Here is a 144,179-nt window from a genome sequence, read left to right on the forward strand (position 1 = left end):
CTGGCCAGTGTCATTAGCTGCTGAGTTTCACCAGATCTGACAGCTGACTCATTGATGTATTTGCTTTCTGGACTTAGTTAGAAATGAAGGTTATTCTATTTTTTAAAGTAAAATTTCCTTGTCTATCTACATGTTAGCTTTTGCCTGCACCTTGTCCTGGTCCTACTCTTAATAAAGAGCTATGACTGTGTGTCTAAAATGGGGACTCAGGAAACATTACCCCTCTCCTTCTTCATAAGTAAAATAAAAACCAATTCATCCATCCCAGCTCAGAAACACAGGGGTTCACCAGTTTGCTTTCCTACCAAGTAAGGTTTTCCCTCTCATGGCAGTAATTTCCTGATTTTCCTCCTCCTCTCCCAAAATAACAATGCTTAAAATACAACCGTCACATACACAATTGAGACCCACAAAGAGGGGTACCACAATTCTAGTTTTTTAAGATGATAGTAATGATAATTAACATTTGCCCAACCCCATTTCAAGGAAGGTAGGTATTTAAATATCCAAAAACAATCCTCAGTTAACATATTTTACAAAAAAATCGAGATACCAATATAAAGCCACACTTTCAAGTTCACATAATTATTCAAAGACAAGGCCAGGATTTAATCCCACATTCCATGGATCCCTGCAGGCACTTCCTCATGCTTATCAGAAAAGAATGGCAGAAGTAAAACATGGTACGGTAGTGACATTATGTCAGAAAATTGTTAAAGAAGAATAATTTTTGTTGTTGTGGATTTTTAAATATATATATATTTTTTCATTCAACAGTAAGTCTCTTCTATGTGCCAGACACTGTATGTATGAAACACTTGTGCCCTCACTGAGGCTGTAGGGAGGGCATGTTTTTCACAGACCCAAAGAGAGAACCAGTTCCACAGGAATTGTCCTATGCAGTTGGTTATTAGCTACCTTCCAAGAGAACTTTATTGACCTTGAAAACTCACCCAATGTTGCAGGGCTGGCTGGAGTAAGCTCCCTGTGACTCATGGGAAACAAGTAGAGCTGAGATTGTCATTGGTCAAGGATACTGCAGAGGCTAATGGGGGTGATGGGGCTGAGTCAGTCTGGGTTGTATCTGAGGCAGATTGTTTTTCTATGTCCTCAGCCCCTGCCAGCTGTTTCACAAGGATTTTTGCCCCCATATCACCTTGGTCCATTAGAGTTTTCTCTGTGGACACAGGAAGGTTTAGTCCAGCCCTTTCTATGTTTTCTCTACTGAAACACACAGAGAAAAACTAGCTAATGTGCTATCTGTCCTTGAGTTCCTGTGTATGCATGGGGAGTAGTGGTTAGGAGGAGCTCAGGCCAAGTTACAGGGGGGAGGGACCAGGGCAGGGAGACTGCACTTGTCCTTTCTCTATCTGACTGTCAGACCACACTTGGTATTATTCCTTGTGTTTTATGATTTTGACTTGTATTTGGATTACCAAAGAGATCAAAGAAGAAATTAAGAACATGCTGGAAACGAATGACATTGAAAACACAAAAATCCCAAATCTATGGGGCACTATGAAAGCAATCCTAAGAGAGAAGTTCATAGCATTACAGACTTACCTCAAAAAACAAGAAAAACTGATAATAAATGATCTAACTCTACAACTTAAAGAATGAGAAAGAGAGAAACAAAAAAAATCCCAGACTGAGCAGAAAGAAAGAGATAATAAAGATCAGAGCAGAAGTAAATGAAATAGAGACCTAACCCCCCAAAACAAACAAACAAACAAACAAACAAACAAACAAAACCCACAAGAGATCAATGAAACCAAGAGCTGTTTTTTTGAAAGGGTACACAAGATTGATGAACCTCTAACCAGGCTCATCAAGAGGCAAAGAGAGAGGACCCGATTAAACAAAATCAGAAATGAAAGCGGTGAAATAACAAGAGACTCCTCAGAAACACAAAAGATTTAAAAAAAAATACTATGAACAACTCTACTCCAACAAATAAACAACCTAGAGGAAATATATAAATGTATACAGTCCAAGAAAAATACACCTTCCAAAACTCAAACAAGAAGAATAAAAAAATCTCAACAGGTCAATATCTAAGGAGGAAATTGAAGCAGTCATCAATAGCTTCCAGCAAACAAAAACCCAGGGCCAGACAGTTTCACAGAAGAGTTTTACCAAACATTCAAAGAAGAACTAAAAACCTATCCTTCTCAAGTCTATTACAAAAAATTCAGGAGGAAGGCACATTTCCAAGTTCTTTCTATGAAGCCAGCATTACCCTAATCCCCAAACCAGATAAAGACACTATAAAGAAAGAAAATTATAAGCCAATATCCCTGATGAACATAGATGCTAAAACCCTCAAAAATTCTAGAAAATTGAATGCAACATCACATTAGACAGATCAGACACCATAACCAAGTAGGATTTATTACAGGGATTCAAGTCTAGTACAATATCTGCAAATCAATAAATGTGATACATTACATAAAAATTTAGACAAAAATCACATAATCATATCAATTGATGCAGAAAAGGCATTTGACAAAATCTAACACCTTTTCCTGATAAAAACTCTCAGCAAAGTGGGAAAGAGGGATCATACCTCAATATAATATAAGACTTATATAACAAACCCACAGCCAACATCATACTCAATGGGCAAAAACTAAAACAATTTCCCCTAAGAATAGGAACAAGACTACTAAAGTGCCAGCCATAGTGATCAGACAAGGAGAAGAAATAAAAGGCATCCAAATGGGAATAGAAGAAGTATAGCTGTAATTATTCACAGATGACATGATATTCAACATAGAATACCCTAAAGACTCCATCAAGAAACTACCAGAACTAATAAATGAATTCAGCAGTGTAGCAGGATACAAAATTAACACCCAGAAATCTATGGCTTTTTTATGCCCCAATAATGAACTCCCAGAAAGAGAAATAAAAAAAAAAAAATCCCATTTACCATTGCAACAAAAAATCAAGATACCTAGGAATAAATTTAACCAAGGAGATAAAGGACCTGTACTCAGAAAATTACAGGACACTGAAAAAAAAAAGAGATAGAGGAAGACATAAAAAAATGGAAGAATATACCATGTTCATGGATTCATAGAATCAACATAATTAAAATGTCCATACTACCCAAAACAATCCATAGATTCAATGCAATCCCCATAAAAATATACAATACAGCATACTTCAAAAACCTAGAATAAACTCTCCAAAAATTCATCTGGAATAAAAAATGACCCTGGCCGAAACCGGTTTGGCTCAGTGGATAGAGCATCGGCCTGTGGACTGAAAGGACCCAGGTTCGATTCCAGTCAAGGGCATGTATCTTGGTTGTGGGCATATCCCCAGTGCGGGGTGTGCACGAGACAGCTGATCAATGATTCTCTCTCATCAATGTTTCTAACTCTCTATACATCTCTCTTCCTCTCTGTAAAAAAATCAATAATATATATATATATATTTTAAAATGACCCTGAATAGCCACAGCAATCTTAAGAAAAAAGAACAAAGTTGGAGGGATCAAGCTATACTGCAAAGCCACTGTTCTCAAAACTGCCTGGTATTGACACAAGAGCAGACATATAGGCCAATGGAACAGATTAGAGAACCCATAGTTCAACCCAAGCCATTATACTCAATTAACATTTGACAAAGGAGGCATGAACATACAATGGAGTCAAGACAGTCTCTTCAATAAATGGTGTTGGAAAAATTGGACATATATATATAAAGAAATGAAACTAGACCACCAATTTACACCATACACAAAAATAAACTCAAAATGGATGAAGGACTTAAACGTAAGATGGGAAACCATAAAAATCCTAGAGGAAGCCATAGACAGCAAACTAGCAGACATTTGTTGTAGCAATGTCTTTACCGATACAGCTCCTAGGGCAATAGAAACTAAGGAGAAAATAAACAAATGGGACTACATCAAAATAACCATAAATGCAAATTAAACAACAATGAGGTACTATCTCACACCTGTCAAAAATGGCTATCATCAACAAATCAAGAAATGACAAGTGCTGGAGAGGATGTGGAAAAAAAGGAACCCTCATGCACTGTTGGTGGGAATGCAGACTGGTGCAGCCACTATGGAAAACAGTATGAAATTTCCTCAAAAAATTAAAAATAGAACTGCCATTGGACCCAGTAATCCTATTTCTAGGACTATATCCCAAGAAAACAGAAACACCAATCAGAAAGGATATATGCACCTCTATATTCATAGCAGCACAATTTACAACAGCTAAGATTTGTAAACAACTTAAGTGCTCATCAGCAGATGAGTGGATTAGAAAACAGTGGTACTTCTACACAATGGAATACTACCCTGCTGTAAAAAATAAGCAATTCTTATTTGAAACAGCATGGATGGATCTGGAGAGGATTATGATAAGTGAAATAAGCCAGTCAGAGAAAGATAAATATTACATGGTATCATTCATTTGTGGGATATAATGAACAACATAAACTGAGGAACCAAAATAGAATCAGTCATAGAAGCATCAAACAGATTGCCCAACCTATGAGGGATGGTGTGGGGTGAGAAACCAATGGAAACAGATGGGGAAGGGGAGAGCATGTGCTGGGGGTTGAGGGAGGCCGGGGAGAGGTCAATGGGGGAAAAGGAGACTTATGTAATACTTTAAATAATAAAGAATTTTAAAAAAAGACTTAGCTTCCACAAACTGGCAAGGACCCTGAAGATAGCCAGGGAAATGTCCCTCTAGTCTCGAATTGCATGGACTGGGGTATATACACTGGGGCTCAGTGTGGCTTTATACCTCAATGCTTTGGGAACCCTAGAGTTAGGGACCTCCTTACTTGTCACATCTCTAGCAACCTCTACCTCATCCATACAGAATCTCCATTGATTTTCACAGCAGATGTTATGAGGCTTCCTCTTTCTGGCACTAGTGTTCCAGGATAGGGAGCCTATTGTGGGCCTGGGACCCCTCAATCAATAGGAGAGACCTCCAAAGCAAATTTCTCACCATCACATGTGGTTGTGAGACCAGCCTGTTTCCTGTGCCTGCCCCTCCCACCAGTCTCCACGTGGCTTCTTCTAAATATCCTTAGTTACAAAATTTCTGTTCAGAAAGTCTTCAGGAGGTCCTCAAGGGTGGTTTTTCCATCATTTAGTTGTAATTTTGATGTTGTTGTGGAAGGAGGCAAGCACAGTATTTACCTGGGTGTTACTCTGCCATCTTGACCAGAAGTCCTCTCTTCACCTACATTTCTCTATCAAGTTTATCAGGTTCTTAGAGTGATGTATAGCACAATAAAAGAGTATCTATGGTATTTATATATTCCCTAAACATTAGTTACTTTTAATAGAATCTTTTCTCCTCTGATCTTTCATATAACCACCTTAAATTTTGGTAGAATGTATTTTTAATGTCTTTTTTTTAACCATGTTAATTTTCATATACTTTGTTTTTATTTTTCTCATGACCATTGCATGGTTTTCTGGGTTCACCTTTCTTCTTTGTGATGCATATTCTTTACCTGCGGTTTCAATAAAAGCCTAGGGGAAGTCAACTTTGAGACCTTATGTCAGAAAATGTCTTTACCTCTTTCTTTGATGGGAGCTTGGCTAGGTGTTTAGTTTCTTAGCAATTGTTTTTCCTTCCTTCCTATTTAATGTTTTTTAGCCTCCATATCTTTATGGGAACAACATGGGAATAAAGCCCCAAGGATGGTTGTATAACGGAGACAATGCATTCTGCACTTGTCAATCATGTTGCTTAGCAGATATGACGATGTCAATAATGGTAGTTCTTATATCATTATTATAATATCCAGGAAGTACATTCTCAGAGAATGTCTGCTTAAGACTGAGGGAACAGAAAGTTCACACCAAAAAAATTGAATGGTTGGCATTAGTTGGACTTTAATTTTTAGCCCTTGGGTATCTTCAGCTGCGGTCATCTGCAAAAGGTGCAGAGATCACACAATCTGTTTTTACAAATCAGGGCAGGACAGTACAGGTGACCCCATGCCAGTGATACTTTGAGCTTCTTTTGAGGAGCTCCTGCTATATCTGTCTTGTTGGATTCTGTGCAGAGAAATATGAAAAAAGACTCATCCTCTCATATTTTCCACCTGAGTTTTATTCACCTGTACTTTCAAAGCAGACACTGTATTTCTAAGGTCTGAGTGTTACTCTGGATTCAGTCTTCCTACATTTCTAGTCATCTCAGGCTCCAAGTCCCAGGGCTGAATGTAGTCATATCTAAGCCATTCCTTCCATCCTGGTCTACTTTCCATCTTGGAGAACCATGAGGAAAGGGACTCCGGAGAGAGAGAGGTTGATCTGGAAGTCCTGGTGAGTCTGAACTTCAGGGAATGAAATAGTGCAAAGGGCACTTGAGATGCCTGGGCTTTGGGGGTGGGAAAACGGAGGCTCAGAGGTAAGTGTGGTTGCTGACTCAGGTTAGGGGAAGTGTGCTGCAAAGTTTCGTAAGAGGGGAAACCTTGCGCTGAAGAGTATAATTTTATACGGCGGCAATTTCTGCTCCAGTTTAGCCAACTCTGGAGTTCCCGAGGGATAAAAGGATATGAAATCACAAGATAAGCCGAAACTAGCTGTTTCCTTCAGGACTTAATGAAGGGGAAGAATTTTATCTTAGTATCCTGAGAACCAGACAGGGGCCACAATAAGAAGGGCCCAGAGAATGCGACGGATCAGTGTGGTTGATTTCTGGTCCAGCCAAGCTCTTTTGGGCCCTGGATGGGAACAGGGGCCTCAGGCAGATCTAGTCATTGCAGCTTCCTCAGGTCTAGGTGTGGCAGGTACCAGTCATCATTGCTGAATCTCAAAATCTCCCTCTTTCTTCAGCAGGCGCATGGTGACCTGTAAAGGTGAGGACAGGGACTCAGCATGGACTGTCTGGCTGTCCAAGTATGAGAGAATACTAGGGAAGAAGCTGGCCAAAGTCACATAGACCAGACGTGTCCCCCTGCTTTAAAACATTTTTTAAAAATTGATTTCTAAAAGAAGGGAGAGAGATAAAGTGATAGAAACATCAATAAGAGAGAATCATGGATTGGCAGCCTCGCCCCTTACTGGGGACTGAGTCAGCACCCTGAGCATATACCATGACCTCATGTTCATGGATCTAAGCTCAACCACTGAGCCACACCAGCCAGGCTTCCTCTCCTCTTTAAATTTAATTTTCTCCATCAGTCTTTTTTCCCCTTTCCTTTTCACCCTTTTTTCTCTTTCTGTTTTTCTCTCCCTGTTTTCACTCTCATTTGTTCTACCATTTTCCCTCTAGTAACCATTTATTTTCCTCATCCTTCTCTCCCTCCTTTTCCCCACACTATAGCTTAATTGATGTGTAACTCATATAAAGTAAACTGCATACATTTCATGTGAATGATTTGAGAAATTTTGATGATAGCTTATTAAATTGTCACCATAATCAAGATAAGGAATACCCATCACCCCAAAAGTGTACTCAAGCTCCTCTGTAATTCCTCATGTAGACACATTCTTATTCCAAGGCAACTGGTGACCTGATTTCTGTCCCTATTCATTAGCTAGTATTTTATAAAGATTGTTTCTAATGGGATCATACAGTCTCTTCTTTACCTATCTTCTTTCACTCAACATGACTATTTGAGATTTATACATGTCATTGCAGGTATTATTAATTATTTCCTTTTTATTTGCTGAGGAAGATCACATTGTGGGATGTGTCATGGTTTGTTTATCCTTCATCTGTTGTTGGACATCTTGATTGTTTTCCATTTGGGGGATAGTACATACAAATCTCTAATGGGCATCTGTGTACAAATCTCTTTGTATGTTTTATTTTCCTGGGATAAGTTGTTAGGAGAGGAATGGCTGTGTAAGTGTATGCAACTTACAGAAGCAACACTGCTAAGCTACTTTTTATAAGCATAACATGAGAATTCCAGCTGCTGCACATATTCACCAACACTTGTTATAGTCAGTCTAAGTAATATTTTAGCCATTCTCACATGTAGGGGTCACTTTACTACTATGATAGACTCAAGACTTTCAGATATATTTCTCTAAGAATTACTGTTGTTAAGAAAAGAAATAGGCAAGCCACACACAGACTGGGAAAAATATTTGCAAAACATGTGCCTATCAGAGGACTTGTATTTCTAATATAGTCATATACCACATAACAACAAGGGTATGACCTAGAAAGGTGCCCTTAGGGGTTGTGTGCATAGCATTTTACTTTATAAAACAACACACAGTTAAATCAAGCACAAGCAAAAATAATGCAATCCCAAGATGTAGTAAACATTAGATGTATGAGACTGCTGCTGGTGTAACACACCATACTGTTTTACAGCCAACGTTTTTATAAGTAGAAAAGTTCACTCTAAAATAATAATAATAAGTATGGCATAGTAAATGCCTAACCAGTAACATAATCCTTTATTATCATTATCAAGTATTATGGCCTATACACAACTTATACTTCGATGCAACTGGAAACGCAGTAGGTGTGCTTGCTTCAAACATAAAGTAATGTGCTTTGCCAGAACCTTATTAAGGCTATGCTGTCACTAGCTGGTAGGAATTTCTCAGCTCCATTATAACCATCACATATGTGGCATACCCTTGATCAACATGTCGCTATGCGATGCATGACTGTATATAAAACACTCTTACAACCCAATAGCAAGAAGACAAAGCATCACTCCTCGCTTACCAGGAAACAGCAGAGCAGGCACATGGTAGCTCCCATGAGTCCCACCAAGGAGAAGAGAAGGATGGCCCAATAGGGGAAACCTGGGGAGACAATTGCTGGGCTGAGCCACCTTCTCTCATTCCCCAGGGATCTTGCTTCCTCCCCACTGTGTCTCAATAGTCGGTGACATGGGTTGGCCAACTGTAGTTATCATACAAGCTCCTGTGTGCATGTGTCTCTGGGATGAGGCACAGCATCAAGACATTCCCTCCCCACCCTGGGGCTGCCTGGAGGCTCACCAGAATTCTCAGTCAGGGCATCGGTTCTGTTTGAAGAGTACCCTGGAAGTGAATAAAATGGAGAAGTGTGTTTTACTCTGTTTAATAAAACTCCTCAAACACACGGAAAAATAGAACAATACCATAAACATCCCTCACCTAGTTTTAGCAATGTATAGTTCACCCAATGAAAACAGTATTTCACCCAATGCACAAATTATTAACAGTTGCCACTCTTGCCTCATCCCATATTTTCACTGAATATTAAAGTAGACGTCACTAATCTCACTCAATTTCAGTTTGCATCCCTAAAAAATGAGATGCTATGGCCTACATAACCCATTGTCACACTACAATAGTGTATTAAATCAAATTTCTACTTTTGGGCACAGAATATTGAAAGTGGGCTGGACCATCTTAATGATTTTCAAGGGAGAATAGTTCATCCAAGTTTAAAAGCACACGAGATCTCTCTAAATATGTAAATTACAACTCATAATCTCTTTTGTCAGCCTAGATTCTCATTTACCTCCGTTCCTTTACCACATTGTTTTATACTCATTTCCCAGGATTCAACTATAATATAATTTCTACAGGAAGCCTTCTCTGATTACCACTCTCAAGTATGGGTTGATTTACATAAAATAATTTACTAATGACAACTGCCTATTCTTGTAATTTTCTACTACAATATAAACTCCATGAGTGTAGGAACACATTGTACCCTTTGGGCAGGGTAGGAGGGTTTCTGGTCCCCTACTTTTCCCTAGCAAACTTTTTTTTTTGTTTTTTTTAAAGAGAGTGAAAGGCAGGGTGGAAGGGAGGGAGGTGGAGAGAGAGAGAAATATCAATGTGATAGAGAGACATCAATTGGTTGCCTCCTGCATGTGCCCCAACCAGGCTGGGGATGGGACCTGCCAACTCAGGTACATGCCCTTGATTGGAATTGAATCGGCAACCCTTCTGAGCTCAGGCTGATATTAACCAATGAGCAACGCTAGCTAGGGCTTCCTATCCAACTTTTTAAGAAGTTCTGCCCAATACAGAGCTGCCACAAGGGGGCTTCTTAAATTACAATTAATTTTAATTAAATGTAATTTAAAAATCTGGTCCCTCCTAACATTAAAATCAGTACAATAAAAATCTGTCTCAGCCATGTCTTATACTCAAAACTTCTATGTGATTGATATGCTGGGCAGCAGAGATAGAGAAATTTCCATCTCTGCAAAAGTTCTATTGGATGGTAATGATCTACAGCAGTACTAGGAAAACTACATACAGCCTTCAAACCAAGTCAGGCCCACTGCCTCTTTTTATACAGCCTGTGGGTCAGAAAGCAGGTCCATCCCATCACACTTATCAAGGCTGGTTCACACATAGTTTGCTGCTGACAGCCCTCACTGACCATTTGACTTTCAGTAGACAAAGGACTCTGAAGTCCAGAGTGGGAAAATGACTAGCCTTAGGGCACAGAGCTATCTAGGTGAAGACAAAGGCCTCCTATATTCCACTGGGCAGCCTTTCCTCTCCTTCAATAGTGGGTAAAGCCAGGGACTGTGCTAACTCAAATCAGCCTCAGAAAGTTCAATGCTGACTCATCCCCAGGCCTCCAGATTCCTAGGAAAGTCCACAGGTGTGGCACTTACCGTAGATCCCCACTCCTGCCCCAATGACCTGGAAGTCTTACCATCCACTAGCACACTGTTTCTGTCCAAGGTAAAGTCCTGTAGCTGGGTGCCATTCTGAGTCAGCTGCAGGAATTCCTCATAGATGGTAACTCTGTCCATTTTCTGTGCCAATGGTGAGAAGTCGCACAGGGAGTCCACCCTAGTGTGGTTGTTGTGGGGGACAGACCTGGAAGCACACAAAGGATGCAGGGATATCTGAATCTCTACCCTGAGCCTAGCTTTCCTGTTCTAGTTCTTGCCAATAGAACTCTCTGCAATGAAGTAAACCTTGTGTCTACACTGTCCAATATAATCATTATTAGCCACAAGTTGTTGCTGAGCACTTAAAATGTGGCTGGTGTGTGTGAGTTTCTCATGTAATGTAATATAATTAATTCAAAACAAATAGCCACAAGGAGAACATCTGTGTAATGCTGGAGTAAGGACTTCTGAAAACCCATATAAATAAGGAGAACACAATAAAAATGGTTGACATAAACTTTACAAAAATACAGAAATGAACCAAAGGCTTGCAACTGATAGATCCTCTCTTCCTCCAACTGATGGATGGAAAATGACATAAACTCCACCTGCAGCTTGACATTCCTAAGCACTGAACCACCAACCAGCACCTGCCAAATACCCTAAGCCCCCAATTCCTAAGTCCCTAGGTCCCTAATCATATGCCTTACATGAAACTACAATCAATGTGTGCTGAGTGCCCTAAGCCCCGTCCCCTCTCTTTTCTCCCCTTAAATGGTGCCTGAACCCCGGCCCCCTCTCTCTTTCTTCTCTGGAAAGCAGCTGGCAGTGGTACTCTTCTCTTCAATAAAGCCTGTGTCCTGGTCCTGGTCTCTGGCCCTCTCTGTTTCATCTTTCATACTGGAGCCGAAATCCGGGATCGAACCAGGGACCTTTAATGTTGCCGAACTTGGGTGAGCCAGGAAAATCCTTAGGCCTAGCCCTGAGCTTCTAACACCTTCTCTGGCTCTGCTCATTGGCTTGGTTCTGAGTTGATTGGCCTGTTCAGAACACCTCTCAAACCCTGCAGTACCAGGACATGTGGGAATCTCATCGCTTTCTTACTGGTAGGCCTCAGGGACCTTCCTGACCCCTCCCCCCACCCCATCCTGGTTCCCTTGATCTGGAAGGGCCTCAGAGTTTTCTCGTCTACTCGGCTACGCATTCTACGTTCTACGCTCTATGTTCACGTTCTATGTTCTATGTTCTACAAAAGCCCAGGCGCCTGGCCAGGAAAACTCTGTTCTCCATGGGAAAGATTTCAGGGTGATGATGACCTTGGGAACTTTTCTCGTCTCTTTCTCTACAGGTTTGTTACGGGAAAAGAAGGACACTTCTTATTCCCTCCCCAACTTCTCAGTGGCCCTTTCCCTCCCATCTTGGGAGCCTCTCAATCCAAACCCCCTCGAAAAAAATTGGCACTTTTGGTTCCAATCTGGCTACATCAAACCAAAAAAGCTCATTTAAAACGGCACTTTTGATTCCAATATCCTCCGCCAAACTGCCTTGTAAAATGGCATTCCAATATCCTCCGAAATCTAGATAATTTTTGCCACCGGACAAGGAAGCCTCAGAGATTCCTACGAACAGGCTTCCCTCTCCCCTCCACCCCCACTCTTACCCCACGCTTTACTCCTCACATTCCTCCCATCAGATCCTCCTCTGGAAGTCCTCTCTGCCCTCTCAAACACCTTTCTCTGACTTCTGACTCTTTAGAACCAGTGGATCATTCCTCTCCATGTGTCTCACTCCCGCCACCTCCTTACAACCCTACTGCGAAAACTGCATCCCAAGACCTACTGCCTGAGAATTCTAATCTCCCACCCTCCTCTGCACTTGCATGCTCTCCTCCACCTCCCCTTGCTCCTCCCCCTCCTTTCCCTGCGCCTGTGGGCTCTCCCCGAATCTCCACCCCGTATTCCCAGGCAGCTGGCCAGTTCCCCCTGCGGGAGGTTGTAGGGACAGAGGGCATCCTTTGGGTAGCCATTCCCTTCTCACTTTCTCATCTTTCTTAAATATGAGATATCTTTTCTGATATCTACATCAAAGAATTCAAATACATTACTCAATCTTATGATCTTACCTGGCACGATATTTTTATCATTCTCACTTCCTCCCTAACTCCATCAGACAAAGACCGGGTCTGGGACACAACTCAGCAGATTGCAGACGAAGCCCACACTCGTAACAACTCCAATCCTATTGGCACCCTTGCAGTTCCCCGGAGAGATTCCGACTGGAACTACCAAATTGGACATCAGAATAGAGAGGCACGGAATAATATGCTTGACAATATTATCCAGGCTCTTCACAGGCTGGCTAATAAGGTGGTAAATTATGATAAAATAAAGGAGATTACCCAGCGTCCACAGGAAAACCCTGGAGAATTCCTTGAACGCCTTTCACAGGAGCTTGAAAAATATACCTGTATTGATCCTACTTCCCCAGCGGGTACAGCCTTACTACACTCCCACTTTATATCCCAGTCATCCCTAGACATAGGAAAAAAAACTAAGAGGCTTGAGGAGGGGCCCGAGACTCCCCAGAAAGAACTTCTTTGTGTGGCCTTTAAGGTCTTCCATAATAGAGAACAGGAAAAGGAGGACCTTAAAAAAAGAGACCAGGAAAATTATCTTATGTTGGCAAAGGCCCTAAAGGGCTCCACACCCAAGGCTCCATGCTAAAAGGAAGGCCTACATCAGGCCCACTGGGAGCCTGCTTCAAATGTAAATAGCAGAGATATTGGGCAAGACATTGCCCAAAACCGAGGCCCCCTCTTGGCCCATGTCAAAACTGGCAATTGGAGGGGCATTGGGGAGTTGATTGCCCCAGTCGTTGAAGGGAGGGTGGATCTTCCTCTCTAATAAAAACCCCCACATCAGGATCCACAACAGATCTGCTGGGACTGGCAACAGAGGACTGATGGGGCCCTGGGTCTCTGGCCCCAGTGGTGATCACGCATCAGGAGCCCAGGGTAAATCTTCGTGTAGCAGGTAAGCCGGTCTCTTTCCTTGTTGATATAGGGACCACATACTCCACCTTGCCCGAATTTTCAGGCCCCTTAATGCCATCCATCACTACTATTGTGGGAGTTTCGGAAACAAAGACCACCCCTCCAGTAACTCAACCCCTCCTCTGTACCTTTGAGATAATACAGTTCACACACTGTTTCTTAGTTATTCCCCAATGCCTCACCCCTTTACTGGTGAGAGACATCCTATCTAAATTCCATGCAACGTCTCACTGACTCCCTCTGCCCACACATCCTCAGTCTCTATCTTTCTTGCCTCTGCTGCTGACTCAGACTTGGCCTTGGTCATTCCTCCATTACCTCCAGATAAAGTCAACCCTATAGTCTAGGACACCTACAACCCATCCATTGCCAAACACCACACTCCCGTCCTTATCATGGTCCCGGTCTCTGGTCCTCTCTGTTTCATCTTTCAGCAACAATCTGAGGTGTGTTTAGTTATAAGAAATGGCTGAATCATGACAGTAAGCGCTCTGGCATTATAACCTGCATGTTCCCATTCTGTGCTTACAATGTCCTCAGGAACTGTGAAAAGCATCAGTCTCAGAACCATGTAACTGTGAAAAACAGTAGTCACATAGCCATCATGGGTTTGGAGCTCCCCAAAAGATGCATCCCAGTTTGTTTCCATTTGTGGCATCCCCTTGAAATATCCCCATTTTCAGGGCTTGTTTTTCTCTGACTCAGCTTGCTCAGCAAGGAAGGTCTATCCCCAGGGAACTTCCTAAAAACAATCATTGGTAACTGTTTTTGCATTGTAACTGCATGAGGGAGCAATATTATTTGAGGCAGCCAAGAGCCGAGCCAGAAACTTAAGATAAAAATTGAAAGAATGAGATGTCTCCAGTGGTCTTTGAAAGTCTCCAATGAATTTGAGGGGATGTAGAAGGCCTCAAGAGTACAGGTCTGGGTGCATGCTCAGGAAAGACTTGAAAGATCTTAATCACTAATCCCTACCTGAAAAAAAGTTATCTTAATATATTAAAAACTGACTGATGAAATACACCACAGTTATAGGATAAAGCACAAATATTCATTATCTTAATACACACAAAAAAGAATTTCACAAAATAGGCCTTTTATGATTTAAAAGAAACCCTCAACAACTTGGAGATTTTAAAAAGAAACCTTCTCAATGTGATAAACAGAATCCAAAAACAACAACAACAACAACACACAAAACACCACACACACAAAAAACAAAACAAAAACAAAAACAAAAAATAACCAGAAAACCTCCCAATAAACAAAAAACCCACAAATCCCCACAAAAAATCTACAGCTAATACAGTATTATAGTCAATGGTAAAAGACAGAATGATTTCCTCTAAGACCAATGACAAAACAAGTATGTCTTCTCTCATCTCTTATATTAACTGTACTAGAGGTTCTAACGAGAGCAATTGGGCAAGAAAAGGAAATGAAAGGCATCTAGATTGGAAAAGAAGACATAAAAATGTGATCTGAACTGCGTTTTGCAGATGATGTGCTATTGTATATGAAAAAGTCTGAGAAATAAACACACAGAATCGTATGTGAACAATATTTCAATCGATGTATAACAATTTAACTGCCACATAGGGTTGTGGCTTCTCTACTGGACAACAGGATTAGATGCTGAATTTTAAGTCATCTCACGATAGCCCCATCTTGTATGGGTTGTGGACTCAGGAGCTGATTTCTAAAGAAATGTTTTCTATAAGTCATATCTCATGGACCCCAGAACAGGTACCTCCATTTCTAGCGAGGCTATTTTTTTAAAGTAACAGTTCTACATCACTAGGGCTCTCTTCTGTAACAGCTAGGAACTAAGAGATCATAGCATAGAGATTCTCTTACCTAAAGAAGATAGTATATCCTTTATGTAAAAGAGGAGTTTACAGAGGCATTAGGCCTGATTTGGAACTCACCTGAATGCTACAACTTGGCAACCAGAAAAATAACTCCTGATGCTGCTGTTTTGGAAGAGCTGGTTGAGCTGAAACAGAAGGTAAAGTTTCATCAGAACCCCAGGCTTTCTCAGAGAATGTTCAGCCACTGAACAAACTTCTCCATCTATTTTTTTCTTGGCTCAACAAAGACTAGTGAAGGTATGTGTGTCCAAAAAAGGCTTTGTTCCAGGAAGGACTTAGCTACATGACCCTGGGACAGCTGGTGAACCTTTTGTACCTATTTCTTCATTTGCAAAATGGCAATAAGAACTGGTATTCATGAATTGTTATGAAAGTCACCATTTGACTACCTGGATCTATAGGTCAGTCTCCACATGGAAACAGAGTGGAACCAACTGCATTCTCACCGCATTCTCCATGCTTCTTTTGTTCCGCTGGTGTGTGGTGGTGCCTGGCAGGCCTATGTCCTGAACATAGAGTAGATTGGTGACAGTGAAATTCAGATGGAAGTGCTGAGGGCTGGGACTGCTTGTTGGTTTATCTGTTGACAGATGAACTGATGCCTCCAGTTCTAGAATAAAAAGAGAGTATAAAATTCTAATACCTGGGAAAGGACCTAACAAGAGGTCATTTAAACCAGTCTACTTAGTTCTGGTAATGTGACCTGAACTGTTTTTTTTTAAGATGGGCTCCAGGAGACCCTGCATCCACCTGTCCATCTTGAATCTATTCATTTATTTACCTGTGTAACCCCCTATCCATCAAGAATTCTGAGAGTTCCCTAGGATGTCTGGGAGAGTAGAATGGACCTCTCTGAGGTATAGTTGGCAAGTGTAAGTTCTGGCCAACCCAGCAGGCAACTGTCACATACCTTTGTTGGCCTAGGTTCCTAATGTTTTTTGCTGCTTCCAGTCTCCTTCCCCCTCTCAATCCATTCTCCACAAAGCACACAGAAAACAAGCTTTCAAAAGTAGAACTTAAAGTGTTTTGTGTTCCTCCACAAACCATTCCAGTGCCCAAGAAAGTCCCTGAACACTTCTTTAGCCTCAACTGTCACCTTTCCAATGTCAAAGTGCATGTACCAGCCACAACATACCTCTTATAGCTTCCCCAAATATGCTCTTTTTATCTTCTAAATAGATAAAAGACACATGTATCACAATTATTTATCTCCTGTTGCCCACAGGCTAAGTCATGTTCTCCATCACATCTTAGTGTCTTCATCACTTCCCTAGAAAACATTCTAAGACAGGAATGTGTGTCCCTCCTTGAAATCCCTTTATAGAAATTTTCACAATGCATCATCAGTACCTATTAACTTGCATTAAATAATAGTTGGATGAATGAACAATGAATGACTCACAAATAGAGGGCTTAAAAAGGCAACTCATTTGGGGATGGAAAATATTGTGTAAACATAAGCATTCCTTTGAGGGTAATTGCTACATATTCTCTTTCTGCCTCAAGTTGGATGATCCATGGCCATGAACATGGGTCATCAACATGGGCCTCCAAAAGAGTACCACTTTTCCCTCCCGAGCCTACATCTGTTCCATTGCTACTGAGATGACCCGACCCATCCTTCCTCAAAGCCCATCTCCACAAGCCATGAAACCAGTCCCCCATCTTGTACCTGTCACTTGAATATCTGCCAGATGGTAGGTGGCACCCAGCCAGTGGGATGAAGCATTGAGGGTCTTGTCTAGAAAAACTTGTTTCACCATTCTGGGGTCTATACTGGAGGAGAACAGTTCCTGGATAGTGACTCTCACGGAGCCCAGCCTAGAATCAGAGACCATGGGGACTCAGCCAGCACCCAACACCAGCAGTGTCCCCTGAGTTCCTACTTTATGTAAAGTGTTTAGGAGTTGAGAATAAAAGCAATAACAGTAATAATAATGAACATCTACTAGGCACTTCTAAGAAATGACTTACATATTCCCTTATCATCACTGCAGTGGAAGGTATTATTGCAAATATCCCCACAAAGAAACTGAAGTTAGGAAATACTCAACATTCAATATTCAACTTCAATATTCAAAACAATAAGCCTCATGATCCTCCTTTACAGTGTAGATTTCCTAGTTCCTCCCTCGATCCTTCAGAGACTGAGTGCATTCCCAACTTCGACAATTCTTGGGTTGTTTACTTTGCTGAACCTCAGTTTTCCCATTGGAACAATGGGGACAATAATTGTATCCACCTCATGGGGCTGTGATGAAAATTAAGTAAGATGATCATGCATGAAAGTGCTCAGCAGAGAGGCTGGCCATGGTAAATCTTATTATTGAGCTGATATTGGTTGAAAGTGTCCAGAAGAGGAGAAGGTGGTAGGTACAGACGGTTGGTGGCCCCATGAGGTTAGTCATTTACCCACCCCTGAAAACCTATAGAAGGAGATGGTAGGATTAGCTGACAGGGATGTGGGGATAATGGGCACAATGTTAGGACTTTCAGAATAAGATATGCCACAGGAGCTCAGAGCAAAAGCCAGCAACTCAGCCAATACTTCCAATCTCCTCAACTTACTTCAAGTCAGTAACCAGGCAGGAGTAGAATGCATCTCCTAGCTGGCTGCCTCTGTAGAGTTTGGTGACCTAGAATGAAAAGGAGAAAAAGTGGGTGAGAGAGAAGTCTCTAGGGGCTGGAGGCAGCCACTGGAGGCAGTGAAAGAACACAGGCCTTGGAGCAAGGGAGAACTGAGTTCAAATCCTTGCTCTGCCCCCAATTCACTATGTGACTTTAGGCACAGAATTCCCATTTCTGGGCCTTACTTTGCTCATATGGGAATGGGGAAGGCAGACAAGGTTCTGCCTCCAGAAACGGAGAGAACTCAGAAAATTTGGGTAAAGTGAAGTGTTGAAATAACCAGTTAATAGATGTAAGTTAGAGGAATGAGATGGGTACCCAGGGCAAGGAGATATAAGGTGGATGAGAGAGACTACACCTTGTCCTGGATGTCCCTCAGCAGGGAGGTGTACTCAGAGGACATGGGGTCTGAGTTGCTGAGGTTCCAGTTGATGATGCGGAAATTTAGCTGGTACTCACTCTGAATAGATAAATCCTGTGGAGCATAGCCTAGGGCCATGAAAAGAAAGAAATGTCAAGATGCTCAGCATTTATTTTTCTTTTTACTATTTTTAATATATATTTTTATTGATTTCAGAGAGTAAGAGGGAGAGATAGAAACATCAATGATGAGAGAGAATAACTGATTGGCTGTCTCTTGCATGCCCCCTACTGGGGATCAAGCCTGCAACTGGAAAGGGACTCCAACAATGATCTCCTGGTTCATAGATTGATGGTTCACCACTGAACTACACAGGCCAAGCAAGATGCTCAGCTTTTATCATGGAGGTATGGCAGCACAGAGGTTCATGCCCTGGAAAATGTAGGGGTTCCCAAATGGAAAGTCACGCAAAGAGGGGAAAACTCAGAGTTTTATAGGGATTCTCGCGAACCAAGTTTTAATGTTTGTGCTTATGCAGTTACCACTTTGTAGAATGCTTTTTCACCATCTTCTTGGAAAACTCCTATGCAAGCTTCAGAACCCCAAAGGTATGGATCTCTAGGAGAGTAGGAACCCACCCATCTATCTTGTTCCTGTCATGTCCTGGTATCTAACACAGGTCTGGGCACATAATATTTTTCAGGAAGCCTTCCTTGACTTGTTCCCTTCCCATCTCTCATTCCATAGCAACCAGTTATATAATGTTGATGCTATTTTTGTGTACCTAAGTAATCACTTGACTATGAGTTTTCCAGGGACAAGAGCTGTGTCTTTTATCTCCATACCCACCCAACACATGCTTTGGGACAGAATTGTCACACATGTGTATTTGTTGAATGAATGAATGGGAACTGCAGCAGATACCTACAGATGAGGGGCTGATTTTCTCATCTTTTATTTGTTCATTCATTCATTGAATACCACAATGTGTCAACTTATTAAGAACTAAGGATCCAGAATCCCAATAGGCAAATCCTGATTTTGTAGCGTTAGACAATAAAACAAGTAATTGCAGTAAAGTTTGGTAAGTGTTGGTGTACAGCAAGGTCTCTCATCTTCAGAACTACTGCCATTTGGGGTATATGATTCTTGGTGGTGGGGTTCTCCTGTATATTGAAGGTTATTAGCAACATCTCAGCCTCTGTCCACTAGATGTCAGTTGCACCTTCCCCCAGTTGTGATAATTAAAAATGTCTCCAGACATTGCCAATGTCTACTGGGGGAGCAGAATTGCCCCTGGGTGAGAACAACTGGCTTTGAGAAACCTTGCTTAGATACTATGTGTCTATAATTTTGATTTTGCATTAAAATATATTAATTTGGTTAAAGAATTTCATGTTTTTACCAGAAATAATAGGAAATACCCTCCCAATGGAGCTTGTGGAGGGTATCTCCCATCCTGAGCTTAGATCAATTTCTTAAAGAGGAAATAAAATAAGACATGTAATGGACACTGTAAATCCAAGTTCAGCATAAAGACTCACCATTGACAAAGAGGCTGCCCCTGACCAGGGTATAGGGACCCATTTGGGTGACACTGTGGGTCAGCTGGCTCAGCTCCCAGTAAAGTCGATTTCTGTCTAGCCCGGGGTTCAAGGGCTCAGGGTGATAGGTGCAGATGACATCCACCCTGGTGGCTGCCCCATCTTTCTCAGGCCTGAGGAGAGAGGCATGTGAGAACTCTAGAAGAGAGAGATCCTGAAACTGCTGGGTGTGGGGGCCATAAAGATGGAGAAGCTAATGTGACATCAATGGGAAGACTGAAAAAGGGGTGGTCGCCATAAGTGGCCATTATGGCAAATGCTCAGGAAAGAGTCTTACCTGAGGGAGATCAGTCTGCAACCTGAGTAGTAGGGGCCCAGACTGCTCTTCATAAACAAGGATCTGAGCTGGAGAGGAAGGAGGAAGAATATGAGCAGGAGAGCTGGGTAAGAGGCTGGGTGGGATTTACCCGACCAGGAGCTGCTGGGACCAGGGTCTCACCAGGTTCTGCAGGATACTCTGAGTAGAGTTGAATATGGCTGAGCCACTGCCCATGTCTACTGAATACTGGAGGTTGGAGATGGTAAAGTTGAGTGAGAGGGTCTCCAAGTTGTACAACAGAACTGTAAGAAGAGAAGGGATGAGATGGCAGTCACTGGGAGCTGGCCTGAGTCCTCATCAAAATCCTGTAATCATGATAAATCATGATAACCTGTTGTTTTCTTTTCCAGTGGCACCATCACCCACTGGTGTGGTCAAGTCAAAACCATCATAAACACTCAGAAATAAGAGTATTACTCATCTCACCTCCAAGTACTACCAACTCCACGTGTGAATGATTCTCACATACATTACCTCTCTCCATCTTTTCCTAGCCCAGTTCTTACCTTCTCTCACCTGGACCAGTGCCCCAGCAGGCACACTACTAGTAGACACCCAGTCTAAAAGTTGTTCTCCACACTGAATAGTAGTAGAAATTTACTTAAATGAGAGTCTCACTATGGTCACCGCTTCTCTATGTTATCCACGACACCCTATGGCCTTCAGCATTAGGTTCAAGCTTATAATGACCTGACACTCAAGTTCCTTCCTAATCTTGTTCTTACCAGTATTTCAGTTTCATGTATCCATCTACTCCATATTAAGCTTTATACTTCAGGCAAATGAAATCCCTCTCAATTTCACTACACTATGCTGTTTGTGCCTACTGACCCTTTGATCAAACCCCTCTACCAGGTGATTGCCTTCTCCATGATCTATTTGACTAGAGCCATGGTTGGCAAACTGTGGCTTGAGAGCCACATGTGGTCCCTTGAATGTGGCTCGTCCACAAAATACCACAGCCTGGGCGAGTCTATTTTGAAGAAGTGGTGTTAAAAGAAGTTTAAGTTTAAAAAATTTGACTCTCAAAAGAAATTTCAATAGTTGATACTGTTGATATTTGGCTCTGTTGACTAATGAGTTTGCTGACCACTGGACTAGCGCATTCCTACTCCTTATTTTTTTAAAAATATATTTTATTGATTTTTTATAGAGAGGAAGGGAGAGAGATAGAGAGCCAGAAACGTTGATGAGAGAGAAACATCGACCAGCCGCCTCCTGCACACCCCTCACCGGGGATATGCCCGCAACCAATGTACATGCCCTTGACCGGAATCGAACCCGGGACCTTTCAGTCCGCAGACCGACGCTCTGCCACTGAGCCAAACCGATTTCGGCACCTACTCCTTCTTAAAGGCTCCATGTAGGTAACTTTCACCAGAAAGCTATTCCCATTCAAATTATACCAGATGGCTCTTCCCAAAACATCCAACATTTTGTTATAATAGTCTGTTAATCTCACAGGCCTGGAGGCTCCATGAGGGTAGGCATTACATTGAATTGTTGGTATAACTAGTTGCTCTAAAGCCAGAATTTCACAGCCTAGCTCACCAGTTCCTGTGTGACAATTGTCTGAGGGGCTTGAGAGCTTCTCTTAGGAAGGAAAATGTCCCTCAAATACCTGTTGTTGCTTCTGGTTGCACAGGTGATGACAAAGTGGGCAGGACCGTGGTAGGTGGTTCAGGAGCTATGAAAAAGGCAGTCATCAGTGAGGGACATACCTGCCCCCTTCCCCCCCAAAAAAGGGGGAAAGTCCCATTAGGGTCTCATGAACTTCAGCAGAGGTTGTCCTAGGAAAACCACTCACAGGTGTATCATAAATGAGAGTGACAAAAGGTGTAATTGTGTGAGTTTAAGGGTGAGTAAACCTGTAAGTGAAATAAATGAAATGAATTCAAGAGAGTGAGAGCAAGTGAATGATAGACTGAACAAAGAAGACAGGTAGATAGGCGGGCAGAAAATGGACAGACAATAGGATACCTGGATGGACAGAGAAGGAATGAACAAAAAGGGTCAAAGAGAAAGCAGGAAGACTAAAGACAAGGGATAGAAGTTTGAGAGATGGAAGGAAAATAGGATGGAAGGACAGATGTAAGAAAGAACAAACAGGTGAATGGTCAGAAGGAAGAGTGGACAGATGGTAAAAATAGGGAGAGAAAAATAGCACAAAGAAAAGTTGGAGAGATGAATTGAAGGACAGAAAGAATACACACAGGTAAATAAGCAGAAGGAAGATTGTCTGGATGGATGAATGGAAGAAAAGAAGGAAGGAAGGGAAAAAGGAAGGAATGGGTCAGGGAGGGAGGTTTTGGGAAGAGGGAGAAAGAAGATATTTGAGAAAAGGGGTAACTAGAATAATGGAAGAATAGATGGGTTAAAAGATAAACAAAGGAACCACTGGATGAGTTCATGGGCAAATTGGGCTTAACCACTGAGTAGCCCCTAGAGTCTGCAGTTTGATGCTGAGGCCCCTCATGGCGTCCCTGTAAGAGATTTTGTTTTCAGGAGGCATGAACTAAAAGTTACTATCTGATCTCAACCCCATCCCTGTAGGGAATTCTTTGTTAAAATTTCTTTTCTAACCCAAAGGGATGTGGAGAAATTAGAAAGTCAATATCATGGAAGCAGGTCCAAAAACAGGCCGAGGACTCAGCATTCTTCCTCCCACTGACACGTTGGCCCCACTCAAAAGACAGGACTAAATTTAGGGCAAGCTCCCTTTGTCGGTGAGGAGAAAAGTTTGGCTCAGGAACTAAGGAGTCTAAAATGGGCACTAGAGGCAAAGATACGTACTTGTAGGAGGCTCATCTGGACCACGTTCATTGTAACCTGGAAATGAACAAGTCATATATAAAGGGAAGTGGCAAACAATCCCAGGTATTCCATGCATTTGAGTCATGTGGGACTCCTGTCTGGATTCCTTTCCCTATGTGTACCAGGTGAGCATCGAGGCATCTTCTAAGATGAGACCCAAATGCCATATCCACTATGAGGGCTTTCTTGATCTTTCCATTAAAAACCTCTCTTCCCCATCCACCATGCCCCCAACAAAAGACACACATTTATGTTCATACATCCCCCCCACCCCCATTATCCATACACTCCACCATCTTCCCTTCCACTCTCCCTCTAACTATCCCTCCGTCCAATGAATAGCCATTCAGGCTTACTATATGCCAAGTTTCATTACATTTAAGGAACATACACTGAACAAAACAGTTTCTGTCCCATTGGAGGTTACATGTCAGGTTGTATATGTAGCCTGTCTTTGTCCCTGATGCCTGGCTCTTACAGCAGATACTTGATAAATACTGAGTGAACAAAATGAAGCATGTAGGTTGTGCCATTTCCAAGGGAGGCAAATCCTAAAGGGGGCCCTGCAATGGTCAAGGTGAAGGCAACAGATGGAACTCAGAACATCAAGGGGCAGACTGGCCATAAACCTACTGTACATGTGTACAGGCCCCCTCCTTCCTCTGAGCTCCATTTCCCTCCTTGCTAAAGTGGGAGTCACAAAGTACCAAAATGTCTCCCTGACCACCTGATGGGGCCATGGTGGTAAGAGTTAGCTGCCAAGTACAATTTCCAGGTTGTAGATGGAGGAGGGAAGCTGAGTTATTGCAATTAACCTACTATGGGCAAACTCTGCCTCTCAGAACCCCAGATGAATGTCACCCTCTTAAATGTTGTCACTTCTTGGATTGTAGGCTGATGGCCAGTGTGTCGGAAGCCTGGACCTCCTAGATGCTCAGAGTGCCTTACCTCCTTCCTGGTATAGGGCCCCACCCAGAATAGAAGTCTATCCTTAGTCAAGGGTGAGAAGAGAGCAGGGAGGGGAGATAGATGTGCGATTTTCTTTCTCCAAATATCCCCTTGAAAGACTGGCATTGGATGCTGATTATGACTTGGGTCCACAACTCTCAAGCTACACCCATTTGGGCAAATTATTTAACCTTTCTAGGACTCAGTTTATTCTTCTGTAAAACAAGTTTAATCAAGGATCAGCCTGATGGGGTGAGGGAGAAGAGTAAGTGTGGAGTAGAGAATCCCACCTGAGTTTTTCTCAATTTCCCCCTAGAGAACTGGTAAATGGGAATCCTCTGGAGTTAGGGGGTGGCTCCAGTGGAATGGGCTGAGAGCTGCTAACCATTGAGGTAGAGGCTGTCCTTATCCAGAGAGTAGGGGCCCAGACGAGTGATGCCATGGGTTTGCCAGCTCAGCTCATGGAACAGCTGCTTGGCAGGCAAACCTGGACCGTTGGGGGGCTGACGGTAGATGCAGAGAAAGTCCACCCCTGTCTTGGCGCCATTCTTCATAGACCTGGGGAAGAAGAGGTTGACCTTTGGGGGATGCAGTTCTCTTGGCATCTCTCCACCTGTGATTCAGCCTTCTTGAACCGTTTATAGTTTCTCTACCTGGCCACACTCTCTCACCTTGGGATCTTCACACTTCCAGTGACTTCTGTCTGGAAGCCTCTTCCTTTCTTTCTTTACCTGGGCAATTTCCTGTTCATCTTTCAGGTGTCAACAGACACCTCCACTTCTTCAAAGTTCCCTGGAGGTCAGGAACCTCTTCTGTGATTGCAAACCTGCTCATCCACTATGCAAGCATGTATTATTTGTCCCTATTCCCTTCAGTTGTTAACCTCAATTAGGTCATGGAATGTGACAGCACCCAACACATTGCCTGTTCCATGTAAAATCCAAAGTCCAAATGCATTAATAAACAAATGTGATCTATACATGCAGTGGAGTATTATTCAGCCTTAAAAAAGAAGACAATTCTGCCATGCTACAACATGGATAAACCTTAAAGACCTATGGTAATTGAATGAGCATCACAAAAAGACAAAGGCTGCATAATTCTATTCATACCTGGAGTAGTCAGACTCATATAGACAGAATACAGAATGATGAATGCCAAGTTTGGGGTAGAGAGAAATGGGAAGTTGTTGTTTTGTGGATACAGAATTTAATTTTCGCAAGTTTTGGAGATTGGTTTCACAGCAATGTGAATATACTTCAAACTACTAAACTGTATGTTTTAAAATGGTTCAGATGGTAAGTTTGTTATGTATTTTACCAAAATTACAAAAGTTAAACTCCTTCAAGGCTCTACACGGTTTAGACCCTGATGATATCTCAAATCTCATCTCCTCATTCTCTCTAACCTTGTTCTCTCTCTGCTCCAGCCACACTGGCCTCCTTGCTCTTCACTGAATTTGCCAAGTTCATGTCTACCACAGGGTCTTTGCACAGTGTGTCCCCTATGCCTAGAACAGTTTTCATGGCCAAATCCTTCTGGGACACATCTCAGAAGTCACCTCCACAGAGAGGCTACCCTGTCCCCGAGGTAAAACTCCTTTCCCATACTCTCTACTTATTTATGCTTTGCATCACCTTATCGCATTTAAAAGCACTTTACTTCAATACTTACTTTCCTCATTCCTGTCTGATTTCTCCACTAGATGAGGGCAGAGGAAGGGCCACAGTGATATCTACTACTTGCCTCAGAGGTGCTGTACCATCATGTCAGTTTAATTAAAACACTAATTAATTGAGAAGTACTTCATAAACACCAACGGAACAAAAAACTGATCCAGAGACATGAGAATAACTAACTGTCCAATGGGTATAGAGTTTCTGCTTGAGGTGATGAAAAGTTTTGAAACTAGGTAGTGATGATGGGTGCACACCATTGTGCATGTAATTTATGCCACTGAACTGTACACTTAAAATGGTTTAAATGGATAATTTTGTGTCTATATGTATTTTGTCACAATATAAAAAATTAATAATATAATACTTTTTAAATGGATGCAGAAAAGACCCTGCCCCGCCAGAATAGCCTGCCACAACCAGGGGCAGCTCCACAGAAGCCCATTTCCTTTGGTGGTGGGGTTGTAGGGGGGTGTTCTCACCTTAGCGAGATGACCTTGCAACCTGCATATTGGGGACCAAGGCTGCTCCTCCTGAACAACAGGCTGAGCTGGAGAGGAAGGAGAGAGCCAGTATTGGTTAAAGGTGGGCAACAATCCCTGTGATGGGTCATGGAGGTGGGAGGGGTAAACAAGTCTCTCACCAGATGCTGCATGAGGGTGTCTGTGATGTTGAACTTGAGGGAGCCCCGATGGCTCATGTCTGCTGAGTAGCGCAGGTTGTTGATGGTGAAGTTCAGTGTGAAAGACTCCTCACTGACCTCTGCAGCTATGATGGGTGGAGAGCCAAGGCTTGCAGGAAGTTTGGGGGGCCCAATGTCTACCTAAGATTGGGGATTCATGGGACCCACGTCCTTCTGATTAGCCTGAGGGTCACTTGTTAATGGAGACAACTCCAACAGCGAATAGAGCAGGCTTAATGATCTGGGGGCATCAAGATGGGCAATTTCTATCCAGATGCAGGAGTGGAGGGCTCTGAGAAGACAATGTGGCTTTGTACTTTCCCAGGAGAAAAGTCTCCAACTTGCCATGCTTATGGGGAACTGATGACCCCTGGTATTTTTATCCATATTCTTTCTGCTTCCCATCTCTATCTTTGTCTCTCTGTGCCTCAGTCTCTCGCTCTCTTCCATATATATATATATATATATATATATATATATATATATATATATGTCTATTTTTATATCTACGAGAATTGTTGGCTCCTTAAACTACTGCACAGAAGATTGACATACCTGGTTGTAAGTGCAGGAGATAGATCTAATCTCTCATCTATTTATCATTGATCTTTCTATATACCTATGTTATCTATCTACCTATTATCTATCTATCATCTATCCATCTATCTATCTATCTATCTATCTATCTATCTATCTATCTTATCTATCATCTATTTTTCATCTGTCCTGCCAATACAACCAGGTATGTCAACTTCTATGCATTTAATTAAAAAGTTTAAAAATCCTAGCAGCTATAACCAACCTCTCCACACCTCAATTTTTTAAAATAAATATTTTTATTGATTTAAAAGAGGAAAGGAGTTTGACTGAAAACAAATTCAGAACCCTTCAGTCTGTAGGCCGACACTCTATCCACTGAGCCAAACCAGCCAGGGCTCTGCACCTCAGTTTACTCATCTGTAAGAAGAGATAATAAAGGTTCCTACTTCAAAGTATAAGGTTTAAACAAGTTAGTTTTTGTAACATGCTTTAAGCACAGTGCTGGGCACAGAGTAGATACTATATGAGGATTCATTACATAAAATTAATAAGCAAGCACCTCCTCACTATGTCAAAGCTTTTTACATGGATAAATATAATCTGGTTCTAGGATTATTCACGTTAAATAAAGAAGGAAACCAAAGCACAGAAGTGGTCATCTGCCCAAGGACACATGGCTGAAGGGAGGAAAAATCTGGTTCAAACCCCAGACCTTGCTTGTGACCACCCATGGCTCAGAGGACAACATGTAGCTAGTACAATGTTAAATAATTGGGATGATCTGTATAGACCCCAATAGAAGTAGAATTAATGAACATATGATACAAGTAAGACTAGTGGTCCCATGGCTTGACTCTAGAATAGGTAAGTGATGCAGGAGCACAGTGTTTATTTAAGGACAAAACTCAGGGGGAGGGGGGAACATGCTTACCTCCCCTTCTTCCTCCTTCTCTCTACTCTGTAATCACTCCCTTAAAGCTTCTTTCTACCTTTCTGTCTGTCTTCCATTCCATCCATCTATGGATCTTTGCTTTCTTCCTTCCTTCTTCCATCTTCACTTTCATTCATTCATCTTTTCTTCTTCCTTCTTCCATTCCTTTTTTCTTCTACCATCCATCTACCCACCCATCCATTCTTCCATCCATCCATCCATCCTTCCAACCATCATTCTTTCCTACCTCAGTGCTTCTCTTCCTTACTTCTTCCCATTTACACCTCCTTTTATGCATCCTTCTGTCCATCCTCTTATCCCCCTTTCTTCCATCCCTCTTTAATTCCTCCCATCCCTCTTTACTTCCATCTGTTTTATACATCTCTCCTCCTTCCTTACTCTTTTCTCTTCCATTCATCTTTTCTCCCTTCCATCTGCTCTTCCATTTTCTCTCCTTCCCTTCTTCCATTCATCACCTATTCCTTCTTTCCATCCATCAATTTTGTGTTGCCTCCATGTGCATTGACTTGTTCCTATAATGCTCCAGAAACTATACCCAGGACTGTATAGTGATAAACAAAACACAGTCAATGAAGCTGACTTTAACTTACTTTTCATAATATAATTTAGGAAAATATGGTTGTTATTGGACCTCAGGAGCCCAGAAGCCTGTCATGGTTTGGAAAAAGTCAAAAGGGTAGTTGGACCCAAGGATAGTTTGAGAAAATATACCCTAATGCAAGGGTGATTGATTATTGAACACCTACAATGTTTTCATTGCAGTGCTTCAGATGCAAAGGGAGTTTGGCCCATAAACTAAAACACAGTAGGTGTGCACCAAAAATAAGCCTTTTGAAATAAATTAACCCATAATGGAGAGTTAGAGCATAAGTTTTGGAACTACAGGGACTCTGGATTCTATTATTTGCTGTGTGGGCTGGCAGCCTCTTTTAGCCTGAGCTTTGTCATCTGTAAAATGGAGCTAAGGTATATGGTTGTAGTGAGAATTTAAGGACAAAGTATATATGTTTTGGGATAAATTGTGTCCTCTTCCAAAATTCACATATTGTAACCCTACTAATTACTGCCTCGGTAGGTGACTGTATTTGGAATAGGGTCTATTAAAGATGTAATTAAGTTAAAATGAAGACATTGGTGGAAGGAGGCTTATCCAATCTTATAAAGAGAGGGGATTAGAACAACAGAGACTAGGAATATGTGTGCAGAGGAACAACCATGTGAAAAGGCAGCAAGAAGGAAGCCACCTGAAAGCCAAGGAGAAAGGCCTCAGAGAAAATCACCCCTGCCTGCAATTTGATCTTGGACTTCCAACCTCCAAAAGTGTGAGAAAATAATTTCTGTTTCTTGAACCACCCAATATTTTGTTATGGCAGCCAGAACTGACTAATACAGTATGAAACTTAGATGGTGCCTGGAAGGTAGTGAGTTGAAATCACCAAAAATCATTAAAACAATGGGTATAACACTGATGCTGAGAAACTAATAACAACAAAGACATGAATGAAATGATAAGAAAAGAGAACCCAGGGTAGGGTTTTAGAAAAATTAAAGTGAAAACCATGTGAGGGTCAGATATGGGAAACCATGTCAGTCTCTAAGATTTTATCACCCTGGGCTGGAATTCTCTACCAGAACCCTGGGAGAAAAAGAAGGAATGTGTTAGGGGCCCTTCCAGGTGTTTCTCTCACCAAGGACAGAAGGTGAATGAGAACAAACGCTTTCAACAACTGCAGTGGGAATGAAACCCAGGAAATCGGGGCCAGAAATACTCACTGGTGGGAGTCATGGTTGTGACTTGCAAGGTGTAACCTGCAAAGAGAAGGTGAGAGGAACTGAGTGAGTTTTGGGATGAACATAGAAATTAAGGGAAAGACAGTTTTGTGTGTGATGAAAGTAGAGGTAAAAGGCAGTGGAGAAATATTCAAGGAGGAGGCAACCAGGCAATGAGATTGAAGGTGGCTAGACCCAGTGATTATTTCATCACAAGGAAGACTGAACCTGGACCAAAAGGAAAAAAGAATGGATGATTTATTGCTTTAGAGAAATGAAGGCAACACAAACCCCAACTGGAAAAGAGATTATGGTTGTAGCTAACTCCTCACCATTAACGTGAAGGCTGTTCCTGTCCAGGGTGAAGGAGCCCAGCCAGGTGACACCATGGGTCTCATGGCTCAGCTCCCAGTACAGCTGCTCTCTGTCCAGCCTGGGACCCGCATGGTCAGAGTGGAGGGTGCAGACAATGTCCACACCAGTGGCTGCTCCATGTTTCTCAGACCTGGAGAAGGAAGGACATGGGGGTGTGGGATATGGAAGGAGGTCCTTTTGGGTGTGGAAAGTGAAAGGGAATAGGCTGAGGAAATGCTGAAGAGGTAGCTCTGAAGCCTTGTTGGGCCTCTCTTAAATGTCTCTCATCTGAGCCAACCTCTCACAATTAGGCACAGAAAACGTTTTAATTAGAATGTGCAGACAGGATGCAGTAGTTCTCTAATAGAAGAACCTTCAATGAAAACAAAATGTTCTCTAAATTACATGAACTATAAACATGGTGCTTTATTTCTAAGCCTTGAGCATTCTCACTACCTTTGGGCATGAAGAAGCATGAAGGTATCATGGAGGGTGCTGAAGGCCAGCAGTGCCAGGGACATGTCCAAGAATTGAGCCCTGTTGGCTGGTGCATAAGTCACTCTATCTGGGGGGGTGGGGGGTGGTCTCACCTGAGCGAGGCCAGTCTGCAGTCTGAGAAGCGGGGTCCAGCACTGGTCTTACCAAGCAAGAGCCTCAACTGGAAAGGGAAAAGGGGTAGTGAGCAGAAGGGCTGAGGACTGTGGGCAGGCATGAGGTGGGGTTGACGCTGGTCACTGAAGAGCCTTTACCTGGTGCTGTAGGATCCTCTCAGTGGAATTGAACTTCAAGGAAGCTGGGTGCCCCATGTCCTCTGTGTAATGCAGGTTGGTGATGGTGAAGTTCAGGGTGAAGAACACCAGGGTGGGGGCAGTGGCCACTGTCGGGGAGGAAGAGAAATATGTTCAGCTGGGATCACAGTAAACACCAAAGGTGCCTGGGACTCTAACCAGGGGGCACCAGCAGTGGACTAAGTATAGCCACAGGCTGCAGGAGCTGAAAGAGAAAATGTTATGCAATTGCTAAGACATCGGGAACCTCCACTCATTTATTCAGTGAGCATCTATTGAGCTCTACTGTGTGAGAGGCTCTGTGCTGGACTCTGTGGATCAAAGAAGAATAAGGCATAGTCTCCTAATGTTGTGACCAGGAGAGGGATCAGAGCATTATGATGCAGGGAAGCCAGAAGATGTACCATTCAAAGACAGACACTCCATCAAAGACTGGGGGAAGCTTCCCAGAGAAAACATCATTTTTGGTCTCACCAAAAGCTCAAGTAAGAGTTAGGTGACAGGAGCTGAGCAAGTGGAAAAAGTGCTCAGGCAGAAGGAACAAGGCCCGACAGGAGGGCAAAGCTGTTGCACTTAAGGAACTTGAAGTCCTTTCACTGTGGCCTTGGGGGAGTCTAGACATGAAATTGGAGGGAGCGTGTGAGCCCAAGAAGGGAAACCAGTGTCTATGCAGCTCAGGGGTTTGGGTGTGATTCCTAGAGCAGTGGTCATCCAAAGATTCTAACATACAGGAATTATGTGAACATCAGGAGGGAGGCTGCAGCTGCTGTGTGGACTATAGTTGGCTAGAGTGGAGGCATCTGCAGCTGCCCTAGCAAAAAAATCAGGTGGCATGCATAAAGGCCGAGTGATGCAGATGCAGAGAAAAGAAGGAATCATGAGCTATTCCATAAGGAGAGGAGATGAACTGGTGATGGATGGATGTGGGAGGTGAGCAACAAGGTGAGTCAAGTTTGGCGCCTGCCTTGATGATGATGAGAAAGAGTAAGTTTGTGAAAAGATGATGACTTTAGGGTCAGAGACCAAGGGGCTGGATGATGTCTAGGAGGTGGGTGGACCAAGGGTCAGCAGCAGCTGTGTGTTGTGGGCTGGACTCAGAATCTGGATTCTGAGCAGCTGGATCCTGATAGCTAGGCAGTCCGTGCAATCCATGCAAATGAATAAGTGAAAAAAAAGTGATCTAGTATTGCTAGAGGGTGAGTGAGCAAGGAGAGCAGTGATCTAGTATGAGTGATTTTGCAGAGAGGTTTTGGTGCCTACCTGTGGGCCTGCTGGAGGGGGAGGAAGCCAAAGAAATGAAGGGTATGGATGTCACAGGAACTGAGGAAAACAACCAGGAATAAAATCTAAAGTGTACTGTAATCTTAAGGGAATGGTAGCATTAGTGGTGGGTTATTTAAATAAAATGTGCACCTCTCTCTATGCACCATTTATCCTGGGGTTGATTGTGTGGGGAGTAGGGAGGGAGGTGACTCCTTACACTCCAAGTTTAACCACATTCCTATGCATGACCTCTGGACACCTTCCCATCTTAATGGGCAGGGGCATTAACAGGAGGAAAGAGTTGGCTGGGCAATGGAAATGGAGGATTTAAAACAAGCTGTGATGCTAAAAGATGGCCCTCCTCAGTTTATTTTTAGGGACAGGGCAGTGGTCACAGGTACACAGAAACCTGAAATACTCACTATTGGGGGTGGTGGCTGATGACAAATGGGTGTAACCTGTAAAGAGAGGGAGAGATAGTGAGGAAGAGGGAAGGAAGACATCTTCCATGGGAAAGCAAATTGGCCTGACTAGCGTGGCTCAGTGGTTGAGTGTCAACCTATGAACCAGGAGGTCACGGTTAGATTCCTGGTTAAGCACATGCCCGGGTTGCATGCTCAATCCCCAGTGTGGGGCATGTCGGAGGCAGCCGATCAATGATTCTCTCTCTCATGGATGTTTCTATGTCTCTTTCCCTCCCCATTCCTTTCTGAAATCAATAAAAAATAAAAATAAAAAAGTTAAATTGTCCATTGAAGAGATGGCAGCTAGACTCACAGCTTGGATATATTATATTAAAAGGAAGACAAAGTGCTCACCTGAAAGACACAAAATTCACCCTTCCCACCCCAGAGAGGCAGAGCCCTGCTCAAATACCTCTGAAATGTGAGGCCCCAGTGAGAGTCTGAACTTGGAAGCTTGTGGCCATAGAGCCTCCTCATTGGGAAGAAGGAGACCCAGCCCCAACACAGCCCCTCAGCATTGATGTAAACACCTGCATCACAGAAACTGGGAGAAAGCATCCCCAGTACTCAACTGGGAATCATTCTGGAGATTCCAGGGAGAAGGTGGCCACTTCTGGACTGTATGGGTACTGGTCCCCATTTTCCCCAGGCAGGAGGTGAGGTGGGGGTGGGGCATGGAGGCAGTGGACTCCTGGCCTCTTTCGTTACTAAGGTCTGAGAATTATGGGGCTGTAGAGACTTCTGAACCTCAGAATACTTACTTCTAGGGGTGGTGGTCTGGGTTTGGTAGGTGTAACCTGCAAATGTGGAGAAACAGAGTGAGAAAGGGAAGGATTAGGGAAAAGGGCAATGGAGATGGAGGATTTAAAACAAGCTATGATGCTAAAAAGATGGCCCTCCTCACCGTTGATGTAGAAACTGTCCTGGTCTAGGGTGTAGGGGCCCAACTGGGTAAAACCACCAGTCAGCAGGCTCAGCTCCCAGTACAGCCGCTCCCTGTCCAGCCCAGGGACCACAGGGTCAGGGCGATGTGTGCAGACAATGTCCACTCCAGTGGCTGTCCCTTCCTTCTTGGGCCTGGCAAGGGTGAATGACAGGAGTGACAAAAATGAAGTGAATTCCTAGGGAGAGGGTCTTAGCAGTTCTGGGGCAGGACAGGAATGAGCCATAGGAAATGAGGAGGCAGTAGAGAGGTGAGAAGTCAAACTTAGATTCTCTGAGCTCACTGACTCTGGCCATCCTCACACTGTGAGCAGTCAGTGAGTGGGAAAATTATTAAATTGCAAGGCAGAAACTGTCAGTGACTGAGAAAATTATGATTAAATTAAAATGCAGAAACCTGTATCCTTAAGGCCTGGGGACAGGAAAGCTCATCCAAGAGACATGAATAGAGATTGAATTTGGGATTAAAGCAAGTGGGAGACACTTTTTCTTGAGAAAAATGCTGGAAACAGAACTGAAAACCTAAATGAAATGCCCTCCCTGGTCAAAGGGAGGAAAGAGGAAATTCAGAAAGATGACCGGAGTAGGGATCCAAGCCTACTGATGATTTTGCAGAATCTGAGATAGTTGGTAGGAGGAGGTTCAATCAGAAGAAGCACTGGTCCTGGAGCAAACACCTCCTGAATTCCACTTTCAGAACTTAGACCAGGAAGGCAGGAAGAAGCAAAACTAACTTCTCAGATCTGGAAGCACCTGAGGCTGCTCTGATTGGCTATACAAGGTCTCACCTGAGGCGGGTCAGTCTGCAGTCTGAGTAGAGGGTGCCAACACTAGTATTCTTGAACAAGGCCTTGAGCTGTGGGTGAGGACAAGGGGAAAAAAAACAGATGGATGGAGAGGCAGGGGCAAGATGGTCATCTAAGGTTGGGTAGGAGAGACATGGGCAGGGCTAGCACTGATGAATAGGGCAGGAATGGGAGGGGTTGTCACCAGTGGGCAGGAGGGAGTTTAGATAGATGGCTTCAAAGAGCAGGAGAGGGTGCAGTGGGTGGAGCTGGCATCAGTGTGCTTTGCAGAAGTTAGGTGGGCAGATTTAGTACCATGGGCAGGTCTCTCACCAGGCGCTGCAGGAACTTCTCGGTGGTATTGAATTTCAAGGAGCCTGGAGGCCAAGTGTCATCTATGTACTGCAGGTTAGTGATGGTGAAGTTGAGGGTAAAAGGCACCAGGGGTGGTCTTGTGGCTGCAACAGGGGAGGGAGAGAAGAGCCCACACTGAGTCAGGCCTGGGATGGATGTAGGGGGCAGGGCCTGAGGCCATGATCCTGAGACCACTGGCCATCTCACTGGAGACACTGTGAGGGCTGATGGTCCTTGTGGCCTAATTCTAGAATCACCAGTGTTGAGGTTAGACCATCACATGCAGCAGGTGAGGGAGGGAACAATTTGGAAGCTTATCCAGTTTTGAAGGAGATGATTTACACCTAAAATTATTATTTATCTCAAATCAGTTGCTAACTTATTTTCTTCCATCCATCCACCTACCAACATTTAGTGGCTATTTCTCTGTGTTCAGCTAACAAAACAAAAATGATTCACAGCGCCGAAACCAGTTTTGCATAGTGGATAGAGTGTCGGTCTGCGGACTGAAGATTCTGGTCAAGGTTCGATTCCGGTCAAGGGCATGTACATTGGTTGCGGGCACATCCCTGGCAGGAGGCAGCTGGTTGATGTTTCTCTCTCATCGATGTTTCTAGCTCTCTATCCCTCTTCCTTCCTCTCTGTGGAAAATCAATAAAATATATTTTTAAAAAATGATTCACAGCTGTGTGGTATTGCAATGACTCCCCAGCCTGTGTCCCTGACCCTTTCCCTCCCTGAGAGCTGGAGATGTGGGCAAGGGTCTGTCACTTCCTTTCCTGGTAGGGTAGAGGGGGCTTCTAAAGGCTACTCATCAGTACTCACCATGGGGGGTGGTTTCTGATGTCTGGTGTGTGTAACCTGCAGAGAGAGAGAGAAGGTGATGGATATAGGGAAGGAATAATAGGCATGCCAGGGAGCATGAGGGCTCAGCAGAACACAAAGGAAAGGTGGCCACTGCTCACCATTGACATAAAGACTGTCCTGGTCCAGGGTGTAGGGACCCAACTTGGTGACATCTTGGGTCAGCTGGCTCAGCTCCCTGTACAGCTGCTTTCTGTCCAGCCCAGGGCCTGCAGGGTCAGGATGGTAGTTGCAGGCTATGTCCACACTGGTGGCTGCTCCATCTCTCTCAGGCCTGTGGAGGTAGGGACACAGAGGCAGAGACAATGAGGATCCATCTGCAGAAGGTCCTTGAGAACATTGTGGGGTACCACAGTGAAAGTTCGAAGTGGTATGGCTCTTTCCAACAGGAATTTTGTATCTTCCATCATTGAGTGAATTTGCTCCACATTGTAAAAACAGTTCCATAAGAGGCCAGCTTCTGTACAGGACTCCCTTCATTGGCCTCCCTACCCTTTACAATCCATTCTATGTGCAGTAGTCCATTCTATGTGCAACTCTAAATGGAAATCTGTCCTTGTTAGACAGATTTGCCAAAAACTTTTCACTCTCTACTGTTTGTGAACAAAGCTCCATTGTTGCAAACAGGCACATTAGGAAATCAAAGACCTCCTTTGCTCACCTCGCCTCTCTGCCTCCCTCCTCGAAGGTGAGTACTTCTAATTTGCATGTCCTCTCTGCCTTAGACTCTGCTTTCCCCACGTTATCCCCTCTGACTGCAACACTCCTCTTGTCCCAGAACTGTGTCTTCTGCCATCATTTCTGCTCTCCAAGGTCTCATCCCAGTTCCTCTAGGTCCTATACTTCCCTCATTTCTCAGCACTTCAGTGTTGTCACTGGCCATCATTTCTCATCTACAAAATGGGTGTAATCACAATTCCAGGTATATCATGTGGGGATTAAATCTATTGGTATTAGTAATTTGCTTAGAATAGTATAATTAATATATATATACACATATTTGCATATAATTAATATAATACACAATTCTTGATGACAGAATTTGTGCTTTGGCTCCCATCAAGTTTTTGGAGCAGAGCATCGAGCTTGGTACACACTACAGGCACCAGCAATGTTTGTGAATAGAAAGAAAATGCGTGGAACTCCAGGCCAGGGGAGTGGAGAGGTCATGTTCACTATGGGGCATCGGCAGCCCAGGCTGGGCTCTAAGGAAGGTGACTTCATTCCATCTCTCTCTGTTCAGGAAGATAATCCTTTCTCAAATTCTATTTTTGGAGGCCTGGAGAGTTATTTCTGGGAGATGGCCACTAAGGCTCAATCCTCCAAAAGATGTCAGAATAGAGCAGGCCACACATTAGGATATCAAAAACCTGCTTTGCTCACTTCACCTCTCTGCCTCCCTCCTCAGAAATCCCCATCACTAGATGACCTAGGGCCGAGCTCCACACATCTGCATTGGAAGGAAGAAGACAATCAAAGGCAGGAATGATGTGGAATGAGAATGGACCTAAGGTTCTTCACAAAGAAAAGAGATAAAGTAAGCTTAGTGAGCAAAGGCCTGGGCTCTGAGGAGACTGGGCTTGAATCCCAGTTCTACCATTTAGCAGCTATTGGCTCTGGGCAAGGTCCTGAACTTCTCTGTGCCTTGATATTTCATCTATAAAATGATGAGATTAATAATAATGTTTAAAGATTTGGGAGATGATTTATGGAAATCATTTAAATGACCCTCTGGATTTGCACTCCCAGGGGACATTTGAAAATGTCTGAAGACATTTTTGATTGTCATAATCTTGGGGGATTGGGGTACTTCAGGCATCTAGTGGGTAGAGGCCAAGATGTTGCTAAATATCCTACAATGCACAGGACAGCCACCCACAAGAATTACCTGACCCAAAATGTCAGTAGTGACCATCTGTGAAGAACCTCAATGTCTGATGCATACTAAGTGCTTCCTGTGTGTTAGTCTTCAGAATACTTATATCCAGGAGTGACATCAGCTGCATGGCAGTATGACTGGACCTTCAGGTCTCTCCCTTTTAAGTTACAACAAGTCAAACATTTATAATTCAACAAAGGATTCCATGCTCAACACACAGAGGTGTCTGAGATATATCGCACTGAGACAACTAAAGGTGGCATATCTGAGTGAACAGTGGAGACAGAATGAGAGGAGAAAGAACAGAGACAGAAGCTGCATACAGTCCAGTGCTCCCCAAGACTTCAGCAGACACAATAGCAGGTAAGGGTTGGGGTGCAACCAACACTGGGCAAAGCAGAGGGGCAAAGATAGCAATTGGGTCTACGTGGCTAGCACACTAAGGTTGGGCCCAGGGCCAGGAGCATAGAATTGGTGCAAAATTTGCAATGCTCCACAGCCCACCGGTATGAAACAACCGATTCCCCAGACTCGGGAAGCACTCACCCTGTGGCCTAAAGAGCAGTAAAATCCTTACTCAGCAGATCGCAAAAGGGCTGAAATAAACTTTCCAGCCAAAGTAGTTTATACTTATTACATCAAATCCACATGGAAGAGCAGACCAATATCTCTGATAAATATAGATGTAAAAAACTTTTAAAAAGTACTAGAAAAATCAAATACAACAACACATTAAAAAGATAATATATCATGACCAAGTGGAGTTCACTCCATGGACATAAAGATGTTCAATATAAGCAAATTGATCCCTGTGATGCACATATTAATAAAATAAAAAACAAAATCATAAGATCATATAAATTAATGCAAAAAAGCCTTTGACAAGATACAACATTCATTTATGATTAAAACACTTAATATAATGGGTTTCGAAGGAAGGCATCTCAACATAATGAAGGTCATATAAGACAAACCCCTAGCTAATATCACAGCTAAAGGTGAAAAACTGAAAGTTTTAACTCTAAAATCAGGTACAAAAAATTATGTCCACTCTCATCAATATTATTCAACATAGTACTGGAAGTTCTAGCCAGAGCAATCAGGCAAGAGAAAGAAATAAAAGGTGTTCAAATTGGAAAGAAGTAAAATTGTCACTTTTTTCAGATGGCAAGAATCCACCAAAAAAGTGATTAGGACAACAAATACAATAAAGTTGCAGAATATAACAATGATGTAAAAAAATCTACTGCATTCCTATAGACTAACAATAAAATTTCAGAAAAAATAAATGGAAAAAAACACACACTTCCAATTCCATTTGCAATTACAACAAAAAGTAAAATACCTAGGAATAAACTGAACAAAGAATGTGAAAGACCTATACAATGAAAACTACAAGACATTGTTAAAAAATGAGAAAGACAATCATTTAAATGATTTCCATACTTCACCTCCCAAACTCTTTAAATATCATTATTAATCTCATCATTTTACAGAAGAAACATCAAGGCACAGAGAAGATCAGGAATTTGCCCAGAGCCAATAGCTGACAATCATGATGGATCAGAAGACTCAACATCATTAAAATAGCCACATACTTAAAGAAATATACATATTTAATGCAATCCCCATCAAAATCCCAATGGCACTTTTCAGAGAAGTATAACAAACATTTCATCAAATTTGTATGGAACCACAAAAAAACCCCAGATAGCCAAAGCAATCCTGAGAAAAGAAGAACAAGGACAGAAGTAGCATACTCTCTTCCTTCAAATTATACTACAGAGCTATAATAATCAAAGCAGTATGGTATTGGCAGAAAAACAGACACACATAAAAATGGAACAGAATTGACAGCCCAGAAATAAACCCACAACTAATTTTCTACAAAGGATCAAAAACATATAATGGAGAAGAGAAAGCCTTTTTAGGAAATGATGTTGGGAAAATTGGAAAGCCACATGCCAAAGGATGAAACTAGACTGTTATTGAACACCATACACAAAAATTAACTCAAAATGGATCACAGACCTAAACATAAGACTGGTAACAATAAAATAAATAAAAAGAAACATAGGTACTAAACTTATGGACTTTGGTCTCATAGAAGCTTTTGTGACTTTGATACCAAATGCAAGGGAAGTGAAAGTAAAAATAGATGAATGGGACTGCATCAAACTAAAAAGCTTCTGCACAGAAAAAGAAACCATCAACAAAACAAACAGGCAAAAATGAGAGAAGATATTTGCAAACAATACCTCTGATAAAGGGCTAATATCCAAAACATATAAATTCTTCCTACAACTCAACAACAAAGAACAAACAATGCAATTAAAAAATGTGCAGAGGACCAAACAGATACTTTTCCCAAGAAGACATACAAATGGCCATTTATACACATATGAAAAGATGCTCAACTTCACTAGCTATAAAGAAAATGCAAATTAAACTACAATAAGATACCACTTTACCCTTGTTAGAATGGCTATTATCAACAAGACAAGAAATAACAAGTGTTGGACAGGATGTAGAGAAAAAGGAACCCTCATTCACTGCAGGTAGGAATGTTAACTGGTACAGCTACTATGGAAAATAGTACGGAGTTTCCTCCAAAAATTAAGCATAGAACTACCACATGATTCAGAAACCTTTCTTCTGGATATCTACTTGAAATTTTTTGAAAACATTTATTTAAAAATATATATGCACTGTATGTTCATTGCAGCATTATTCATGAAGCCAAGACATGAAAATAATGTCCTGCGATGGATGATTATATAAAAAAAGATGTGGTAAATATATGCAATATAATACTACTCAGCCATTAGAAGGGATGAAATAGATTTGATGACAGTATGGATGAACCTTGAAAGTATCCTGCTAAGTGAAATAAATCAAATGGAAAAAAATAAGCTTATGATTTCACTCATATGTGGGATAGAAAACAGAAAGCAACAAATGAACAAACAAAACAAACAAGTCATAGATACAGACAACAGAAGAGGTTGGGGGGAGGTTGAAGAGGGTAAATGGGTCAAATATACCAGGTGTACCAGTTAATAATGTGGATTTTGTAATCAAAGAAAACATAATAATTTCAAGAGAAACATCAAAAGTGCTTATTCAAAGTAATGTCCATCGCTAGCTACATATTTCCCCCCTCTTTCAGGTAATTTGTGGATACAAATTTCAGGCAAACCATTCAGAGGCCCAATTTTCTATTTCTTCATACATTTTGAAGTGCTGCTCAGAAAGTGCATGTGCCATCGATCGGAACAAATGGTAATCGGAAGGAGCAAGGTCTGGTGAATACAGCGGGTGGGTTAGTATTTTCCAGGCAAGATCTTTTAACGTATCTAACTGGTTTTAAAGGGTGTGATGGCCTGTTATCATGAAGCAAAATTATTCTGCCATGTCTTCTGGCACATTCTGGTTGTTTCACTATCAAAGCGTGGTCCAAATTGATTATTTGTTGGTAGCAATCAGTATTAACAGTTTCACCTGGTTTTAGAAGCTAATAATACACCACACCTTCCTGATCCCGCCAAATGCAGATCATTGTCTTCTTTCCAAAGTGTTTTGGCCTTGCAGTCGATATTGATGGTGGACTTGGCTCAATCCATGATTTTGTGCATTTGGGATTCTCAAAATAAACCCACTTTTCATCACCAGTCATAATTTGATGCAAAAAAGACTTTCTTTTGTGCCATTGAAGCAACATTTTACTGATGACTTTTCAGTTTTCCATTTGTCTTTCGTTCAGTTGACGTTGCACCCATTTTCCTTCCTTTAAAATCTTTCCCATTGCTTGTAAATGACCAGAAATTGTTTGCTGAGCAACGTTTAATCTTTCTGAAAGTTTTGTGTTTTTTTAAAATAACTTTTTAAAAAATATATATATTTTATTGATTTTTTTACAGAGAGGAAAAGAGAGGGTTAGAAAGTTAGAAACATCGATGAGAGAGAAACATCGATCAGCTGCCTCTTGCACACCCGCCACTGGGGATGTGCCTGCAACCAAGGTGCATGCCCTTGACCGGAATCGAACCCGGGACCCTTCAGTCCGAAGGCCGATGCTCTATCCACTGAGCAAACCGGTTTCGGCTCTGCAAGTTGTTTTTGAGTATGACATGCATCTTCATCCAATACTGCTTGTAATTGTTGGTCTTCAAACTTTTTCTATTGACCTGGATGTTCTTTGTCTTTCACATAGAAATCATCACTTTTCAAGTATTTAAACCAGCGTTCACAAGTATCTTGAGATGGAGCATGTTCACCATAAGCTTCCCGAAGTAAACACTAACTTTCAGCAGCACTTTTCTTCAAAATAAAGTAATGAATTAAAACTTCCTACAAATGCTCTTTTTTGGGGGGATGAAATTAGACATGTTTAAGCGTAAAAATATCTATGTTAACACCTTCAGCAAATTTGACATAGGAAGTTTTGAAGCATGCTGTCAATACAACAAAATAGCATACATATCAAATTGCATATATATCAACATATATGTAACTCCACCTATTGAAAAAAAATCCACATTATTAACCTGGTATAGTGATGGAAGAAGTCTAAACACTGGTTGGTGAGCAAACAATGCAATATTCATGAGTTTCATGAGTATTATAGAATTACACACTTAAAATTTATATAAGTTTAGTTATTTACCCATGTCACCCCAATGAATTCAAATAAAAAAAAATAAACATATGCAGTGTGGATTGGGGGCATGGTAGGCCGTGGGTTTATTCTTTGTGAAGGAGAATATGAAAGAATGCATCCTTATGAAAGAATTCGGTTCATACTTTCAGGTTATTATGTTTTGTTTTGCTCCTATCAAATATTGCATGTGAGATTAGAGACTCTTGAGGATGTAAAGGTCCAGTGCAGGAACCAGGCGTCAGAACTGGAGGGATAGTGACTGTTTCAGGTGAGGAGCTGGAAAAGGCTGAGATCAAAGGGAGGACCCAGCTCTAGAGGACTGTGGATAAAATCTCCACTGTGCCTTACTGGGGCATCTCTGGTGGTCTTACCTGAGCAAGGTGAGTTGACAGCTGGAGTAGAGGAGGCTGATACTGGTGTTCTTAAACAAGGATCTGAGCTGTTGAGGGAGGAGAAAGAGGTGAGTAGAAGGACTGATAGGGAAGGGCAGGAGCAGGGCTGGAATGAGAAGAGCAGTGTTTGCATCAGTTGGAAGGCAGGGAGAGATGAATGGAGCATAGGAGAGGTAGGGGACTGATAGCAGTGGGCATGGTGGCCATCAGTGGGCAGTGTAGGAATGAGGTGGGCATGAGCAGACTTACCACATGCTGCAGGATTTTTTCTATTTTGTTGAACTTCACTGAGCTTGGATGTTGCATGTCCTTCGTGAAGTGCAGGTTTGTTATGGTGAAGTTAAGGGTGAATGGCACCAGGGCAAGGACAGAGACTGTAGTGAAGTTGAGAAAGAAGATATCACACCCTGAATCACTGCCTGTGCTAAATTTAGAGGTCAGGGGCAGAGGGGTGGTATAAGTCTGGTATTCACATCTGCTGCAGAAGCTCAGAATCTCTCTCCCCAGAATAGGAAAGCTTTGTTTTGAACATTAATAATAGTAATCTATACTAATAAAAGCCTAGGTGGCCCTCATGTCATCCCCATGTCATCACAAGATGGCCGCCACAAGATGGCTGGCAGGGGAGGGCAGTTGTGGGTGATCAGGCCAGCAGGGAAAGGCAGTTGGGGGTGAACAGGCTGGCAGGGGAGGGCAGTTGGAGGCAATCAGGCCGGCAGGGGAGCAGTTAGGAGTTGATCAGGCCAGTAGGGGAGTGGTTACGGGGCAATCAGGCTGGCAGGCAGAAGTGGTTAGGAGCAATCAGGCAGGCAGGCAGGCGAATGGTTAGGAGCCAACAGTCCCAGACTAGAGAGGGTGCAGACTGGGCTGAGAGGAACCCGCCCCCCCCCCCCCCCCATGCACAAATTTCATGCATTGGGCCTCTAGTAATAATAATAATAACAACAACAACAACAACAACAACAACAACAACAATAATGACAACAAAAACAGCAGGAATAACAGCTGATGTTTGGTAAGGGTTTACTCTATACTACATTATAACATTTGTTAGCACTTTCCATCTGGTATTTCATGTAATCCTCATACAAATCTTGGAGGCACATCCTGTTACCTCCATCTAACAGAGATGAAAATTAGTGTCAGAAAGATGAAGCACTTTCCCAAGGCCACACAGCTATTTTAGGGCAGAAGCTCAGGCTCTAGATTTTATCCTTCTTACACTGTCCCCTTGCCTTGATCTGCCCATGCATGCTGTCTTGACTTCTCATTGCATGCAGCTTGGAAAGCAGTAGACATAAAGAGAATGCTCTTACCTGTGGAACTGGAGAAGGAGACTGGAGCCAATGAGTTTCTCAAGGAGGGTGTAGAAGTCATAGACACTGAGGAGGAAGCATCAGAAATAAGAATAATGCAGCTTCACCATGGAGATGCCAGAGACAATTTGGCATTGATGCCCAAACTGAGTTGAAGTTGGGAGGGGGGTGGCCATAATAAAGACCCTAAGAGTTCCTTCCCCCACACCGAGCGAGGCCTTAGCCATAGGGAGGAAGAACCAGCTACAGGGCCCTCTAAGATTTGGACACTTACCACTAGGGATGGATGTCAAGACTGGTCTGGTGTAACCTGCAGAGTAGGTAAGAGCGAGATTGGATGTTTCAAAGGTTATTAAGAAAGGGATGAGGGGGTTGGACTACTGGTGTAAGAGAAGATGCCATTAAGAGGTTGTGCCCCTACAGATGGTGACCTGTGCCTCCTATAACCTTTCTGTGACTTCCCAACACTCTCTGTGTGTGACGTATACACATATGGTGAAAAACAGGGACCTCACAAAGAGTGGAAGAGTGAGGAGAGAGAAATCTGGAAGCAGACATGGGTGTATCCTCTGGTCAGAGCTCAGAGCAGCGACAAAAGAATCCAACTGGTGCTGCAGAGGACATCTGTCACCACCAGAGGCTTACCATTGACATAGAGATGTTCCTTGTCTAGGGTGTAGGAACCAAGCCAGGTGACACCATGGGTCTGATGGCTCAGCTCCCAGTAGAGCTGCTCCCTATCCAGCACGGGGCCTGCAGGGTCAGGATGGTAGGTACAAATGGCATCAACTCCAGTGGCTGTTTCACCCTTTTCAGGCCTGGGGAGAGAAAGACATAGATATGGAAACAGGACTAAGACATCCTGGTAGGACATCTTTCCTCAGCCCTCTTGTATGTGGAAGCCTGCTTATCTGCTTTCGTGGTCCAGGCATAAGCAATCACAGGACAAGGGGCATCTTTGAGCCACAAAGTACCAGAATGGGTGTTTGACTTTATTTTATTTTAATCTTCACCCAAGGACATATTCCCCCATTGGTTTTTAGAGAGAGTGGAAGGTAGGGGAAGAGACAGAGAGGGAAAACCACTGATGTGAGAGACACACATCGATTGGTTGTCTCTCACACATGCCTCAACCTGGGCTGGCAATTGAACATGCAACATCAGTATATGCTCTTGACTTGAATCGAAGCTGGGACCCTTCAGTTTGAGGGCCAATGCTCTAACCATTGAGAAACCCATCTAGGGCTAAAGTGGATGTTTTAGAATCAGACACCCATCAGTTCAACCTTAGTGCTGTCACTTGTTGAATAATCCACATGGCTTCTCTCAGTTCTCCCATCTTTGCAGCACGTTGGTGCAACATCATGGGATTCAGAAATGTGTTATATAAAATACCCAGGCCTCCTGCCAAGTACATTAGAAGTGCTAATAATTAATTGTTTAATTAAACAAATAGTTAGAAAACACCCATCGTTTCTTAAGAAAAATGGAGAGTAGCTCTGAATAAAAGACTCATCAGCTCTTAAAAAATAATCCAGGCCAAGTTTTAGATGTACCTGAGCATGAGACACTGGATAGCAGACTCCCACCACTGCCCACCTGCCTCTTGCATTACCATCTCTCTGGGACAATAGGGAGAACCTGGCCCAAAAGGATAACCTGGGAGACCCTTCAGGTTGCACTGGCAGAGAGCATAATGGGGGCGGGGGAGTGGGGAAGTTGATGTGTGTGGGGAGGGAGTGCGAGTGTCCCTTGTACATCAGCAGGATGGAAGCTACCTGGAGCTAAGCTGCTTCTAGCTCTGGTATCCTACTGGACAAGGTGCAGTGTCAGTTTCATTGCCTGTTGGTGCTGCTTTTGGCCTGCATCTTTTCTGGGAGTACAATAAATGGACATTTTTAACCAGCAGGAAGCTATAGGTTTGGGTTGGGACAGTGGGGTGGCCCTGTTAACTGGGCAGAACTGTTACAATAGATTAATTTCCCTTTGGGGCATGGGACATCTGAGCCAGGGTGGCTCCAGCACCTATCCATTGAGGTTTCATTTCTTTGCACATGGACTGTTACCTGGAAGGCCAAAGTAATAACCCTTCAACTGCCGAGAGCTTTCTTGCAAAACACAAATGTCCAGTGCCGTCCTGCTATTTCCTGTTCACATCCTTCTAACTAACACCGTAGTTGTGTCTGTCCCATTCAGGTCTTGCAAGTCTGGCTGCACCTAAGGGTGAGCATCTACTTATATATTGTGCTCGAGGCACCTCACTTCCCATAGCTCAGTCTAGACCATGGCCAGCCCAACTAGCCCAGGTCTTACCACACCTATGAAGGCAAAATAGAGATGAGGTCTCACCTTAGTGTGGTCAGTCTGCAGCCAGTGTAGAGTGAACCAATGCTGCTGCTGGTGAACAGGGGTTCAAGCTGAGAAGGAAGGAGTGGATGAATAAAAAATAAAAATAAAACTAATCATCATTTAAAACACAATGCTTTTTAAAAAAAACAACAACACACAACAGCTCCCTAATATTCTCATACCACATTTAATTCTCAAAAGAACCCTTTGGGATAAATGACTTACTGTCTCAGTTTCACAGATGAGGAAACAATACCACAAAGACTAAGCACTACTTCAAAGTCACATCACTTGTCTGTGGCCATTCCAAGTTTTGAAGCTGGAACTGCCTGCCTCCCTAACCCTCTATATCCTCCAAACTTGTGGCAAGGAGGAGTGGAGTGGAAATCAGAAAGCAAAGTGGACAGCAGGGGGCTCTCACCAGATACTGTAGAATTGACTCTGTGGAGTTGAACTTCGCGGAGCCTGGCTGCATGTCCTCCGTGTAGTGGAGGTTGGTGATGGTAAAGTTGAGGGTGAAGGACATGAGGGCAGGGCCAGCAGCTGCATTGGAGATGGGATGGAAAAGCCATGTTCTGAGTCAGTGTTGGATCAGATGTGGGGAAAAGGGTTACTGGCCTACCTGATTCGGGGACCCCATCAGCTTGGACATAAAAGGGATGGGGTGCCCATGACTGGGGCTTTTTATGGGGATCATTTCTTGTTTATATGAGGCTGGAGATGGAGTGGGGGTAGAGAGTGGAGGCAATGGAATATTCTATTTTACGTGGTTCCCAACTTTGGCCACCTGCAGAAAGTAAAGATGATGGCATGAGGGTGCTATATTAATGATCCAGAGATGGTTGCTGTATATTAGCCTCTTTGCACACGTACTGTTTGTTATCTGGAAGGCCAAAGTAATAACCCTTCAACTGGTTATCAAGTTATTATAAGAATAAAGTCATATCTATTCAATATATTCAAAAAGAACATTTCTTAAAACAAGCCATTGATTAAGTAGGTAAGCTGGAGAATAGATCCTTTACTGATTTGGCAAGTTGGCCACTTGGAAAATTTTTCTTAGTGAGAGGTCCTGCTTTTCATTCTTCCAAACTCTGTGAGATAATTTGAAATTCAGGACCTACCTATAGTTTTCATAAAAAGGTTACAGAGAATGGCTTAGGACCATCAAATTACCTTGGAGATACCAGAGAGGGAGGTGGTCATGGTAATGGTCCCTCTTCATTGGAGGTTGGGGTGGAGTAGGGGTGGGGCATGGAGGCAATGGACACCTGGTCTCTTCCATTCTTAAGGACTGAGACTTGTAGGGTTATAGAGATTTATAAACCACAGAATACTCACTGCTAGGGGTGGTTGCCTGAGTCTGGTGTGTGTAACCTACACAAGTAGAGAAAGATAAGATGAGTAGAGGGAGGGATGAAGGAAAAAGAAAAATGAAGGAGAATGTGCAACCTGCTGAAATGTAAAAAAAAATGGCAGCCCCTCACCATTGATGTAGAGACTTTCCTTGTCCAGGGTGTAGGGACCCAACCTAGTGACACTATAGGTCAGTTGGCTCAACTCCCAGTACAGCCGCTCCCTGTCCAGCCCAGGGCCCACAGTGTCAGGGTGATGTGTGCAGACGGCATCCACTCCAGTGGCTGTCTTGTCCATCTTGGGCCTGGCAAGAGTTGATGATGGGGAAAACAATAAATACAGTTTTTAGGAAGGGTCCTGACATTTATGGGGACAGGAAGGAATGATCCTTAGGAAATGAGGAGGCTGGTAGAGAGGTAAGAAGTCAGACTCAGATTCTCTGAGCTCACCAACTTCTGGCCAGTCTAGGTCTTTGAGCAGAGTCAGTGGGTGAGAGAGTCACCATTAAATTGCAAAGTAGAAACCAGCATCCTCAAGTCTTGAGGACAGGAAAGCTCATACTTGAGACACGTGTGCAGCTGAAATTTGATATTAAAGCCAGTGAAAGAGACATATTTGGCTTCAGAAAATCCTGGGGATGAAATTTAAAACCTAAAGGAACTGCCCTCTCTGATCAAAATGAAGGGAGGAGGAATGACAAGCTATAAGTTCAATTAAGAAGGATGATAGGCTATGAATTCAATCCTGCTGATGGCATTTGCAGAATCTGGAGACAGTTGATGGGGGACATACAATCAAAAGAAGCATTGGTCCTAGAACAAGTGCCTCCTCAATCCCACTTCCAACAGGAAGGGCAACAAGGAGTCGAACCAAACTCTTTAGATCTAGGAACATCTGAGGCTGTCCTAACTGGTTATTCCAAGGTCTTACCTTAGCATGGTCAGTCTGCAACCCAAGTAGAGGGGACCCACACTGCTATTCTTGAACAAGATTCTCAGCTGTAGAAGAGGGAAAGGGAAGTAAGTGGGTGGGCAGGGCAGAAGTGATATGGATGGGGCTGGTATCAATGGGCTGGGCTTGTATACATGGAGATAAAGATAAGATGGGTGGAGTCTACTTCCACAGGTGTGACACTTAGGTAGGTGGGTCTTGCATTGGTGGTTGGGGCAAGAGTGAGTTGGGGCAAGAGTGAGGGTCAGTTCTATGGGTGTGGTAGGGATTAGGTGGGCCAGCTTCAGTAGCTGGGGCAGAAGTGAGGTGGGCAAGGCTCTCACCAGGCCTTGCAGAACTCTTTCAGTGGTGTTGAACTTCCAGGAACCAAGGCGACTCATGTCCTCCTCATAGTGCAAGTTAGTGATAGTGAAGTTGAGAGTGAATGGCACCAGGGTAGGAACAGTGCCTGCAGTGGAGGTAGGAGAGAGATGCCTTCTGAGACCACCCTCTGCTCAGTGTGTCTGAGCAGGAGGCAGCTCACATGTGTCATCAAGTCATCAAGCATTGAGAGGTATCCTCTTTCAAAACAGGCAGCTTCAAAGGGATGAGTTCCCATATATCGTCATGAACTGAGGGGCACTGAGGACAAGTATGATAAACTGCACTCTGGAGGTAAGTTCATCATAAAGCAGAAAGCAAACATGTGTGACCCTGCAGTTTGCTAAAATTCTAGACAGATATCCTCTTTTCCTGAGTTTTTTATTTTTAATTTTTAATTTCATCTACATTATTTCTATGAGATACACTTATTTAATGACTTTTTAAATTGTTTGAAGAAATGCTTACACTTTGTTTTTATGGATAAGGACCTGTTTTAAATGCTTTACTTACATTTTAACTCATTTAAGCCTTGAGGCAAACCCTTTAGAGAAATATAGTATTCTTATCTCCATTTCACAGAAGTAAAAACTAAGTCTAAGGGAGGTTAAATAATTTACCCCAAGTCACACAATCTCTAAATGATAGAGCACTATTTGAATCCAGGTGACCGAGTTTGTGCTACTAATCCCTCCACCTAGGACCATAGGCAGATCCCACTTACAGTGACGACTAGTTCTGGAAAAGCTGTGAGGGGACAAGGGTCCAAATGCCGTCAGGAGGCCCTCACTGATGAGTGCCAATAGACTTAAGTAATATAGAGGCAATGACAGCTCATCTAGGACCTCATCCGGGACATTAGGTGTTATCGAAATCTATCATGAGCCAGTGGGAGCCCAGGAGTGAAAAAGCTGGCCCTATTTCAACCAGAAAATGCCCAAATCCCTGACCACGACCTTTAGGGAGCATTTCTAGGTATACACAGAGCTCATGTGGTTCCCTTGTTTCCTGGAAATGAAAACTAAAAGCCTAGAGAAAGAACCCTCCTCCCCCCACACCTACAGAATTCACCCAAGGCCATTCTGATCTAATTCAATACCTTTTGTACCCTCAAGTCTTTATCGTCTACCTTTCTTGCTGGAAGCCCATCAAAGAATAGGCCCCTTTCTATTCTGATTGCTTCTGCATTACCAGGGCCTTTTATACAGAAAGTGATAAAGGAATACTTACTGAATGAATAAAGATATGGTCATGGCTCTCTATTGGGAAATTACATAGAGCAAGCTCCTACCTATAGAGACTGGTACCGGGGTTGCTGAAGTTGCTGGAGATGTGGTGGAGGCCATAGCAACTGAAAAGAAAACACAATGAGTCAGATATGGTTGATGAGGGCCTCCCTAGCCAAAGAAGGCCCGCCATGGGAACTTCGGACTTTTTTCTAGTTTGTCCTCAAACCTATGCCAGCTTTCTCTTTCCTGAGTGGGAGAGTGAAGGTGTGGAAAAATGAAAGATTTCTGACTTTTCCCCTTTCTGGAGAAGTGTGGTGAGGATAGCACAGAGAAGAGAGGGCCCCAAGGCAGAGCAATAGTGGGACCCAAATTAGTACTCACTGGTAGAGGTCGGGGCCTGATGGGTGTAACCTGCAGAAAAGAGGGAGAGAGAAGATGAAGAGTTATAAAAGTGGGGGTTGGGAGGAAGTGTCAAGAATCTGGGCCCACTGAGTATCTATGAATCTATTTAAACAGTATTTCTGAAGTACCCTCAAAATGAAAACTCTAAAGACAAACCCCAAAGAATACCACTAGAGCCGAGGAAAAAATTCTATATCAGAAAATCTATACCTTCATCCCTCTGCCATTTGTCCCCAAGCCCCTCCCTGAATGTCTGAGCTTTCAATCTATCTCTGGAAAAGCTGTGAATGGATGCCTTTTCCTAAGGAAAACAACCAAAGGAGTAAGCCAGTTTGAAACAAGGCCAAATCCTCCCCACACCACAGGACGGAAGACCCAGAATGTGTGCAATGAAACTGATGGCAGCGCTTCGACTCACCATTGACATAAAGACTGTTTCTGTCCAGCGTGAAGGAGCCCAGCCAGGTGATACCGTGGGTTTCATGGCTCAGCTCTCTGTACAGCTGCTCTCTGTCCAGCCTAGTGCTTGGGGACTCAGAGTGGTAGGTGCAGATGGCATCTACTCTGGTGGCTGATCCATCCTTCTCGGGCCTGAGGGTGGGGAGAAGATAGGTAAAAGGACATATGCAGGACTGATGATGAGGGAGACTGCAAGAACGAAATATTTAGAAAAGCCACATAGCTGATTATCTTCCTTAGAAGGCAAAAAATAAAATAAAATGAGACAAAATATCTAGCATTAATAATCAATGGATGAAGAAGGTGGATTAAAACTAAGTTATCGCAATGTTCACCTTTCATGTTCCAGTTCCCTACCACCCCACTCTCAGATTAGGGGGGAAATATTCAGGTGTGGGCAGTGCCAAGATCTTGTATCACCTTTGAGCACCTTAAATGTGGATTAAGAAATGTGCATGCCACAAGGGCTGTTCATTTTTGCTTTTTAATATTCCTCAGCACAGTATAATTTTGGAATGTTCTACACCTTGGTTAGGACCTCTCAGAAGACAAAACAGAAGCCAGAGAAAGAGGAACTGGGAGGAGGCTCAATAGATGCAGTGTAACAGGTACCTAGAGCTGCTACACTGGGCAGGTGGGGAACATGCACAGAAGGAGAACAGAAACTAAGCCTGTGAGGCATGGGATGTGAACATCCACTCCCGAGCATCTCACCTGAGTGAGGTCAGTCTGCAGTTGGAATACAGTGGGCCGATGCTGGTGTTCTTGAACAAAGAACCAAGCTGGGGAGAAATAAGAGGGAAGTTAGCAGGAGAAGTGGAGGAGGCATGGCAGGGGTGAGGAGGAGTGGGCAGCAGGCATCTTGGGGCCTTACAATGGACTGCAGGACTGCTTCTGTCATGTTTAGCTTTGCAGATCCTGGGTGCCCCATGTCTGGCACGTACAGCAGGTTTGTGATGGTAAAGTTGAGGGTAAACAACACAAAGGTAGGGCTTGTTGCTGCAACGACAAGGCAGATGAAAGACCTACCCTGAGCCTGGTAGGACTCTCTGTTCAGTCTAGCCTGCTGCCTTTGAGCCCTCACACACATGGGCTCTGATTTCTGTACCAGAGGGATCCACCAACTTGGTTCTTAATCCAGAGCAGGCAGGGTTCACCATGCAAGTCATCCCGAATGCTCTTGGTATCTGGAATTGGTCCTTTTCCCAGGAACTCTGATTTGTAGGTCCCTAATGTGGCACCAAGATTTTATCTACTGTTATGGGACCAGACTAATGCCCCAGGTTTCTAAGTATAATTTTAGTTCATTCATTCATTCATTCATTCATTCATTCATCCATGCTTGGAGTGAACATTTATTGGTGCAAAAGGCATCACATCCAATCATGTACTATAACCACTGGGCACATATATTTCTAGTTAGAAAAATAGAATTTATGTTGGGCATTTCAATAGAGGGAATTTAATACAAAAATATTGAAAGGATAACACAGAGATAATTAGCAAAATCAAGAATCCCCCAGCCCCATAGGGCTAATTGGATAAAGGGAGGAGAGAGTGGCATGCCAGAGATTGCTGAAACCATGGAGGTGACACAGCCCCTGCTGGATGCTACATGAAGCAGAAGAGAGGGGGGTGAAGAAATACGCTGGCTCTTCTCCTGCCCTGTCCACCACTGTTATACCAATGCCTCCTATTGGCTGAACCTCACAGGCAACTAGTTAGAAGTATGAGCAGATGTGGACCAAACTGATATTCTCAGTTATGACCAAGCTGAGCCTGAACTGAGAACTTTCAACTCACATATGCCTCCCAGGAAAAGCAAAGAGCCTTATGCACATCATCTAGGGACTTAACTTCCTTGATTTTTATCCCAGAATCCTGAGACAACTCCAACTGACATGGTAGCAACTCCCTGAGGTGTTTTGTTGTAAGGATTCTGAAGCTGTCTTGAGCTCAGAAACAATGGGTGCTATTATCATTTAGTAATGTCTACCATGAATGAGCGAGCCGGGAGTGGTGACACAGATGCCATACTGGGTAGAATCAGACAGTCATTAAAGTTTAAAATGGGAAGGAAAGGAGGATTTCCATATATCACACTTCATTACTTTGTTTCCCGGGAGAGCCACATATTTTCTATAGACCTACCATGAGCAAGTCTCTGCAGTGGATACTAAGGAGCACAAAGGAGGAAGATGCAGTTGCTCAATATAGCAGGTTTACTTAATACCGAGGTCAATAGAAATAAACATAATGTTCAAATACAAAGGAAATGCAAGAGTGTACAATATGTTTACTTTTAAAACTAAGCAACAGGATTTAGAGTGATAAATAAAAGGTTTCCATGCCTTTCTTGCCTCTAATGGTAGAAAGTTGTTAAAAGCATATTATATAATACTAGATTCTGAACATAGCACTTGGTTCACATTCAATGTCAGGTATTATCTGTTATCTTTTGATCACCACCATCATCACTGTCACCATCATCATCTTTATCATCACCACCATTTCCATTATCACCATCATCGACATCATTGTCACCATCGCCGTTATTATCACCATCTCATCATTATCATCTCTACCACTACCATCACCATCATTATTATAATCACCATCACCATTACTATAATAATTATATATATATTCATATAGCAAAAGAATATGAAATCTATAAGGCAGAGATTTTTAAAATTTTTCATATTCCCTGCTGTATTCCCACTCCAGCATAGTGTAGGTGCTCAATAAAATTTGTTGACTAATTATTACTAGATTTACTATGACTTTCCATCTTTATTTGAGTGAATAATGTCAGAGATGTTTATACTCATCAAACACTCTCTAACAGATGTGTCAATAACTGGTCCTTACCTGTGGGGCTGGATAATGAAGCTGGAGTTCCAAAGTTCTCTTGGTCAACTGTGGATGTCCCAGGAGCTGCAGAAAAGCCATCATCAGTGAAAGCAGAAAGGCACTCACATGGCAGAAACATCAGCAGGAGATACTATTTATTTGGCTTACTGCATATGGGGCTTGAGCTGGGATCCCCTCTAGAGCTGGGGAAGAGGGGACAGTAGATAATGTGTGTCCTCCCAGGAACTCCTCCCTCCTGGAAAGCACATATGTGTGCATAAGGAGGGCTCAGCTCTGTCCCTGCCTGGTGTTGGGGGCCCAGGGACACCAGTTGTATACTCACTGCTGGTGATGAGTGTGGAGCTCTGATGGGTGAAACCTATAGCAAGAGCAAGGGAGGTTAGTGGGTAAGAGTTCAGGGAGAGGTGGGGAACCAAGTATGGGTCAGTACAATAGAGGGGGTTTCATGGGGTAGAGGCTGTTGGGGGTTCTCCAACAGCACCCTCACATCAGGAAATAAGACCCTAAGGGTGAAGTCAGTCTAAGATGAAGAAGAAAGCATGAGTCCAAATCATTCAGTGCACTTGGCTAAGGCCCTAAAGGCCATTCAGGAAGTGTGATCTCAAGTCAGAGGGCAGAGGCTACCAATAGAGGAAGAGATCACACTGCAGCTGCTCACCATTGACATAGAGGCTGTCCCTATCCAGCGTGTAAGGCCCCAGCCTGGTGATTCCATGGGTCAGCCGTCCCAGCTCCCAGTACAGCTGCTCTCTGTCTGGTCCAGGACCTCCAGGTTCAGGGCGATGAGTGCAGATGACATCCACTCTGGTGGCTGTCCCGTCCTTCTCAGAGCTGGGTGAGAACCTCCACATTGTTGTTCCAACTTTCTCTCCACCATTCATCCTTCCCTCCCTCTTTTTGCCAGCCTCTAAGACAGGAACTTGGGAAACTCTAGTTAACAAGGAATCTGCTGCATTCAGGAATATAACCTCCATAAAGGAATAACTAGAAAGCCATGGGGCTCCAAGCCTCTTACAGGCCTGGGAGAGAAGCCTCAGAAAGCAACAGATGTGTGACAGAGCCCCACAATTTTTATTACACCTATTATAGTATATATACATAGTATATATTACATATAACATAAATAAATATACATAAACATATGTCTAATATATATGATATGTTTACTTATATTTTATTATTGTAAATTATATATTATGCCTGTTATACATATACCTAGTAATACACACACACACACACACACACACACACACACTAAGTAATACAGATTATAACTTTGATAATGTATATTGGATATTATACCAATGTTGACCCATTTCCATCACAGTCTGGAATGTCCAGATGCCCTTTTTAGGCTTTTTTAGGGGATTGTGTCCACCTCAACCCCCAGCTGTCCTTGTGCTGGGAAGGCTCCCTTCAGCTGAGTCTGACCTATGTAGGAGCATACATTCTCTCTATAATACTAGCTTTTCTTCCCCTCTTAGATCCTCTGGTCCAGTTCCTTTGGAAAGGTTGTCAGATTGGTATTTTTCACAACCTAAAGATCATAATGTGGGCAGAGGAGACAGGGCTGCTTAAGGGCTAGGTATTTGGAACTACAACCCAAAATGCTGGGATTTCTCTGTGAAACCTGCACAAGTTCCTTAATCCCTCTAAGCCTCAGTTATACCTTCTGCTCCTGCTTCATGAGGTTGTTGCAAGGACTGATGAGATTAAATATAAAGTAATACCACAGTGCCTGGGTTTTAGTAATTTTTAGATGCTGTTATTGCTGTTGTACCCTGTTTCTCCGAAAATAAGACAGTTGTCTTATATTAATTTTTTCTCCCAAAGTTGCGCTAGGTCTTATTTTCAGGGGATGTCCTATCTTTCCATGCACTAGATTTTATTTTCGGAGGATGTCTTATTTTCGGGGAAACACGGGTAGGTATTTTTGATGCTTAGTATCCATGGGCAGTAGTTGTACTAAATTTGGACAAAGCCATGGAGTCCATAAATTAGGGTCTTATACCCCAAGTAGGCTGTGTTATTGGAAGGTGGCGTCTCACCTGAGCGAGGCTAGTCTGCAGCCTGCATAGAGTAATCTCAGACTGCTATTCTTGAACACAGATTTGAGCTATAAGAGAGGAGAGGGGAGGTGAGAAGGAACCACTGAGGGAGGCCAGGAGGAGCTGAGACATTGGTGAGGTAAACAGGGTAGAGATGGTGAGGTGGGGGCATAAGTGGGGTGGATTGGGCTGACATTACTAGGTAGGGCAGAGGTAAAGTAGATGAAGTTGGCATCAGAGGGCAGGGTCTCACCAGACCCTGCAGGATCCTCTCTGTGGCGTTGAATTTCCTGGAGCTCGGATGCTGCATGTCCTCCTCGTAGTGCAGGTTGGTGATGGTGAAGTTGAGGGTGAATGGCACCAGGAAAGAAACAGCTGCTATGGCAGAGGGAAGGAAAATGGAGGCCATGTCTGAGTCAGACATGGGCTGGGCTCTCAGGCAACTTCTGGGGACTGAGATGAAAGGGCCAGATTTGAGGAAGCGGGGGTCTAAAGTAGGCAGGTAAACTACCTTAGGACACAAAGACAGAATGGTATGTAAAGAGCAAAGCAAGATGCTATTAGACACAGTAACACGCATATCCATTAGAATGGCTATTTTTTTTTAAGGAAAATAACAAGTGTTGCTGAGAATGTTAGAACCCTCATTCATTGTTGGTGGGAATGCTGTAGAGCTGTGTGGAAATCAGTTCCTCAGAAAGTTAAACCCAGGATTACCATATTACCCAGCAATTTCACTTTAGGTATATGCACAAAAGAATTGAAAACAGGGACTCTGTCACTTGAACACAAATGTTCATAGCTACTGAAAACAACAGTCAAAAGGTTGAAACAACTTGTGTCTATCAAAAGATGAATGGAATAGTATTCAGCTATAAAAAGGAATGAACTTCTGATATATGGTACACTATAGATAAACCGTGAAAATGTTATGCTAAGTGAAATAAGCCAGATATAAAGGACTCACGATGTATAATTCCCCTTATATAAAGTATTTAGAACAGCCAAATTCATAGAGACAGAGAATAGAACAGAGGTTACCATGGGCTGGGGGTAGGGAATGGGAAGTTAGTGTTTAATGGGGACCAAGTCTCCATTCCAAATGTTGAAAAGTCCTGGAAGTGGGATAGTGGTAATGGTTGCACAACATTGTGAATGTGCACTTAGACATAACTGATATGGTAAATTCTATGTTGGTTTCAACATAGCCCCTCATCAGCATGAGAACAGGGTTTTGTTACTCAACCTGTCTGTATCTCCATTTCTTTAACTGTAAAATGAGGAGAATCATACTCCTTATTGTAAGAAAATTATGGAGGTTACATGATTAATAAGGGAGTTAGCACATTTCAAGTGCATTATGGCTGAGTGAAAAAAGGCAGTTGCCAAAAGTCGCATGTTGTATGATTCCATTGATATAACATTCTCAGAATAACAAAACTGTAGACATGGTTTATAGATTAGTAGTGTCCAGGGGTTGGGCTGGGTGGGTGTGACTTATTCTGTATCTTGATTCTTGATTGTGGTGGTGGTTTCCATATGTGATAATTAGGCAGAGAACTACACACATACATACAAGTACATGTAAATAGTGAAACCTAAAACTGGAGTTCTGTAGATCTAATAATGTCAATTTACTTACTAGTTTTGGGAAGAGAGAGAGATAGTATTTACTTACTGGTTTTGACAGTGGACTCTAGTTTATATATGATGTTAATCATGGAGGAGAGAGTGTGTAGTGTACAGAAATCTCTACACTTTGTTTGCAATTTCCTATGAAACTACATGTATATCAAAATGAAAAGTTATAAATAAAAAGAATAGGATAGGGCCTGGCATGTAGTGAGTGCTGAACAACATGGTTATCTTCCGTAGTTATTATCAATTGTTACTGTATATTTAATTTCAATCTCTCTCAATACACTGTAAACTGGGAGAGGGGAGGGACCACACCTGACTTAACATCTTATATCCCCTGCCCAGCACAGACCACATGCCCAATAGTATTTGTTGAACTAAATATTCTGATAATTCCAGTGCTAGGTGTTGTTACATACATTTTCATTTAACTTCATAATGAGCTTATGAAGTATTATTATTCCCACTTGTTAGGTAAGGACACTACGGCACCAAGAGGGTAAGTAAATTGTCAAAGGTCAACAGCTGGAGAGATGAGTTCACGTTCTCTGCTCTTGAGGAGTTCAGAGCAAAGGGTGCCCATGGCAGTTCTAGGTTCCCCAAACAGCAGCCTTTTTCCACACTTCCTGGGTCCCAGCTTTGAGGCTTCCTAGAAGGAGCTAGAAGAGAAGCCACCTACCTGTGGAGCTGGAGAAGTGGGTTGGTACCAATGAGGTCCTTGGGAAGAGAGTGGAGGTCACGGAAGCTGAAGAGAAATGGTCTGGAGAAAGAATGGGGACCCTGAGTGTAGCATGGATGACTCTGTGCAGCTTTCCTGTTCAGCCCAAGCCATTGATGTAGAGTATGTGAGTGAGATAACTGGGTCCTCGGGCTTCCTCTCCTGCCAAAGCCCTGGGATGGGGAATCAGTTGCTGTCCATAGGTGGCCTGGAGCACCTAGCAATCAGGGCCCTGAGTACTCACCACTGGGGGTGGAAGCTGAGGTCTGATGGGTATAATCTGAAATGAGAAAAGGAGACAGTACTAGGATACAAGCATGGGAGGGATACAGGCTGAGGACCACTTGCCGCTATCCCAGACTCAGAATTCAAGTCTACACAGTTCAACAGTAATGATTCAGGAGCAATAATACCTTGTTCCTAAAGGACTGAGACATCAAAGACCCAGTCCCTACCTTCATGGGCTTGCAATTTATTTGGGATGATACCTATACCAACATTTCTAGAGCATTTGTTTGCCAACTGTGCTCCTCAGGGTCTAGAGGTATTTCTGAGATATTGGCAGAGAGACGGATAGCCAGCCTCTTATCTTCATTTGCTTCAGCCACAGGGATATTGTCATTCATCTGTCTGGAGAAATTGTGTCTCAGACAAATATACAAATCATTTCTGTGGAATGCATGGATGCCATGGAAAGAGAAAGATTTGCAAACTGGAGGGTCTATGGGTGTCCTTCAGACATCAAAGAGATTGCCCAGGCAGAAGACCATACATAGAATGAGTGGGTGCAGATTCTCAGCTTCAACTAATGGTTACAAAAAGGATGCTCACCATTGATGTAGAGGCTGTCCTTGTCCAGTGTGAAGGAGCCCAGCTGGGTCACACCATGGGTCCCATGGCTCATCTCCCAGTACAGCTGCTCTCTGTCCAGCTTAGGATCCACATCGTCAGAATGGTATGTGCAGACAGCATCAATTCCAGTGGTTGTTCCATTTTTTTCAGGCCTGGTCAGGGAGGATACACAGTGACGGGGAGGTGGGGACTATAAGTCAGGGCCCAGAGAAGCAGGAGGGTGGGCACCCTGAAATGGCGTTGTCCTGGGGGAGGGCTAGAAATAAACTGGACAGCAAAGATCTCTGAACAGAGAGGATATAGCATCTCAAAATGTTGATGTTTGTGCCAAACTTTAAAATCACAATCATAACAAGGCAACATACATCTTATTAAGAGAAGCATGACAGAGAGGGTAGAAGGAAGACATCGGGAATTGGATAAAGTGGAAAAAGGCAATGTCAGATAGCTTAAATCCCAGCTCTGCTACTAAATTTCTGGGTGACTCTGGATAAGTATCTCAATCTCTCTGTGGCTCTTATTTCATCTGTGAAATGAGGTAATAAAAAGCAGCAAATTTTATTAAGTATTAAAAGGGCCAGAGTTCTTGGTATGAATGCATTTTGTAATGATTGAGCATTTTAAAGGCAACACTGAGACCAAGCAACCAGCCTAGGCTGGGGATGAGGATGAGGCTGTGTGGTATCCCCAGAGCCAGAAAATATCAGGGCCAGTAGGAAAGTAAAATAATAGCATCATAGCTGAGGGACAAAGGTGAGTATCTTTGGAGCTGTGGATTCCATCCTCAGAAAAGGTCAGTGATTGGGAGATATCACACAAGGGGTAAGGTGACCCATGACCCAGGTACACAGGGTGGGTTCCCCCATGCTGGAGTTATTCTTAGTACCTAGTTCTAGGAAAGTCAGTGAGTAATTTGCTGCATGTTCTCTACATATTAAGTTTTTTACTAAGAAACTTTTATTTTGCCGAAACCGGTTTGGCTCAGTGGATAGAGCACTGGCCTGCGGACTGAAGGGTCCCGGGTTCGATTCCGGTCAAGGGCATGTACCTTGGTTGCAGGCATATCCCCAGTTGGGGGGGGGGGGTGCGGGAGGCAGCTGGTCGATGATTCTTTCTCATCGATGTTTCTGACTTTCTGTCCCTCTCTCTTCCTCTCTGTGAAAAATCAATAATATATATATATATATATATATATATATATATATATATATATATATATATATTGAGATTGAAGAAACTTTCATTTTAACTTTACTGTGCTCACACAAATGATCACAAATTATTCCCTTTTATTAGAAGTGAAGTTTGTTTCCATATCTCTTGAATCTGAGCTTGGCCACAGGACAGTTCAATGGACATTAGCAAATGAGATACAAGCAGGGGCTTAAAAAGCAGGTGTGCATTAAGGATTCTTATTTCTTGCTGCTCTTGGAACTCTGAGCATATAAATGAGCCCAAACTAGCCTGCTGGAGAACAAGAAAATATAGAGGCAAACTGAGATGTCCCACCCAGCAGCTGACTGCAGAAATGAATAAGCTTCATTTGAGATTAGATGAGCCAGCCCAGGCAGGAGAATCTTCCAGCAGAATCCAGCCCAAGTGGCCATTCAGCAGAATTGTGAGCTAAATGTTTTATGCAGGAAAGCAGATTGAGACACTACAATTGATAGATGAGACAGTTAAGACACAGAGATATCAGATAACTTGTCGGAGTCACACAACCTTGAAACAGGGAAGCTAGGATTTGAACATAGATATTGCATACGTTAAATAAAACTGCATAACAACTATGCTTTATTGCTAAAAGATCCCTCTGGGGGTAGCAAACATCCCAAGTCCACCTTTGATTGGTCAGGATTTGGTCACTGCTGGGGGATGGTAGGAAAAGGGAGTGTTTGTTAGGTATTGCAGATAGGTCAGTTATTAGACTAAATGTGACAAAATGCATACTCTCAAACAAGGTTTCTCAACGTTGGTACCATTTGGGTCAGATAAATCTTGGCCCAGGGAGACTGTCCTGTGTCTTATGGGATATTTAGCAGTCTCTCTGGCCTCCCTCACTATAGACCAGTAGCAAACCCACCCTTGAGTTCTGATAACAAAAATTTTCCCCCCCAACATTGTCAAATATCCCCTGGGAGTGAAATAACTCCTGGTTGAAAATCACTGCTTTATCATGATGAAGCTGACATGATTGATAAGTTGATTTCTCAACGAGTTTCAGAAGAAAGGTTTTTCTGAAAAGTTCAACCTTACTTCCTGGGAAGGAAAGACTATGGAGATTTTCCATTTTATGATCAGGGAAACAATGTGAGCCAGAGTAGAAACTGGTGGTCAGCTCTCCTTAGGATAGTGGGTCCAGACCGTCAGGGTCCAGCTCAGGGTCAGCCCCCCACATTGCCTACTCTGAACTTCTCACCTGAGCAAGGTCAATCTGCAGCCAAAATAGAAGGGCCCAATACTGCTGTTCTGGAACAATGGTTTGAGCTGGGGATGAAAGAGAGAGAGATGAGCAGATGGGCCAAGGAGATGGGAAGGATAAAAGTAGGCATTGGAGAGAGGGTCTTGGAAGGGGCTCTCACCAGGCGATTCAAGATTCTCTCCATGTTGTTGAATATCTCAGATTCCGGGTTCCCCATGCTCTCTGTGTAGCGCAGGCTGGTGATGGTGAAGTTGAGGGTGAAGGACATCAGAGAAGGGCTCACACCTGCAGTGGGAAAGTAAGAAGGGAGATTCATTATGATCTCTGGCAGGGTTGTCACTTTGGCCTCAGTGTCCAGCCAATCAGGCCTAAGATGCCCCAACTGTGTCACTCTTTTTTTTTTTTTTTAATATATATTTTATTGATTTTTTACAGAGAGGAAAAGAGAGAGATAGAGAGCTAGAAACGTCAATGAGAGAGAAACATCGACCAGCTGCCTCTTGCACACCTCCCACCGGGGATGTGCCCGCAACCAATGTATCTACATGCCCTTGATCAGAATCGAACCTGGGACCTTTCAGTCCGCAGACCGACGCTCTACCGCTGACCCAAACCAATTTCGGCAACTGTGTCACTCTTGCATCCTGCCAAACATAGAAATAGGGAGGCACCTCTATACTTGATGGATAATTTTAGTTGGAAAAAGAACCTCAACTCTTTTCAGACTAATGTGCCAAAAGAGAAGCAATTGGTACATATTATGGTGAAAGAAGAGAAGCAGTCAGTCTGCTGCCCCCTGGGGCAAAATCTCCCATAGTCTTCTGACTTCATGATGGAATGTGCAACTACTGAGTGGTCATGGCTGTTTCTCCCATGAGAATGACCCCTGCCTGAAGTTCACTGACCATCTTTGCAGATTTTAGATTAGGGGTGTCGAACTCAATCAGAGAAGGGGCCAAAATCTAAAATCCAGCCTAAATCACGGGCCGAATGGTTTACTGAACAGTCATAAACTGACAATGTCATAAACTGACAGCGGAGTGCAGTGATGACAGCGCAGTGCGGGCCACATTGCAAGGCCTGGCGGGCTGGATTTGGCCCGCGGGCCTTGTGTTTGACACATGTGTTTTAGATGGAGAGTCCACATCTGGTTTTCCATGGACAATCATATTGTTCTTATGTAAACATTAATTCAACCCCCATTTCTTTCTCAAAAGTGCCCTAGCACAAAACAAACTAACAAAAAACCCTATATGGTCACATAGGGGCTCGAGTATGAAGAATCAAAAGGCCAGAGGTCTGATCTGGGTGACTGTACCCTCTACAAATAGAATCTGTGGAGCAATAATTGTGTTCCAGCCTTTGTATTGAGCACTTGACCTGCAGCATCTCAGCTCACCCACATCACAGATCCGATAGGTTGGTGTTACTGGTCCCATTTTACATATGGAGGACATGGAGGCTCCGAGAAAGTAAATTTTATCCAAGTCCCATAGACAAAGAAAGGCACAGCTATGATGCCTTTTGGCTCAAAAATAGAGACCTTTCCATTTGTATTCACATGTTCATAGCAGCATTGTTTATAATAGCCAATAGGTAGAAAGCAAAGCAAGTGTCCATTGACAAATGAGTGAATAAACAAAATGTGATATATTCATATGATGGTATATTATTTAGCCCTTAGAAAGAAGAAAATTTGACACATGCAAAAACATGGATAAGCAAAAGGACAACTACTGTATAATTCAACATTTGGTATCATATGAGGTCCCTAGAAGAGTCAAATTCATAGAGATGGGAAGTAAATGGTAGTTGCTAGGAGAGGAGAGGAAAGGGAAATGGAGATTATTTTTTAATGGCTACAGAGTTTGTTTTGCAAGATTAAAAAAATTTGGAGATTAATTACACAACAATGTGAATATACTTAACACTATGGAACTGTATACTTAAAATGGTAAATTTTATGTTCTGACTATTTTATCACAATAAAAAAATTTAAACCAATAATATACTCCCAAAGTGGAGAGTTTTATTCTTTTTAAAACTCCTTTTTAAATAGATTTATGAAGGCAGGTCCCAGTCATCGAGCTGTGGATGAAGGAGTGAGGGCATAGGTAGATAAATTTAAGATAGAGATTCCATATTTCTAACCAAATAGAACTAGGAAATAGGGCTCTTATGGGCCAGAGAGGAGACAGCTTGTTACTTGCTAAAACAAACAAAAATAATAATAACAATCCCAAGAGGATCACAGGACCCAGAGTATACACAAGCATAATTCACAATATCTAAGATATTACCCAAAATTATTTGACTTTAAAAAAACACACAGAAAAATATCTATCTAATCCTTGAGGAAAAGACAATTAACAGATGCAAACTCCAAGGACTCAGATGTTGGAATTAGCAGGTACAGACTTTAATGCATTTATTAGAATTATGGTCCATGAGATAAAGGTAAACACTTGAAAAAAATACAAAAATAGAAGTTCTCAGCAGAGAAAGGGAAACTATATATATATATATATATATATATATATATATAAATATATATATATATTTATATAAAGTCAAATGGATGTAGTAGAACTGAAATATACAGTACCTGAGATTTTTTTAAATTTATTTATTTTAAAAATATATTTTATTGATTTTTTAAAAGAGAGGGACAGAGAGCCGGAAACATCAATGAGAAAGAAACATTGATCAGCTGCCTTCCTGCACACCCCCCACTGGGGATATGCCCGCAACCAAGGTACATGACCTTAACCGGAATCGAACCCTTCAGTCCGCAGACAGACACTCTATCCACTGAACCAAACCAGTCAAGGCAGTACCTGAGATTTTAGGAAAATCACTTGATGGGCAGGATGGAGATGGCAGAGAAAAGGGTTGGTAATCTTAAAATTATATTATAAATTATCAAGTCTGAAGAAAAAATAAAACAATTGATTGAAAAATGAACAGAGCCTCAGGACTTGTGGGACACTATCATTTCACTGGAGGACGACAATGAAAGAGATTAGTGCAGAAAGTAATTGAAGAAATAGTGGCTGAAATTTCCCCAACTTTCTTTGGAAAATTAGAAAATTCCAAACAGTATAAATTAAAGAAAACTGTGCCAGACACACCAGAACCAAACTTCTGAAAAACAATGATTAAGAATATATCTTGAATGATAAAGAAAAAAATGACATCATCCGTCATAGAATGACTTGATCTATATATTTTAAAGATGTCACATATTTTAAAGCCTGTAGGAGCGAGGCATGTTACATAAATGGTTGAGTTGATAAGGGTGGAACAGTGAGCATCTGTTTAAAGCATGTACAACATTTTCAGTCTCATGACTTACAAAATATAGATCTGAAGGCAAAATTCAAATTATAGGACACCAGTTTGTATCCCATACCTTCAGACTCACACAGCAGGATTAAGGATTAGGGATACCCAGCCTCGGTCATGCCATAAGTATGTAACAGACACCGGGACTGAATTTTTAAAATAAATCTTAAGGTAAGACAGGTTTCATGGCAAAAATCATACCTCCCTATTAGGCTCCTAGAAACTCAGATGCTCTCAGATCCACATAGGGGCAAGACAAGGAGACAGGGCAGGATTCAATTCATGACTAAAATCCTGAAGGATTTTCTGTATGTTCAAAGAAAATCCACAGATGTGGATGTATAGAGTTTGCTACTTTCATCCATTCAATCTATAAACTAAAGTGAGCGCCTATTAGTTATTTGGCTCCAGGGTAACAAATAAAGACTAAGTAAACCAAATGGTAGTAAATTCATGAAAGAAATCCTCATGGTGATATGACAGAGGCATGTATTCAGAAGAAGTGCTACTTCATGTAAAGTGGTCTGAGAAAGTCTTTCAGAGAAGGTGATGGTGGAACTGCAAAGCAATAAGAAGGCAGGAATAACTGATCATCAGGAGAGGCTAGTATAAAAGCCAGACGAAGGTTAGGACATTAGAAGAGTAGACAAATGTCTGATGTGGCCAAAGCCTACAGAGTGATGGAGAGAGCGAGGAGACAAGTGGGGTGGTAAATAGGGACCAGACCATCAGAGGTAACATTTTGTAGAACTCAGAGAGAAGATTCCAACCTGTAGAGCTGAGAATGGGCAAGAGAGACATTAAAGATTCTTGACAGAATGTAGAAGTCACTGAAGTTGAGAAAAATGAAAATAAAACATGGGGAAAATAATTGAGTCCCATCCTGAAGGCATGTGATGCAGAAGCTGTTTACTGGAATTTGGGCTTCTATCTTGACTCAGAGCAAGACTGGGTGGGCTAAGGGCTGCTATGAGGCTGAAGCTGGAAACTTTGTAGGAGACAGTAGTAACTTTCTCCTGAGAAATGCACTCTGGGGCAGAAGGGTCTGCTGGGCACTCAAGTTTCAGTTTCAAATACTCACTGCTTGTGGCAGGGGTCCAGTTGCGACGATTATAACCTGCAGATAGGGAGAAAAGAGTAAAAATTTAAGAAAAGGTAGATGGTGGACCTAGAAATGAAATTCATTGACAACTTTTTGAAACTCATAAATGAATAATAATGACTACATTTCCTTTGGTGCCTTTATGTCCTTTGAAAATAATGATGAACATCATTACCATTATTATCACCAAAATAAAAATACTATAATAGCTCTTCCTACTTATTGGGAATGTACTATGCACCAGAAATAATGCTGAACACATTACAAGGATAAGGGGGCAAATTAATGACCAAGTTTGTGCTCTAAGCCTTATCTGTGGTTCTCTCAATCCATTAAGGTAATTTTATCCTCCTTCTGTCACATTCTATCTCGTCACAATATTTTATGATAGTATAATTTTATTCTTCTCGCTTAAATTCTGCTTTTTGTGATGTATAATAGAGAAAACTGCAGCAGCTTAAGAGAGTGGTATGTGAAGGTAAAAGTGTAGCGAGATAGAGGGAAGGAAATATTAGAGAAAATTTGGAGATGAAGTAGGATAGTCAAAATGAGGACACTTAGAGGTCAGGTGGATGGTGTAAAACTTGGGAGCATGAAAGGAATTGGGGGAAAAGAATTTTTCATAATTATTTCTCTGGGTCATGAATTGCATCTCCTTTGATACTCTGTGAGAGACTGAGTAAAGACTGGACCCAGAGGAGCCCTGGGATTTTCTTGGGTTATTGTTGTGCCTTAATTTAATTTTCAGAACAATCCTGCCTGGTATGTATGATTATTCTATTAAGGAGACATTAGTGCTTAGAGAGGTTACATGACTTGTTCAGCATCACACAAAATAGAGATCTGTCACCAATTCCCATACTATTACCCATTGCTTTAAGGCAGTCCCAATCCTAGAGTTCAATCTGCTATAGACACAGAACATGATGTGCTGTTAATATAAATGTATATTTCAAACCATATATAAAAGGAATTCCAAGCTGATAACTAGTCAAACAGTAGGTTGGGTTATTGAGCTCACGCTCATTTAATACTCCCTCTGGTCCTGAAATTTGAGGCTTTCTCTGCTTGAATGGTCACCTTGTGGATAGGATCTTGAGAGTTTAGACTCAATATTGGGTTTGAGTGTTGACTTTGCTAATGCATTATGGCTAGATGATCTTGGGCAAATGACTTCCTGTGTGAATGCATGATGGCTCTCTAAAAATGAGCATTATAACTTACAGGGTTTAGGGTAAGATGAATAGGGAATCTATAATAATAAAAGCATAATATGCAAATTGACCATATGACCAAACAGCAGAATGACTGTCTGGACGACCTCCCAGACAACCACGCTATGACATGCATTGGCACCAAACCAGCCAAGGTGGGTGCGATGTGATTCGTCAGGAGGCCTCTGCCGTCACCCCATGATCGCCCTGCAGAGGGAGGCTCAGGCGGCCAGCTGGCAGGGCGATCAACCAATTGGGGGCCCCATGATCGCCCTCCAGAGGGAGGCCCGAGCCACGGACAGGCAGGCTGCAGCAGGTGGGCGGGGCCTCCTCCTGCAGGGGCGCAATCAATCAATAAATCACATTTTCACTCTGCAGAGGGAGGCCCATGCCACTGGCGGGTGGGGCAATAGATCAATTGGGGGGCGGGGGAGGGACTCCATAATCATCCCAAAGAGGGAGGCCCAGGCTACCCCATGGTGGTGCTGCAGCCTGGGCCTCCTGTGTGGTGGTGATCCATCATGGAGTCCAGCCGGGTGGGCAGGGCCTACCTCTTTGGGGCAATCAATCGCGGGGCTCCTGGACTGTGAGAGGGCACAGGCCAGGTTGAGGGACACACCCTAACAAAAGCACAAATTTTGTGTACCAGGCCTCTAATATAGAAATAAAGACAATTCTTGGTACATAAGAACCTTTTGGTGAGATTTAGCCACTATTAGAGTTGTTCTCGGTGTTAGCACTATTGTTAAGGGCCTTGTTGTCAATAGTGTTGTGTAAACAGTTATGATTCATGGTGTACTGGTGTTTTTGCATAAATAGTTTCATGAGTGTCGTTCTGTCTGGCCCATGGAAACTTAGAAAAATTGCCATAAGTCGTCATTATGGAGAGAATAAGGTAGAGTGAGAGCTGAGGAAGGCTTAACTGCAGGGCCCCACATCACCCACTTCTCTTTTGAGAATCTGCATGTTCTTTCTGGGCTCCAATAGGAGAAGGAAACATATCCTTCCAGGCGTTGAAAAAGGAAAGAAAATTGACTTCCTGTGGTGTATGTTAAGCTGGGCTTGTACCAGAACTGTGAATTTGTGTACAGCAATTTCTCAACCTCAACATTGTTGGCATTTTGGTCTAGATAATGTTTCATGGTGGGAGGCTGCATAGTGGAATCTTTAGCAGCACCCCTGGCCTCTACCTACTAGATGTCATTAGCACACTCCAGTCATGACATGAAAATGTTTCTGGACATTGCCAAGAGTCCCCCGAGAACTGCCTTCAGTTGAGAATTACTGGTATAGGGAGACAGGGGACTGCAGGCGACTCCCACTGCAACACAGACACTCACCATTGACATAGAGACTGTCTCTGTCCAGGGTGTAGGTGCCCAGCAGGGTGACACCATGGGTCAGCTGACTCAGCTCCTGGTACAACTCTTCTATGTTCAGACCAGGGCCTATGGGGTTAGGATTGTAGGTGCAGACGGTGTCCACTCCAGTTGATGCCCCATCTTTCTCAGTCCTAGGGTGGTAGGGTTAGGGAAATAGGACATTCAGAGTCACGGTAGAGTTACATATCTTGTTCAACTCTTTCCTTCAAATTGACCTGCTCCCCCACATTTTATGGTATTCCTCTTTACTGGGCCTTGACTGGTTTCCCAAACATGTTCTTTTATGGGTGCTATTCACGTAGGTAACTTCCCACTCCATAAAGTGGCTAATTTTCAGGGCTTCAGCCTCAGTCAACTTGTACTATTTTCCCCCTCATTTGGGGTCATTGTTTCAGCTACCAGTTTTATTGTCATCTAATCGACTTCTAACTGTGTAAGACTTCTCTCCTGAGCTCTATGTCATGTAATCCTTCAGACCTTTTAGATTCCAAATACCTCAACCTGCTCCTCCTCCCATGTTTCCATGTTAAAGAACTTCTAAAACCTCACAGGGGTAGTGACAGAAACAGGATGTGACTTCATGCATTTAGATATGAAACCATTAATGCTTAGCCTTTTCCAGTGCCAAATACTATAAAAACTCCTTTGTATGCCTTTAAAACCCCATCTCCAACCTGAACTCTTGATGCTATCCACTTCCCGAAACTCATGCCACATTTTACCCACCACTCACACAACTACACTCCTGTGCACCCATCCATCTGCTCAGCCAGCCCCCCAGTCAACCAACTTCCTTCCTTCTTTTGTTTTCTCTCCTCCCTCTCTCCACCCTCTTCTCTTCCTTTCCCTCCCTTTCTCTCTCCTTCCTTTCTTCCTTCCTTCCCCTTTTTTCTTATATTCAATTGCTATTTCCTCATACTCTACCCTCCAATTTCACAAAACTTCTCTCATGCACTAGGATATTTTTCACATCTGCCCCATGACTTAAGTTACACCACCCCTTGGAATACCTTTGCCACTATTTCTTTTGGTTAATGCACACTTGACTGTCAAAACATACCCCAGGAATCACCTTCTTCAGCCAGCCTCCACCCAACTCCCCCAGGCTGAGCTAAAAATTCATTCTCCAGGCTCCTATGGCCCCTGTGTAGTGCTTTATCATTGTATTAATCCCATTCATATGATGACTTTAAGTCTATATGGCACTGAGATTTGAGGAAAAGGCCCATGACTGATTCTCAGTGCCATTAGCTTCTCTTAGAGGGTATTACCTGAGGTGTCGCATTTGATGTTTGCTTAATGAGTCAATGCTGCATTTTCTGACCAATGAGCATGAATGCGCTGTGGATCTGCTTATCCAAATAATTGAAGACCTTTGACAGACAGATCTTTTAGGAAGCTCACTCAGTTGCACTCAGCCAGAGGGGATACCTTCCAATCACATATGACTCTTGCTTTGTAGTTGTCACATTCAGGTATTCACCTCCAGGTGAGTTTGCCTGTGACAATGCCCTGCATATGTGTTAGGAAGGGAAGTCATACCTGAGCAGGGCCAGTCGGCAGCCAGAGTATAGTGGGCCAATGCTGGTGTTCTTGAACAAAAGACCAAGCTGGGAAGGAGGCAAATGGAGGTAAGTTGAAGAGACTGATGGGACAAGAACATGGAAGGCTAAGGTAGGCATTGATGAGCTCTTACCAGGTGATTCAAAGCCCTCTCAGTGGAGTTGAACTTCACAGAGCCTGGGTGCCTCATGTCTGGGGTGTAGAGCACGTTGGTGATGGTGAAATTTAGGGTGAAAGGCACTGGGGCTGGGCCCACACCTGCAATGGAGGGAGGGAAAGAGAGGAAACCCATCACAGGCTTAGGCTGAGCTGTATATGGGAGGAAGGGACAAGTATTATCTCTTGGATCATCGTGTCCAGTTGTTGAAGCCTGAGATATCCTATCTGGGATGCCCTCCCTCCTCAGCCAGCCAATGAGAGAGAAGGGACCTCCATGCTAGATGTATGACAACAGTTCAAAAGGGAACCTCAATCTTTTCGTCCCAGAGTGTTCAAAGGCTAAAAGGCAGTGGATATTTCGGTGGGATATCTGTGCTGAGATCTTTTGCACTCAGCCCAAAATACTTGAGCAGTTAGATATCCAAATCATAGGAATTGCCACGAAGGAAATGGTGGTCTGAGCAAGAGCATGCTGGGCTGAGATTTGGAGGACAAGGAGGAACCAAGCACAGCTGAGTTCTTGGAGGAAAAAATGAGGCTGCTGTAGCCAGAGATTAGAGCCTGAGAGAGAAAGGGGAACAGGTTGCACTGGGTGGGCATCATGGTCCAGAGCATGCCAGAATTCATCAGCCACGAATGAGAGCTGAGGATTAATGGGACTCAGAAGTTACATTGCTACCTGTAGAGCTGGGGGTAGGGCTCAGAGATGCTGCGGTTCCTGGAGAGAATGTGGAAGTCACCAGAGCTGAAAGAAAATACACTATGAATAAAAATTGTTGAGCTCTATCATGAAGCAATGAAAGGGTAGGGCTGTTCATGGGAACTTGCATCTCTAACTTGACTTAATCTGAGGCTTCTGCTGGGCTGCAGTTACTCTGGGGTTGACAACCTGAGGGATGGGCGATACTTTCTTCCTGGGAACTAGGTTTAGGGAGGAAGGGTCCCAGAGACATAGGACATCCGGGCTCTCATTACTCACTGCTGGTGGTGGGGATCCAGTATCGATGGTTATAACCTACAGAGAAGCAAAGAGAGAGAGAATATGATGGTGGGAGGAGTTAAGAATAGGGTAAGGGATATAAATATAAATATAAATATAAATATAAATATAAGTATAAATACACAAACCTCCCTGAGTGCTTTCTCTGAAACACATCAATAAATAATAACAGTATTCTTTATGAGTTAACAGCATAATATCCTGATATTAATGATAATTTCATTCTCATAGTCATTAACCAGAAAGACAGCAATGATCAAAGCATCCCCAATCTAATGGGGGTTTACTAAGTGCCTAGAATATTAGCAACCTTATCAAATGAATAATAGGGTCAACAATTTTATATGAGTGTCTCCATATTTGTGTTTTCTTTAACTATTAATTATAATTTTGTCCTTACTTTTTCAGTTTCTCCCACTATCCTACTCTCCAATCTGTGACAGCTCAATCTGTGATGATATAGTTCTGACTTCTGTAATATTGAATTGAGATAATACAGGAGAGAGATGGAGATGGAGAGAGATGGGCTTGTGGAGAGAGCAAAGACTGGGTGTCAATCAGAAACTACAAAGTTTAAAAAGAGGAAATTGAAAAAAGAGGATTTGAATAAGTAAGGTTCTGGATCATGGAACAGATCCTCTTTTATGCTCTGGAAGTAATGCAAGTAAAACTGATTTCTTTTATATTTGATGGACTGCCTGGGGTTTTTTTTTAAATGAAACTTATCTCTGAGATGGGGCCAAGTGGAGCCTTGTGATTTAGTTAGGTTATTCAGATTTTATTGCAATCAACTTAGGTGACTTTTCTATTCTGAAAATGGACTGAAGCTTAGAGAGGTCATGGCTTGCCCAGGGTCACGTAGTAAGTCAAAGGAAGGGCCAGGGCTTGATAAAAGCAAGATTTGTAATTCACCAAAGCCTGCACTGGTAACTACTCCTTTTAAGTAATCTCCAAGGACTAATGAAATCCAATATAGGTTTTAATACAGCCAATAAGAAGGCATCCACAGTGATGTAATGGGGCTACAATTATCAAGCTTTAGTTTAAACAGTTATAGTGAGGCCCCTTGGTATGCCTTCCTGTCCTGAGGTTTGAGGCTTGTTTTTGCTGGGTTAGTCTGCAGTGTAGTCTAGTAGTTAAGGGCCTAGATTTTAGAGTTAATTTAGGGTTTGATTTCTGACCTTGGGAAAGTTAATTTCCCCACCAGGCCTGTTTTCTCTTCTGCAAAATAAACCTGATATCTTAGAGAAGTTGTCAGGGTTAGTAATACATAATACATATAACATTCTGCATCACAGGAATCCCTAAAAAAAATATCACCCTTTATTGTAGGTATTATTGTGGGTGTTGTTGCTAAGAGCATGGATGCAAAGGAATTTATTGCTAAGTCATTACTAACAGCTTTGTTGCTTGTTTCTCAGGTGGGTATAATTCCAGCTGGCCCTTGGAATTATGGGTAAAAGCTACAGCTTCCATAAGGAAGTGAAAGAAGCAGATTAGACACTGCACTGGGAACTCACTGGTTCTTGTATTGACTGCCATGGGCTTACTTGACCCTCTTCCTTCCTTGAAATCTGCATGCTCCATTTGAGCTTCTATGAATGGTCATTGGGATGAAGAAGATTAAAGGAAACTTTTTTAACCTTAAAAGGTGCTTTTTAGCTGTTATGAAGGGAGAGAGCTGAGCCCCATGGAAATTCTAAGGGTAGAGAGAAACACAGGTACAGAGAAATGCACTCCAGGGAGACCCCATCTGGGGAGCAGAAGAAGATCCCATTGCAGCAGAGCTACTCACCATTGACGAAGAGACTATTCCTGTCCAGGGTGTAGGGGCCCAGCCGAGTGACACCATGGGTCTGCAAGCTTAGCTCCCAGTACAGCTGTTCTCTGTCCAGCTGGAAGCCTGTGGGATCTGCGTGGTGGGTGCAGATCACACTCACTGTGGTGCTTGCTCCCTCTTTTTCAGCCCTGGGGAAGGAGGGACATGGGAACTGAGACATGAAAGGTGAATACTCTTGATCACTCCTCCCTTAGTTTTTATAACATCACCCTTCCCTGCTTTCTAAAACACATCTCTGTTTCATGGGGTAATCCAGACCCGCCACCTTCTTAAATGCAGTGTTCTGCAGGTTCCTACAGCTTCTCCCTAGACAATATTCTTCTCCTTGTCCCTATTATCTTTTTATTAATTGGTTGAAGCTCATTGTCTCAACTACAAGCCCCAGGACACTCCCTGTCCATTCATGAAGGTAAATATAGATGGTGTCACTCCTGTAATATGTTAGTCCTGCTTGGGCCATGCGGTTAGGGATGTGGGACTCCAGGGGAAAAAATTCTGATGATCCTGGGGCCAGCCAACATGTGGAAGGGAAAAACAAGAGCACTGAAGACATTTGGGCAGGTAAGTGATCATCCCTGTGGTTGGTTGTGACACTAAGCCTAAGGGGGTATTTTATTTCAAGTTGGCAAATCCCAAAGCCGAGGAAAACATTTTAGGCAAGCAACCAATTTGAAGGAAAACAAGTTAAGAAGAAACCAGGGACAATTAGTAAAAAAAATAACTTTGTCCTGAATTTAAGCTGACCCTAAAATGTTTCACTCAAAGAGGAGGATGTACAGGTAGGAATAAAGAATGCCTTCCTCCCTTGCCTGTCAATTCTGCTTGCTATGATCCATGCTATTCAAAACATTCCCATTTTATACCTACATAGTGGCACCTAGCAGTTCTCAAAGTGCAGCCCAGGGACCTCTGTTGTTCTCAAAACTATTACAGGGAGTCCATCAAATAAATGATATTTTCATAATAATCGTAAGACATTATTTTTACATTCATTTTCTCAGGAGTCTTCGGTTACATTTTTTTCCAGTGGCTATGAGGTGAAATATTATAAAAAAATATATAATGCAGAAGCAGATATTCTGGTATCTTCTACTAAGTCAAACATTAAAAGGATTTACAAAAATGTAAATAATGGCCCTCTTCTCATTGTGCTTCTTTGGGAGGGGGGCATGGGAGGATATGGTTATTTTTTATAAAAATATGTCACTTATATTAACATATAATAGGTATATTATTTTAATTAATAAATTTTGTTTTAATTTCTAGCACAGTTAATATGGGCAGATATAACCCAAGTCCAAAGGCTCTTTTTAAAAATGAAAATGGTTGAGCCAGGGAGGTCGAGGCCTGCTGGTATTGTGGTTAAAAGCAGGAACTCTAGAACCAGAACTCCAGGTCTAATTCTAGCTCCCCCTAAGCACACAACTCAACTACTCTACAAGGCCAGACAATAATCATATTGTAGTGAAGATGAATGAATAGAAAAAGTGTAAATCACATTTATTGGATGGCATATACCATGAGCAATATTATTATTGTTATTGGTTTCCCCATATTAAGGAGATATGGGGGCAGGTATGGTAGGCTCAGCTATTGGACACTGGTCTATAACATATCAGCAATCTCTCTTCATTGAATGATGTGGGTAGAGAACCCCACCTCTCTGGAAGGATGACTTGAGTTGGCTGGATGGAGTAGCTCAAAGAGGCCATAAGGTCATTAAGTATATGGATAGGTTCCTGAGTCCATTGACCTCAGATGACACAGGTATGTATATAGACAAAGAAAAGAAGACAGTCCATTTCTGCAGAGTTCAGGTCCATTTGAGATTTTAAGATCACAATATATCCTGCTGGTACTCAACATTTGATTTGTTTTTCCCTTTGTTCAGTAAGACTTCCTTTGGGAAATCCCTATCTCTTTTCATGGAATAAACTGCAGAGCTTCAGTGTCCAGAATTTTTCTCCAACAGGGTAGATATGAACTGGGACAGAGAGAGTGTCAGACTCTGGGAAGGCAGTTGGTAAAAATGCTACACTGGCTGGTACTACAGGATCCCATTAATTGAGTGCTCAAAATGACGCAGGCTTTGGGATGAAGGATTAACAACTCCAAGAGTAAAGCACTGTTATTATCACCATTTTATAGATAGTGTTATTGAAGAACAGAGAAGTTATGTGACTTGCCCAAAGTCACATAGCTAGCAAATGGAAGAACAAGAGTTCCAACTCAGGCATTTGGATACACCGTGTTACCCCGTCTCTTCACAAAGGCCCAAGGGACTATGGTTGACCAGTGTAGAGGACCAAGAAAGGAAAAAAGTAGATTTTCTGTAGGTACTGAAGAGAAGGTCTTACCTGAGCAAGGTCAATCTGCAGCCAGCAGAGAGGAAACCGATGCTGTTCTTGAACAAGAGCCCCAGCTGTGAAGGCAGGAGAGGCAGATGAGCAGAGTGGCCAAGACAGCAGGGTGTGGCAGAGTTGGCAGGAAGTGAGAATTGTTGGGGGGCTCTCACCAGTTGCCTCTCAGTGGCATTGAATATCGCAGAGCCTAGGTTTCCCATGTCCTCTGTGTAGCGCAGGTTAGTGATGGTGAAGTTGACAATAAAAGGCATCAAGAAAGGAACTGCAGCTGCAGGGAGGGGTACAGTAAAGTGAGGCCGATCCTGGGTCAGGCCTGGGGCTGAGGGGAGGGAGGGCTCTAAGAACAGGTCTTAATTTCAGTGCTGAGTTGGGGACTGGCCTAGGCTGTCTTCCTTGAGATACCTCGTGGAGCAGTCACTGTCCAAGGCCCCCTCACACAGGGTGACCAACCATTTTTTCCCCAGGACCACGTGGGTTTCTAGGATGCAGACTGCAGAGTGCAAACAGAGCAAATGGAGAGGAGCTGACCACCCTGTTCCTCCTTCCCCTTGACCTTTACTATCTCAACACAGGCCAGAACCTACACCTCTTTGTCTTGGGAAGATCATCAGGCCCAGAGAGCATCCCCCTAGCAATGACAGGTGGGAGTTGGAGTTGGATGATAAGCACCCCATGTGGGATGACTAAGGTGTATGTTGTATGCATTCTCCCTTCCAGCCTTCAGAACAAGTTTCTGTGGTTGAAGCCTCCCAGTTTGTGGTACTTGGTCATGGCAGCTCTGGGAAACCAATAAACCAAATGACCCAACAATTCCTTTTTTAGTACAAGTCCTCGTGTAACATTGTCAATAGGTTATGTGACTTCAAGTGAAATACTTATGTAAGAAACCAATCTTACATAAGCTAAGTGATATAAAAAATAGTTGAGTTCATAAAATATCTCATCAATGTTATAATGAAATGATGTTGAACAAATCAATGTTATTTGAGGACCCGTGGTATATCCCCAGAATAATTGGAAACTAGGACTCCAATGGATGCTTGTACATCCATGTTCATAGCAGCATGATTCACAATAGTCAAAGGTGGAAAAAGCCCAATTTTCCATCAACAGATAAATGAACAAATAAAATGTGATCTATCTATCCACACAACAGGATATTCATTCATAAACAGGAATAAAGTTCTGATACATACTATGGCATGGAGGCCCCTTGAAAGCATTATGTTAACTAAAATAAGCAAGACAAAAAAGGATAGTTATATTGTACAATTTCTCTTATATGAGATATCTATAATAGGAAAATTAGAGGTTACCAGGGATGGGGGTGGGGGGGTGGGTTGGTGAGTAGGAAAAGGGGAGTTACTGTCTAATGGGTACGCAGATCCTGTTTTAGGTTATAAAAATAGTTTAGAAACAGTGGTGATGTGGAAGTAATTAATGCCATTGAATTGTACATTAAAATAGTTAAAAACTATCATAGATAGATAGAATAAAAATGTTATTCTTACTTGTTCTTGAAGTCACACTCACATAGCCCACGGTGGACATCTCCGGTGTGGTCACAGGGACAAAGGAACTTTCAGACAGTGTACTGAAAGTGGCTGTAGTCTTGGCCACAGTGCGGTCTGAACCTGTGGCACTTAATTTAGTGGCTGCAAGAGTTGTAGTTTTCAGGATAGTGGTTGAACTTAGTCCTTCCCAGCTACTTTTAGCTGCAGTCAAGGTCACAGTGCCCCCAGTCACAGTGTTGGAAAATTCTGGGAGACCAAATGAGGTTGTAGGTGGCGAGGTTAATGTGCTCCAGGAAGCCACAGTATAAGGCTCACCAGTGGTTGCAGGAGTACTGGCAGGCTCAAAAACAGCAGGGGAAACAGGCAGAGATGGAAGACCTGTACTGGCCTCTGATGCAGGGCTGGTGGCCAGTAAGCTTGTGGTGTCTGATGAACCATGGAAAAGAGTTGAAGTTGAAATAGTTGTGCTGAGGTCCATCCCAGGTTGGATGGATAGTGAGTCTGTGGTATCTGGTAAACGAGGAAAAATAGTTGAAGCAAGAAAATTTGTGCTTGTCTCTGTACTGGGGTGGGTGACCAATAAGGCTGTAGTCTCTGGTTCACCAACAGTAAGAGTCAGAGTTGGAATAACAGTGCTGTCATCTGTTTCAGAAATAGTGTCCTGTGAGGTCACTTTATCTGGTACACCAGGAGAGACAGTCAGAGTTGGGAGAGCTGAACTGGTTTCTGACCCAAAGTCGGTGGCCACTGAGGGTGTGGATTCTGAGTCACTAGGGGAAACACTGGGGGTTGTCTTGGACACTGTTGGGCTGGTCTCTGCAGGATGGGTTACCAATAAGTCTGTTGTATGTGGCTCACCAGAGGACTCAGTCTGAGTTGGAACAGCTGACCTGACTTCTGCCTCATAATGGGTGGTCCATGAGGGTGTGGTCTTCAGTTGACCTGGGGAAAGTGTCAAAGTTGGAAAAGTTGTACTGGTCTCTGCCCCAGAACTAGTAGCCTGTGAGGTTACCACCTCTGGCACAACAGGTTGGACAGTTGTAGCTGGAACAGATGAACTGGATTTTGCCCCAGGAATGGTGACCATTGAGATTGTGCTGTGTAATTCACTATGGGGAAAATTGAAAGTCGTTTGGGAAACAATTGGGCTGGTCTCTGAAGGATGGGTGACCATGGAAACTGTTGCATCTGGCTCACCAGGAGACACAATCAGAGTTGGAACTGGTGATCTGGCTTCTGTTTCAAATTGGGTGACCCATGAGGCTGTAGTATCCAAATCAACTTGGGAATTAGTCAAAATTGAAAAAGTTTTGCTGGTCTCTGTTCCAGAACTAGTAGCCTGTGAGGTCACCACCTCTGGTACAACAGTTTGAACAGTGGTAGCTGGAATAGTTGAACTGGTTTCTGTCCCAGGACTGGTGGCCATCAAGGATGTGCTGTCTGATTCATTATGGGAAACAATGGGAGTTGTTTTAGGGAAAATTGGGCTGGTATTTGCAGGATGTGTGATCAAAGGGATTCTTGTATCTGGTTCACCAGGGGAAATAGTCAGAGTTGGAATAGCTGACCTGGCTTCTGTCTCAAAATGGTTGAACCCTGAGGCTGTGGTCTCTGGTTCATGTGGCAAATCAGTCATAGTTGGAAAAGTTGTACTTGTTTCTGCTCCATAACCAGTAACCAATGAGGTATCATTCCCTGATAAACCAGGGAAGATAGTTGTAGTTAGAATGGCTGAACTATCTTCTGCTCTAGGACTAACAGCAGTTAAAGGTGTGCTATTTGATTCACTGGGGGGAAAATTTGGAATTGTTCTGGAAACAGGTGTGTTGGTCCCTGCAGAATGGATCCATAAGGCTGTTGTATCTGTCTCACCAGAGGAGATAGTTGAAGTTGGAACAATGGAACTGGCTTCTGTCCTAGAAGAGGTAACCCATGAGTCTGTGATCTCTAGTTCATGTGAAGAATTAGTCAGAGTTGGAAAAGTTGTATTGATCTCTGCCCCAGAAATGGTGATGAGTGAAGTCACCAGCCCTGACACAGTAAAAGAGACAGTTGGAGATGGAATGGCTGAACTGGTCTGTACTCCAGGATAAGTGGCCAATGAGGCTGTGGTTGCTGGTCCACTTGGAGAAAAAGTCAGACTTGGAACAGCTGTTCTGGCGTCTTTTTCAGAGCTAGTGACCTGTGAGGTCATCATATCTGGTACACTAGGAGGGACAGTCAGAGTTGGAAGAGCTGAACTGGTTTCTGTCCCAAAGTCGGTGGCCATTGAGAGTGTTGGTTCTGATTCACTAGGGGAAACACTGGGGGTTGTCTTGGACACTGTTGGGTTGGTCTCTGCAGTATGGGTGACAAGTAAGGCTGTTGTACGTAGTTCATTAGAGAAAACAGTATGAGTTGGAAGAGCTGACCTGACTTCTGTCCCATAATAGGTGTTCCATGAGGGTGTGGTCTCCAGTTGATCTGGAAAAGTTGTACTGGTCTCTGCCTCAGAACTGGAAGCCTGTGAGGTCACCACCTCTGATATAATAGGGTAGACAGTTGTAGCTAGAACAGTTGAACTCGTTTCTGTTCCAGGACTGGTGGCCATCAAGGGTGGTGTGCTATCTGATTCAGTATGGAAAACACTGGGAGTTGTTTGGGGCAAAATTGGGCTGGTATTTGCAGGATGTGTGATCAAAGGGATTCTTGTATCTGGTTCATCAGGGGAAATTATCAGAGTTGGAACAGTGGTGCTGGTCTTTGTCCAAGAACTAAAGACTGGTGCAGTTATGGTTGCTGGTCTTCTACTGAACATGGGTGGCGTTGTCCTGGAAACTTCGGTGCTGGTCTCTACTCCAGGTCTGGTGGCCAAGAAGGATGTCATCTCTAACATATCCTGGGAAACACCTGGGGTTGTGATGATCACTCCTGTTGTGCTTGTGCTGGCCATTTTACTTGATGTCCTAAGGAAAGTCAGCATTCCCAAAGAGGAAGTCGAAAGTCTGGTGGTCAAGGTCGCTGTGGTGGTGGTCTGTGCCTTCTCTGTCCCTCCTGTTGGCAGCTCTGTAAGTTGTGGGATGGACAGAGAGTTTGCACAGAATGATTACCACTTACTAGACTGGCAAGAGGTTATTTATTTCTTCATATGAGGAAAGGGAGAGCAATGTCTCTGCCCAAAATGTACCTACAATGTTTCTGGAATGGGAAAAGGAACTATGATTGGCATTCCCCTACCTTCCCTGTATTATCTTGGGTTGTAATTCCCAGTTGACCACTCCCTGCTCCCAAGTGTTTTCTGTACTCTCCATCCTCTGAATTTTTGTTCAAGCAGTTTTCTCTGCTTGACATAACCATCCCTCATCAGATTCCTTACTTTCTGTTCTATTTTAAACCTCAGCTCAAATCTACCTTTACAAATTCACATCAGAGTTTATCTCGCCCTTCTCATTATCTCATCATATTATCTGAACCTGCACTGCACCACATCCCACAGTCTCCTTGGTAATAGCTATTCATGTCTGCCTTCTTGACATATAATAGGTGCTCAATAAATATTTGTTGAATTAGTGACTTAATGAATGAACACATGGATGAATATATACATAGGCGGGTGTCCTCTTTCTTGACAGAAATCATATATCATTGTGCTTAAGTCCTTGGGTTCTAGAATAAGATAGTCCCACACTAAGATTTTGGCTTCTCCACTAAATATATGTATTATCAAATCTTGCTAGATATTCATTTTCTAATCTATAATTTATAGTGGCCATCTCAGAGTGCTAATAAAAGTGTAACAAGAACAGTGCCTCCTGGCTCACAATAAGATGTTATTACTACTATACTACTGCTATCTACTATTACTACTGTTATTACTCTCACTGCTACTATCTACTACTAGTAGTGTCACTGCTACTATTATTACTCTCCCTACTTCTTCCTACCATTACTACTGTTAATAACACCAGACACTACCTTCCATTACTGCTGCTACTACTACTCTTGTTAATAGTTACTACTACAACTATTACTACTTACCATTACTACTGTGACTACTACTATTAATACTAACACTGCTACTATCATTACTGCTGTCACTACCATTATTACCACCTATTACTATTATTATTACTACTGTTATTATGACTATTAGTCATAACTACTGTTATTATTACTAGAGTTATAACTACCATTATTACTACGATTATTGCCACTGTTACTACTATTTCTACTTCTTGTACTTTTATTACAAAATAAATGTTCACTGGATTAAATTTGCTAGGAACCACACTAGCTGGCCAATGTGACTAGAAGTCAGCTTCTGAGAAAGAGTAGAGTGTCATTGGCTGAGACAATGGCTATTGACCAGGGCTTCAGAAAACGGTTCCCAGGAAAGAGGAGGAACTACCTGGAGGCTTCTCAATAGAGATCACAAAGCCTATTGAAGCTTAGTGCAGGGAGAGACAAAATTAAGAGGATTTTGACTCTAATGATGAAGCCATACCCTATGTTGCCGAGAATAGCTGAAAAACTTATTTCTGAGAATAGACATCCTAAAGTGATCCCTATATGTTTGATGATGGTGTGGTGGTGATATTGGAAATGATGAGCAATTATAAAGCACCTGACATCCTTTTTCTCTTTATCACAAGAACACTGCAATTACACCCTATTATTATACAATATTTTATAGAAGAGAAAAATAAAATCTCAGAAATCATAATATGTCAAGGTCACACAGCTACTGACAAGATAGCATGGAAATGTGAACTGAGAGTTTTCTCTGTATCCTAAACCCTTGTTTATAACCACAATTTATATTAATTTTATAACTGAATTGCAGGATCCCGTGAGGTCTAAAATGAAAAGGACATGAGGAAAAAACGTCCATTTTGGTGGTAATGGGAGTCATAGAAAGAATTTTATAATCTCAGACTGGGAAAATATTACCAAAGAGGAAGTCACAACTGTGTGTATGTGGAGAGTGCTACAGGCATTTATGAGTACAAGTCATGGATGCTTTTAAACAACCCACAACACTTGAACAACTCACCACAACAAATAATTATCTGGGTTCTTACTTGTCAATTGTGCTGAGAGTGGAGAAACATTCCTAAGTCCAAATGCTCTACTACTGTGGTATTCAAAATGGGCAATAAAGATGTCCTCACTGGCTGAGTCCAAGGTTTGACAATATTAAACATAAACAAGATTTCAGAAGCACTGCAAATCTCTGTCCAAAAGATGGTGTGTACTGTATGAGGGGTAGTATGTGAGAAAGTAAGAGCATTGGTGGAAGGGCTGGTTGAAGAGACAGTGGCAATGAAGTCTGAAGAGGGAAATGATGTTAAAACTAACGGAGTTAGGCTACTTGAAATGGTGGACTCAAAAGAATAGCAAGGGGATACAAATGTACAGGTTGAAAAAATAAAACAAACAAACAAAAAAAAAAAACCAAACAAACAAACAAAAAAACTGATAGGGGGAAAAAATGCCTTCTGCAAACAAGAGGTGAAGTAACAGCCAGAAAGATCTCAGTTGAGGACAAACTGTCCTGAAACCAGAAATTGGACTGCAGAAAAAATGAGTTCAATGGCGAGGGATATGCATATGAGTGTAAGTAACTGAGTTCAAGCCCAGAGCAATAGTGGATGAACTAATATCAAAAATCAAAGGGATAAACTACTGAGAACAAAAACAACAAAGGTATGAAAATGAAAATAGTAGGCTAAACAAAGAAAGATTCATTTTAAAGGAAATATGTGATCCTGGAAGATGGAGAGTTGATGGGGAGAGAAGAATGTGTTTTGAGTCCAGAACTGGTGATCCTAACACTGGTCTCAGCTGTCTGTCCCCATAGGAGAGCTGGCTCATACCTTTAGAGTAGGCACTTGGGTCCAGGCTCTGCGACGGGCTCTGGCTGGAATGTGGAGTGGAATGGGCTCCAGGATTCACGCTTGTACCCAAGACATCAGTGGCCAGCAGCAGGCCAGAAGTCCAAGCAGAGGTAACCAGAGAAGGAGGGGAGGAACCACTCTCAGGTATCATTGGAGAAGAAAATGTAGAAGGGGAGGCTGTGCTAGAGGCCAAATCCTTGGACAAAGAGTCACTTGTCTCCACAAAGAGGGCACTTGTCCTTGACTCCTCCTCGGGTCCCCCGTTGCTTAGAGTCATCACCTGTGAGGGTGTGAATCCATGTGTTGCAGCCCGGTGAGTCCCTGAGCTGGAGGAGGTGGTCCATGTGTCCAAAGGAACTGTGCCCTGCGACATAGCCCCGGGCTGAGCTGTTGGCGGGCTGAGGAACTCTTCTGTAGAATCTGTCACGCCAGGAAACTTTGAGAGCCCAGGAATTCCTGTGGAGGTGTCTGGTGTCCCGGTGGAGGGAGGGGGTCCAGAGTAAAATGTTTCGCTGGAGGACACGGCTTGTGTCCTGGAGACCTCAGTACCAGCGTCAGTGGGCAATTGGGAAGAGATGGCCATTGTCTCCACGGCTGAGCTCTTGGGCTGAGAGGGGCTGCTCTCCCTCGGGCCGGGGCTCCTGGAGGACCCTAGCTCTGTCCCAGACAAAGTGGTGTCCGCAGAGCCAGGCACTGGTGAGGAAACTCTGGTTTCCCTCGTCAAGGAAGGGCTGAAAACTGGAGAAGTCACTTCCGGGGGCCCTGACTCAGCTGGCACAGACGAAGGTGGCTCTTGCCCAGAACTGCTGGACCGCACACTGGTCTCAGTTGTGTGTCCCCACGACAGGTGAGCTACCTCTGTACCTGTGGAGGGGGACCAAGAGTCCAGTCTCTGTGTTGTGTTCTGGGTCATATGTGGAGTAGAATGGGCTCCAGGATCCACGTTTGTGCTTATGCCCAAGGCCTCAGGGGACGAGAGCTGGCCAGAGGTCCAAGAGGAGGTGGCCAAAGGCGCCGGGGAGGAACTGCTCTCAGGTAACCTTGGAGGAGAAACGGTGGAAGGGGAGGACTTGCTAGAGGCCAAATCCTGGGACAAAGAGCTGCTTGTCTCCACAAAGGGAGCACTTGTCCTTGACTGGTCCTGGGGTCCCCTGCTGCTGAGAGTCATCACCTGTGATGGTGTGAATCCATGAGTTGCAGCCCGGTGAGTCACTGAGCTGGAGGAGGTGGTCCATGTGTCCAAAGGAACTGTGCCCTGCGACATAGCACCGGGCAGAGCTGTTGGCGGGCTGAGGATCCCTTCTGCAGCCTCTGTCACGCCTGGGGACATGGAGAGCCCGGGCATTCCTGTGGAGATGGCTGGTGTCCCGGTGGAAAAAGTCGGGCCAGAGGAGAATGTCCCGCTGGAGGACAAACCTAGTGTCCTGGAGACCTCGGTGCCAGCGTCAGTGGGCACTTGGGAAGAGATGACCATTGTCTCCACGGCTGAGCTCATGGGCTGGGAGGGGCTGGTCTCCCTCAGGCTGGGGCTCATGGAAGATGCTGGCTGTGTCCCAAACCCAGTGGTGTCCGAAGAGCCAGGCACTGGTGAGGAAACTCTGGCTTCCCTCGTCATGGAAGGGCTAAACACGGGAGAAGTCACTTCCGGTAGCCCTGTCGCAGCTGGAACAGAGGAATGTGTCTCCTGTCCCGAACTGCTGGTCCCCACACTGGTCTCAGTTGTGTGTCCCGACGACAGGTGAGCTGCCTCTGTACCTGTGGAGGTGGACCAGGAGTCTAGGCTCTGTGTTGTGCTCTGGCTCATATGTGGAGTGGAATGGGCTCCGGGATCCACGCTTGTGCTTATGCCCAAGGCCTCAGTGGACCGCAGCTGGCCAGAGGTCCAACCAGAGGTGGACAAAGAAGCTGGGGAGGAACCCGTCTCAGGTATCGTTGGAGGAGTAACTGTGGAAGGGGAGACTGTACTAGGGGCAGAATCAAGGGACTGAGAGCTGCTTGAGTTCACAAAGGGAGGACTTGTCCTTGACTTGTCCTCGGGTCCCCTGCTCCCGAGAGTCATCACCTGTGAGTGTGTGAAACCTTCAGTCGCGGAATCGTGAGTCCCTGGGCTGGAGGCGGTGGTCCACTTTTCCATGGGAGCTGTGCCTTGCGACGTACCCCTGTGCTGAGCTGTTGGAGGGCTGAGGGTCCCTTCTGCAGCCTCTGTCAGGCCTGGGGACATGGAGAGCCCGGGCATTCCTGTGGAGATGTCTGGTGTCCGGGTGGAAAAAGTCGGGCCAGAGGAGAATGTCCCGCTGGGGGACAAACCTTGTGTCCTGGAGACCTCGGTGCCAGCGTCAGTGGGCACTTGGGAAGAGATGGCCATTGTCTCCACGGCTGAGCTCATGGGCTGGGAGGGAATGGTCTCCCTCAGGCTGGGGCTCATGGAAGATGCTGGCTGTGTCCCAGACCCAGTGGTGTCGGAAGAGCCAGGCACTGGTGAGGAAACTCTGGCTTCCCTCGTCATGGAAGGGCTAAACACGGGAGAAGTCACTTCCGGTGGCCCTGACGCAGATGGAACAGAGGAAAGTGGCTCCTGTCCCGAACTGCTGGTCCCCACACTGGTCTCAGTTGTGTGTCCCGACGACAGGTGAGCTACCTCTGTACCTGTGGAGGTGGACCAGGAGTCTAGGCTCTGTGTTGTGCTCTGGCTCAAACGTGGAGTGGAATGGGCTCCGGGATCCTCGCTTGTGCTTATGCCCAAGGCCTCAGTGGACCGCAGCTGGCCAGAGGTCCAACCAGAGGTGGACAAAGAAGCTGGGGAGGAACCCCTCTCAGGTATCGTTGGAGGAGTAACTGTGGAAGGGGAGGCTGTACTAGGGGCGGAATCAAGGGACTGAGAGCTGCTTGAGTTCACAAAGGGAGGACTTGTCCTTGACTTGTCCTCGGGTCCCCTGCTCCCGAGAGTCATCACCTGTGAGTGTGTGAAACCTTCAGTCGCGGCATCGTGAGTCCCTGGGCTGGAGGCGGTGGTCCACTTTTCCATGGGAGCTGTGCCTTGCGACGTACCCCTGTGCTGAGCTGTTGGAGGGCTGAGGGTCCCTTCTGCAGCCCCTGTCACGCCTGGGGACATGGAGAGCCCGGGCATTCCTGTGGAGATGTCTGGTGTCCCGGTGGAAAAAGTCGGGCCAGAGGAGAATGTCCCGCTGGAGGACAAACCTTGTGTCCTGGAGACCTCGGTGCCAGCGTCAGTGGGCACTTGGGAAGAGATGGCCATTGTCTCCACGGCTGAGCTCATGGGCTGGGAGGGAATGGTCTCCCTCAGGCTGGGGCTCATGGAAGATGCTGGCTGTGTCCCAGACCCAGTGGTGTCGGAAGAGCCAGGCACTGGTGAGGAAACTCTGGCTTCCCTCGTCATGGAAGGGCTAAACACGGGAGAAGTCACTTCCGGTGGCCCTGACACAGATGGAACAGAGGAACGTGGCTCCTGTCCCGAACTGCTGGTCCCCACACTGGTCTCAGTTGTGTGTCCCGACGACAGGTGAGCTGCCTCTGTACCTGTGGAGGGGACCCAGGATTCCAGGCTCTGTGCTGTGCCCTGGCTCAAACGTGGAGTGGAATGGGCTCCAGGATCCACGCTTGTGCTTATGCCCAAGGCCTCAGTGGACGAGAGCTGGCCAGAGGTCCAAGAGGAGGTGGCCAAAGGCGCCGGGGAGGAACTGCTCTCAGGTAACCTTGGAGGAGAAACGGTGGAAGGGGAGGACTTGCTAGAGGCCAAATCCTGGGACAAAGAGCTGCTTGTCTCCACAAAGGGAGCACTTGTCCTTGACTGGTCCTCGGGGCCCCTGCTGCTGAGAGTCATCACCTGTGATGGTGTGAATCCATGAGTTGCAGCCCGGTGAGTCCCTGAGCTGGAGGAGGTGGTCCATGTGTCCAAAGGAACTGTGCCCTGCGACATAGCACCGGGCTGAGCTGTTGGCGGGCTGAGGATCCCTTCTGAAGCCTCTGTCACGCCTGGGGACATGGAGAGCCCGGGCATTCCTGTGGAGATGGCTGGTGTCCCGGTGGAAAAAGTCGGGCCAGAGGAGAATGTCCCGCTGGAGGACAAACCTTGTGTCCTGGAGACCTCGGTGCCAGCGTCAGTGGGCACTTGGGAAGAGATGGCCATTGTCTCCACGGCTGAGCTCATGGGCTGGGAGGGGCTGGTCTCCCTCAGGCTGGGGCTCATGGAAGATGCTGGCTGTGTCCCAGACCCAGTGGTGTCGGAAGAGCCAGGCACTGGTGAGGAAACTCTGGCTTCCCTCGTCATGGAAGGGCTAAACACGGGAGAAGTCACTTCCGGTGGCCCTGACGCAGATGGAACAGAGGAAAGTGGCTCCTGTCCCGAACTGCTGGTCCCCACACTGGTCTCAGTTGTGTGTCCCGACGACAGGTGAGCTGCCTCTGTACCTGTGGAGGGGGCCCAGGATTCCAGGCTCTGTGCTGTGCCCTGGCTCAAACGTGGAGTGGAATGGGCTCCGGGATCCACGCTTGTGCTTATGCCCAAGGCCTCAGTGGACCGCAGCTGGCCAGAGGTCCAACCAGAGGTGGACAAAGAAGCTGGGGAGGAACCCCTCTCAGGTATCGTTGGAGGAGTAACTGTGGAAGGGGAGGCTGTACTAGGGGCGGAATCAAGGGACTGAGAGCTGCTTGAGTTCACAAAGGGAGGACTTGTCCTTGACTTGTCCTCGGGTCCCCTGCTCCCGAGAGTCATCGCCTGTGAGTGTGTGAAACCTTCAGTCGCGGCATCGTGAGTCCCTGGGCTGGAGGCGGTGGTCCACTTTTCCATGGGAGCTGTGCCTTGCGACGTACCCCTGTGCTGAGCTGTTGGAGGGCTGAGGGTCCCTTCTGCAGCCCCTGTCACGCCTGGGGACATGGAGAGCCCGGGCATTCCTGTGGAGATGTCTGGTGTCCCGGTGGAAAAAGTCGGGCCAGAGGAGAATGTCCCGCTGGAGGACAAACCTTGTGTCCTGGAGACCTCGGTGCCAGCGTCAGTGGGCACTTGGGAAGAGATGGCCATTGTCTCCACGGCTGAGCTCATGGGCTGGGAGGGAATGGTCTCCCTCAGGCTGGGGCTCATGGAAGATGCTGGCTGTGTCCCAGACCCAGTGGTGTCGGAAGAGCCAGGCACTGGTGAGGAAACTCTGGCTTCCCTCGTCATGGAAGGGCTAAACACGGGAGAAGTCACTTCCGGTGGCCCTGACACAGATGGAACAGAGGAACGTGGCTCCTGTCCCGAACTGCTGGTCCCCACACTGGTCTCAGTTGTGTGTCCCGACGACAGGTGAGCTGCCTCTGTACCTGTGGAGGGGGCCCAGGATTCCAGGCTCTGTGCTGTGCCCTGGCTCAAACGTGGAGTGGAATGGGCTCCAGGATCCACGCTTGTGCTTATGCCCAAGGCCTCAGTGGACGAGAGCTGGCCAGAGGTCCAAGAGGAGGTGGCCAAAGGCGCCGGGGAGGAACTGCTCTCAGGTAACCTTGGAGGAGAAACGGTGGAAGGGGAGGACTTGCTAGAGGCCAAATCCTGGGACAAAGAGCTGCTTGTCTCCACAAAGGGAGCACTTGTCCTTGACTGGTCCTCGGGGCCCCTGCTGCTGAGAGTCATCACCTGTGATGGTGTGAATCCATGAGTTGCAGCCCGGTGAGTCCCTGAGCTGGAGGAGGTGGTCCATGTGTCCAAAGGAACTGTGCCCTGCGACATAGCACCGGGCTGAGCTGTTGGCGGGCTGAGGATCCCTTCTGCAGCCTCTGTCACGCCTGGGGACATGGAGAGCCCGGGCATTCCTGTGGAGATGGCTGGTGTCCCGGTGGAAAAAGTCGGGCCAGAGGAGAATGTCCCGCTGGAGGACAAACCTTGTGTCCTGGAGACCTCGGTGCCAGCGTCAGTGGGCACTTGGGAAGAGATGGCCATTGTCTCCACGGCTGAGCTCATGGGCTGGGAGGGGCTGGTCTCCCTCAGGCTGGGGCTCATGGAAGATGCTGGCTGTGTCCCAGACCCAGTGGTGTCGGAAGAGCCAGGCACTGGTGAGGAAACTCTGGCTTCCCTCGTCATGGAAGGGCTAAACACGGGAGAAGTCACTTCCGGTGGCCCTGACGCAGATGGAACAGAGGAAAGTGGCTCCTGTCCCGAACTGCTGGTCCCCACACTGGTCTCAGTTGTGTGTCCCGACGACAGGTGAGCTGCCTCTGTACCTGTGGAGGTGGACCAGGAGTCTAGGCTCTGTGTTGTGCTCTGGCTCATATGTGGAGTGGAATGGGCTCCGGGATCCTCGCTTGTGCTTATGCCCAAGGCCTCAGTGGACCGCAGCTGGCCAGAGGTCCAACCAGAGGTGGACAAAGAAGCTGGGGAGGAACCCCTCTCAGGTATCGTTGGAGGAGTAACTGTGGAAGGGGAGGCTGTACTAGGGGCGGAATCAAGGGACTGAGAGCTGCTTGAGTTCACAAAGGGAGGACTTGTCCTTGACTTGTCCTCGGGTCCCCTGCTCCCGAGAGTCATCGCCTGTGAGTGTGTGAAACCTTCAGTCGCGGCATCGTGAGTCCCTGGGCTGGAGGCGGTGGTCCACTTTTCCATGGGAGCTGTGCCTTGCGACGTACCCCTGTGCTGAGCTGTTGGAGGGCTGAGGGTCCCTTCTGCAGCCCCTGTCACGCCTGGGGACATGGAGAGCCCGGGCATTCCTGTGGAGATGTCTGGTGTCCCGGTGGAAAAAGTCGGGCCAGAGGAGAATGTCCCGCTGGAGGACAAACCTTGTGTCCTGGAGACCTCGGTGCCAGCGTCAGTGGGCACTTGGGAAGAGATGGCCATTGTCTCCACGGCTGAGCTCATGGGCTGGGAGGGAATGGTCTCCCTCAGGCTGGGGCTCATGGAAGATGCTGGCTGTGTCCCAGACCCAGTGGTGTCGGAAGAGCCAGGCACTGGTGAGGAAACTCTGGCTTCCCTCGTCATGGAAGGGCTAAACACGGGAGAAGTCACTTCCGGTGGCCCTGACACAGATGGAACAGAGGAACGTGGCTCCTGTCCCGAACTGCTGGTCCCCACACTGGTCTCAGTTGTGTGTCCCGACGACAGGTGAGCTGCCTCTGTACCTGTGGAGGGGGCCCAGGATTCCAGGCTCTGTGCTGTGCCCTGGCTCAAACGTGGAGTGGAATGGGCTCCAGGATCCACGCTTGTGCTTATGCCCAAGGCCTCAGTGGACGAGAGCTGGCCAGAGGTCCAAGAGGAGGTGGCCAAAGGCGCCGGGGAGGAACTGCTCTCAGGTAACCTTGGAGGAGAAACGGTGGAAGGGGAGGACTTGCTAGAGGCCAAATCCTGGGACAAAGAGCTGCTTGTCTCCACAAAGGGAGCACTTGTCCTTGACTGGTCCTCGGGGCCCCTGCTGCTGAGAGTCATCACCTGTGATGGTGTGAATCCATGAGTTGCAGCCCGGTGAGTCCCTGAGCTGGAGGAGGTGGTCCATGTGTCCAAAGGAACTGTGCCCTGCGACATAGCACCGGGCTGAGCTGTTGGCGGGCTGAGGATCCCTTCTGCAGCCTCTGTCACGCCTGGGGACATGGAGAGCCCGGGCATTCCTGTGGAGATGGCTGGTGTCCCGGTGGAAAAAGTCGGGCCAGAGGAGAATGTCCCGCTGGAGGACAAACCTTGTGTCCTGGAGACCTCGGTGCCAGCGTCAGTGGGCACTTGGGAAGAGATGGCCATTGTCTCCACGGCTGAGCTCATGGGCTGGGAGGGGCTGGTCTCCCTCAGGCTGGGGCTCATGGAAGATGCTGGCTGTGTCCCAGACCCAGTGGTGTCGGAAGAGCCAGGCACTGGTGAGGAAACTCTGGCTTCCCTCGTCATGGAAGGGCTAAACACGGGAGAAGTCACTTCCGGTGGCCCTGACGCAGATGGAACAGAGGAAAGTGGCTCCTGTCCCGAACTGCTGGTCCCCACACTGGTCTCAGTTGTGTGTCCCGACGACAGGTGAGCTGCCTCTGTACCTGTGGAGGTGGACCAGGAGTCTAGGCTCTGTGTTGTGCTCTGGCTCATATGTGGAGTGGAATGGGCTCCGGGATCCTCGCTTGTGCTTATGCCCAAGGCCTCAGTGGACCACAGCTGGCCAGAGGTCCAACCAGAGGTGGACAAAGAAGCTGGGGAGGAACCCCTCTCAGGTATCGTTGGAGGAGTAACTGTGGAAGGGGAGGCTGTACTAGGGGCGGAATCAAGGGACTGAGAGCTGCTTGAGTTCACAAAGGGAGGACTTGTCCTTGACTTGTCCTCGGGTCCCCTGCTCCCGAGAGTCATCGCCTGTGAGTGTGTGAAACCTTCAGTCGCGGCATCGTGAGTCCCTGGGCTGGAGGCGGTGGTCCACTTTTCCATGGGAGCTGTGCCTTGCGACGTACCCCTGTGCTGAGCTGTTGGAGGGCTGAGGGTCCCTTCTGCAGCCCCTGTCACGCCTGGGGACATGGAGAGCCCGGGCATTCCTGTGGAGATGTCTGGTGTCCCGGTGGAAAAAGTCGGGCCAGAGGAGAATGTCCCGCTGGAGGACAAACCTTGTGTCCTGGAGACCTCGGTGCCAGCGTCAGTGGGCACTTGGGAAGAGATGGCCATTGTCTCCACGGCTGAGCTCATGGGCTGGGAGGGAATGGTCTCCCTCAGGCTGGGGCTCATGGAAGATGCTGGCTGTGTCCCAGACCCAGTGGTGTCGGAAGAGCCAGGCACTGGTGAGGAAACTCTGGCTTCCCTCGTCATGGAAGGGCTAAACACGGGAGAAGTCACTTCCGGTGGCCCTGACACAGATGGAACAGAGGAACGTGGCTCCTGTCCCGAACTGCTGGTCCCCACACTGGTCTCAGTTGTGTGTCCCGACGACAGGTGAGCTGCCTCTGTACCTGTGGAGGGGGCCCAGGATTCCAGGCTCTGTGCTGTGCCCTGGCTCAAACGTGGAGTGGAATGGGCTCCAGGATCCACGCTTGTGCTTATGCCCAAGGCCTCAGTGGACGAGAGCTGGCCAGAGGTCCAAGAGGAGGTGGCCAAAGGCGCCGGGGAGGAACTGCTCTCAGGTAACCTTGGAGGAGAAACGGTGGAAGGGGAGGACTTGCTAGAGGCCAAATCCTGGGACAAAGAGCTGCTTGTCTCCACAAAGGGAGCACTTGTCCTTGACTGGTCCTCGGGGCCCCTGCTGCTGAGAGTCATCACCTGTGATGGTGTGAATCCATGAGTTGCAGCCCGGTGAGTCCCTGAGCTGGAGGAGGTGGTCCATGTGTCCAAAGGAACTGTGCCCTGCGACATAGCACCGGGCTGAGCTGTTGGCGGGCTGAGGATCCCTTCTGCAGCCTCTGTCACGCCTGGGGACATGGAGAGCCCGGGCATTCCTGTGGAGATGGCTGGTGTCCCGGTGGAAAAAGTCGGGCCAGAGGAGAATGTCCCGCTGGAGGACAAACCTTGTGTCCTGGAGACCTCGGTGCCAGCGTCAGTGGGCACTTGGGAAGAGATGGCCATTGTCTCCACGGCTGAGCTCATGGGCTGGGAGGGGCTGGTCTCCCTCAGGCTGGGGCTCATGGAAGATGCTGGCTGTGTCCCAGACCCAGTGGTGTCGGAAGAGCCAGGCACTGGTGAGGAAACTCTGGCTTCCCTCGTCATGGAAGGGCTAAACACGGGAGAAGTCACTTCCGGTGGCCCTGACGCAGATGGAACAGAGGAAAGTGGCTCCTGTCCCGAACTGCTGGTCCCCACACTGGTCTCAGTTGTGTGTCCCGACGACAGGTGAGCTGCCTCTGTACCTGTGGAGGTGGACCAGGAGTCTAGGCTCTGTGTTGTGCTCTGGCTCATATGTGGAGTGGAATGGGCTCCGGGATCCTCGCTTGTGCTTATGCCCAAGGCCTCAGTGGACCGCAGCTGGCCAGAGGTCCAACCAGAGGTGGACAAAGAAGCTGGGGAGGAACCCCTCTCAGGTATCGTTGGAGGAGTAACTGTGGAAGGGGAGGCTGTACTAGGGGCGGAATCAAGGGACTGAGAGCTGCTTGAGTTCACAAAGGGAGGACTTGTCCTTGACTTGTCCTCGGGTCCCCTGCTCCCGAGAGTCATCACCTGTGAGTGTGTGAAACCTTCAGTCGCGGCATCGTGAGTCCCTGGGCTGGAGGCGGTGGTCCACTTTTCCATGGGAGCTGTGCCTTGCGACGTACCCCTGTGCTGAGCTGTTGGAGGGCTGAGGGTCCCTTCTGCAGCCCTTGTCACGCCTGGGGACATGGAGAGCCCGGGCATTCCTGTGGAGATGTCTGGTGTCCTGGTGGAAAAAGTCGGGCCAGAGGAGAATGTCCCGCTGGAGGACAAACCTTGTGTCCTGGAGACCTCGGTGCCAGCGTCAGTGGGCACTTGGGAAGAGATGGCCATTGTCTCCACGGCTGAGCTCATGGGCTGGGAGGGAATGGTCTCCCTCAGGCTGGGGCTCATGGAAGATGCTGGCTGTGTCCCAGACCCAGTGGTGTCGGAAGAGCCAGGCACTGGTGAGGAAACTCTGGCTTCCCTCGTCATGGAAGGGCTAAACACGGGAGAAGTCACTTCCGGTGGCCCTGACACAGATGGAACAGAGGAACGTGGCTCCTGTCCCGAACTGCTGGTCCCCACACTGGTCTCAGTTGTGTGTCCCGACGACAGGTGAGCTGCCTCTGTACCTGTGGAGGGGGCCCAGGATTCCAGGCTCTGTGCTGTGCCCTGGCTCAAACGTGGAGTGGAATGGGCTCCAGGATCCACGCTTGTGCTTATGCCCAAGGCCTCAGTGGACGAGAGCTGGCCAGAGGTCCAAGAGGAGGTGGCCAAAGGCGCCGGGGAGGAACTGCTCTCAGGTAACCTTGGAGGAGAAACGGTGGAAGGGGAGGACTTGCTAGAGGCCAAATCCTGGGACAAAGAGCTGCTTGTCTCCACAAAGGGAGCACTTGTCCTTGACTGGTCCTCGGGGCCCCTGCTGCTGAGAGTCATCACCTGTGATGGTGTGAATCCATGAGTTGCAGCCCGGTGAGTCCCTGAGCTGGAGGAGGTGGTCCATGTGTCCAAAGGAACTGTGCCCTGCGACATAGCACCGGGCTGAGCTGTTGGCGGGCTGAGGATCCCTTCTGCAGCCTCTGTCACGCCTGGGGACATGGAGAGCCCGGGCATTCCTGTGGAGATGGCTGGTGTCCCGGTGGAAAAAGTCGGGCCAGAGGAGAATGTCCCGCTGGAGGACAAACCTCGTGTCCTGGAGACCTCGGTGCCAGCGTCAGTGGGCACTTGGGAAGAGATGGCCATTGTCTCCACGGCTGAGCTCATGGGCTGGGAGGGGCTGGTCTCCCTCAGGCTGGGGCTCATGGAAGATGCTGGCTGTGTCCCAGACCCAGTGGTGTCGGAAGAGCCAGGCACTGGTGAGGAAACTCTGGCTTCCCTCGTCATGGAAGGGCTAAACACGGGAGAAGTCACTTCCGGTGGCCCTGACGCAGATGGAACAGAGGAAAGTGGCTCCTGTCCCGAACTGCTGGTCCCCACACTGGTCTCAGTTGTGTGTCCCGACGACAGGTGAGCTGCCTCTGTACCTGTGGAGGTGGACCAGGAGTCTAGGCTCTGTGTTGTGCTCTGGCTCATAAGTGGAGTGGAATGGGCTCCGGGATCCTCGCTTGTGCTTATGCCCAAGGCCTCAGTGGACCGCAGCTGGCCAGAGGTCCAACCAGAGGTGGACAAAGAAGCTGGGGAGGAACCCCTCTCAGGTATCGTTGGAGGAGTAACTGTGGAAGGGGAGGCTGTACTAGGGGCGGAATCAAGGGACTGAGAGCTGCTTGAGTTCACAAAGGGAGGACTTGTCCTTGACTTGTCCTCGGGTCCCCTGCTCCCGAGAGTCATCACCTGTGAGTGTGTGAAACCTTCAGTCGCGGCATCGTGAGTCCCTGGGCTGGAGGCGGTGGTCCACTTTTCCATGGGAGCTGTGCCTTGCGACGTACCCCTGTGCTGAGCTGTTGGAGGGCTGAGGGTCCCTTCTGCAGCCCCTGTCACGCCTGGGGACATGGAGAGCCCGGGCATTCCTGTGGAGATGTCTGGTGTCCCGGTGGAAAAAGTCGGGCCAGAGGAGAATGTCCCGCTGGAGGACAAACCTTGTGTCCTGGAGACCTCGGTGCCAGCGTCAGTGGGCACTTGGGAAGAGATGGCCATTGTCTCCACGGCTGAGCTCATGGGCTGGGAGGGAATGGTCTCCCTCAGGCTGGGGCTCATGGAAGATGCTGGCTGTGTCCCAGACCCAGTGGTGTCGGAAGAGCCAGGCACTGGTGAGGAAACTCTGGCTTCCCTCGTCATGGAAGGGCTAAACACGGGAGAAGTCACTTCCGGTGGCCCTGACACAGATGGAACAGAGGAACGTGGCTCCTGTCCCGAACTGCTGGTCCCCACACTGGTCTCAGTTGTGTGTCCCGACGACAGGTGAGCTGCCTCTGTACCTGTGGAGGGGGCCCAGGATTCCAGGCTCTGTGCTGTGCCCTGGCTCAAACGTGGAGTGGAATGGGCTCCAGGATCCACGCTTGTGCTTATGCCCAAGGCCTCAGTGGACGAGAGCTGGCCAGAGGTCCAAGAGGAGGTGGCCAAAGGCGCCGGGGAGGAACTGCTCTCAGGTAACCTTGGAGGAGAAACGGTGGAAGGGGAGGACTTGCTAGAGGCCAAATCCTGGGACAAAGAGCTGCTTGTCTCCACAAAGGGAGCACTTGTCCTTGACTGGTCCTCGGGGCCCCTGCTGCTGAGAGTCATCACCTGTGATGGTGTGAATCCATGAGTTGCAGCCCGGTGAGTCCCTGAGCTGGAGGAGGTGGTCCATGTGTCCAAAGGAACTGTGCCCTGCGACATAGCACCGGGCTGAGCTGTTGGCGGGCTGAGGATCCCTTCTGCAGCCTCTGTCACGCCTGGGGACATGGAGAGCCCGGGCATTCCTGTGGAGATGGCTGGTGTCCCGGTGGAAAAAGTCGGGCCAGAGGAGAATGTCCCGCTGGAGGACAAACCTTGTGTCCTGGAGACCTCGGTGCCAGCGTCAGTGGGCACTTGGGAAGAGATGGCCATTGTCTCCACGGCTGAGCTCATGGGCTGGGAGGGGCTGGTCTCCCTCAGGCTGGGGCTCATGGAAGATGCTGGCTGTGTCCCAGACCCAGTGGTGTCGGAAGAGCCAGGCACTGGTGAGGAAACTCTGGCTTCCCTCGTCATGGAAGGGCTAAACACGGGAGAAGTCACTTCCGGTGGCCCTGACGCAGATGGAACAGAGGAAAGTGGCTCCTGTCCCGAACTGCTGGTCCCCACACTGGTCTCAGTTGTGTGTCCCGACGACAGGTGAGCTGCCTCTGTACCTGTGGAGGTGGACCAGGAGTCTAGGCTCTGTGTTGTGCTCTGGCTCATATGTGGAGTGGAATGGGCTCCGGGATCCTCGCTTGTGCTTATGCCCAAGGCCTCAGTGGACCGCAGCTGGCCAGAGGTCCAACCAGAGGTGGACAAAGAAGCTGGGGAGGAACCCCTCTCAGGTATCGTTGGAGGAGTAACTGTGGAAGGGGAGGCTGTACTAGGGGCGGAATCAAGGGACTGAGAGCTGCTTGAGTTCACAAAGGGAGGACTTGTCCTTGACTTGTCCTCGGGTCCCCTGCTCCCGAGAGTCATCACCTGTGAGTGTGTGAAACCTTCAGTCGCGGCATCGTGAGTCCCTGGGCTGGAGGCGGTGGTCCACTTTTCCATGGGAGCTGTGCCTTGCGACGTACCCCTGTGCTGAGCTGTTGGAGGGCTGAGGGTCCCTTCTGCAGCCCCTGTCACGCCTGGGGACATGGAGAGCCCGGGCATTCCTGTGGAGATGTCTGGTGTCCCGGTGGAAAAAGTCGGGCCAGAGGAGAATGTCCCGCTGGAGGACAAACCTTGTGTCCTGGAGACCTCGGTGCCAGCGTCAGTGGGCACTTGGGAAGAGATGGCCATTGTCTCCACGGCTGAGCTCATGGGCTGGGAGGGAATGGTCTCCCTCAGGCTGGGGCTCATGGAAGATGCTGGCTGTGTCCCAGACCCAGTGGTGTCGGAAGAGCCAGGCACTGGTGAGGAAACTCTGGCTTCCCTCGTCATGGAAGGGCTAAACACGGGAGAAGTCACTTCCGGTGGCCCTGACACAGATGGAACAGAGGAACGTGGCTCCTGTCCCGAACTGCTGGTCCCCACACTGGTCTCAGTTGTGTGTCCCGACGACAGGTGAGCTGCCTCTGTACCTGTGGAGGGGGCCCAGGATTCCAGGCTCTGTGCTGTGCCCTGGCTCAAACGTGGAGTGGAATGGGCTCCAGGATCCACGCTTGTGCTTATGCCCAAGGCCTCAGTGGACGAGAGCTGGCCAGAGGTCCAAGAGGAGGTGGCCAAAGGCGCCGGGGAGGAACTGCTCTCAGGTAACCTTGGAGGAGAAACGGTGGAAGGGGAGGACTTGCTAGAGGCCAAATCCTGGGACAAAGAGCTGCTTGTCTCCACAAAGGGAGCACTTGTCCTTGACTGGTCCTCGGGGCCCCTGCTGCTGAGAGTCATCACCTGTGATGGTGTGAATCCATGAGTTGCAGCCCGGTGAGTCCCTGAGCTGGAGGAGGTGGTCCATGTGTCCAAAGGAACTGTGCCCTGCGACATAGCACCGGGCTGAGCTGTTGGCGGGCTGAGGATCCCTTCTGCAGCCTCTGTCACGCCTGGGGACATGGAGAGCCCGGGCATTCCTGTGGAGATGGCTGGTGTCCCGGTGGAAAAAGTCGGGCCAGAGGAGAATGTCCCGCTGGAGGACAAACCTTGTGTCCTGGAGACCTCGGTGCCAGCGTCAGTGGGCACTTGGGAAGAGATGGCCATTGTCTCCACGGCTGAGCTCATGGGCTGGGAGGGGCTGGTCTCCCTCAGGCTGGGGCTCATGGAAGATGCTGGCTGTGTCCCAGACCCAGTGGTGTCGGAAGAGCCAGGCACTGGTGAGGAAACTCTGGCTTCCCTCGTCATGGAAGGGCTAAACACGGGAGAAGTCACTTCCGGTGGCCCTGACGCAGATGGAACAGAGGAAAGTGGCTCCTGTCCCGAACTGCTGGTCCCCACACTGGTCTCAGTTGTGTGTCCCGACGACAGGTGAGCTGCCTCTGTACCTGTGGAGGTGGACCAGGAGTCTAGGCTCTGTGTTGTGCTCTGGCTCATATGTGGAGTGGAATGGGCTCCGGGATCCTCGCTTGTGCTTATGCCCAAGGCCTCAGTGGACCGCAGCTGGCCAGAGGTCCAACCAGAGGTGGACAAAGAAGCTGGGGAGGAACCCCTCTCAGGTATCGTTGGAGGAGTAACTGTGGAAGGGGAGGCTGTACTAGGGGCGGAATCAAGGGACTGAGAGCTGCTTGAGTTCACAAAGGGAGGACTTGTCCTTGACTTGTCCTCGGGTCCCCTGCTCCCGAGAGTCATCACCTGTGAGTGTGTGAAACCTTCAGTCGCGGCATCGTGAGTCCCTGGGCTGGAGGCGGTGGTCCACTTTTCCATGGGAGCTGTGCCTTGCGACGTACCCCTGTGCTGAGCTGTTGGAGGGCTGAGGGTCCCTTCTGCAGCCCCTGTCACGCCGGGGGACATGGAGAGCCCGGGCATTCCTGTGGAGATGTCTGGTGTCCCGGTGGAAAAAGTCGGGCCAGAGGAGAATGTCCCGCTGGAGGACAAACCTTGTGTCCTGGAGACCTCGGTGCCAGCGTCAGTGGGCACTTGGGAAGAGATGGCCATTGTCTCCACGGCTGAGCTCATGGGCTGGGAGGGAATGGTCTCCCTCAGGCTGGGGCTCATGGAAGATGCTGGCTGTGTCCCAGACCCAGTGGTGTCGGAAGAGCCAGGCACTGGTGAGGAAACTCTGGCTTCCCTCGTCATGGAAGGGCTAAACACGGGAGAAGTCACTTCCGGTGGCCCTGACACAGATGGAACAGAGGAACGTGGCTCCTGTCCCGAACTGCTGGTCCCCACACTGGTCTCAGTTGTGTGTCCCGACGACAGGTGAGCTGCCTCTGTACCTGTGGAGGGGGCCCAGGATTCCAGGCTCTGTGCTGTGCCCTGGCTCAAACGTGGAGTGGAATGGGCTCCGGGAACCATGCTTGTGGTTATGCTAAAGATATCAGTGGCCGGCAGCTGGCCAGAGGTCCAATCTGAGGTGGCCAGAGGAGCCGGGGAGTATATTCCCTCATGTATTGTTGGAGTTGAAACTGGGGATGGGGAAGCTGTGCTAGGGGCCCCTTCCAGGGAAGGAGAGCTGCTTGACTCCACAATGGGAGGTCTTGTCCTTGACATGTCCTCTGGTACCTCCTTGCTAAGTTTGTTTATGCTTTTGTTTGTCAATTTTTTTTCCTTTCCTAAGTGGGATGTGGATGGTTTTTCCACAGATAATATATTGAGTGATTTAGTTCCTGAATAAGTTATTTTTTCATTGGTAGTTTTAGTTTCTTTTTCTAATGTGGAATGGAGATTAAAGATTCTTTTGGTGTCTGAGGTTCTTCGGGTTTTAGCTTTGTATTTAGTGAATATTTGGTCCAATTTTGTGGCCTCTGAGTTTAACTCTTTTGTAATAGTTATAACACTTGTAGAAGGGATTACTTTTACCTCTGGTTTTGAGTTGCCAACTATATAATTATTGGACCCTCTTAATGTAGTCCTCAGGGAATAATGATGTTGTGTTTTACTTTTCGAATATGGCCTGGTTGTTGTTGACTGGGAAAGATTTGTTTTCTTAATGTTAGAGGCAGTATTCATTAGATATATATCTCGTGATGCTCCTAAATCGGGTGGGATTGTGAAATGAGGATCATATTCAGAACTTGTGAACCATAATCTTGTCTGTACTGTGTTTGTAGAAGAGTGAACTATCTCTATCTTTTTGTTGGGCTGAGAATGTGGTATTTTCGCAGATGTGCTATTTGTCTTACTTGAAGATGAATTTGTTCCAGATCCCAAGCTCATGGTCAATGGAACTGTGGACCTTGATAAACTTGCAGAGTCATTAATCTCCTTGAAAGTTCTTCCTGAGTCAGAAGAGACATTTATAGTCTTAGTGTTAATATATGTGCTTGAAGTTGAGATTTCTTTTTCCATCCAGAAATCAGATCTTTCTGTTCCCTCACTTAGCCTTTTCCTCTGGAAAGCTGGGTCTAGAGTTCTTGCTGTGTAAAAATTCTCATCAGAAGATTTTGTTTGTGGTATGGACACATGTTCTGACTCCGCAAAAGTTGTGGCAGGAAGCTGGAAAGAACTCTTCTCTGATTCTTTGCTGGCATGATATGGCTTCCCTGATAAAATTACTCTAGAGCTACTTACCAGTGCAGTAGGTGTGACCCTGCTTAAAGTGTTCCCTACAGTTGATGGCAGTTGTGAGGTAGTTGGGCTGATTATGCTCTCCAAAGGGATATCTCGAGGCATTGTAGCCATTTCTGGGCTTCTTGTGGGCATTCCTGTGATTAGAAATTGAGTTGGTAGAAGATATGCAAATGGTAATGAAGAGGAGTCCTTCTGGTTGACAGAATCATTCGTTTCTTCCAGATATTTTATTCAAATTATTTCCTTCTTCCCCAAAAAGAAAATGTTAACCTTTCCATACCACATTAACCATCCCCAATGAAATAGTTGGGGAGATCTTTGACTCATCTTGATTGCTGAGGAGAACTAGTCTCCTGGAGCCCAGTCTTCCCCAAGCCTATATATATCTCCCTTGATTCATCACTGACTGAAGGAGAATGGAATGGTGTTACCCTTTTATTCCCTCAAAATATGGGTCTGTGAGGAACATCCTTACTCAACACTGGTTTAGCAATGTCCTCAAGTGTGTCTGAGGAGGCATTTAAATAATATCTAGCATTTAAAGATTTAAAGGTTTAATTAAAGAGTAATTAAACCAAACCTTCACTATGGGCATAAGGAATGAAAAGCTGCTGATTGTGGGGACTGCTTGCTGATTTGGTTGGTCTCAAGCATATAAATGAAACACAGTAAGGTTTTCATCACTCTATTATACCTTTGCTCATTTTGAAGTAATTACAAGTACAATGAATTTAATATCATAATATTGTTGCAGTTATTGAAAAGTTTGACTTTTGCTTAAAAACCTATGTGTGGGAGAGGAACCAAGATGGTAGCATAGGTAAACACCTGAACTTATTGTCTCGCAAAACCACATGAAAACTACAACCAAAAAAAAATGGATATCATCCAGAACCACAGGAAGGCTGGCTGAGTGGAAGTTCTTCAACAAGAAGGAAAGAGAAAAGCGCATCAAGACTGGTAGGAGGTGCAGAGGTGCAAAAGAGTGAAGGTATGGAGACATGCACGGAAACGGGCTGGCAACTGGGTACACTATGGTCTTTTTCAATTGGGAAGGAAATACAAACTCCTTACTGCTCTAAATTCCAGTAAGGACAAGACTTATATTGGGAGAAACTGGACCACCTGGCATCAGGCCAGAACATGAGGGCGGCTTTCTCTCTCTCAAAAGAAAAAAAAGTCAATAAAAACATATCCTCAGGTGAGGATTTTTTTAAAAAGGACATTTGTCCTCCCCGCTCCCCCCAGTAGATTTGGCAAACAGCCAATATATTGCAGTCATTCAAGGGAGATGTAGTCAAGGACTTGGAACCTTTTTTTTTTTTAACTTTTTCTTTTTTGCTCATCTTCCACTTTATTTTTTAAATTGAATTTATTGAGGTGACATTGGTTGATAAAATTATACAGGTTTCAGATATAAATTGTACAATACATCATACCTGCAGAGTAAACTGCTGTCCTAGTTGTTGAAGGGTCACTTTTCAGCCATGAGGAACTTCCATATATGGGGATGTTAGTAGTGGACCCCCCAGTCCCAGCAGTACCTGTAGGAGAGACACACAGTTAGAATGGATATTATACATTTAGAAGGAAGGCATGTGGGAAATATCAATACATGCACACTTTGGAAGCAAAGCAATTTGTTTACAAGGATGTTATTCAAGGACACATGTTTTGGGTGATTTGAACTCTAATTTCGCACAGGATTGTGTTGTAAACAGGTGTGGCAGATAAAAGAATTAACAGGAAGTAACTGATCCTTCATCTCTTTAGTCCCACATCAACAGAAGTCACATCATGTTTGGAGGTCATGGGCATCAAAGTGTTGTCTATTCCATGGAGAAAGGGCTAGTCAAAGATGTGCATGAGTAAGTCAGATAGCTGCCCAGGTGGCTACATATCAGATATTTTAATAGGACATGAAAAAACTGTCAGATCATGGTGGTAAGATATCTTTTGATAAATAAGACAACTGAGGTGATGTGGTCAGTCTCCTTGGGGAGAAGAGTCAGAAACAGAAATCACACACTTCTATTTTCACTTCTTACTGAGAAAGTTCTTCAGTCAGGGATACCTAGGAAAGCTTAGGGTGCCATATTCATGACTGTTGATTTTCATTTGGGTGAGAATAGGTGACTCTGAGCTGTGTCACTAGCATGTTTCAGAAACCAGAAATCAATGTAAGTGCTCCCAGAAGCTCTGACAGATTGATAGCCAGAAGGAGAACACTGTAACCAATATCCCCATGGAGATGCAGCCTCAATGCCAAGAACTCCAGCACAGAGGATGGCAGGAATTGAGGACTCTACCTGCATAAAGGGTGCACTGGTAAAAGCAAGGGCGGGATGTTGAATAGCATTCCTGGCTTCTACCCTCCAGAGGTCAGTAGCCCCATCCTCTCAGAAGTGACAACCAAAAATATCTAGAGACATTGGCAAATATCTCGGAGGGGAAAAAATCACACCCAGTTGAGAACCGCTGTTTAGGAGGCATCATCTAATTTAATTTAGATTTCACAAATACTCCACCACACACTTACTCCCACATTATAGATACAAAACTGGAGGCTCAGAGAGGTTATCGCAGTTGTCCAGCATATGGCAGAGGTGGGATGTGAGCCCAGGCTGTCTGGCACAGATGTCTGTGTTGTTCACTGCTGAGCTGTACTGTGCTGCTTATGAAGTCTCTGTTGTTCAAATATAGGGAACAAACTAGACTCCTGGGATAGGGAAGGCCATCACTCAGGAGCAAGAAGTGGAGGGCATGAAGAACCCAGATAGGGTTCAGGCCTCCAACCCCTCTTTTCACCTAAAAATGCAGGTCTGGGCAGTTGTGTCCCAACAATAGGTAACTTGCCTGTGTATGTGACTAAGCTGATGGCTGGGTCTGGGGTTGAGGCCCATAGACACAATTTTCATCCAGGAAACTGTGTAGATGTGGAGAAAGAAGGTGGTTGGGAGGCCAGAAGGGAACAAAGAGAGAGGGATAAAGGCCAGCTGTCTCTGTCCTGTCTGCTCTTAAGGAAGCCAATATCCATAAGACAGAGGAGACAGAGATCTCAGGTCCAGTGGAGACCCATTATCTTCCCTTCCTAAAATCAAGCCTGCAACCTCCGCAGGACTAGAAACAAAATGCACAGTGGGAGGAATCTGGAAAAAAGTGGACTTAACTGGATTTGAATCCCAGCTCTGTCACTTACTTGCTGTGTGACCTGATGCAGGTCACTTACCTCTCTGAGCCTTGTCTCCTCATGTGTCCAATGAGGATAACAACAAAGAGTTATTGTGAAGATGCATAAGAAGCAGTTAATACCATGCAGGGCAGGAGGGTAGGACTTATTAAATGCTAGTTGTTTATGGCCTTTATTATTACCTACCCACAGAGATGGTGAGTGATTCTGGAAATGAAGAATCGTGTACTGACTGTCTTGTGGCTCCAGATGTCACTTGGTCTGAGGTTTGGGCTAAGACCACTGCATTCCATGGCATGCCTGTGGAGGAAGGACCAGGTTGATTATCTCAGCAAGCAGCAGCAGGAAGGAAAATCTTTTCTTCTGGACTTCCTCTTCTTTCCACAGAAATCTCTACATAAAAACTCATTCAGTGACTATTTCAATCATTCATTATTCATTCTAGACTCCCCGTCGCACATTCATTACCTCTCATGGGCCAGCCCTATTATAAGTTGTGGGGACAGAGTGGTGAATTAGACCTGAGGTTAATTCATTATCAATGGCCTTACCAGCAAGTCCTCTCTCCCAGCTTCAGGAAAAACAACTTGCTGGTTTCATGGCTGCCCTCACCTCCACCTCCCTGCCAATTAGCCCAAAGTGACTGCATGTCAGCCTTGCACCACATGCCCAGAAATGCTTTTCTTGCCCCATATCCCACACTCCTCTTGACTGAGCCCTCCATTCTTAGAGCAGGAGGTCCGAGGTCCAGTGGGCAAGTGGGATTCAGATTATGGCTTTGGTTCCTAAGAGCTGGTAGCAGTATAACATAGCAGTTAAGAGCAGTGACTTAAAATTCAAACGTGTTCAAGATTCAAATCACACTTTCCCACTTGCTGTTTTGTGGCCTCAGGAAATGTTCAGTTTCCTGCTTCTTAGGTGGTGATAATAAAAGACCTAAATATTTTTAACATATAAATATATAGTATATAACAAAAAGGGAGATAATAAAAGTATCTAAATATCTTTAAAATATAATATTATATGCAATATAACAGAAGTGGAAAAAATAAAAGTATTATCATTGATACAGAGAACAGATTGGTGGCTGCCAGATGTGAGGGTGGTTAGGGGCTTGCCTGAAAAAGGTGAAGGGAGTAAGGAGTGCAAATTGTATGTTACAAAATAGTCATGGTGATGTAAAGTACAGCATTGGGAATATAGTCGACAATACTGCGGTAACTCTGCATGCTGCCGCGTGGATGCAAGACTTATCAGGGAGATCATTATAGATATGGCTAACAACTATGCTGTACACCTAAAATTAATATTGAATGTCAACTGTAATTAAAAAATAATTAAAAAAAAATAAAAGTATCTAACAGCCTTTTTAGGGGAATTAAATAAGCAATGCACTTCAAATTCTTCATCCTTAATGAGTAATAGATGACAATCACTATTTTTTTTAAAATATTTTATTGAGTTTTTACAGAGAGGAAGTGAGAGGGATAGAAAGCTAGAAACATCGATGAGAGAGAAGCATCGATCAGCTGCCTCCTGTATACTCCCCACCGGAAATGTGCCCGCAACCAAGGCACATGCCCTTGACCGGAATCGAACCTGGGACCCTTTGGTCCAGAGGCTGACGCTCTATCCACTGAGCCAAACCGGTCTCGGCGACCATCACTATTTTTATTATGAATACAGTTCTTCTGTCCCTTCTGTTTTGGGGTGGGAGTGAGGAGAGGTACTTCTTCTGTCTTGAAAGCCACACAACTCTCTTCCCACTCCATGTGGCCTCATGATTAGGCCAATATCAGTCTGAAGGGTAGGTATGTGATAGGATGAGTCATGCTTCTGACACATAGTTATGGAGAGGGTAGAGACTCAAAAAATAGGGTGGACATTGTCCAGAAGGAAATGGAGGAAATCCAAGACAGAGATGAACAGAATAAACTGGTGAATATAATAGACAGAGATGCTGAACCCATGGTGGGGTCAGGGACAGATCTCTGGCTAAAGAGGAAGTGCCTGTGGCCATGGGCTCTTCCAGAGGGCCCGCTGGGGATGGAGAGGGTTGCAGGACAGGGGGCAAAGCTAGATGCTTCTCTAGGAGCTCAGAAGAGTTGGGGGTTGAGTTTGTCCCAGAGCTCTCAGAGGAGGCTTCAGCTGTCAGCGAAGACGTCCACCCATCTTCATGCCAATGCTGGCAGCTTGAGAAGTTGAGTTTTTGCTTTGGATGATGCAGATGAACTAGCATCTCCTATGGCTCTCGGGGCTTCTGTCATGACTTTGTGGAAGAAGGAAGAAGACCATAATTCTCACCCAGTGAGATTCTGCCTCCTTCATTCATGCAGTAATACTTACTGCATACCTACTATGCTCCGGGTATGAAGAGAGGCCTCAGAAGAAGTGACAGAAATGGAAGAACTACAGGACAGGGACCAGGATAGAGGGTGACCAAATTGTCTTGCTGTAGACACTCTCAATTTTAGTACTTGAAGTTTCATGCAGGAACTTCCTCAGTCTCCAGCAAACCAGGACAGTTGGTTGGTGACCATGCTCCTGATCTGACATCTGCCTCTCACAGCTCAGTGTCTATGGTGAGTTAAGGTCCCTAGGGTTAGCTCTGAGCTTGGAGCAGAGTGCAGGAAGACGAGGAAGCAGACTGGTACCCCCACTCAGAAGCCAGACCTAGTCAGTGGCAGCAGGATGCAAATTATTGTGTTTGGAGTCAGACAACCTGGGTTTGAAGCCCAACTCTACCCTGGCCACAGGGGGAACTTTCCTCTTTGAGTTTCTGTCCTCTCACCTGTGAAATGGAGAGAATCATCTGGACCACTGAGTCTACCATCAGGAGTGGGTGGGTCCCTATATGAGCCATTATGTCTGGCTGTGGGTCTACTGTACAGCATTGGCAGTATCAAGTGACCAGAGGAACAGCTAGACCTGAAGAAGCCCAGGCTGCTCCACCCCCCAGGACACATCATTTTCCTTTTGAGGAGACCACTCAGTCACTGGGAGAAAAGGTGATTCTGTTTCTTAAGGCTCAGGGGAAATATGAACAAAACTTTCCTCTTTTCCAGGAAATGAGTCACAAGTGGGGGAAGATGAACTGAAATTCTGGCCAGAGCAAGTTAGACTCAGAGGCCCACTCCCCCACTCCAAAAAATCCTCCACACATGACTCCCATCGATGCCCCTTTCCTTGATAATCTCCCTTTCTGTCCCTCAGATATCTCTGGCCAGGCCTGGACTGGGGCAATAGCCACTGTTCAGGGACCAAGAAAGGCACTCCGCAAAGCAAAATGAGATCTTTATATGAGCTACATTGTCATAGCCCTGGGGGAACCCTGCTGGGTCAGGTGGTGGTTCCCACAATACAGGGACCTGCCAGAAGAGGAGAAATCTTCATCAACACTCAGTCTCTTCCCAGGCATGAGGTAAATATTGGGCCTGAGGAATCATCCAAAAACTTGGATTTAGATCTTTATTGTGTGATTGTAATAAAAAGCTTAACCTCTTCCATAAAAAAAGCCTGTTTCCTCTTCCATTAAAAAAAAAATACAAATCAATGGTGCCTGGATCTTAACCGTGCATGCTCAATCAAGCTAACGCAGGTAAAACTCTAGCACATAGTAGGTGCACAATACAGAATGATGGTTGCTGAGCTCTTTGGAATGTCTCGGTCCCAGAGGCACAGGGGGATAAAGGACAGGATGCAGATGTGGAAGAGGGCAGACAAGGTCCAGGGTGAAGTGAGAAGGGAATGAAAAATGGATTTCCTCCAGCCTGGTAATTTTTTAAATTACTCTTTGGGATTATGGAAACTCAGCAAGTTTAGGTGTCTGGCCCAAGAACACACAGCCTGTCAGTGTTGGATTTAGATGTCTTTTTATCTCTGCCCAGGTATTAAAAGAGTCTTTACCAGCATGTAAGTCAAAAGTCCTGGGATGGAGAATATTATGTTAAATAAAATAAGCCAGTCAAAAAATACCACACGATCTCTCTCATGTGTGGATAATAAAGAACATTATAAACTGATGAACAAAAAGATAGATACAGAGCCAGTAAAGCATCAAACAGACTGTCAAATTACAGCAAGAAGGTTAGGGAGAGGTGGGGGAGATAAGAGATCAACCAAATTTAAGCATAACCAATGGAGGCAAAACACTGAGGGGTGAGAGCATGTATGGGAGTGTGGTGGGAGGACAATCATAAGATATGTACACATATAATACCTTAATAAAAAAAATGGAAGGGAAAAAAAGTCCTAGAATATGTCTGGACTGATCGCAGGAGAATTCCTGCTCTGAGAGGTTGTCCCACATGCTGCAGACATAATGAGGTAGTGGGGAGCGGTATTGACCCATAGTCCAGGCAACCAACCCTCCCTGGAGCCTGCCCAGTTCGAACAGCCCCCAACATCAGACCCTCAGTGAGTCTTGGGGACAAAAGCAGTTAAACAACCTCTGTTTGTGGCAACGAGCTTTAGAGACAGCTCAGGAGGACACGCCCCATTGGAGGTGGTGGGATTGTTCTATACAAATCACCCACCATTCATGTCTTTGTGTGGGCACCTCACAATGGCGTCCAACCACAAAGCTCTTCCTGGGGCCAAAGCCCGGTCTCAGTGACTCAGGGCTGGGAGCTGGGGTGCCTCCCACCTGCGCAGGAGCTGCAGCCTGGCCTCAGCTGGGAAAGGAGAAGGTGGAAGCTGCAGGCTGCCAGTGTTCAGGGCCTCACAGTCTCTCAGGATGCAGAAGCCCCTCTCCCCATCCCTTCAAGTTCTAGTGGCCTCCATTTCTCAATTAAGCATTAAAGATAGTCCCTTCTCCTCAGAGGAGCAAGGGAACAGATATTCAAGCACCCAGCACAGAGAAGATACCCTTTCTATAAGCTACCAGATGAGTTTGGCTGTGAAGTCTTAACTTCCTGCCCAAGGAGGCAACTGGAGTAAACAGTTTGGGGGTCTGGGAAGCCCAAGGGCCACATGTGGAGGATCTTGGACCTTATCTCTGTAGGGGAGTGAGCCTGGTCCTTTCCCACAACCCCAAGCTTTTCCCTGATGGGCTTTCTCTGATGGGCTTTCTCTGGACAGCAAGGCCTAAACTGGCCCCCCAAATGACCAACAGGCCTGCAGAGTTCCCTTAGGATCTAAGAACAAATTCCCATAACCCTCCCAGGTTTCCTTCCTGCTTGTACCCCTCAGCATCCCCCCATCAGGCATCCCAAATGCACTCACATTGTCACACTGCCCTACTGAAATATACCTGGCAATTTTCTGCCTCCTGGCCTTTGCCCACCCAGTGCTCCCCTCCAGGCGTGCCCTCCCCTTTACCACTAACTGTGCCTACAGAAATCATGCCAACCCAACATCACTCTGCTATTTAGGCAAATTACCCCCTCTCAGTCCCCTTAAAATGGCAAAGCTCCTACTCAGCCCTGTACCCCAAGGGCCCAGAGCTGTCACTTGCCCATTTCCCACCTGAGAGCTGGGCTCAGGTGCTAGGAGCAGAGGTGTCAATTAAAAGAAATAAACCCATAGGGAAAAATGTGTGAATGAGCCAGTGAATGAAAGAATGCCTAGCTATCTCCATACTCATCTCAGCATATCTTCAATTCATAAAGCAGCAGATTTGTGAACTAGCTCAAGTCAGTGCAGAAAACATAGCCCTCACCTGGCCGGCTGTGATGTAAGCCTGTGCCAAAAAGCATTAAGTCCTCCTGGCTGCCTCTGTGAGGGCTTGTGAAGCCCCAGGCACCAGTCACCTCTGCCCCTCTCCTCTGGGAATCTGTCAGGCTCCTCCACTGGCCCAGCCCAGTCCCACTTACCTGGCCCGCAGGTGAGGAGAAGACTCACAACCAGAGCTATCAGGTGCCCAAGCCAGAGGGGCTGGGGGTGTGCAGGGCCCTCCCAGCCCATGTCCTGCTTGCCCACCCTGGCTGTGCTCTTCACACCTGAACAAATCCCTGAGACTGATCCCTGCCCAGCCGGGCCCCAGCTCCTGGGAGGGCAGTGAGGACACGCCTTGCTGAGCTGCCCAGGAGGGGCAGGACCGCCCTGGGGGGAAGCAGTGGTGTCACTGCTGCTGGCAAAGGTCAGCCGGAATTACTCAGGGCCCACAGTGACTAACACCTGCAGGCGGATGCCCTCTGTGATATAGGCCACAAGGGGAACCCCTCACCCACCAGACAAAGCCTGGCTCCTGAGAGACCCCCGTGGATCCATCCGGCTTAGGGAAGGACATCAATCTGTCCCATTCTTGGAAGCCTCTGAGTTCCACCTCTGACACCTTCCTGCTCAGGGTCTGGCACCACCAGACTGGATCTGGTGGACCCTCCCTGGGGGAGGCAAGACTGGCTCTGATGGTGTTGGAATGTGTGGGAGTTAAGAGAAGACTGCATTCCCGTGTGGGAACTCCCTAGCTGCCATGGGAACGGAGGGCCAGGTCTGTGGTACCTTTTGAGAACCCCTCAGAACCACCCTGCCCCACACAGCCAACATGAGCTCTACAGCCCCTCATTCCCCAGCCAAGCCCTTCAGCTACCCTTGCCAGGGGCAGAGCAGAGCCTGAGGGGCTGCTGTGGGGTGCCAGGGGGAAATTGGGATTCTGTAACTTCCTCGGTAATTCCACAGCTCTCACAGTGTTTCTTATCATCCTGGACTTGGGCTGTTACAACAGTTACCCCTGAAACAGCCTCTCCTTTGCCATCTGCCCAGCACAGGTTGCCAGGGCGCTTCTCCTTAGTTACTGTGCACTCAGTGCCCCACTCTCCTGCCTCATCCAGGCACTCAGGAGACCCCCACCATCCCCTCCCTCCTACCTCACCCTTCAAGCCTCTAACCGTTAGAGTCTAACGGCACAACAGACAGGAGAGTTTATCTTCTCATCAAAGGGGCGGCATACATAGGAGGCCCGGTGCTCAGGTGGAGGCAGTGGACACCACTTGGGGCTGCATTCCTCTCCTGGATTTTGTACCCAGAGCCAAACTCCATTGACCCATGGCCAGGACAAGCTTATCAGAAACCTCAGGTTCTTCCAGGTCCTATGCAACCTACTCTCTCCTCTGCTTCCCCTGATCACATGCATTCACTCTCAGGCAAAACAGCCTGTACCCCGGGCTCCACTCTGGGCATGCAGCCTGTCCAAGATGGACAAAGGAACAAGTACAGGGGGTCAAGCGGGGGTGGCAGACACCAGACCCTGACTGGGAAGGGCAGAAAATCAGGGAATGGTTCCTGGAGGAGGTGCCACATACACCAAGGCCTGAAGGATAAGCTAGAGTCAGCTGGTTGTAATGAGGAGAAGGGGGTGCCATTTGCATGAAGTGGACAGAGGACAGTAAATACCCTACAGTGCACAGGAAAACACCCCCACAAGAAATTATTTGGATCCAAATGCCAAATCCAATGGTTCACTATAAGAAATCCTGATCTAAAGCTATGCTGTTGTCCACTAGAAATTTATGTGATAATATTCATGTTCTATACCTGTACCATCCAATGAGGCACCGTGCCCTTGAAAAGTGACCTGTGTGACTGAGATGAATTTTTAATTTTGTTTAATCTTATTTGAAAAAACAATATGTACCCCATGTCACTGCAGCATTATTGCCCAAGATATGGAAACAATCAAGTGTCCATCCATGGATAGATAAAAAAAAATAATGGAATATTATTCAGCCATAAAAAGGAAGGGAATTGCCCTGGCCAGGTGGTCCAGTTGGTTGAAGCATCGTTCTGTAGACTTGGTTCAATTCCTGGACAGGGCACATACATAGATTGAGGGTTCGATCCTTGGTCAGGGCACATATGGGGGGAGAGGCAATGGATTGATGTTTCTCTCTCACTTTGATGTCTGTCTGTCTGTCTGTCTGTCTATCTATCTTAGGGGTGTCGAACTCAATCAGAGAAGGGGCCAAAATCTAAAATCCAGCCTAAATCGCGGGCCGAATGGTTTACTGAACAGTCATAAACTGACAATGTCATAAACTGACAGCGGAGTGCAGTGATGACAGCGCGGTGCGGGCCACATTGCAAGGCCTGGCGGGCTGGATTTGGCCCGCGGGCCTTGTGTTTGACACATGTGATCTATCTATCTTACTCTTTTTAAACATATTCTCTAGTGAGGATTTTTTTACTTTTTTTTTCTTTATTAAAGTATTCCATATGTGTCCTTATCCCTCCTTTGTCCCCACCTCCACCCCCCACTCATACCCTCACTCCCCTGTTGTCTGTGTCCATTGGTTAGGCTTATATGCATGCATATAAGTCCTTTGATCTCTCTCCCTTACCCACACCCTCCCCTACCTTCCCTCTGAGGTTTGAGCATCTGATCGATGCTTCTCTGTCTCTGGATCTGTTTTTGTTCATCAGTTTATGTTGTTCATTATATTCCACAAATGCATGAGAATTTTTTTAAAAAAAGAAAGAAAATCTTGCTATTTGTGACATTTGGATGAGGGTATTATGCTAAGTGAAATAAGTCAGACAGAGAAAAAACAAATACTGTATGATCTCACATATATGTGAAAACTAAAGCAAACATAAAATACACTCCAAACTCATAAATACAGAGAACAGACTGGTGATTGCCAGAGGCATGAGGGCGGGAGTGGAAGAAATGAATGAAGGAGTCAAAAGGTACAAACTTGCAGTTACAATAGTCAGTAATTCGAGTGGACTTAATGTACAGCATAATAAAAAAAAAAAAAAAACACGCACACACATGGATCCTTAGTTCATTTATTAGCTGCCTTCTGAGTAGCTGAGAACAGTGTGGACATGTGAATGTACTGTTTTGACTGGGATTTTATGAAATTTAAATAGAGATCAAGTAGTTCCAATTAAAACTCTAGGGTCCAATGGAACTCCTATTTGACCCTGTAATCCCACTCCTAGGAATATATCCCAAGAAACTACAAACAACAATCAGAAAGGATATATGCACCCCTATGTTCATAGCAGCACAGTCTACAATAGCTAGAATTTGGAAATAGCCTAGGTGCCCATCAGCAGATGATTGGATCAAAAAACTTTGGTACATCTACACAATGGAATACTATGCTGCCATAAAAAAGAAGGAATTCTCATCATTTGCAGCAACCTGGATGGAATTGGAGAACATCATGCTGAGTGAAATAAGCCAGTCAATGAAAGAGAAACACCACATGACTTCACTCATTTATGGATAATAAAGAACATTATAAACTGATGAACCAAAAGATAAATATAAAGACAGTAAAGCAACAAGCAGACTGTCAAATTACAGCAGGGAGGGTAGGGAGATCTGGGGGAGATAATAGATCAACCAAAGGACTTGTATACATGCATATAAGTACAACCAATGGACACAAAACTCTGGGGAGGCAGGGTATGTATGCGGGGGGGGGGAATGTTAAAATATGTACACAGATAATAGTTTAATAAAAAATGTAAAAAACAAAACAAAACAAAACAAAAACCTCTAGGGTCCAAATAGAAATTCACTATCAAGTTTAGAATGCACACTGGATTTAGAAGATATGAGCAGAGGAATGTAAACCATCTCCTTAGTAATTTTGACACTGGTTACTTACTAAAATGATAAAATATTTGTATATACTTGGTTAAATAAAACATATGATTACAATTAATTGCACCCATATCTTTTCACTCTGGAAAATCTCCAATTATGTATGTAATTTGAGTTCTTTCTATTGTATAACTCTGATCTGGAATCTTCTGGAATCTTTGTGCTCTCTACTATAAATAATCTTAATTATTTAAGATAATATTATCATGGTTTACTTATTCAATACTCCCCCCTTTTTTTTAGAGAGAGAGAATGGAAGGAAGAGTGGTATGAGGGAGAGAGAAAAAGAGAGAGAAATATCAATGTGAAGGAGTCACATTGATTGGCTGCCTCCTGCACATGCTCAGACCAGGACTGAGGTGGAACCTACAACCCAGATATGACATGCGCTTGACGGGAATCAAACCCATGATCCTTTGGTGCGTGGGCTGCCACTCTAACCACTGAGCAACACAGACCAGGGCTACTTATTTAATCATACCTACAAAAATCCCCATCTCTGTGTTGTCTCTCCCAGCTTGTCAATGACATGGGTGGGGTGAGATCCATGTTCCCTTCTTGGCCCCTGATGGTGTTAACTACATAAGCAGGATCACTGGGGAATGGAGATAGGCTCAGGTCTATCTTAGTATAGATTTTAATGCCCCTAGTATTTTTGACAGTTAGAATGAAATAATTTAAGCATTTGTTCACATGTTAACCTCTCTTGCTGCTCAACTCCTTTTGTCCTCATAAAAATAGTCAGAAGTTGCTGATGTGGTATCTGCTGCTCAAAGAAGAGGAGATGACCACCAGGTCTACAAAAGAATTTATGAGTTTGTTTTGCAGCAAGCAAGAATGTCTCCAAGGTAACTATGATCAACTGATGACACCCAGGAGTCTGATGCGAAAAAGTGTTACTTGTGACTAAAAAATCTCTCTCAGTTCCCTGGAACTCCCCATCCCCTACTCCTTAACCACATAAAAACTCTCTGCTTTAGTTTTTGAAAAGGGACAGATTTGAGAGAACTTGCTCTTCTGTCCTCTCACTTTGGCCAAATGAAGTAAACCTTTCTCTCCCTCCAAATACCCATATCAGTGTTCTGGCTTTACCTGTGCAATGAGCACAGGAACCTAAGTTTTGAGAGATGATTCTACAACATTAGTCATGGCTATAATCCCAGTGAATGGCACAAATAGACCCTCACGTATTTGCTGCATAAAAAATAGTTCCTAGGATTTCCTCCATGTGGTTGAGAAGGAACCCTTATTCTATTTCATTTAGCCATAAGAGGGCATTCCAGCTTTAGGAGCCAGCCTTCTGGGGTGCGGTCTGTGAAACACTATTCTGCACTCCATCCTCGGAAACTTCTGTGTAATTTTTGACTCTCTGCTAACCACCCTACTTTAGTTCAGGTCCTCATGTTCTCTGACTTTTCAAATGAACTTTTTACTCATCCTCTGCCTCCAGCTCCACCCTTAGCTTACCTGCACCCAGCCAACACAGTGACCTTTTAAAAATGCAGAACGGGCCATGCCCCTTCCCTGCTCTGAATTCTTTAGTGCCTTCTCACCACCCTCAGGATCAAATTGAAACTCCCCAGCTTGGCTCTGAAGGCCCACCTTGATCGGGAACCTGCCTCCCCCATTCACCTAATTAACCTAATTACCACGTCACCACAGATTAGAGCTTCAGCAAGATCAAAGTACCCGCACCCCCCCCCCCCCCCCGTTCCCCACAAAGTTTGACATGGCTTCTCCCTTCCAAGCCTTTGCCCACACTGCTCCCTCTGCCAGGACTGCCCTCCCTCTCTCCATGCATTCCTTCAAAGGCTTTGCTGACGTGTCCAGTGATTCATAAAGCCCCACTGCGTCACACAGACAGAATGCTTAACTCCCCTCCCTGTTTCCAAAGCACCCTATAATTTTCTACGTGAGAGAACTTAACCACATGCTCATATGTGTGTGTTTTATTTCTTGCACACCCTAAATTCTAGGATACTGCATAGGGCATCTGACACACAGTAGGGGTGCAAAAAAAAAAAAGTTTACCAACTGATTCATTCACTTATTATCCAATCACTAGGCACCAAGCACTGGGAACAAAGAGATGAATGAAATGAACATGGTTGAAAAGCAAATAGGATTCTATCCTGGGTGTTTTCTATAACCCTCTAGTGCTTCATCCTCTTTCTTACCTGAGTAATTCTTTGTACATGGTACACGGGACTCCTGATGGAGCCTAAGCCAACTCAGTCTCAAATCCAGACACATCTAGAGGATGGAGAGATTGAAGGACTTAAGGTCTACTGGGGATGGGTAATCCTTAGCTATTAGGGGCTGTCCTATGCACTGTAGAGTGTTTATCAGCATCTTTGACTTCTACTCCCAAGATGCAGGTAGTACCTTCATCTTCCTTTTCCTCCACACCCAGTTTGACAACCAAAATGTCTCTAGATATTGGCAACTGTTCTCCGGTCACAAAATCACTAATAACTGAATTATATTAATATCAAAGAATCTGTCCCCAAAACAAGATCCAGTTATCAAAAAGATGTAATTGCAAGTGCTGCCCAATGGTTAAAAGCTTATGGTTCTCAATCAAAAGCTGGTCTAGGTATGGAACAAAAATAAATCAAAGGGAAGGAGGAAGTTCTTGTTTATATATCATGTGGCCCTTCCCAAAGCTTGTACCCCTCCCAGGCAGGCGAGGAGAGCCCCTTTAAATAGGCAGTGTGTGCACAGTGGCTCCAACCTGAAGGAAGGTTCTGTGGCCCTTTTCTGGTTTCCTAAGCAGAGTCAGACCCTGCAGCAAGGGCACAACCCCAAACCCTTCTAGCTGCTTTGGGTGATTCTGCCAAGAAGCGAAATCTTGAGCCATCCAGAAAGCACTTTGCATGAATGTCTATTTTCCCTCTACTAAACTTAAGCCCCAAAGGATTAAGGTAATAAGAAAAAAACAACTGCAAGAGAGGAGAGAGAGAGAGAGAGAGAGAGAGAGAGAGAGAGAGAGAGAGAGAGAGAGAGAGAGAGAGAGAGAGAAGGGGAGCGCTCTTATGGGTCTCATAAAAGATCATCTACTTATAAAATGAAGATGTATAAACTTTAGTGGGTCTAAATTACATTTTCATATAAAAGAAAACAAGTCATAAATACTGACAGCTGCAAGAGGGAGGGAATGAAGAACAGGTGAAAAATAATATTGTGGGAGGTTTGCACGGTGGCAGATGATTATTAGACTTAGTGCAGTGTTCACTTTGTAAGGTGTGTAAATGTTGAATTACTATATTGTACATTGTACACCTGAAACTATTCTGTATACCAACTACATCCAAATAAAAATTGTTTAAAAGAAAGAAAAAGGGAGGGGCAATATTCTACATCTCTCTGGGGTGGTGCTGATGTTCTATGTTTGGATAGGGGTTTGGGTTACACCAACACATGCATTTGTCCAGTTAGCAAAGTACACTTGATAGCTGCATATTTCATGTAAACTTTATCTCAAAGTTAACCTTCTATCTACAGATATTGAACTACAGATATAATGCTCTGCATGGTAAACTATTTAAGGGGGTGGTACTGATAATGCAACTATTTTGGAATACATGAAAAATAAGATGATTGGACCCGCTGGTGTGGCTCAGTGGTTGAGCATCAACCCATTACCTGTTCAATTGCTGGTCAGGACACATGTCCGGATTTTGGGCTTGATATCCAGTGGGGGGCGGGGGTGCAGGAGGCAGCTGATGGATGTTTCTCTCTCATCAATGTTTCTATCTCTCTTCCTTTCCCTTCCTTTCTCTAAAAATCAATAAAAATATATTTTAAAAATAAGATTATTAGATTTAAGGATGGAGGGAAAGAAGAAAGGAAGGAAGGGAAGGAAAGAGGGAGGAAGGGAGGGTGAATGATGGATAGATGAGTGGATGTATGAATGAATTTATGGAAGGATTAATGGATGGGTGGATATGGATGACGGATAGATGTGTGATAAAGCAAGTATGGGAAAATGTGAATGTAGAATCTGGGTGTTGGGTATATGAGAATTTATTGCAACATTCTTTCAACCTTGCTGTATATTTGAAAATTTACACCTTTGAAAAACAACACCTTGGTCTATACACTTATAGATCTGTGCATGCTATTGTACTAAGTTTTAGTTTCTTTAAAAAGAAAAAATCATAGTCTACATAGCTTTGGGATCAGATTTAACTCTGGCCGGCCTGTGCCCTTTTCCCCTCTGAATCTGCCTTCTCTCTCACCAGCTTGGGGTGGTGACTTATCAAGTCGGGAGTTACAGGCACAAGCTCTGGAGTCAGACACAGGGTGCAATAACCACTTCAGAGGTGTGCAGCTGGGGACAATGACCTCATTTTCTGTGAGATGACACAGCTTCTGCAGTCACCCTTGGGGAGCCTTTCAGAGACTTCAGAAAAACAGAAGGAGGGGTGATGGGGAAAGGGTCAAGGAAACAGGTTCTTAATTTTAATTTCCCCAGGTGATTCAGCCTAAGAGATAGGGATTTTAAAGGCATATCTGCTTTTCCTCACTTGAAAACTTTTTTTCCCCCTCACTGGCAAATACTGAAAGCAGACATGCCTTCTAGGCCCTGGCTGGCTTGGCTCAGTGGTTGGAGCCTCAGGCCGGTCCACTGGTTCCATTCCCAGGCAAGAACACATACCTTGGTTGCAGGTTTGATCCCCAGCCCTGGTCTGGGTGTGTGCAGGACGCAACTGATCAACTGATAGATTTGTCTCTCTCACATTAATGGTTCCCTCCCTCCCTCCTTCCCTCTTTCCTTCCCTTCTTCTTCTCTCTCTCCCTCCCTCCCTCCTCTCCTCTCCTCCCTTCTTCCCACTCTCCTTAAAAATCAATGGAAAAATATCTTTGGGTGATGATTTTTAGAGAGAGATGGGTGATGATTTTTAAAAAAGATACTTCTAGGACTCACCATGGGGTCTCCAGTCCTCAGCCCAGTGATCTATTATACATACTAAGTCGCTCTATCTATATTTTCTGAATTATGTAAAAGGTGGAGGCAAAGATGACTGAGATGTCGAGTGTGGATGACTCTGAGGGTAGAAGTTTCATATTATAAGTTGAACTGTGTGACCCCAAAGATGTACAAGTCCTAACTCCCAGTACCTGTGCATGGGACCTTATTTGAAAGTAGGATCCTTACAGATGATTAGGTTAAAATGAGGTCATTAGGGTATGCCCTAATTCAGTATGACTTGGGAAATTTAGGGATAGAGACAGACATGCACAGAGGGAACACCTGGTGAAGATGAAGGCAGAGACCAGGCTGATGCATTACAAGCCAAGGAATGCCAGAGATTGCCAGCAAACCAACAGAAGCCAAGGGAGAGGCGTGGGATGGGCACTTTCTCCCCCACAGCAATCAGAAGGATCCAACCCTGTCAGCACATTGGTCATGGACCTCCAGCCTCCAGAACAAAGAGATACCACATTTCCATTGTCAAAGCCACCCAGCCTGTGGTACTTTGTCACAGTACCCTGAGGAAACGAATACACCTGCAAAGAGCAACAAGGAAGCCAGGAGTGTGGCAGGAGGGGAGGAGGCTATGACTAAATTCAAACTGACAGGTGTTTTCCAGGTGCTGTGTCAGGTATGAGGATGTGGCAGTGAAAGGAGTAACAGTCCCTGCCCTTAGGGGCTTAGAGTGATGGAAGGAAGCAGGTGATGATTAAGAATAGCACTCATGCCACTGTGGTGCCAGGTGACTTTCAAGGTGGGGATTTAATCTAATCTGGGGACTTGGTGAAACCTGGGGGTGAGGTGAAGACTTGACAGGTAAGTTAAATCAGACTAAGGGAGGGCAAAAGAGCAATTGAGGTAGATGTTTTATTCCAGGGGATAGACTCCTCGAGAGAATCTGGAGAGACAGAGACAGAGTTTGGAAGGTGGTGGACCCAGGTGTGGCTGGCAGAATAATGGCCTCCCAAACTTGTCTGTGTCCTAATTCCTGGAGCCTGTGGAAGTGACTTTAGATGGCAAAAAAATGTTGCAGTGGGACTGAGTTGAGGATCTTTAGATGGGAGGTCACCCTGATCTGTCATGTGGCCCAATGTCATCATGAGAGTCTTCATGAGAGGGAGGCAGGAGGGCCAGGTCAGAGAAGATGCAATGAGCGACTCGGAGGTCAGACAGAGATCTAAAGATGTTCTAGTGCTGGTTTTGAGGACAGATGTGGAGCTATGAGCTAAGCAATGTGCCAATTAGCTAGAAGCTGGAAAAGGCAAGGAACAGATATGAAACTCATACACCAGGGGACCAGTCAATAGACATTTCACAGGGGGCACTGAACTCTGCACAGGCAACACAGAGGGATGTGAACACCCAGGCTCCAAGAAATGTTTGCTGAATGACAATGTGAATAGATAAACCACTGGCTATAAATCAGAGGTTCCCACACCTCCTCTTTGGATTTAATTACTTTGCAAGAGTAATTCACAGTACTAAGAGGAAGATTTTACTTACTAGATTACAGGTTAATATAATATTCTTTACTATGGAAGAGCTGCACAGGGCAAGACATGGGGAAAGAGAGCAAGCTTCCATGTGCTCCATGCTCACCATCCATGCAACACCTCCACTGTTCACCAACCTGGAAGCTCTCAAACCTGAGTTTCAACCCTGGGACTGTAGATGACAACCGAATATCTTATAAATCATAATATTACACTCTTATACCCACATCCTCTAGATGAGGATGCTGAGGATCAACAGGTTAAGCAAATAGTGTGTCCGCAGCTGGGATTCAGAAGAGCTGGAACTCAAATCCAAATCTGGTGCCACACAACCTGAATAGACATTATTCCAAAGAAGACTTACAAATAGATAGGAGGTACGTGAAAAGGTGTTTGACATAATTAATTATGAGGGAAATGCAAGTCAAAATCACAATAAGATATTACCTCACACCTGTCAGAATGGCTACTATAAAAGACAAGAGATAACAAGTATTGACGAGAATGTAGAGAAAAAGAGAATTCTTGTGCAGTGTTGGTGGGAATGTAAATTGGTGCAGCCAATATGGAAAACCAGTATGGAGTTTCCTCAAAAATTTTAAAATAGAATTACCATAAGACCCAGTTATCCCACTATGGGGTATATATTCAAAGGAAATAAAGTGAGTATTTTTTTAAACTGTTGATACTACTTCCAGGTCATGACCAACTGTATTAGCCTTCATTCAAGAGAAAGAAAATGATGTAACTGAAAGCCCGCTCTCCTGCAATTTGGAGAAGCAAGGAAGAAGGTCAATGTTGTTGGCTGTTTCATTTTTTAATTTGAAAGAGGTACCTTACATCTCTGATGAGAACTTTAAAAAGTTACATCACATGTAAACGAAAGAAAGAATCCAAAATGATTTCTATAATATAACTGCATCTATGTAAAAACATTCATTAAAAAATTAACAAAATAAGTAAACAAATAAGACAATCACAAATACACCAGAGATGTAAATGCTCACAAAAAAGTCAATATCAAAATTAATATCAGTTGAATACCTTTGGATGTGTGATTATGATTCCTTCTCCCCCACCCCCACACTTTTAGTTTTAGTTCCATAAACTCCTTAAAGGGTAGGGAATGCCAGGTATTCCTCAATGCCTGGTGTCCTTCTGGAGCTCAGTACCCAAATGAACAAGGGAGATGCTTTTAGCCTTGTTTGTTTGAACCAAGATCTCTAGTCCATGCGTGAAGAAAAAGTCAGAATGAACCTGTGACCCCCTACAACTTAGACCACACACTTTCTCAAACTTCTAATGCCCTGCAAGGGTTGACTCCATTTCATATCATGTCCCTCTCCTCTGGCTCTCTCCACTTCAGTCACACTGGTCATTTCTCAAGTTCTCATGCAATGTCCTGCTTCTCACCAACCAATACAGAGTTTTGCACTGGCTACATGCACTGCCTGTGTATCTTTCAGTTTCAGCCTGTGAATGGTAGGACTCAGGTGTCCCCTTCCTGATCCACCATTGGAAACACCTCCTTAATACTGATCCCTTCTCTCTATATGTCTCATTGCAATGACTAACCACACACAAACTTCGTGATGGTTTGATTAATATTTCCTCCAGAATCTAAGCTCCCTGAAGCCAAGCCTTACTCCCTATCTGAGCCCAATATCCCATACTGGGCACAAAGTAGGTGCTCAGTAAATATTAACTGTATATATGTACTATGTAAAGATACTTAGGTAACACCAGGCATTGCACTAAGTGATTTAAAAGTATAAACTTACTTAATAACTGAGAAGCAATTCCATAAACTCCATACTAAATGCCATCCAATGGTAGCCAATAGCCTCAGGTATACAGTTAAAGGGTAGCCAGTGCAACAACAACAAAATACGCTGACATTTTTATTTTATAATTTTCAGTTTACTTGTCTACCCTGAGAAAGAAAATAGCTGTTAAAAAAAGGCTCCTGGTGGCTGATTTGGCTCAAATTTATAAACAGCGCCTAGCAGCCATTGCTAAGCAGGGGCCTCTCACACCATGTGTGCTTCAGGGAGAAGCCTGCACCAAACTGTTTGTAGCCTATACCAAACTGCCTGACTCCTGCTACCTGCCTGTACTGTGTTCTTGCTTCCGAGCTAACCCTTTTCAAGGAGTCCTGGAATGTTTCAACCAATAGGACTGAGACTTACCTCATCCCATCAGAGCTGTGAAGCCATATCCTCATTAGCATATTCACCAACCAATCAAAGTGGCTCCATTCTGTACAATCAGAAGGGTGCTTTTGGACCAAAATTGGAGCATTCAGGTCCTCAGGGCATGAGAACAGACCAATCAGAGACAAAGAACAGGGAATTCTCTCTGGAGTCAGCTCCTCACTGAAGACTGCATTTCCCCAGCTGGAGCTATACCACCAAAGCTTCTTGCCAGATCAGACTGGAGCTGTCTTGGGCCAGAGTGGAGCAGCAGGAACAGAGCACACATATGTAATACCTTAATCAATGAAGAAATTAATTTTTTTTTAAAAAAAAAAAAAAAAAGCTGTCTGGCAGGAGAGGGGCTGAGCTGCAACACCAAGGCCGCCTCACCCCAGGGCCACCTCACAGTTGTGCTGATTATAATTCAGCTGAAACATTATCGCGCTGTCTCATAGCCGTGCTGTTCTACAGTCAACCAGTATCATAATTGAGCTGTTTTCACTGATAAAGTCTCCCTCTTCACTGCACACCTCAAATTAGTAACTCCTACAGACACTGAATTAGCTCCAAAGGTCATCAGTTAAATTTAATACATTTAAATTTAAAAACTTTTCCTCGATTCAGTTATTAGAAAACTTTTAAGTTTGTTTGGGACAACTTGGGTATGTAATCTACTCTTTCAACTGTAAGACTAAGTATTTCCAACAAAAATGTGAGTACTCTAAATTGAGATGTACTGTAAGTCTAAAATATGCACTTGATTTTGAATTTCAAGATAATATTTGATATCAATATCAAAATAATATTTATCAAGTTTAAATATAATAATTTGGATAAATGTACGAGATAAACCATCTTGTTAAAGTTAATTTCATAGTATGTTCAGGCTGTTCGAATGAAATATCACATTTAAACAACAGAAATTATTTTTCTCTTAGTTCTAGAAGCTGGAAGTGTGAGGGGCCTCTTCCAGCTCACAGACTTCTCATACCTTAATGTAGTGGAAGCGCCAGGTCTCTTTTATAAGGGAATTAATCTCATCAAGAGTGACCGCTAATCACTACCCAAAGCTCCCAGCTCCTAATACTATCACACTGGATAGAATTTCAACTATGAATTTAGGGGCTTGGGGGACACATATATTCAGACCATTGCACAGGTTTATTTATACTTTTCTTTAAATAGGGCTATTAGAAAAAATTAAATTTACACATGTGGATCACATTATATTTCCTTTGGGCAGTGGGGGTGGGAGGTACTAAAATCACCCTCATTTTATAGAGGAGCAAATTGAGGCACAGAGAAGTTAAGTAAGAAGCCCAGTGTAACACAGCCAGTGAGTAGCATAGTTGGAATTTGAATCCAGAATATATGGCTCCGCTCCCCATTCAGTGCTCTTAGCCACTGTCATGGCCCAATATCTCTCATACATTAGTGAGGGAAGTCTGTGGGAGGGGGATATCTGAAGATCAGCAATCCCCTCATGAACCCCAGGAGAGAGCCCCTGCACCAAGATTGTCTTCCCTGGGCTGAAAGAGCTAAGAGTTCAGCAACAAGGTTGTCCCTCCCTACAGACTCCTACCCAAGGACAGATCTCTGTCTTCCTCCCTGGAGCCCTGTCACAGTAAAAAGGAAATATTTGTGAGCATCAAGTGGAAGAAAAAGTGAGGTGTGGAACAAAACACAATTGTGTTTCTGGATGGTTGGGTTTAAAGCAAACAAAATTCTCTCCCTCTTTCTCTCTGAGTGTGACTGGCCCTAGGGACAGAGCCTAGGCCACCACCCAGCTTCCAGGGACACCTGTCCCATGCAGAAGGGTCTTCAGCTGGTCTCTCAGAAGAGTCTCTGGGACTGAAGACTTTTCTGTGACTTCAGGGGCCAGCTCTCAGGAAAAATACAGAAGAGGAATGCCAGCACTTTTCTTTGCCTCTAGAGATTTTCTATTTAAAACCACACCCACCTGTCATGAAATTGACATTCGGTCAGAGATATTCACGCCCAGAATTATTCACCCTTCACCTGTAACACACGCCCAGATGCATCACCTCACAGGTCCTCACCCCCCACTGGTATGCTCCCTCAGGGACACAGACTCAGCAACAGGATCTTCACAGACACCCACTGCCCATGCCTACCCACTTAGAAACATATCACCACTGTTATTGTCTCACCAAGTGCACCCTTTTCAAAAGAATCCACGACCAGAAACAGACCTGCAGGCCTCCTCTGCAAGTATAAAACCTCCCCCACACACCACAAATCACCCCAATCTATAACAGTGTAAAATACTTAAGGAGGGATGGTGAAAAGGTAAGAAGAATAAGAGGTACAAACTTCTAGTTATCCTTCCTATATAGTAAAAGTCTAAGTGGCATCATGCTTTCACACTCTTGCATGAGGTTGTCACAAGATGGCCATCCTCATGTCATCACAAGATAGCCACCACAAGATGGTTGTAGGGGAGGGAAGTTGGGGGTGAACAGGCCAGTAAGGGAGCAGTTAGGCATCAATCAGGCTAGCAGGGGAGCTGTTAGGGGGCGATCGGGCTGGTAGGCAGAAGAAAGTTAGGGGCAATCAGGAGTGGTTAGGAGCCAGCAGTCCAAGATTGTGAGAGGGATGTCCCAGATTGAAGATGGTGCAGGCCGGGCTGAGGGATACCCACCTTCCCTCATGCACAGGGCCTCTAGCAAATTATAAAGAAGCCATGGCATGTAAAGTATAGCACAGAGATATAATCAATAATATAATACTTTTGTGTGGTGTCAAATGGCTACTAGTTTATTGTGTTCACATCATAAGGTATACGAATGTGGAAGCTCTACACTGCACACTTGAAACTAATATATTGTGTATCAACTATAATTTAAAAATGAATTCAGTTATTTCAGAGCATATGCATTTAGAAGCCCCTATAATTTCATTCCCAAAGACAATCAATAATTAGTGCTAACAATTCCCATGTAAATTTTGCTAGGTTTTGCTCTATATGCTCCTTAATAGATGCTTATAAAAATGAAAAATAACAACAACCAAATGTGTGGATATTGGATTCTTATACTCCAAAAATCCAATTGTAAAAAGACAGAGATAATGGAGGCATTTTAATACAGACTGGGTTCCAGATGATATTAAGGAAGCATCATTAATTTTGTGAAGTGTGATGGTGGCAAGAACCGCAAGGTTCTCCAGATGGCTACTAATCCTTCCTGCCATAAAGATTTTGAATTAAAGCTGGGCTCAGCCATGTGACTTGTTTGACCAATTTAGAATGTGGCAGAAATGACACTGTGTGACTTCTGAAGCTGAACCTTAAGACATCTGCAGCTTCCATTTATGTGGGCTAAATGCATCTCCTAGGAACCCATCACCAAGCTGTTAGAAGCCAAGCCATGGACAGGAGAATCAAGATGCTCTTGTCAACATCCCTGCTGATAGCCAGCACCAGCCTCCACCCAGGGGAGAAAACCACTTTGAAGGTCCGGTCCAGTCAAACCTTCAGGTGACTGCAGCCTCAGCCCACACTATGTGGACAGAACTTTTCACCACAACCCAGTCAAATCATGGAACTGTGAGATGTTAGATGGCTGCAGTTCTAAACTGCCATGTGTTGTTTTGTTTTGAATAGTAGTGATGTTAAGCAAAAATAAGTTTTCTGTAGGTACTGTTGGTGGGAATATAAATTCATATGGCCATTATATGGAAAGCAGTATGGAGGTTCCTCAAAAATTATAAATAGAACTGCCATATGAATTCTGGGTATTTATATGAAGGAAATGATATCACTCTCTGGAAGAGATATCTGTACCCCATGTTCATTGAAACATTCACAATAGCCAAGATATGGGAACAGCCTAAGTGTCCTTACTTATTAGATCACTTCATATATTATATAAATGTTTAACTACTATACTAAGCACCTGGAACTAAGCCTATATAATAAAAGTCTAATATGCTAAGTGTCCGGTTATCCATTTAACTAATCAAAATGTAATATGCTAATAATATGCTAAGGCAACTCAACTGCTCGTGTGACATGCACTGACCATCAGGGGACAGATGCTCTGACCAGTAGGTTAGCTTACTGCTGGGGTCCGGCCGATTGGGACTGAACGAGAAAGGCCAGACATGCCCTGAAACCCTCCCTCGACCCCTCCCTCCCATTGGCCCCACCTGTGCACTGGGCCTCTAGTCTGGAATAATAAAAGCATAATATGCAAATTGACCAAATGTCTGAACAGCGGAACGACCACTATGCTGTAACACTCACTGGTGCCAGGCCAGCCAAGGCAGATGTGATAAGATTGGTAGGGGGGTCCTGCCATCTCCCCACGACAGCCCCGTAGAGGGAGGCCCAGACCACCAGTTGGCAGGGCAATAAATCGAGGGGAAAGAAGGGGTGTGGCAGCAGACACAGGCAGCACCAGGCCAAGGTGGTTGCTGGCAGCAGGGGGAGCCTGGGTGCCGGCAGCCTAAGGGAAGCCGGTGCCAGCAGCGGGGGTAAGGAAGGCCTACTCTTGCACGAATTTTGTGCATCAGGTCTCTAGTATAAAATAATATTGAATGGCAACTGCAATGGCAAATAGATAAAGAAGATCTGGTACAAGATGGCCAAAATACATATGAAAGGATGCTCAACATTATTAATCCTCAGAAAATACAAATTAATACCACAATGAGATATCACCACACCTGATAATAATGGGTATTATCAATAAATCACAAACAAGTGCTGGTGAGGATATGGAAAAAGGAACCCTCCTGAACTATTGATGGGAATGTAAAATGATGCAGCCACTGTGGGAAACAGTGTGGGGCTTTCTCAAAAGATTGAAAATAGAACTATGTATGACCCAATTTCACTTCTGGGAATTTATCTGAAGAAAACCAAAACACTAAATGAGAAAGATATATGCACCCTTATGTTCACTTTTAGCATCTTATCTAATAAAGAGGGAATATGCTAATTAACCCTCACGCCATCTAAAAGATGGTGGCACCCACAGCCAATAAGGAAGGAATATCCTAATTGACTGCCACACCCTCAAATATGGCAGTGCCCAAGCCCCGCCGGGGCAGCAGGAGCACAGCAAGGCCTGGCGTACCACTCCGCGCACCTGCCACTGAAATTCCCCAGTCCCCTCAGCCCCCAGCCACCCAGGGCTGGCACAAGGTGCAGGTAAGCCTCGGGTGGTGGCTGCCCACCTGCCCAGGGCCAGCCTGAGGTGCAGGCAAGCCTCTGATGGTGGATGCCCAGTCACCATGGCCACCCGAGGCTCAGGTAACCAGGGCCGCCCGAGGCTTGCGCTACTGGCAGTGGCAGCAGCAGTGTGATAGGGCTTCACCTTCCCCTTCTCGCCTCCTGCCACTGAGGGCTCACAGACTGTGAGAGGAGACAGGCAGGGCTGAGGGACCCCCCCCCCCCCCATCCAGTGCATGAATTTTCATGCACAGGGCCTCTGGTCCTATATAATAAAAGGCTAATATGCAAGTCAACCGGATGGCAGAATGACTGGTTGCTACGATGCACACTGACCACCAGGGGACAGATGCTCAATGCAGGAGCTGCTCCTAGTGATCAGTGCGTTCCCACAGGGGAAGTGCCACTCAGCCAGAAGCCCTTATCCCTCGATGGCTCCCGAACTGCAAAAGGGTCCAGGCCAGGCTGAGGGGACCTCCCCCTCCCTCGCCCAAGTGCATGAATTTTGTGCACCGGGCCTCTAGTATGTATATATGTGTATATATGTATCTTATATAATAAAGAGGTAATATGCAAACTGACCATCACTCCAACACATAAGATGGCTGCCACAAGATGGCCAGCAGGGGAGGGCAGTTGTGGGTGAACAGGCAAGCAGGGGAGAGCAGTTGTGGGGGGGGACCCAGGCCTGCAGGGGAGGGGCAATTGGGGGGAACCAGGCCCACAGGGGAGGATAGATGGGGGGGGGGGGCAGACCTGTAGGGGAAGGCAGTTGTGGGAGACCAGGCCTGCAGAGAAGGGCAGTTGGGGGCAACCAAGCCTGCAGGGGAGGGCAGTTGGGGGGAAACAAACCTGCAGAGGAGGGCAGTTGGAGGTGACCAGGCCAGCAGGGGAGCAGTTAGGCGTGGATCAGGCTGGCAGGGGAGTGGTCAGGGGGTAATCAGGCTGGCAGGCAGAAGCAGTTAGGGGCAATTAGGCAGGCAGGCAGATGAGTGGTTTGGAGCCATCAGTCCTGGATTGTGAGAGAGATGTCTGGCTCCCGTTTAGGCCCAATCCCATTGTGGCTGAGGGACACCTCTCTGAACCAATTTCATGCACTGGGCCTCTAGTATATGAATATGAATATTATTCAGCCATAAAAAAAGAAGAACATGGATAGACTTGAGGACATTATGCTAAGTGGAATAATTCAGACAGAGAAAACAAATGCCATATGATCTCACCTATATGAAGAATCTTAAAAAACAAACTCAACAGTTACAGAAAACAGATGGTGCTTGCCAGAGGTAGGGGATGGCCAGTGGGTCAAAAGATACTAACTTCCAGTTATAAAATAAATAAGTCCTAGGGATGTATAGTTAATAATATAATTTTGTATACTTAAACATTGCTAAGAGACTGAAGTTAAAGTTCTCATCCCTTTGTAAGTACATGTGATTAGGGGTATTAACTACACTTATGAACTATAAAGTAAGTTTTAACATATGACAAGAAATGCAAATATTTTAAGACACTGTAGTGTAGAGCAAAACAAACACATCCTAGGGCCTGAGTCAAACCCTAGGCCATTATTTAAAAACTTTTCATTTAAACCAATAGTTCTCAATCCTAACTATGAATTAAAATCTGCAGAAGCTTTTTTTTTTTTTAAGGTAACTACAAATTTCAGGTGGAATAGTGACATAGGATTGTTTTCAAAGCTTGCAGGGCATTCAGATATGCAATCAGGCTTGAGAGCCACCGATTTAAATATGTTGGACCTTCATCCAATAAATATTTGTTGTTTGTTGACTGGACTAAGAAAAATAAAATTTTGAAAATCCAGGGGTGTGATTCCATGGAAATAAAGCATTCTACTATATCACATCCTCCTGTCTGAGGCTCATAAAATTCCTTTTCTCGAGGTATCACAAAAACTCCACCCCCAGCAGCCACCAGGGGAGTTGAGCCCCTCTCCTCTCCGGTAACATGTTCATGTGCCATAATTTGCGACAGCAACAAACATGACACTTTATAAATGGGGCAGAAATGCAGGCAAACTGGCACTTCACTTCATCCCCCCATTATCATCTCCCCCTCTCTTCCTCTTTTTCCCATCTCCCCCTCCTTTTTTTCTTCTTCTTCTCTCTCCATCCTTTCTACCCTCTTTTTATTCTCTTTCTTCTCCCTTGTCTGCTCTTCCTGCCATTCTCTTCTCCCCTACCTCTCATTAACCCTGACCCTCTCTCTTCTTCTCTCCCGCTCTCTCTTTTCCCCTCTCATTCTGTCTCTTCTCTCTCTGACTCTCTCTCTCCTTTTAAATCTTTCACTCCTCATCCCTGTCACCCTAAAGAGTGGAGAAGCAAGAGAAGAAAAACAAACCAAGCTGTTATTTACTCCGTTCTTTTCTCTCTCCCTTTTCACTGACATTTGAGCCCTGAAGCACCCAGGGGCCTGAAGTATATAAATGAATTCTTGGCAGGCCTTGTAAAGGCTTGAGCTGAGCAATTCTGACACGCTTTTATCTTAACCAAACAGGACTGGTCAGGAGGTTCACCGGGCTGGAGAAAGCTTCCAGATACTTTCCTGCAGCAAGACCACAAGAGCAGCCCTGAGGAAAAACAATAAAACTATGTTGTCAGGGGTGGGGAACGGGAAGGAGGGTGGTTGCCCTGAAGGAAGCTTCATTTTTTCCTTCAAAAATTGGAGGGAAGAAAAATGTGAGCTGGAACAAACAGAAATTTAAGATAGCTATTTTCTGGCTTTGTGCCAAGGGCTGCTCTCGTGGGGCTGCTGAGAGCGGAATCAGCTGGGACACCTTTAACATGAAACTCTGTTTTCAAGATTCCAATGCCTCAAAGACAGACAAGACCATATTTACCTACATAATTTCTTTCCTGTTTGTTTTATCTGACATCTGAGCTCTCAAGTGTGGAGCTTGGAGGCTGCAAGCATAAATCAGGAAGCCCTGGACAGAACAGTCCCCCTGGTCCTGTCCTCTAGCCAGGCCCTCTGGTTTTGATATGAGTCTTGTCCAGAGCTCAGAAAGGGATTGGTACTGCCCTTTTCTGCCAAAAACCTACCATTCATCTGCACATTTAGCCAGTAAATATAACCTGGGTGTCTAATATTTGCTACATTCTATGCTAGAAGTTTAGGATTATATAATTATGACTATAAACACTCATAGATTGCCTCTTCTGTGTCCCCTATGTGTTCTACAAGTTATTTAATCTTTCTTGAAACCCCCCTATTTCCCCCTTTTTATAGAGAAAGATACAGAGGCTTGGAGAGGCTCCCAAGTCACACAGCCTCACTGGGATCTGTGCCTGAGCTGTCTGGCCCCACACAGGTGCTCTTTCCTAACTTGCACCTCATCACTCTCACTGAACAGACAATCTAGTGGTGGAAATACAATCATTAAACAAGCAGGGTAATTTCAGACATCAAAACAGTCTGAAGATTCTAACATAGGGTATTTCCTGTTATTTTTTGACAGGTTGTACCAGCCTTGGGAGGGCTACAGAGAGAACACTCAGGCAGAGCAAACAGCAAGTGCAACAGCCCTGTGGCCCAAGCCTCTCCAGAAACAGCAGAGATCAGCGTTGCTGGAGAAAAGAACCCAGAGGCAAGAGAGAAGAATGGAATAGTTTTATGCTAAGGGAGAAGTTAAGACAGGAGCCTGGGAGCATAAGTACCGTAATATGTGAGAGACAGTTTTAGAAGCATTTTGGGTCTCTATCCTTGCTCCAATTACCGTGACTCCAGACCCATAACATTCTTGCTCCTGTAAGATCCAATCCCTGTGAATTCTTTGCAGCCCCCTGAATGACGTCAAGGCAAACCACCTCCAATCCTCCTCTCTCTGCTCCCATATTTACCCTCCTAGGACTTTACATCCTGGACTTGTCTATGTCAGGACAGTAAAAATAAAAAACAAGAGGCTTCGGTCTCCCTGTGTCCCAGAGTCTATGGGAAGGTAGTAGCTCAACTTTAGTGGGTGCCATGCTCCAAATTGCAAAACCACCTCCTGCTATGAAGCTATGAGAAATTTGATTTCCTGGGGGAAAAAGCCCAGTAGCTAAACAGATGGTCACCCCAACTCCCAAGGTGAATCTTAAATGACCTGTGTGTCATCAAGTCCTCTTATTATTATTTATCTCAAAAACATGTTTGTACAGCGGCCACCCCTTATCTATCAGAAATATATTCCAAAACACTCAGTAGATGCCTGAAACTATGGATATCACTGAATTTATATATATTTGTCCTATATTTATATACCTATAATAAACTTTAATTTATAAATTAGACACAGTACGAGATTAACAGCAATAACTAATTATAATAATACTATATAATAAAAGCCTAATATGCAAATTGTCTCCTTGACTGAAAGTTTGACCAGAAGTTCAACCGCTCGCTATGACATGTGCTGACCACAAGGGGGCGGCGCAAAACATGGCAGGCATAGCAACACAGCACTGGCAGCAGGCGGCAGTGGAGGCACTGCTGGCCCCAACAGGGCCCAATGAGAACAGGACCACGGTGGGATGGTGGAGCAGGTGAGTAGTGTCAGGCCAAGGGGGTTTGGGCCCCATCACCCCACCAATCACCCCACAGATGGTGACCAGAGGTGATGGTGGGGGTGGGGCTGCTGCCAGGTTTCCAGGCACTGAGGGAGCAGGGTAGGGCCCAATGACTCAGTCAGAGGGGGTGCATGGGGGTCCAGAGATCCAGGTGCTTCTCAGGGCCCAGAGGTCAGATGGGACCTGCCCTTCCATGCCAGACACTCGTGCTTTGATCACCAGCCATGCCTAGGGGCTGCACCCATGCACAAATTTTGTGTACCAGGCCTCTAGTATCCCCCCCTTTCCCCTCTCTCTCTCTCTCTCTCTCTCTCTCTCTCTCCATATATATATATATATATATATATATATATATATATATATCTCCCATAAGGAGCCTTAATGAGAAATCAGCAGGGACCTGAGGCTACGCCCTTCCTCCCTCCCCTGTGGAGCTTGACAGGGGACCTCAGGCCACGCCCCTTGTCCTGGCACCAGGCTGGAGGCTTGATGGGGACCTCAAGGTGCATTTCCAGTCCTGATGCTGGGCTAGGGGACCTCAAGCTGCAACCCCAGGCCCAGCGCTAGGCTAGGGGACCTCAGGCCACGCCCCCAAGGGTGTGGCTTGACGGGGGACTTCAGGCTATGCCCCCCCACCCCGGCACCAGGCTGGGGGACCTCAGGCCGCACCCCTCACCCCAACACTAGGCCAGGGACCTTAAGGTGCACCCCTAGCACTGGGTCGGGGGAACTCGGGCCCTGCCCCTTGCCCCCTTGATGGGGAACCTGAGGCTGGTTAGGCTTGGTGCAGGACCTGAAGCTATGCTCCCCTCTCAGTGCTGGGCCTGGGGACCTAAAGCTGCACATCCCCCCTCCCCGCCACCCTGCCTGGTAGGGCTTAATGAAGGACCTCAGACCATCCTCCTCCCCTGCCCTGGTCTAGGCTGGAGAAACTCAGGCCACACCCCCTGTCCTGGTGCCAGGCCAGGGGACCTGAGGTTATGGTCCTGCCCAATCTTGAGGTACATGTGGGTGGGTGGGGACTTGACTGAGTCCTGTGGTACACCCCAGACTCTGACAGGAGGAAGATTTTCATATACATTTTACTAATTATCTTTCATCTCTGACACTTCTATTATAGAGAAAGGGCAAATAGCAATATTAAATTATTTCCTCTAATTAATCCCCTTTTAATGTGTACAAATTTTGTGCACCACGGCACTAGTATTTATATAAAAGCCTAAGTGACCATTAAGACTGGATGACCGGAAGACCGGCTGGTAGCTATGACATGCACTGACCACCAGGGGCAGACACTCAACTTCTCGTGGTCCCTCCCACAGCCAGCCAACTTCCCGCAGTCCCTCCCCCCTGGCCAGTTGGCCCCGATTGGAGCTGGGGGAGACAATCCCAATCGCCAGCCAGGCTGAGGGACAGGGACCCCATCTGTGCACAAATTCATGCACTGATCCTCTAGTATATGTAATGTGGTCTCTCTCTCTCAAAATGACTATTGTCCTGTACTCACCCCTCTTCTTGTGATGATGTGAGATGATACAATGCCTACATGATGAGATGAAGTGAAGCGAATGATTAGATAGGCACTGTGACGGAGCATTAAGCTACCACTGACCTGACCATATGTAACAAGCACTTTACAACTTCTCTCTGGCATATCTGAAATTGCCAACATCACTACTCTTGTGTTCTGGGACCACTAGTAAGTAAAATGAGGTTTACTTGAGGACAAGCACGGTGATACCATGACAGGCGATCTGGTCACCAAGATGGTTACTAAGACTAATAAATGGAGAGCATCTACAGCGGGAGACACTAATAAGTCCCTGGACAAACAGACTGGGACATCATGAGATGTCAACCCACTACTCAGAATGGTGCCATTTAAAACGTATGAGATGTTAATTTCTGGACTATTACATAAAATATTTTCAGACTGCAGTTGACTGCAAATAACCAAAACTGTGGAAAGTGAAACCAAGAATTAGGGGGGACTAATGGGTTGCATGTGCTTGGCTTTATAAAAGTGAGATTTATCTGCCTGAGATAAACTTTGGTTTAATGGTTTTTCGTTATATTTCTTCAACACTATCATGTCACTTCCTGTTTTTGTTTTTTCTGGTTTACACAGCCAACGTAAGAGTCCCAGAAAGCCAGAGACAGTGCAGGTTGTTCTTATAATTGATTACATAGTGGGCTCTGCCATCAATTCTGTGTTCAAATCCTATGTGGTTCTGGACAAGGCATTCAACCTCTCTATCCCCAAGTATCCCCTGCAATAAGTTAGAATTAGGTATGACAGCACCTATTTCACAGAGTCACAGCCAGGATTAATGAGGTGAAAGTCTTAGCACAAATACCAGCCGAAAACAAGTAATTTTAGTCAATAACCACCATTGTTTTAGGATCACTCACACTTACTGGGCTAGCTCCATGTCAAACCCCAACATTAATATCAATGGAATGATGTTCACATCCCCAATATATGCTAGCATTTAGTTTTGATCCTGTGGCAGGCACTGGGATAAATCCCTTTTATCTTTTAAAATTGTGATAAAATATACCTACAATAAAATTTGCCAACTTAACCCTTTCTAAGTGTACAGCTCAGTGGCATTAAGTACATTCATATTGTTGTGCAACCATCACCACTGTCCAAGCTCCCTGTGCTATCATGCTGCCTCTTTCTAAGCCTGCATAAAAAATGTGGTTTCCTCTGAGCACTGCACACACAGAAAAGGCCCCATCCATGCCCTCGCCCCACCAGTATGTGCCCTTCCCACTTCCTAACAGTAGTGGTCACTGCTCACTGGCCCGTCATGCCATACATTATCTTCATGATGCCCTGCAATCTGAGTGCTGTTGTTATCTTATCCATTTTGCAGATGGGAAGACTGAGATTTAGAAAGGCCAACTCAAATAGCCTCAGGAATCATTTTGCCAGTGAGAGTTAAAGGGGGGATTAACCCCATATATGAGCCTTCAGCTACTGTACTTCCTAAACCAGCCAGAGTTGATCAAGGTTATAAGATAAAAAATTTACAGAGAGCCAAAACCAATTTGGCTCAGTGGATAGAGCATCAGCCTTCAGACTGAGAGGTACAGGGTTGGATTCTGATCAAGGGCATGTACCTTGGTTGAGGGCACATCCCCAGTGGGGGGTGTGCAGGAGGCAGCTGATCGGTGTTTCTCTCTTATCAATGTTTCTAACTCTCTATCTCTCTCCCTTCCTCTCTGTAAAAAAATTAATTAAAAAAATATATATATATTTTAAAATTTACAGAGGGCCTACTGTATGACAAGCATTGTTTCAGGCACTGGGGACACATTAGTGAACGAAACAGTGTCGCTGCCTTCATGGGGCTCACAGGCTGGGGAAAAGGGGAGATAGACATCTAAATAAGTAACAGGGAAATATAATGCCAGGCGGAGAAAAGGAGCATAAGGGGAGAAAGGAGACAGGTGGTCTTTTTCGGTTACATGTTTGGAAATGTGGAAGAGGAGAACAAGCTAGAAAGGAAGACACAGAACAGTTTACACTCTAGGCCATGCTAGAATGAGCCCAGGCCCTTGTGCACCTGTGTCCCCTTCTGCGCAGTGGACCGAGACCAGCAGAAAGTCCTTACCTGTGGGCAGTAGGTATCTCAGTGCCAGCAGCACCAGGAGCCACTGCCAGCCTCCAGAGGTGCCCTGCCACGGGCCGGCCATTCAAGGCATCAGGGAGATGTGGGGGCCACTCCTTGCCCTGGCTGAGTCCACAGTCACGTCCAGCACCCCTCCCCAGGGCCAGGCAGCCAGGTGGTTGAGATCTGGCGGGTATCAAATGTACCTGGGCGGCCTAATCCCTCTGAGGCCGGGTGGGGCAGGGAAGGGCCCCTTTACCTGTTCCCAGGCCTTGATTGGTTCCCTGGGCCGCTAAGCCTGTCTTAGTTCCCAGGAAAATAGGGACCCATGGGTGTGAGATGTAGCCTGTCAGGTTCAGCCACAAGTGTCAGGACAAGCCTCCGCCAGGAGGTATTTCCCCATTGTGTTCCCAGAACAAGGGAATACATTTACATCACGACTTTTGAGGGTCAGGAGCACCTTTGCCTTCTTGAACCCCCTCCTCCATTAAATTTTTTAAATTATATTTTACATCAGCTTTGGTATAATAGCAAATATAATCCATGGTAGAGTACACCCATTCCCCCCCCCCCTTTTGATTTCAAAAGAAATGAAAACATTTTGGGAGTCCCTAAAAGTTTTGTGGGCCCCAAGTATTGCACCTTGTAAGTCTGAAGAACAAGTCAGCTCTGCCCGGCCTCTGCACTCTGAGAAATGTCTCTTCAGAGGGAAAAATGAGGGTGAGATGCTTTGGAGATATTCCATGGCCTTGTATTAATGACTCAGAATATACATTAAAAGCTAGAATTCCCTATGGTAGCCTTCAGGCAGCTGTCCGTATCTATGAGTTTGTTTCTGTTTTGTTTTTATAGATTCCATATATAACTGTATTTGGATCATATGTTACTTGTCTTTCTCTGACTTATTTCACTTAGCCTAATACCCTCTAAATTCATTTGTGTTGTTGCAAATAGCAAGATTTTATTCTTTATGACTGAGTAACATTTCATTGTATATCTATCCCACATCTTCTGAGGGAAGGGTGGAAAAAAAAAGAGTGAAAGGAAATAAGAGGTACAAACTTCCAGTTATAAAACAAAAAACAAACGAACAAAAAATACCATAACAAGACAGTAAGTCATGTGGATATACAGCGCAGGGAAAATAGTCAATGCTATTACAACACCTTATTATGGCGACAGATGGTTACTAGCCTAATTGTGGTGATCACATAATGAATATAAATGTTAAATCACTATGTTGTAACCTGAAACTAATGTACTATTGTATATTAACTGTACCTTAATTTTAAAAAAATCACAAATCAACCAACCTGTAAAGTCCAGCACTTGCCAAGTCGTACGATGAAGGACCAGTTTTAAGAACAGAGGTTAATTTGCCCAAGTCACACAGCCAATTTGAACTCGGGCCCATCAGGTGCTGCAGGGTCTGCACTTCATCACTGTCCTGTGCCACTCCCTTCCTGTAGGAACAGAGCAGAGGATGTGTGTGTGTGTGTGTGTGTGTGTGTGTGTGTGTGTGTGGTGAGGGGAGGGGTGTCCTCATTGATCTAAGTCTTAAGGTCAGCTCAACCTTTTAAAACCCTAGTTTCCTCACTAATAAAATGGAAACAATAATACTTACCTCTTGGAGCTGCAATGAGGCTCTTTCTAACACTTTTAGAATGATTCATGCTGCTAATAACAAGCATTCTGGAGAATCAGTTGTTAAACAATGAGATGAATAGTTCAGAAATATGTGTTAAGAAATGTGGCTACAGTAGACCCTTGAACAACATGAGGTCTATGGGTGCCAACTCCCCACAGTAAAAAACTTCATATAAATTTTGATTCCCCCAAACTTAACTACTAAGAGCCTACTGTGGACTGAAACTTACCAATAGGGCTGGAATGGGCACCAGGATCTGACTGCAGAGTTTTGACAGCTGGGCTTTGTAGAATGCCACCTGGAGTCTGATCAGGAAGGGCCCCTGCACCAGGCAGAAGAACAGCATCTTGTTCTGAAGGCCCTGGACAGGCACTGAGGTGTTTTAAATGGAGCGACAGCGGGTGAGATTGGGATTCTAGAAAAAGCCCCTGATGGCCTAGGTGAGAAAGGCTTGGAAGGAGAGATCCTGGTGGCTGTGTGTGTGTGTGTGTGGGGGGGGGGGGGGGGGGGGAGAAGAGAAGGAAGGGGAGCGGGGAAAGACCTAGGAAGGCCTCCCAGAGGAGGCACTTGATTTCTCTGGGTAACAAGTTGCCCACTAGGCTCCTCTTTTCAAATGCAGCAGATGGGGACAGGGGTGACAGGTGTCCCATAATATGGACGAGTTTTTAGCCACACCAGACCAAGGGCCCAGAGGATCCCAGCAGAGGTTCAGGCTCCTGGGTCCTCCAGCTCCCTTAAACTCATTGGGGAAACTATAGCTCTCTCCCCCTTGGGGAATGCAGGAAGCCTGCCCAGAAGTGGCATTAGTCACTGAGCTGTCCCATTGTCCTTAAGCTGGACTCCATTGTACCCTCCCACATGACCAAGGGAATAAATGCACAGGCGGAGGGGGGAAGGGGTCTGACCCTGATTAGCTCTTTATGAAGTAAATGCTGATTCTGGGTCCAACAGAGTCAGGACCCTGGGGTCAGGCTAAGGGAGAATGGGTTCCCAGGAGGGTTTGGGTCTCTCTTCCCAAATTCTGATGTATTGGCTACACACATCAGCTCTATCAGCCTCCCAAGTAAGAATGGTGTTTAAGAGTAGGGGTGCTAGAGGCTGATACCAGAGTTCAAATCCTGACCTTGCACCATGCTAGTCATGTGATCTTGGACAAGTTACTCAACCTCTGAACTCTGTCTCCTCTTCTTCCAATGGGGATGAGAGAGAAACTGTCTCATAGAGGAGCTGTGTAAGGCGATTAGGACTGCCTGGAACACAGTAGGCTTGCTCTGTGAGTGTGTTTTAATAAATACAAGCAGGAGTAAATGAGAAATTGTGAACTCTATCCTTCTGCCCTTATTCCTGGGAAGACAATTAGATTCTCATCACACCTGAGGGAAGGCAGAACCTGGTGCAAGCTCATTTTGCACATAAGGAAACGGGCTCAGAGCTCATGGACACATGGTTGGTAAGGGCTGGCACCTCAGAGGGCCAGGCTGGGCCCAGAGGGAAATTTGGTATATGGCACTTACTCTGGAGAGCTGCTCTAGGCAAAGCTAAGTGGTGAGCAGTGACCAGAGCAGTGGGCAGAAACAGAAAAGCCAGATTTAAGTCCTGCTACATGACCTTAAGCAAGTCATTTGACCAATCTGAGACTGAGTATCTTATTTACAAGGTAGAGATCACTCCTACCACAGAGGTCAAGAGTTCAATTAGATAAGGCAGCCTATTTCTGGTTGTCACAACTGGAGGAAACTGGCATCCATCTAGTGGGTGGAGTCAGGGATGCTGTAACATTCTACAACCCAGAGGACAGCCCCACGACACAGAATTATCTGGCCTCAATGTCAAGAGCATGAGCTAGAGAAGCCCTGGGTTAGAACTTAGTAATTACCTATTCAATGCATTCATTACTATGATAAAATGAAAGTATCCTGGTGTGGGGTACATATATATGCTCATGACAAATTAACACTGTCTTTCCAGAACATAGCCCTCTTCACCAAGCAGATCAGACATGTCTAACCCGTGCGTGGTATCCACTAGAAATATAAAGTGTGTCCCATATGCAATTCAAAGGTCCTAGTAGCCACACTCTGCAAAGTACCAAGAAGCAGGTAAAATTAGTTTTAATAATTTGTTTTGTTGAACACAATATATGGAAACTATTGTTTCCAACATATGATCAACACAACAAATTATTCTTGAAATATTTTACATATTTTTCATACTAAGTTCTTAAAAAATACTCATGGCCCCAACCCTAAAGTAAGATATAAACAGGTCATGTACCAGAAAAAAAAGAAGCCAATTGCTGGGTTCATCACTAATAATAGCGTAGTAACTGCCACTATGCCCTAAGGCTACATGCCTATTCTATTGTTAATTACATGTTTGTTTATTTATATATTTTTATTTCAGAGAGAAAGGGAATGGGAAAGAGAGATAGAAGCATCAATGATGACAGAGAATAATTGATCAGCTGCCTCCTGCACCCCCTACTGGGAATCAAGCCTGCAACCCAAGCATGCATCCTGACCAGGAATCAAACTGTGACCTCCTGGTTCATAGGTTGATGCTTAACCACTGAGTCCCACCAGCCCAGTGCCTCATCATGTTTAATCATCCAATAACTTAATGAGGATGATATGATTATTATTACTCTTGTCCCCATTTTACAGAGAGAAAACTGAGGCACTGAGGAGGTAAGGACTTTGCCCAATGTGACAGAGCTAGGAAGTTGGTGGGTCCAGGATTTCAGTCCAGGCAGCCTAACTCCAGAGTCTGCTCTGAGCCACTGAACTACTGGGAAAGTCCTCGAGCATGCATTTCTTCAGGAAGGAGGCCCCTGAGCTTGTCATCCTATGACTTTCATCATTAGGGTCTAGGATCCCCGGAGGGTACCAGTTGCTGATTTAAGATTTCTTCTTTCTCCAGAGAACTTTTCACCATCCTTCTGTCTCAGACTCTGAGGGGGTAATGAGGGTGGGGCACACACATCTTATTGCCAAACAGCTTAGCTACACCCTCTACGCTGTTCTGAAGGAAACCATATCTTCCTTTGCCTCTCCCATGTTTTGGGTGTTCCCTGGAAGATAACCCTTATGTTTGATGATGCCTGACTCTCCCCTGATGGATAGTTCACACTCATCCACAGGCCCTCTGGGGAAACTAGCCCCTTCCCTGACCCCAGGCTGTGAGAAAAAGGCCTGGCCATAGGAAATACTGACCCTTCTATACATCTTTGTGGGTACTGGGGACAAAGAAATGAATAGGACAGACTCTGGGGTCCCTCCCTCAAAGAGGGCAGGGAAATTTGATATCGTTGGAAAATACCTAGTTCCTTACTGATACCTGAGCCCTGCATTCTGCCAGGAGGGGGTGTGGCTCTCAGGGAGCTAGCCTTTTCCCGCTCAAGCCTAAGCTGCTACAGGACACTTTAAGGAGGAAGGTGAGCAGACGGATTGCAACTTCCCAGGGGAAATCTTAGGCCATTGCAGCCCCAGTTTCACTTTCTAAAAGTTTAGGTCTGTCCCTGTCACTGGTGACACCATCTCCACCTGGCCAGCTCTGACCCCAGGATAACACCTCCATCCTTCCTCACACTCCCACTGCTGATGACTGGACCTCCCCTGATTCTGTTCTTCTTTACTCCTCTGCTCCCCAAGCCTCCCACAGCTTTGGAATTCTCTGTGCCTGGCCTACATCGCCTCTTGGAACTGCTCCAAGTGCTTGACAATAATAAGAAAACTGCCCATTATTTAGCTCTGCTAAATATGGGTTAGTCTCAATTCTCAGAGACTTTGTACTGGCTGTCCCCTGTGCCCATCCATATGGCTCCCTTCTTCACCTTCTTAAGGTCTTTAATTAAATGTCACCTTTTCAGTGAGCCATAGCATGGTGACTATAGTCAATAACACTATCTATATATATAAAGAGCCAGGGGCCATCACATCCAAACAGGCTGAGTGGGGCGACAAGGCCAGCAGGGGGGTTAGTGAGGGACGACCAAATGACTGATCATCAGGCTGCATGGGACGACCAGGCTGGCGGGGAGGGGGCAGAGAGGGGCGACCAGGCTGGTCGGGGGGACAGTTAGGGGTTATCACGTTGGCAGGCAGAGGTGGTTAGGGGTGATCAGGCTGGCAAAGGGTACAGTTAGGGGCGATAAGGCAGGCAGGTGAGCAGTTAGGAGCCAGCAGTCCTGGATTGTGAGAGGGATGTTCAACTGCCGGTTTAGGCCCAACCTAAATATGGGTTAGTTGGTCATCCCCCGGGGGTCCTGGATAGAAGAGGGTGCAAGCTGGGCTGAGGGGACTCCCTCTCCCCGTGCACAAATTTTATGCACTAGTCTTCTAGTATTGAATATTTGAAAGTTGCTTAGAGCAGATCTTAAAAGTTCTCATCCAAGAAAAAAATTCTGTAAAGATGTATGGAGAAGGATATTAACTAGACTTATTGTGGTGATCATTTCACAATACAGTCCAATCACTATATTGTGCCCTTAAAACTAATATAAGTCAATTATACCCCAGTAAAAATATTTTTTTAAAAAAACTACAGTCCTGTCTGCACAAAAACTTGTACATGAATGTTCACAGCAGCATTATTCACTAACATCAGCTGAAGAATGGCTATGCAACACATGGTATTCCTGCACAGATATCCAATATATAATGAAATATTATTAGGTCATGTAAAGAAATGAAGTACTCATCCATGTTCATCATTGTATTCCCAGGCACAGACTTGTCAGGAACATCACTAGTGCCCTATGAATATCTGGGAAGGAATGTTGAATGTCTTAAACATCATATTGCTCTGCCAACATTGTCTCTCCACCTTCCCCTTGGCCCTCCCCTCCAAGCTCTGCTTTGGTCTTCACCCACTGGAGGAAGTAGATATCACATCCTACCTTGTCCCAAGGCCACCTCTGAACTTGAGACTCCATAAATGTTTATCATTGTTGTTTTTTTTTAAATCATGATTCTAGCGTTTCCTCTCTCTCCCCTCACACCTCTGTCTCTCTCCTGATCTCTGAGATAACAATGGCTCCGTGGAACTTCCCCATCTGGACCCCAGATTCCCCAGTCCCGGTTGTGGTGGAAACAAAGGACAGAGATTCAGTGAGTCCTGGGGGTGGGATGGATGGGACATCTGAGGCCACTTTCCTAATGTGCCACAACTAAGGAAGCCCTTAGGAAGTGTGGGTTTGTGACTCCCTCATGGTAAAGAGGCTGAGGTGGGGTGGGGTGGGTGGGGTCGAGTAAGGAACCAAGATTCACAGAAGGTCCGTGCCTGGTACAGAAAAACTTCCTGTAAACTTCTGTTCAAAGCATTTGAGGGAGAGATGTCCTGTCTCCGTGTTTCTGCTGCCCCCGTGTGTCTCGAATCAGAACTGCATGAACTCAGCAAGTCCAGACCAGCACCAATATCCAACTCCACCTCCCATGACATCTGGGGTTCATCACCTGAAAAGATGGCAGCTAAGAGTATGCTGGTGGGTCAGGCAGCCTCTAAGATCCCAAATATTTCTGCCCACTACTATTGATATTTATTTCTGGGTATTGCTGTCTCCTCTAAGTGTGACTTGCTTCCAACAAATGGAGTACAACAAAAAATAATGTCATTCTGAAATTTAGTTATAGAGAATATGGCTTTTATCTTATTTGTACTCTCATCCATCTCATTTCATTCATCCCTCCTTCCATCCTCTGTCTTTCCTTTCCCTCTCTCTCTCTCTGCCTCCCTCTCTCTATGTCTCTATTTCTCCCTTTCCCCATCCCATGGAGACGCCCAGATGTCCAGGAACTATTTTCTTTGATCAGCTCAAAGTGAGGTTGGGAACAGAGCTCCTAGTCCTGTCAAGCCTTGGGATTATCACCATCCCTATAGACATCCTGATGTTAACCTTATGGCTGAGCCATCCCCAGTTTCCGACCAGCGGACACTATGAGGTAATAACTGCTGGTTGTTTTAAGCCAAGTTTATGTTAGGTTTATAATGCTTACAGAATTTGGATCCACGATTGAGAAGGGATCAAAATAAAACATTTTTTAAATCACAAACAACTCCTTAAAACTTACGTGAGTGCTGAATTTTGTGCAGTTCCCTCCTTGCGGCATCCTGTTCCCTCTTCTGAAGTTGTGGACTTAACTTCTAAACACAAAACAAGACAGAGATAGTTTGGCTGACAGAATCTTGAAACTTTTATCGATGTTAAAGCATCTCTCAATGAATAGTGGAGGAAGGGAGCTAAATAAGTGCTTCAGCTCAAGCTGAATACAGAAAGTTGAAGCAAACTTCGATGAGCCCCTAAATTCTAATAATTTCCAAGACTATGGATATTCCAGCTCTCTTCATCAGTATATGGCATGAGAATAGGGAACTTACCAGGAAAGAGCATTGTGGTCAGGTTTCACTCCATTTTTGGGGTATTAAAAAAAAAATCCCTTACCAGAATCTGGGGTATGGCAAACCCCAAATAGTCTTAAATTCTGGGTTTTGTTCACCAGAATATCCACCAGAAAGCTTCATATTTTTCTACCTACAACAGGACGAAATCTGAAGGTCTATGTTCAACTGAGAAAGTCTAATTTAATCCTCTCTGGAAGGAAAGTAACATAAGCAAATTAAATGTATGATTATTCATAGTCTTTCTGCTTAAGATTAGGGGTGTCGAACTCAATCAGAGAAGGGGCCAAAATCTAAAATCCAGCCTAAATCGCGGGCCGAATGGTTTACTGAACAGTCATAAACTGACAATGTCATAAACTGACAGCAGAGTGCAGTGATGACAGCGCAGTGCGGGCCACATTGCAAGGCCTGGCGGGCTGGATTTGGCCCCCGGGCCTTGTGTTTGACACATGTGGCTTAAGATGATGTCACCTCCTTAGCACCATTTGAAAATTTCTGGTCCTATTTAAAGTCACTGCACTTTCCATTTTAGTTGTAAATATCCATATGAGTATGAGGATTACTTCACAATAGACATAACTATAATTTATTGCCTTGATGGGGACTTTAGGATAAGGAAATGAGATAGTGCAAAGAAACCTAATATAGTGTGTGGCATAAGATGTACTCATAATGAATAGCTCTCATTTCTGTCCTAAGCAGTGCTACTACTTAAATGCATCCCACACAAATACGTAGTGATTGAGACATGCCTCAGTTGCCTTCTGATTCAGTAGGTTGGTATCACCCTTCATATCCTTGGCTATGAAGTTTGTGCCATCTAGTGGTGGTTCCTCCATTTCTTAGTACATGGTCTGAACCTCTTTCTGCCTGTGCCTTCTATAAGTTTTCCCCAGCACACTCCATCTCACCTCCCCAGAAGAAAGGATAGAAGTGAAGGAGAGGGGGAACATATATCGCATTATTCACATCCTCCCTGACTTTTGTTTCTGGAAGTCAAATTAATGGCCTGGTTGTTATTGGAAAGACAGAACTTGTGGGTTGATCCTAAAGCTCTTCTTGATGTGGCATTTCTCAAGACAGTCATCATAACTGGATTTTCCCCTTCACAAATGCATCTTCTCTCTCTCTTGCTCTCTC

At 45.3% G+C, this 144,179-nt stretch overlaps 1 protein-coding gene across 1 annotated transcript; it reads right to left on the reverse strand.

Moving 5' to 3' along the window:
• Window positions 1-5,865: 5,865 nt before the first annotated feature.
• On the reverse strand, window positions 5,866-79,283 carry MUC16 (mucin 16, cell surface associated; the record flags this gene model as incomplete). Its single annotated transcript, XM_084885349.1, has 65 exons — window positions 5,866-6,847; window positions 8,691-8,770; window positions 8,969-9,010; window positions 10,635-10,801; window positions 15,577-15,644; window positions 15,966-16,129; window positions 17,192-17,340; window positions 18,088-18,155; window positions 18,506-18,636; window positions 20,053-20,225; window positions 20,390-20,457; window positions 20,552-20,673; window positions 22,053-22,118; window positions 23,225-23,260; window positions 24,579-24,751; window positions 26,352-26,419; window positions 26,513-26,637; window positions 29,817-29,852; window positions 30,146-30,318; window positions 30,758-30,825; window positions 30,917-31,044; window positions 32,216-32,275; window positions 32,641-32,676; window positions 33,444-33,479; window positions 33,587-33,759; window positions 34,413-34,480; window positions 34,743-34,867; window positions 35,589-35,624; window positions 35,729-35,901; window positions 42,538-42,605; window positions 42,808-42,932; window positions 43,875-43,940; window positions 44,149-44,184; window positions 44,520-44,692; window positions 46,224-46,291; window positions 46,645-46,766; window positions 47,565-47,600; window positions 47,711-47,883; window positions 48,510-48,577; window positions 48,854-48,978; window positions 50,182-50,241; window positions 50,501-50,530; window positions 50,940-51,112; window positions 51,695-51,762; window positions 51,855-51,979; window positions 53,852-53,917; window positions 54,177-54,212; window positions 54,513-54,685; window positions 55,903-55,970; window positions 56,156-56,277; window positions 58,220-58,300; window positions 58,503-58,538; window positions 59,090-59,262; window positions 61,530-61,597; window positions 61,693-61,817; window positions 65,959-65,994; window positions 68,534-68,706; window positions 70,118-70,185; window positions 70,272-70,396; window positions 70,977-71,042; window positions 71,277-71,312; window positions 73,093-73,265; window positions 75,495-75,559; window positions 75,653-75,768; window positions 77,012-79,283. The coding sequence occupies 65 exons, from the start codon at window positions 79,281-79,283 to the stop codon at window positions 6,797-6,799; spliced, it is 8,457 nt and encodes a 2,818-aa protein (XP_084741475.1). The 3' UTR covers window positions 5,866-6,796.
• Window positions 79,284-144,179: the final 64,896 nt, after the last annotated feature.

Source organism: Pipistrellus hanaki, assembly GCF_964339955.1.
Source record: "Pipistrellus hanaki genome assembly, chromosome: 5".
Lineage (NCBI taxonomy): Eukaryota > Metazoa > Chordata > Mammalia > Chiroptera > Vespertilionidae > Pipistrellus > Pipistrellus hanaki.